The sequence below is a fragment of the Tursiops truncatus genome, chromosome 11, assembly GCF_011762595.2.
Source record: "Tursiops truncatus isolate mTurTru1 chromosome 11, mTurTru1.mat.Y, whole genome shotgun sequence".
NCBI lineage: Eukaryota > Metazoa > Chordata > Mammalia > Artiodactyla > Delphinidae > Tursiops > Tursiops truncatus.
This window is the reverse complement of record NC_047044.1, coordinates 64,238,546-64,364,314: the sequence shown is the minus strand read 5'-3', so window position 1 is coordinate 64,364,314 and position 125,769 is coordinate 64,238,546. Positions and strand designations below refer to the sequence as shown.

General features: G+C 54.8%; 3 protein-coding genes across 18 annotated transcripts; 1 reads left to right on the top strand and 2 right to left on the bottom strand.

Moving 5' to 3' along the window:
• Nucleotides 1–2,401: 2,401 nt before the first annotated feature.
• SLC48A1 (solute carrier family 48 member 1) lies at nucleotides 2,402–10,608 on the top strand. Its single transcript, XM_004310989.4, has 3 exons — nucleotides 2,402–2,662; nucleotides 8,572–8,739; nucleotides 9,359–10,608. The coding sequence occupies exons 1-3, from the start codon at nucleotides 2,527–2,529 to the stop codon at nucleotides 9,493–9,495; spliced, it is 441 nt and encodes a 146-aa protein (XP_004311037.2). The 5' UTR covers nucleotides 2,402–2,526; the 3' UTR covers nucleotides 9,496–10,608.
• Nucleotides 10,609–11,536: 928 nt separating this feature from the next.
• On the bottom strand, nucleotides 11,537–47,331 carry HDAC7 (histone deacetylase 7). 9 transcript variants are annotated; one of them, XM_033866865.2, is made up of 26 exons: nucleotides 41,461–42,591; nucleotides 31,001–31,051; nucleotides 27,640–27,827; nucleotides 27,414–27,504; nucleotides 27,046–27,157; nucleotides 26,361–26,476; nucleotides 26,006–26,131; nucleotides 25,533–25,624; nucleotides 25,255–25,350; nucleotides 24,938–25,118; nucleotides 24,574–24,770; nucleotides 24,236–24,409; nucleotides 22,851–23,070; nucleotides 21,453–21,586; nucleotides 21,167–21,287; nucleotides 20,865–20,914; nucleotides 19,508–19,615; nucleotides 18,515–18,570; nucleotides 18,249–18,336; nucleotides 17,058–17,177; nucleotides 16,737–16,834; nucleotides 15,434–15,552; nucleotides 14,685–14,818; nucleotides 14,282–14,366; nucleotides 12,939–13,074; nucleotides 11,537–12,771 (listed from the first exon to the last, which is right to left on the bottom strand). In XM_033866865.2, exons 1-26 carry the CDS (start codon nucleotides 41,873–41,875, stop codon nucleotides 12,726–12,728), a joined length of 3,354 nt encoding a protein of 1,117 aa, XP_033722756.1. In that variant the 5' UTR covers nucleotides 41,876–42,591; the 3' UTR covers nucleotides 11,537–12,725. The 9 variants fall into 9 exon arrangements, with proteins under 9 accessions (XP_033722756.1, XP_033722757.1, XP_073644869.1 ...); XM_033866866.2 differs by having other exon boundaries at nucleotides 27,414–27,471; XM_073788768.1 differs by lacking the exon at nucleotides 41,461–42,591 and adding an exon at nucleotides 47,268–47,331 and having other exon boundaries at nucleotides 27,414–27,827.
• A 20,444-nt stretch (nucleotides 47,332–67,775) lies between these two features.
• On the bottom strand, nucleotides 67,776–124,892 carry VDR (vitamin D receptor). 8 transcript variants are annotated; one of them, XM_033866856.2, is made up of 10 exons: nucleotides 124,820–124,892; nucleotides 104,236–104,319; nucleotides 101,209–101,356; nucleotides 90,744–90,874; nucleotides 83,264–83,448; nucleotides 82,941–83,061; nucleotides 77,727–77,898; nucleotides 72,074–72,225; nucleotides 71,788–71,904; nucleotides 67,776–70,514 (listed from the first exon to the last, which is right to left on the bottom strand). In XM_033866856.2, exons 2-10 carry the CDS (start codon nucleotides 104,294–104,296, stop codon nucleotides 70,255–70,257), a joined length of 1,347 nt encoding a protein of 448 aa, XP_033722747.1. In that variant the 5' UTR covers nucleotides 104,297–104,319; nucleotides 124,820–124,892; the 3' UTR covers nucleotides 67,776–70,254. The 8 variants fall into 8 exon arrangements, 7 of the variants coding, with proteins under 7 accessions (XP_033722747.1, XP_033722748.1, XP_073644868.1 ...); XM_033866857.2 differs by lacking the exon at nucleotides 124,820–124,892 and adding an exon at nucleotides 123,725–124,744; XM_073788767.1 differs by lacking the exon at nucleotides 124,820–124,892 and adding an exon at nucleotides 97,389–97,581 and having other exon boundaries at nucleotides 104,236–104,342.
• Between the last annotated feature and the right edge of the window lie 877 nt (nucleotides 124,893–125,769).

The following is a 125,769-nucleotide window of genomic DNA, read 5'->3' as shown; positions in this document are numbered from 1 at the left end:
CGTTATTTTCTTGCACAACCTCCCTCTCCAGTGTAACGAGTTTGTTAACTCCTCTCCAATACTCCTGACCTGCACTCATAATAAATATTTTTGCTCTCCTCCTTTCTGTCTGCCCAGCTAATTAATTGCTACTTGACCTTAAGGTTCAAATAGCTTAAATATTTCTTGAATCAGCCCCCTCGTCCCCATTCTCACTGCCTCAGCCTGAACCACCTTTCAGGCTCTCCTCATGTGGCAACCTTTCTGCTGCTACTAACCATACTTGCCGACATTTTTTAAGCACCTGCTACATACTTGCCACTCTTCTAAGCACTGCCTCTTCATCAAAGCACGTTGAAGTAGACATCACAGCTGTGCCCTGTCCCCATTTTACAGACGGAGTACCTGAAGCACAGGGAGGTGAAGAATTTGTCCGAATGACCTCTCTGCTTTCTAGTCCTTTCGAAGGAAGTTCACCCTCACACTATTACCCTGGCCACGTTTCTAAAACACAGAACTGTTACTTCCCTCCCCTGGCTTCACAGAGACAGGGGAAAGCCTTTTCAGCAGAGCAAGCAAGGCCCTTTATGTTCAGAACATTTCCAACCTCAAAATCCATCACTCCACCCACAGACCACAAACTACTTACAGTTTCCCAAACCTGCCATGTTATTTCTTCCTTCTGGGCTGTCACACAGGCTGCTCCCACTGCGTGCAGGACTGTTATCCCTGCCAGCCAGCTCTGGAACCATCCGTGGCAGTGTACTCTGGACCACAGGGCTCGCTCCCTCCTCTGAACAGCCAGCACTAACTCTCTCCATCAGTGGCTCCCAAAGGAGGGCTGGATGCCGAGCTCACCTCATTAAAATCACTTCTCATTAAAAATATATATATACTCCCAAGATTCAAATTTACTGTCAGGGGTGGAGTCTGGGGGTCTTTTTTTTTTTATTCTGAAGTGAGGCAAATGTGGTTTACATTGCTCGCTTGGCAATTAATCATGTCCTGCCTAGATTTCTTGTGTATGATCCCCTTTATTGTTATTTGATTCTTAACCTTCATTCACTCACATTCATCTATTCGACAAATGTTTACTAAAGGGCTACTATGTGCTGTGAACTCTTCTATGTGTTGGTGTGAATGAAAGAGGCACAGTCGCTATTCATGGAGATTACATTCCAGAGAGATGTGATTGCAGAATAATGGCCCCCCGAGATGTCAATGTCCTGATCCCCGGAATTTGTGAATACGTTACTTTACATGGCAAAAAGTATTTTGCTGCTGTGATTAAGTTAAGCATCTTGAGATGGGGAAATTATTCTGGATTATCCAGGTTCTTAATCATAAGGGTCCTTATAAGGGAAAAGAAGGAGGCAGCAGAGTTGGCAGGAGAAAAGGAGATGATGTAATGACAGAAGCAGAGGTCCGAGGGGTGTGTTTGCTTTGAAGATGAAGGGACACCTTCAGGAGTCAAGGGATGTGGGCAGCTCTAGAAGCTGGAAAAGGCAAAGAAACAAATTTTCCCCTCGAGCCTCCGAAAGGAAGGCAGCCCTGCCACCCCCTAGACTTTAGCCCTCTGAGTTCCTTTTTTGGACACCTACGTACAGAACTGTAGGATAATAAATGTGTGTTGTTTGAAGCCCCTAGATCTGTGGTACTCTGTTACAGCAGTGAAAAGCAATAAATACAAGGTATATTGGCTACTTATTTTGCGCCAGTATGTGACGGGCCTCCCCAACTAGATTATAAGTGTTTGAGGGCTCCGTGCGTTGTGTTTTTTGATTTTCCCTGCCGGCTCCCAGCGTGGCACTGGGCCCACGGAGGGAGCTCAGTATACACCTGCTATAGATTCCAGCCTCTACCCTAGAATTGTCTGATTCTGATGGGAGTGATGTTTGGTAGATTTGGGGTGGGAGGACGAGGCTTGCGGAGATGAAAGGAGAAGGGAGCTGTCCTTGAGGGTGAGGTGTTTGACGTTAGAAGATGGGGCAGATGTTCCATGACAAGAATCTTCTGAGAATCGCTTAATCCCTGAGGAGGGAACTGATGGATAGATAGGGGCGGAAGGAATCATACTCACTGTGTACTTTCATCTACCTTAATTTTTATATCTTGATTTTTAACGAGAAATTTACATCTTAAATTTTAAAGGAGAACGTGATAAATTTTAAAAGTAATCACGGCAGCTGGCTTGTACACCCGTACATTTCCGGGCCCCGCCAGGGACCAAATATCCTGTAGCTCAGAGGACGAAGCCCGGAACCTGCCTTTTTAGGCGGCATCCCCAAATGATCAGGGGCCCGAGGACTCAAGGCCAAGCCCAGGACGCGCCCTCCACTGTGGTTCCGGGCGCGGGCGGCCTCCGGCCGGGGAGGGCGCTGTGCCGGCGGCGCAGGGGGCGGGCCGGGGGCGGAGCGCGGGCGGCCGGCGGCTACGGCTCGGCCCCCGGCTCCCGGCTCCCGGCTCCCGGCTCCCGGCTCCTGCTCTGGGCCCTGCACCTGTGACCGCCGGCCACGCTCGCCTTCTGCGCCCGGCGCCCGCAGCCCCATGGCCCCGTCCCGCCTGCAGCTCGGCCTCCGCGCCGCCTACTCCGGCCTCAGCTCCGTGGCCGGCTTCTCCATCTTCCTCGTCTGGACGGTGGTCTACAGACAGCCGGGGACCGCGGCCATGGGGGGGCTCGCAGGTACCGCGGGGCGCGCGGGGGTCGCTGGGTCCCGGCTCCGGCCGCGCGGACGCGGGCGCGCGGCTGCGGGAAGGAGCCGGCGGCTGCTCCGCAGGCTCCTCGCGGGCGGCGCTTCCCGGGGGAGCGGGTGGGGTGTTTACCCAAAACTGGCCGTGGGCAGAGCAGGCCCCGCGCGGGCCCGGGCTCCTGGACATCCTCGGGGGGCCTCAGGGACTCAATGCCCGCCCGAGGCGCCGACGTCCCGTATGTGTCATTTGCACCAGCCCCGGCGCCCCCGGGTTAGCCCGTCCGCCCTCCACCCTGGGCCCAGTGACAGCGTCCTCCCTGCACGCCCGCTGCTCTCGCCACCTCCTTCGCGCAACCAGGTGTGAAGACCCGGCGGTCTTCACACACACACACTTGTGCTGGGGGATCCGCGCCCCTTCCCTGGGGACTGGGTGAGAGCAGAGAAGAAGTAAGTGGAAAGGAGGGCTGGGGGTTCCCGGGGAAGCCCATGTGCCTCCTAACAGGGTGGAGTCCACCGCCAACGGAGTCGCCAGCGGAGCCCTCAGCGGAGCCCCGGAGGACCGCGCTAGGGATCTGATGGAAACGACTTTTTTTCCCACCATGTTGGTGTCTCTTTGCCACTCTTCTGCTGTGGCTCCTGGGCCAAGGGCGGCTCCGACCGCCCTTTCTGTGCCTCAAGGAGGCCAGAGGAGGCTTGTACCGGAGTTGAGAACGTCAGTGCGCTGGGGGAGGTCTGGTGCTTACCGGTGCTCTGTACTCGCTGTGCACCTTTGGGCATGTTGTTAACCTCTCTGTGTTGTAGAATTGGTGTGAAGACGAAGCATATCATTTCTACTTGCTAACTTTTTTTTTTTTAATGCTTCCTATGTGTCAGACACTGTGTTAAGCAAACTGCTTTCATCATCTCATTTAATCCTTACGTTAGTCCTAGGAAGTAGGCATTATTATTGGGTCCATTTTACAGGTCAGGCTTAAACTGAGGCTTAGTGTAAGCTATTTATAAGCTATTTATTTATATATATTTTTTATATATATATATTTTTATATATATATTTTTTATATATTTATTTATATATAAGCTATTTTTATTTATATATAAGCTATTTATATATAAGCTATTTATATATATTTTTATATTTTTTATATATTTATTTATTTATAAGCTATTTATATAGCTTACCTAGGGTTACACAGCTACATGAAATTATATGTGTGGGGAAAGCACTTTGGGAAAAAATACGTGTAAGGTTCATAGTTCTGCACAGGATGATCTGACTCCATAATTAAACTCCTCTGCCACGGGAGCCCTACATGGACTAACTAAAAATAACGAGATTTGCTCATGGCCCCAAAGCTCACTGAGTGCCACACCTGGGTCAAGAAGGGACGGGAGGTGGGGCTTCTGCCCTGGAAGAGGGGTGTAGGTAACCACGGCCTAAGCAATGCCAGGCAGAGCACTTGGGTTCTCCGAGGAAGGGCACGTGGTTGCCTGGCTGGGCTGCTCTCATGCCTGCCTAGATGCCCCACCTGTGGTTCCTCCCAGGGGGCCAGCCTGCCCACCTCTGCTCAGTTATCAGCAGACGCCTGACCCCCTTCCCCGCTGCACCCCACCGCCCACCATGTTCCTTATGATTCTCTGGGCTTTGCAGTGTTTTCCTATTTCCTGTCGGCCTGCTGCTTTCCCCTCAGGAAGGCGATGTGACTCTCCAGGCGAGGCCCAGGGGTTGCCCTGATGAGACTTGAGATGAGGGCGTTGGTGGGCGGTGAGGAGGGAGGGCTGCCCCTGGGATCAGAGCTGGGTGTGTCGGAGTCTGGCCTGGTGGAGTGAGCCCCACCGAGCTGTGTGACCATGGGCACATCGATGCCCCCTGGGCCTCAGTTTCCTCATCCGTAAGGAATGGAAGGAGATTCTGCTGACAGGGGTGTTGTGTGAGACCCCGTTCAGGTCTGGAATGCTACAGCTGTATGTCCTCTCCCCGAATCATCCATCTTTCAGCTGCCCGTCGGGGGGCAGCTCCAGGGAGTCCCAGGGTTTCCCTCTGACCTGAGCCCTGCCCTCTCTTCCTCCCTGCAGATTTCCCTTGGCCTCTGAGGCAGGCCAGCTGTGGAGCCGCCCACAGCAAGAGGTGCTAGGGCAGCGACCAGCTAGAGCAGGGTCCTGGCAGCTCCCCGACAGCCATCGCAGAACCAAAGCCGCCTGGTGACGGTGGTGGTGGTGGCAGTGTGGCAGGTGGGGGAGGGCTGCCAGGGCCACACACCCTCTGCGCCCTGAATGGGTGCTGAGAGGGTCTGCAGCCAGTCAGCCTCTTCCTCTTTTGGGGATGAAGCGTCAGCAGATTGGTGCGTACCCCGCTTCTGACTTGGCATTTTCCAGAAACTGCTGAGTCACCAGAGGGCAGCCCCAGCGTGCTCCTTCCCCTGTGTGCCAGGTGGGGCTGCTGGGGGCTGTTGATTTCCTGGGGACCTGGGAGAAACGTTCGTGGGTAGAGACCCAGTCTCTCCCATCCTGGTGTGCGTCTGGGAAGAACTGGCTTGGAGGAGAGGCGGAAGAAATAGTTTTGCTGTGGGAACGCTTGGGAAAAAGACTTGCTCTAGGTCTAGTAGACCGAGGAAAGAGAATAAGAATAGAAAAGTTGCCCAGGAGTCTAACCAGCTCTGTGTTCTTCCCCATGAGCTGAGAAAGGACAGGGGTGGAGGGGAGGGGTGGAGGCAGAGAGTAGGGCCTGGGTCCAGTGGCCCACTTGTCTGTTTCCCTGTGAGCTCCCCTGGGCTCCTGGCCCCTCACCTCCAACCCAGCCGCTGGGGGTACTTTCACTGACCACCTGTGTGCCTTCCTTGTCCTGGGCCTGTCAGCTCTGAGCCCCGAGCCACCGAGCAGAGCCCTGCTCCTTGAAGCAGGTGGGGTGGAGCGAGGGGTGAGGTCTGGTGTGGACATGCATCCGGGTGGGCCTGGGAAACCGTCCATTCTGCCCTGAGTTATGCAGACCAGGCTTCCTGGAGTCCAGAGTGTCCCAGGGGAGTGAGCAGGGCTGAGGTGTGGGAGGGACCGGCGGGGGGGCGGGGGGGGCTTGTGCTCCTTCACTGACCCCCTGGATGGAGTTGGGGGAGATCCCCCTTCTAAGGACAGAGGCGGGAGCCAGGGCCGGTGGGGAGGGGCCTGCTTCCAGATGTGGCCTGTGTTTATCTGGAGGCCAGGGCTGTGTGCAGGGCAAGTGAGAGGTGGGGCAGGATGCGTCTGCTTATTAACAGAGAGCTGGGGCCTGGCACACCCAAAATGGCCATCTTCCTCTTCTGCTCAGCCCTTTTTGGTACATGGATGTGTGTGTGTGGGGGGGGGGGTGTCCTGGGGGCACCACTGGAGCGTGGCCAGTGGACTAAGAGAGGGCATCCCACAGGCCCCTATTTCAACACTTCCTAACCTAGAAATTGCTGAGTCACGGGGGAATTGCTCTGACCTTATTTTTCCCCTAAGCTGGCTTCTAGACTCTTTGAGTGGTAAAGCGTCTGAGAGCCATCTATCTCAGCCCCTCCGTGGCATAGTGAGCAGATAGAGGGCAAGTGGAGCGGTCGCAAAGGTACCCATCTGACGGTTCCTTGGATGTGCTCAGTGACGATACGCTTCCTTCCGCGGGCCCTTTGAGAAACCAAACAGCTCCCCCAGTGAACACTTAGGACCTGTGTGAGAGGATTGGGAAACACTTCTGGAAAAGGTGGCTAGCACGCCGTCCATCCGGATCACGGAAGATGTTAAGCTGTAGCCGGGGGATTGTTATTCTGTCCACCTCTGGCCTGCTCCCACTTCCTGCCTAGGCAGGGACGGAGACAAGCTTGTCTTGCCTCACCCTGATCCCAGGGCTGGAGGGACCCATGTTCCAGGCCCCCAACCCCTGAGGAAGGCTGAGGGTGGGCAAGGGCAGAGCTGGGAGAGCGTGGGTCAAACAGCGTGGGAAGGGAAGCGGCAGGTGTTGGCAGAGCTGAGTCCTCACTAGCAGGGAGCCCTGGGTCACCGTTTCCAGGCTGGCGGGACCTTTGGGCTCCCCCACTTGCAGATGTGGAAGCGCCGAGGCTCTGAGAGTCACGAGCAGCACATCGGTGCCAGGCCCAGGTCTCCTGGTTGGCAGTCTCGTGGTTTTCTGGCCCTTGCCAGGCTGCCTGAATTGTGACAGCTTCTGAGCCGGTAATCAGAGCAGAGATCTGTGATGACATTCCCCCCTGCCTTTTGATTTTCCCCCAACTTAAAAAAACATTATGAAATATTGCAGGCAAGTAAAAAAGGATAGGCAATTTAGTGAACTCCCTCATTCTTACCATTCAGCCTAAAAAATTAAAACGTCATAGATTCAGTCAAAGCACTCTCCCACCCCGATCCCCCTGTCACCTTCTCTTCCTTCTCTCCCGTGCCAGAGCTGACCACTTTCCCCAGCCTTCCCGTGCTCCTCTGCGTGCAGTGTGGGCGGCTCACTTTTTGAAGGGCCTCCTGACTCCTAGGATCCAGCGGTCTACACACAGGTGGACAGCTTGCAGCTGGCTCTGCCTTGTCCCTCATTCGTCCCTTGTCAGGACCCTGCGGCCCTGCCCTGGACCCTTGCCAATGGAACTGCTATTTGCTCCACTCTCTGGGCTGCGGCGGCAGGCACAGCCCGGCACAGAGGGCATTCATTGTATTGTCTGAGCGGCAGCTGGCATCGTAGGGGAACTGCCCAGTCGGGCCCAGAGGGCAGGCCCAGGACCGGCTAGGGGCATCTGGCCTGCCCTTTCAGCAAACGACTTAGTAAAATGGAGTCTGGCTAGGGGACTTCCCTGGCGGTCCAGTGGTTAAGACTCTGCACTTCCACTTCAGGGAGCACGGGTTGATCCCTGGTCAGGGAACTTAGACTCCGCATGCCTCGTGGTGTGGCCTAAAAAGGAAATTAATAAAATGGAGTCTGGCCAAGGGCAAGAAGAAGGCCACTTGGGTACTGGGTGGCCCTGGGGGTTTTAACCACTGGGCCTCCCCATCCCATAAAACCAATGCATGGAATTTGGGAAGAGCCCCACTGCCAAGAGCTCAGCCACAGGCCTTGCAACGTTACGGTGGTGGCCTCTGAAGGCTGGGAGAGCAGAAGCGTCAGGGCGGGAGGAATGCTTCTCACAGCTGTGGCCCCCAGGGTGGGGAGTGGGGAGTCCCCGGAAAGCAGGCTGGGCTGCAGCAGTCCTTGAACTTTCTGACTTTAGGACCCCTTTACACTCTTTAAAAAGTGGTGAGACCCGAAGGAAATTTTGTTTATGTGGGTTATATCTATCGATATGGACTGTATTAGAAATTAAAACTGAGAACAGTTTTAAGCATTTTAAAGTAATATTAAAAATAACATTGTGGGCTTCCCTGGTGGCGCAGTGGTTGAGAGTCTGCCTGCCAATGCAGGGGACACGGGTTCATGCCCCGGTCCGGGAAGATCCCACATGCCGCGGAGCAGCTAGGCCCGTGAGCCGTGGCCGCTGAGCCTGCGCGTCCGGAGCCTGTGCTCCGCAACGGGAGAGGCCACGACAGTGAGAGGCCCGTGTACCGCAAATAATAATAATAATAATAACCTTGTGTTAACATAAGTAACATTTTTTTGTAAGAAGTACTAGGGTTTTCCAAAGCAAAAAAATTAGGGAGAAGAATGACATAGTTTTACATTTTTTGCAGATCTCGTTAATGTGTGGCTTAGTGAAAGGCAGCCAGATTCTCCTAGAATTTTGCGTTCACATCCTCTTCATATCACAGGCCACGCGGCCTCCAGCAAACTCCACTTTACCGGGAGAGTGAAAAGGCCAACACTACTGTTATTATGCGAAGAGCCTGGCCTGGGGGACCTGCAGGGCTCTGGGGGGTCGGCAGGTGAGGAGAGGGGCGCTGCCTGAGCCGTCTCTCCCGGCAGGTGTGCTAGCGCTGTGGGTCCTGGTGACGCACGTGATGTACATGCAGGATTACTGGAGGACGTGGCTCAAGGGGCTGCGTGGCTTCTTCTTCGTGGGCGTCCTCTTCTCGGCCGTCTCTGTCGCCACTTTCTGCACCTTCCTTGTGCTGGCCGTCACCGGACACCAGAGTAAGGTGTCCCTCCACAAAGGGAGGGCGTGGGAGGGCCGGTGGGTGGAGCACTCCGGAGGCCCGGGATTCCTGTCCTGGGTTCAACACTTACGTCCAAGGGACTGGACAGACCACTTAACCTCCCTGTGCCCGAGTTTTCTCGTTGTAAAAGTGGGGAGAATGGACGCCCCCTATCCCCGCCCCTGGGTTGGAAGGGATCAATGAAACGCGTGGGAAGTGTGTGCTGCATTCAGCACCCAGGAGTGTGTGGTTAGCCGCCCTTTTTAGCCTCCAGCGGAGGATATGGGAGCGCCCCCTGGTGGCTGCAGTCTGCAAGTAGCCAGAGGCTCTTCCTGCCCGCTCTGATGCTGAAGCACATTGGAAGGCAGTGGCCTGGGGTCAGTGTCACAGAAGCAGAGCGGATGATACAGCCCTGTGATTAGCCAACCCTCATCCCCACTGCTCCCTGCCTGCAAACTCTGAATGCTCTGAAACCTCTATCACACCTGATCTCTCCACTGGCTCAGTTCAGCCTCTGTTGGAGGTTGTGGGGAAGGATGGCCCGGGGCTTGTGGCACGGTGGCTAGGGTCAAGGGCAAGGTCCTCTCAAGTCACGGTTGGGTTCCTCTCCCCTGCAGGCCTCACAGACCCCAACAGCTACTACCTCTCCTGCGTGTGGAGCTTCATCTCCTTCAAGTGGGCCTTCCTGCTCAGCCTCTATGCCCACCGCTACCGGGCTGACTTTGCCGACATCAGCATCCTCAGCGATTTCTGACCTGAGCGATGAGGTCTCCGCACCCTGGTGGTCCTCAGGACCTGGACTCAGCCTCTGAGACATCAGGCGGGCCTGTACACCCCCTGGGAACCCCAGAACCGGGGCAGAAAGTATACAGCAGGAGGACGGTGGTCTCCCTGGGAGCTGTCCTGTCCCCTTGGGGGGAACCCTGGGTGCCGTGGAAAGGGGTCCTGCCATGTTGCTCATCAGCGTGACTGGAGGGCAGCTTTAGACCTTTTCAAGTGCATCTATTTTCTTAGCACTCAGTGGGCAATCTTTCTAAGTAGGGCCAGGGCAACAGGCAAGGGGTAGGGCAGTGGGGCCTTGACCTGTGCCTGGGGGCAGGGCTCCCTGCTGCCCTAGACACTCTCCCTCAGGTGGGACGGGACCCTGGGGAGGTGAGGTCAGGTAAGGGATCTCTAGTAGAGACTTCTCAGCCCCTTACCCCAGCACCCGCATCTTGTTGTCCCCCAAGAGTCAGGTAGCTGAACTCATTGGTCCCAGGGATGGTAACACTTGCTTCTCTTTTCCCAAGGCCTGGGGACCCGAGGGGAGTTCAGTGTCCCTCTCTCCACCCACCCTGTTCCTCGCAGAGGTGGTTCCCATGAGTATGCTAGAGCCGTCCTCCCCTTCCCCACACACCCCAGAGCAGGACGCCCCAAATGAGGCCAGACTAAGGGTCTTGGGGAAGGTGCTTCTGCCCCCCGAAGGGCTTTGGGGAAGGGGGCAGCACGGGGTGGGCTAGAAGGAACCCTCAAACCTGTGCCAGGCACCTCCAGCCCAGCATTTCCATTTGGCCTTCTCATGCCTGCCCCTCATGGCACCCAGATTGCCCCTGGCCCCGAGATGCCTCCCCCACTCCTGCCCCTGCCCTTCACCCAGAGCTTTTCTCTTTTAAAATCTCCCTTCTGAAGGACAAAATCTGCTTTACTGCCTATACACTGGCCCAAGGGCTCACCTAACTCGGAAGGGAAGGGCTCCATCCATCTTTTTGTCTTAGGTTGTCATTTTGCACGGTCTACCCCTTTCCCACCTGATGTGTCCTGCCCCTCAGCTCTTTGCCTTATCTGTGTCACTGTCACTTTAGCAGAAATACAGCAGCCATTTGTATCAGCTAGCCTCTGGTGCTTTCTTATGGGGTGGACTGTGGGAGCGGTGGGTGGGAATGGGGGTCTCCAGTCATCTCATCAAGCCATTTCCTTAGCTCAGAGGGGACCCTCTCCCTCTGGTCCCACTTGGCATGGGGGAACCCACAGTTCAGCTCTCTTCCTCCAGCCCCCTCAGCAAACCCCCCAGCCAGGGCGAGGATGCCCCGGGGCACAGCCTCAGCAACGTCTGTGGGATTCAGTGCCTATCGCCCCAAGAGGCCAGGACAGATGGGAAGGGGATGAACATGCTTCCCCTCGTATTCTCCAGGCTGTGAGGGCTTGGGCCCAGGTCGGAGGTGATGAGGCCGCTCCTTCTGCTGGCTGAAGAAGCCTGGCCGCCTCGGAACCATAAAGACAGGCGCCACTGGATGAGCTCGCCCAGGCCTGCTGTCTCGCCCGTTCTTCCCTTCTAGGCTCAGCAGATGCTGAAGAAGTCATGGTACATTAGAGCAGGAAGGAACCGAACAGTGTCTATTTCGGGAACCTTTAACTGATAAACAGAGGCCCCAGGCGGTGACGTGACTTACCTGAGCTCCCAGCTGGGACTTGAACCCAGGTAGGTCTGATTCAGGACTCTTTAGGGGAGCCTTAGCGAGCCGGGTCTGCAGGCATCCATGTTCCCCACGCCCTTACGGGCCCTCTGTCTACGGACTCAGCCCAGAGCTGCCGCCTCTTCACTACCCAGAGGTGGGGCAGGCGGGGGCAGCCAGGGTGTGTTCAGAATGGATTCTTCCCGCAAGGCAGCGGCCACAGAAGGCCAAGGAGCTGGAGGGGGGCTGCCCCACGGCCCAACCTGTCCCTTCTCTTCCACAGTGAATCAGGCACAGGCTGTGCTGTGTAGCTGTAGGCCCGCTGCCCACCCCTCAACCCCCGGAGGCCCTTTCACATGAACCTTTAAAGCAAATAAAACATTTATTGTTCAGATTTTTTTTCCATTTTTTTTTTCTTTTTTACAAAAACATGCATACATACACAGGGCATGGTGGTCCTCGGGAAGACACACTCATGTGCACACACATACAAACCCTCCTCTTACTGTCTCTCTCTCTCACACACACACACACGCACGCACACACACACACACACACACACACACACACACACACAAATACTTTCCTTCTTGGCCCCAGGCCTGGACCCCAGAAGCCTCGAAGTCTTTGCCAGGGCAGCCTCCCCTCCCCCATGTCTTCCATTCACTCTCCCACCCCCTTTCCCGTCAGCCAAGCTAGTCCTATGTAGGGCAGGAGTCAGCTGGGGTGGGGGAGACCCCAGAAAGAGAAGGCTCACGGAGGGGGGTGGTGACTACTGAGGGGTCCCTGGGGGTCATGCTGTGCTTCTGAGGGGAGATGAAGGGTTTGGCACCATTGGATCAGGAAGCAAAGAACTCCAGGAGCACCTGTCTGCTGCACCAGAGCCCTGAGATGGCTGACACAGGTGGCCTCTGGCAGGGGCAGGGACCAGATGGGAGGCCTGCCGATGACTGCTCTCAGAGGGAGGTCTGTCTCACTGCCCAGTGGTGGGGAGGAAGCTTCCAGAGTCATCTGAGGAAGCAGGAGAGGAGGGACTCCCCCTGCACGCAGGGACATGGGACCCCTTTGCCCCTGCTACCCATCCTCCCTCCCCCAGAGCCTAGGAAGGGCCACTCTGGTGGAGGCCGAGTTCACATTTCTGTGTGGAGCCTGGGGCTGTGTGCAAAGTCGGGGGTCTACAGAACCAGGAATAGTGGTTGTGAGCGGGCCCGGCTGTGCCAGTCCTCCTCTGTGCAGGCCTGAGGATCGGGGGCCCAGCTAGGGGCCCAGACCCCAGAGGGGTAGACTGTGCTTCGGGGAGAGCCCTACTGGGGCCCGGCTGGCTACGCAGCCGGCCTCCTGTCAGGGTCTTCTTTGGTCCCTATGCTAGACCCAGGGGCCTTCCCAGGCTCCTTGGGGTGACTGTCAAGAGGCTGTTCTCTGGCCCCGACTACCTGCCCGAAGGATCTCTGAAGACCCCGGGAACGGGTACTGTTGCCAGAGGTTGGAAGAGAACCAGGTCCGAAGGGCAGGGCGGGGCAGGGCGCGGCAGGGGGCAGATCCGTCCTGTAGCCTAAAGATTCATGGGTTCTTCCTCCTCCACCAGCTGCTCTGAGGTCCTGGGGGAGGGAAAGGGGGGGGTGCTGCTGAAGAGCCAGGGGAAAGGCCTGAGCCCAGCTTCCCAGGAAGCCCGAGAAGGCCGTGGTGGCTGGGCTGGAGCCTGGGCTCTGCAGGTTGGGAGGGTCCAAGGGGCTGGAGGGGCTGTGAGCCAGGGGTCTGGCATTACCGCTCTTCAGTCAGGATGCCCACGGAGAGGGATGCCAGTGCAGTTACTGCCTCCACTTCTGCATCGGCCCCTGGCACCCTGGGCACCCAGGAGTCTGGACAGGAGGCCAGGCGCTGCATGCAGCCCCAGTATTCACCTGGGTAAGAAGCCGAGTCAGAAAGGGCTGGGGGCACAAGGCCCTCCACCTGCCCACCACGCATCCTAGACTGGTCCTGAGGCTGCACATCTCAGGCCCAGGAGTAGCGGACGCGTCCTCGGTGTGGGGTCAGCTCTCACCTGCCTCCACCCTCAGTGCAACACCCTCCCTGACTCGGCCCCCGAAGCCCTGACAGGGTGAGCAGTGCCGATTCAGCGTGGCAGTGAGGGGCCCTCGCAGAGGTCCAAGCCAGTCCCACACGCCTCTGGCTGAAAGGCCACCGCTAACCCATTCCCATGGGTGTGGGGTTCCTAAGTGCCCCATTAGGGCCTCCCTTCCCCTAGATGGGGTCTGTGTCATGGTGACCTCACGGAGCCCTGAGCCCCGGCCTGCTGGAGCCCAGGGTCCCCCTCACATGTAGCCCCTGGCAACGCTCAGCGCAGCACAGGCACGGGAGGCCAGAGGACACAGTGCCGGGAGAGGTGACCAACACCGTGGCCACTCTGTCTGGCTGTTGGCAAGCCACTTACCACCCTGGACTCCCACTGCCCCATCTAGACCATGGGCACGACCGTCCTGCCTGCTGTGGCGAGAAATAATGTCCACGGAACACGCCCGGCCCGGAGCCTGGCCCAGTGGGAGGGCTCCACACCGAGTACCTGCAGCAGCTGCACTGTCATGTACAACAGCCCTACTGAGCCCGCACGTGGGAAATCTATTTTGTTCATTTTTGTATCCCTGGCATAGATCACGGGTCTTTACATAAAGGGCTCCACAGATGCTGAGCTGAAGCTGAAAATTTAAAGTGCTTTCCAAATGTGGGGTTAATCTAAGACTCAGCCCCGAAAGCACCCAGAGCTCCTGCGGCCAGGTTTGAGGGTTAGGGTGGGAACCAGCACTTCCACAAACAGGGCCCGAGTGTTGCTGTGGGCAGGGCCCTGGCCTAGGGCAGCAGCTGGGGATGGGAGGCCAGTCCTGCCTGGTCCCCACTGGGTCCGTCTGGAGGGCTCCGAGGGTATCCACTCATGGTGGTGGGGGGGGGGCTGCTTCCCATTATCGTGGGGTACTTTATAGGAAGCCTACTCCAGAGCAGCAGCACCCCTGGCCTGGCTGGTGCTGGAAGACCTGGGGCCCTGGTCACTGCGGGCAGCAGAGCCCCAGGTTTCTCCCGAGTCTGGGGTCAGCGGTGTCCTCTGTCCATACTCACTGTGCACCCGGATCACAGCTTCCAGAGAGCGGATGGCATTGAGGTTGGGTTTCTGTTTCCAGCCTTCTTCTGAGAGGGGATCCACCTACAGAAGAAAAGCATACATCAGTCACCCACCTCTCAGGGACCCCCAGGCCCAGCTCTCTCCCACCCCCGGGCCCCCGCTTTCCAAGCGCAAATAGGCACGTGCTCCCGGCTCTACCTAGGGCAGGGGACGCTGGCCCTACGCCTGACCTGGGGAAGAGGCATCCACGCCGCTCCCCTCATCCCGGGCCTGGCCACCCCCACCCCGCCCATCTGCATGCCCTCAGGGAGGCGCCCTGTCTACCTGCTCCCTGGGGCACTCCTGGGAGAGCCGGACACCCTGCCCCACCGACGCACGGATCAGGGGCAGGCTCCTCACCTTGTTGCCTAGAAGAGCAGCCACACAGGCCTCAGAGGCGTCACAGATGGCTGTGAGATCGTGGCCACCCTCCAAGGCCAGCACCACCGCGCCTCCCGCCAGGCTCATCAGCTGCTGCGTCATGTACCCAAAACCTAGACGGTTGCGCGAGGAGGGTTAGGGGGGCAGCGGTGGAGGAGAGGGGGGCCCTCTCTACCTCTGGTAACTCCCTGCTTGACTCCTCCCTTAGAAAGAGTGACTCATGCACAAATCTCTACCTTCCCAAGTGCTTTCACACGGAATCCCCTGTAAATCCCATCAGTATGCCTCACTGAAGGCTCAGCGAGGTTAAGGGCAGCTAGTAAGTGGCAGGGCTAGGACCGGAACCCAGGGCATGGACTCCAGCCCATGTCTTTTTCGCTAAGACACACCATATTCCTCTCTGTCCTCCAGGCCCCATGGCCCAGGGGGCTGAGTGGGCTCCCTCTGTTCTGAGAACACTGCTCCTCCCCACTGCCCCCCCCAGGAGAAGCTGCCAGCCCAGCCTGGGAAGGACACAGCTGGGGTGGGAGGAGTCCTGTGACTGAGCTTCCAGGTCTACGGGACTTAAGCCCCCTGGGTGTGACTTAGGCCGCCCACACTGAACTGACCTGGTCTGTGCTGGGGCCCTGGGCCAGCCACTGCCACCTCCCCCTAGCCTTGGGCTGTGCCGCCCCTCCCGGCCTAGCCTTCACTCCCTACACCTGCCCCCTGGGTTGGGCCCTCCTTACATTTGGCGGAAACGTGGTAGCCGCCCAGTGGGGGTGGGTGACCCTCGGCAGCATCAAACCCAGCTGACACCAGGACCAGGTCCGGAGAGAACTCCCGGGCGATGGGCATCACGACTATCCTGTGTGGGCAGAAGGGGGGCTCACCACGCTGTGCAGGGCTGCCAGGGGCAGAGGCCAAGGGCCCCGCCAGCCCTCTCCCACCAACTCTACTGGGGGCACCCTGCTCTCAGGACTCCTAGACACCCACTCTCCCAGCAGGATGAGCAGATGCCTCTGACTTCCTTGACCTTGGCTGGCCACCCATGTCCCTGGTACAGCCTAAGGACTCAGCCACCCAGGGCGCTTCACTGGCGAGAGGCAGGAAGGCACCCGAGGGAATGAAAGAGGAGTGGGCGTGTGGGTGTGTCTGTGTGTGTTTCGGGGGGTGCGGTGGGCAGGGCCTCGGGAAGGGGCGGGTCACTAAGCCTCAGGGAAACACTGGAAACACTCAGCACTTAGCTGCCACCCACTTAGGACTGAGTTGGCCACACCTCACCACTCGTCACCTGAGAGCTGACCAGGGCGACGGACTCCCTCTGAGGTACTGGGCCACCAGATCCATTCTCGTCCTCTGCCCCCGCTGGCCCCTCACAGCTGCCTCCCTCCATCCCTCACCCAACTCGGGGGTCTATTTTGGTGTCCTTCAAGGCCCCGGGCTCTGGGCACACAGATGCCAGGAACCCCAGCCCAGGGCTCCCACAGAATTAGCTCTCATCGAGAACACTCTAGAAAAGTATATGGAGACCTACTTCCAGGGTTCTCTTTTTCCAAATGGACTATAGGAACCCTCAGAGTGAAAGATATAAGGGACCCTGAGCAAAGTCCCTCTTCTAGAATGGCCTTTCTTAAGCAACTCCCCCAATACGGACATCACCTGCTTGCTCGCCCTCTTTCTCCACAATTTAAGTTTCTCAGTTCCTGTGCAGAGCTGCTCACTCCACCCTGCCCATCTCCCCGCACTCAGGTCAACACTGGCTCTTGGTAACGTGTGACATTATAAACTTTATAATAATATAAAGCACCCTTTGACCTTTCATTCCGTGTTTCCTGTCTTCCCACAGGGACTGGAGGCCCCTAGAGGCCAGTGTAACAGTGCCTTTCCCTTTGCTTGTCTCAGTCCATAGGCCCACTCCGGGGGCTGACTTATAATGAATGTCTAGTAATTGGATGAGGACAGGCTGACCAGCCACCTGATCGCCTCCAACCTGGTGCTGTTGGAAAAGGGGACGAGAGGGTGGCCTTGCTGGGTCCCCAGAGCACTTACCTGAAGGCGGCCAGGTACTCAGGATCCCCCACTGGGGGGTCCAGACCTCCAGCCCAGGCCACATTGACATTGAAGCCCTCACCGCTGCCAGCTCCCACCTGGAAAACAGGAGGCAAGAGAGACGTGAGGAGAGCAGAGTCCCAAGAGAGCGATCCCAGGATGTCAGAGCTGCAAGACCAGCTCATCCAACCTCTTCACTTCCAGATGGAGAAACTGAGGCTCAGAGCGGCTAAACAGTCTGCCCAGATCACACAGCTAGCTGTGACAGGGGCCGAGTAAGGGCCACAAGGGAGAGTCAGTGGGGCTGGAAGGTGTGGTTACCTCATCCACAGCCCCACTGCCTGGGAAGAAGTTGCCATCGTCGTGGCGATGAAGGGAGATGTAGAGCACGCTGGGGTCCTGGTAGAAGGTCTGCTGTGTGCCGTTGCCGTGGTGAACGTCCTGTGCAGGGAGATGGGCAGTGGATTAGGGCAGGTCTGAAAGCAGACACATGGAGACTGGGGCAGGCTGGAAAGGTTTCAAGGTCGGTGACCATTCTGAGGGTCAGGAGTCTAGACTGGGGGTGAGAACATGGGGGCTCCTAGAGCGAAACTGTTGCGTGACCCACGGGCACTCTCTGAGCCTCAGTCTCCCCCTGTATGTATAGATGTGTACATAGCACGCTAGGTGGGGGTAGCGATAACACGAAGCCCTGAAGGGGAGGAAAGAGTGCGTGCCAGGGGAGGATCAGTGCCAGGAGAGGGAAGAGTCCAGGGTCACACATGTCAGGAACTCTCACTACTGTGTCTTGCCCAAGGTCATGGAGTGATGCAAGTGATGGAAGCCATGCTCCGCTGCAGAGGGGCCGGACCATGAGGCCCAGCGCCACCCCTCCAGGGAGAGCCATGGTAACTCACAGGACCGTGCGTGGGCGCAAGTGTGGACAGTTCCTCCACTCCCCTCCATTCTGTGTAGGAATGACCCATAAGCAGATGTCAGTGCACAGTAGAGCACGAGGCCGTGCTCAGAGCTAACAGGCCTCGGTTCAAATCACAGTCTCAGGGCTGACGAGGTGTAGAGCTGTGTGCCAGTCACCTAACCTCTCCTCATCTGTAAACCAGGTCAGAGCCAGGGTTAAATATATGAGGCGTGAGACCATCAGTGTCTGGATGCGATTAGTGGTATGTTGATGTTATGTGTTATTACTGGTACTGTCACTACCTGCAGGAGAAAGGCAGAAATGATCAGATCTGCAGGAAGAAGCCAACAGAGGCCAGAAGACGGCATTCCAATGGCCCCTCCCCTGTGGGAGCTGAGGCCTTTCCATATACCATCTCCTCTGGGCCTCCCAACAGCCCCGTGATGGGGGCGTTATCCTCACCGCATTTCCCCTGTTTTACACAGTGGGGGAACCGAGGCTTGGGGAGGCTAATGCGGAACTAGGCAGGACGTTAAGCCATGTCTCCTAACGCCAGGCTCAGGGCTCTTTCCACAGGCCTCTCGGACCTGACGGGGCCAGGACCCGGGACCCACCCAGTCCACAATGAGGATCTTGCTGGCCTTGCCCTGTTGTTGCAGCTGCCGGCAGGCGATGGCCACTGAGTTGAAGAAGCAGAAGCCCCTGGAAGGAAAAGAGAGGTCGTGCCAGCCCATTCCCTCCCCGTGCCGCACCCCCTCCACCTGCCTCTGGCCCGGCCCAGCCCCAGAAGGCTCAGAGGAAGGAGGGGGAACATCCCAACAGGAGGGCCTTGAGGGCCTGCCCCCTACCTCAGCCCACCCAGGCCTCCCCCAGGCCTTACATGGCTGTGGAATGGTCTGCATGGTGTCCTGGGGGCCGAACCACAGCAAAACCGTTCTGGAAACAGAAAGAATGCTCGTCAACCGAAGAGCCAGACCTCTGACCCACGCCTCCATGAACCTGCCCCTGCCCACCCCATCCCCAGGCTCCTCCCCCGAGAAGGGACCCCAGGGCAACAGCTGCCAGTGTGACTGACCATGACCAGGCTGGGTATCAAGGGCCCTGTGCTGACCCCCGGGCCGTGAACACAGAACCTCCCACCCCGGTGGCTCCTGGCCGTTACCACTTTGGAATCACAACAGCTGTCATTTGTTGGGCAAAATCTATGTGCCTGGCACTGTGCTAAGCACTGGGTAAATGCTGGATTTCATCCTCACAGCTCCCTGAGGTAAACGTTATCTAATCTTCGTAAGATAAACATTGTTATTATATCTGGTTTACAGACAGCAGAAACCTGGAGCTTCCGCGGGTTTAACAACACGTGCAAAGTTGCCTGGTTGCAGATGGTGGAGCCAGGACTTGGGCTGTGAGCTCCTAAACAGCAGGCGGCGGGGGGGGGGGGGACGGGGGGGGGCTCGGCACAAGCCCCCATAAGGTGCCCAGCCCGGAGCAAATGAGGAAATGAGCGCCAACCCGGTCTGTAAAACCTCAGCATCACCAGCAGGCGCTCTGCCAACGCTCGGGGCTCCCGAGAGGCCCTGCAACTTGCCCACGGTCCACAGCGGGTCTGTGTTAACCGATCCTGGATGATCGTGACCCTGTCTCTCTTAGAGACCACAGGCCCAGGGGCACAGTGGCTTGCTTCCCCACCAGGTAACAGGAGCCTAGGGTTCAGATCTCATCTTGGTCCCCAGAGCTCTCAATTTCCCTTTCGAAACCCTGTGGTGATATCCAAGAGGAATGTGATGCTGGGTGTCGGGTCTGGCCTTCCCCGCTACCCCATCCTCTGCCTCCTTCCTCCGTGGCTTGCCCACCCTCCACTCGAACCTCCTACCTTTAGCTCTCGGGAAGCCACTTTGAAGGCGAGGTCAGTGACGCTGCCGGCAGCCCAGCGGGCCGCGTTGGAGGAGTGCAGCTCGTTCCAGATGGTGTCGGTATCCACCTGCGGGGGCCAGAGTCAGGGCCCGCATCATCCTAGGCCTCCCACAGCAGCCAGGGCCCGGGGGGCGGTGCCCACCCCACGGCCAGGACCCCAGGGGCAGGGAGCTGGGCAGACGGCGCTGCCGCCCCACTGCCCCGCCGCCCAGCAAAGCAAGGCCTCCCGTGTCCCCCAGTCCCGGCACGACTTCTCCTTCCCAGCTTCAGTCCATATCACCAGCCCGCAACTGGCCAGCACTCTGCCGGCAGCATCGCGCCTGCCCCCGGGTCAGAGGAGGGGGCATGGCGTTACCTGGGCGGGACTTGGGGTTTGGGCCTGGAGGGGGTTTTAAGCCCCAGCTGACTCTGCTCAGGCCCTCGGGACCGTCGGAGCTCGAGGGGCCGTCTGCACCACTGTCTTCCACTCGGGGCCCCTAGCCCAGGCTGGGAGGCCCCCCAAACCCAGTCCCTGGGCCTCAAGGCTAGGGAGGGGCCGGGGGGCGTGATGGGGAGATGGGGAGGGCGAGGCGGACCGAGAGAGGCGAGGAAGGCAGAGAGAGTCGCAAGAGGCTGGAGAAAGAGAGAGAGACAGAGACAGAGAGGGAGCGGAGGGAGGAGAAAACAGAAGCAACAACAGTTGGAAAAATCAGAAAGTGGCAAGAAATGGGAAGTTGTGAACAGGGCGCTGACCGGCTCCCACGCAGCCCCCCAGCAACAGCTCCCATTTCCCTCCAGGACCGGGCCTCCGTCCCCTGCCTCCACACGCCCGGTTTGGTTTGCGCAGGGACCTTTTGAGGGGAGGAGAGCACTGCCAGCAGGCAGAAGTCCCCCGGCAGAGTGAGAGGGAGCCCGGAAAGCTAGGGCGTGGGAGGGACAGGCCTGGGTCGCCAAGGACACCCCTGCAGCCCCAGGGTCGCCAGAGGCATCCCTGCAGCCCCAGGCCGGGCAGCCCACTCCAGGGACGCAAAGCAGCCTGGAGGCCAGCGTGCTCACGACGGGAGACGAGCCCCAGCCCCGGGCCCGGCCCTGCTCTTCGGGCCTCCTCAACAGCCACCAAATGCCTTGCAAGTGTGAGGGATGGGACTCCACACTCAGGAAGACATGCCCGCCACAGGGAGCTTCCAGCCGGCACAGGGGCACTATGGGAGAGCCCCTGGCCCACGGGGCCCAGCACAACCACAAGAACAAGCAGGCAGGGGCTGGGCCTGGGAGAACGGAAGGGAGAAGGTCTGAGAGCCCGTGGCCACGCGCGCTCGAGACCTCGGCACACTTACCCCAACGCCACCGCAGGGCAGCATCACGAACATCCGCTGTGCCAGGAGCCCTGTGGGGAGAGGTCCAGGTGTGTGAGCCGCATCTGCTCTGCCTCCGGCCGGGAGCGGGGAAGTGGAGAAGAGGGCCAGGCGGGGTGGGCAGGGAGGGGTGGAGGTGGGCAGCAGAGGGCCTAAGGGCGGCATGGGGGTGTCCCGGACGCTGGAGGGACAGGCTGGGCGGAGCTAGGACTAGAGCACAGGGGATGCTCAGGCTGGGTGAGCCAGGGGAGGTCTGGGGGCCCCAGGCGCCATCGGTCCCCTACCTGCCAGCTTCCCATTGTCCAGTTTGAGGCGGCTGAGCGGGTTGGTGCCGTAGAGGAGCACGTGCCGCTCCGAGTGCACTGACTGCAGCTCCTCCAGGGAGGCCTTCCGGCCCCGTAGAGACTGAGGAAGGACCCACAGAGCTCCTGAGCCCCTGCTCGGCCCCTCCCCTGCCACTCCCACCACCCCGCCGCCCCTCATCTCACTCTGGCTCCAGGGCCTCCCAGCCCCTTCCCTTCTGTGACCCTCAGCCCCTCCGACCCCACAGCCCCCACGCCGCCTCCTGACCTCGCACTGGCTCCGGAGCCCCCGCTCCAGCAGCCGGGACCAGATGCTCTGGATGCGGCCCGCGTGCTCCGGGTGCCGGCTGTTGTCTCCGCAGGAGCACTGGTGCTTCAGCATTACTGAGTCATAGACCAGCCCTGCGGGGAGCAGGGGTCAGGGCCAGGGCCCCGGGGAGTCCCCACCCCCAGCCCCACCATGGAGCCAGGCCGGGCACACCCTCCACACCCCCGCACAGCCCCACATGCCCCATCCTGCCCCTCGGAGCCCGTACGCACACCCCCAGCTGCTTACCCAGGCAGCCTTGGGCACCTCACCCACACATCAGGCAGCCCTGGCCAGCACAACCGCCACCCAGCCGCTGCCTTCCCGACTCACTGACCCCCCCACGTGGCCCAGGGACAATGACCATGACCTCAAGAGCTCAGAGCCTAACACAGGGAGGCTGATGCCAGGGGCTCGCACTGCATGTCAGGACCCAAATAGGCACCCCCGAGCTGGGAGCTGGGAGTCCACAGTGGGCCACGTGACAGGACAGATGCAGTTTTGGGGAAGTGACTGTTTCAGCCTGACCAGCAGGACGCCCAGAGGAGGGCCCTGCACGCTGCCAGTGGGAGGGTCACTTTCAGAACATCTCGGGACATTAGGCTCTTCAGAATGCTCACAGCATTTGACCCGGGGATGCCACTCCTTGACAGTGACCCTCAGGAAACAATCCCAGGGATAAGGGGAGATTTATAGAAATTTACAAGGAAATTCAAACGAGCAAAAGTGAGTAACCACCTAACTGCTCAACCCATAGGAAATCTTTAAACAAAAATACTGTGATGACATACTACAAGATCTCATTTTTAAAGTTTAATTATATCACAAGGTGTTCATGATGTGCAAAGTGAAGGAAGCAGGATACAAAACGTAGCCACAAAATGTACCGTATGTGAGATTTATACATGTGGCTAAAACAAAGACTGGCTTGAAATACGGCAGCATTTACAAGGGGTTGCCTCTGGGTGGCGGGATACCGGCTGGTGATTTTTGTTCCATTCTTAGGCTTTTCTGTATTCTTCAAAATTTCTAAAATGCTCGAGTTATTTTCACAAGCAGAGCAACAATAATAAATATCGTTTTTGAAGGCCCGGACTAGTCGTCAGGAGACCTGAATTCTTAGCTTGGCCTGACTGCCAGCTTGCTGTCCCCTTTGATTTCCTGAGCCTGGGTCTCCTCAGTTGTAAAATGAGAACCACCAGTTGCTCCACGGGACGCTGGGGGGATCTCATAAGACTAAGAAAGTGTTCTGTGGCCTTGAGAAATGTCCTGAGTGAACCATGACACAGACATGGTCCTCTGCCCCGAAGCTCCGTGTGCACCCAGCCACTTCCTCCTGCCCTCCAATCCGGGCCTTACCTGTGGTGAAGGGCAGGGTCCGGGCAGGGGTCTCTGAGCTGGGCAGGACACGGGCCTGGCTGGTGGGCTCTGGGGTTGGCAGGGAGGCAGGCGCGGCTGGGGAAGACTGAGCCCTGGACAGAGGCCGGTGACCGCCCTGGGCCAGGGGAGGCAGCACGGAGTCCCCAGTGGCTCCCCGGGGGAGCCGCCCAGCCAGTCGCTGCTGCTCCCAGAGGTACACCTGAGGGACACAGGGGTCTCAGTCTCCAGGTTCTCAGTACCCTGCTCCATCCACCTCTGCCCACAGCCTTGGAAACCTCCATGCAGGCCCCTTTTCTGCAGAAGCCTCTGGCCCTGCCTCCCAGCTGGGCTCTGGTCTTTGAGTCGCTGAGCTCCCTGCCCCCACCAACCCCCCCGAAAGGTCTGCACCCCAGAATGACCACCCTATTCCACCAGAGCTCCCTGGGCCCTCGAGACTCCAAGGTGAGAACCTGGGTGAGGGGCCTCAGGCTGGCTCTGACCAGGATCTCCTTGTCTCCAAGGACTGCCAACCACCCAAGGACACAGGGACCTGAGTGAGCCTACACGTGTGTGGCCTGCTACCACGTGTTACGGGCTGAGTTGTGTCCCCTCCCACCTCACATTTAGGATGGAAATCCTAACCCCCAGTCCCTCAGAATGCGACCTGATTTGGAGACAGGGTCTTTACAGAGGTACTCAAGTTAAAAATGAGATCATTAGGGTCAGCTCCAACATGACTCTGGTCCTTATGAAAAGGTGAAATTGGGACACAGATGTGGAAAAGAAGAAAGACGATGTGCAGACCCAGGGAGAAGGCGGCCGTCTATAAGCCAAGGAGAGAGGCCTGGGACGGCTCCTTCCCTCACAGCCCTCAGAGGGCACAACCCTGCCAACACCTTGATTTCAGACCTCTAGCCTCCAGAACTGTGGGAAAATAAGGCCTGTTGTTTAAGCCACCCAGTTTGCAGCACTTGTTACAACAGCTCCAGCAAACCAATACCCCACGGCTTGACGTGCACAGCTGAAGGGCTGAGCCCATCTCTGCCACACCTCCTGCCCTAGCACCTTCCTGGAAACAGTACAAGCGCTCACAGGGGAGAAGTCCTAGGGCAGGAATGTGTGGGGCTCTGTGAAAGGCCAGTCTCGCTGCTGGACGAGGGACACGGCTTCACCCTGAGATGGGAAGGCTGCTGGAGGGTGCGGCACGTGTATGTGTGCATGTGTCTGTCTGTCTGTCTGTAACTTGCTGTGGATTTGGCAGAGGAACTGTGGGTCCCAGAGCTGTCCCCTGTGCTGATATCCCATCTCCCTCCCTTCCATCTTTACCAGGCCCCAGAGTCTCCTGACTCTGCCTTCCACCGAGGGGCACCTGGGCACTACCATACCTGCTGGTGCTGCTGGAGAGGAACAGGGCCTCGGGCCTCATGCTGCCCATGGCTGGACTCCCTGTGCTCCAGGCCGTCATCCCCCAGCGGCCCCACGCCCCCGCCATCTGTCTCGAGGTCCTCCGCCGAGGGTATCTGCTGCAGTCGCGGCTTCTCACTCGGCTTGGCTGGCCTCTGGGGAGGGGAGATGCTAGCTGAGAGACATGCTGGGCCCCCAGGAGCCACACGTCCTCCCTCCGACCCTCCAGATCTCTGCCCCTCCTAAGTCTCCCTTCTCTCAGCCCCCAGGGTCCCAGTTTAGCAACCCCTCACCACCTCCCCTACCCAGTTCCACTCACCTTGATCAGCTGGACATGAGGTTTGAGCCGCTCCAGGCGGGGCTGCAGGGGGCCCAGCAGTGGGGGGGCAGTGGCGCTTGGGGGCAGGGGCTCTGAGCGGGTCCGGCTCAGCGGCCGGTGGAGGCCTGACCCGGAGGGCCGCTCGGTGGTCAGTAAGGACTGGGCAAAGTGGAAGGGCAGGGGCCCAAGCCCGGGCACTGGAAAGAACGGGGTGGGGGGCATAAGGAGGGAACCACAGGGAGGAGCAGAAGGAAGCAAGGGTGGGGCGGGGAGGGGGCGAGCCAGGAGGAAGGGACCCTGCCCACGCTTGGCCTTCAGCAGGGTGCAGGGATCCAGCCCCTCTCCTGTAGAAGCTGGGACTCACCAGTCAGCAGGGGGGCGTGAGAGACCGAAGGATCCAGGAGGAGAATGGGCTGCAGGCGAGAGGGCAGGGGGCCTCCAGCCTCGGGCTCCAGGCCATGGGGCAGGAAGAGGGGAGCATGGGGACTCGCCAGGACTGGTCCCCGAGGGCCCAGAGTCGCATGGGTCCTGCGGTCACCATCAGCCTGGAGGAGAGGTGGGGAGCATCACAGGGGAGAAGATCCCAGCAGGGAGACGGTGAAGGCCATCAGGTGGGGTGTAGAAGAAGGAAGAGAGAGATCTCGGGCGCTTGGGGTGGGGGAGGGCGCCTCAGCCACTCACCCTGGCAGGGGCGGGCAGCCCCAGCGTGATTGTGGGCAGCAAGGCGAACGGAGCCAGAGAGGTCTCCTGCAGCCGCAGCCGCTGGCCCAAGAGCGCCTGCCATGGGAGCAGGGCAGGGGTCACCGGTCCCAGACCTCCACCCCTGGGCACGCCTTCCCCAGAACCCCCAGGAGGCTCCGGTGGGGGCTGCCCAGACCCTGCGGCCCCAGCCTGGTCGGGCCGCCTGCTGAGAGGAGCCTCAGAACTGCCCCCGACAGCCCAGCCTGGCAAGGCCTTACCTCGGAGCCCAGGACCGGGTTGGGGCCGTGCTCGCTGTCATTGGGGGAGCTGCACCCTGACGCCGGCGTGCTGCTACTACTGGGGGAGGAGTCTGAGGGTTGGGGAGAGGGGGACACGCAGTCAGGGGCCAGGAGGCGGGGCCAGGAGGCGGGGCCAGGAACAAACCCCTTCCCCAGTGGGCGGGCTCTGCTTCCTGCTTTCTTCCCAGCAGGGCGGGCAGAAGGGAGGCCGCCTCCAGTCTCCAGTGCGTTTGGACACTTATTTGTTTAGCGTGCCCCTTCTTCTGGTCAGGCGGCAGCTTAGCCAACAGAGCAAGGGGGCGGGGGGTTCAGCCCCAACTTGCGCCCTGGCGAGTGCGTAGGACACCCCCCGACAGATGCCCATGGCAGCCCTGAGGCGGGCAGCCCTTGTCTGGGTGGGGCCTGACCCAAAGGGACCGGGCCTGCCACCCGCCCACCGCGCCGGGCCTCACCGCCGAGGGTCTCTGCCGGCCGCCGCCGCAGGCTGGGCGGGGCGCTCTCCTTCCGCAGCAGCGGGTTCTTCCTCCGCTCCAGGGACTTTTTGGGCTTGTAGCGCAGCTTCAGGTTGGGCTCAGAGACTGTGGGAACACCGGCGTTACTAGGCCCCCACCCCCACACACACCCCCCACCCCGGTCTCTGGCCTACGCCCTCCCTCCCAGTCCTCTCTGAGAGAGGCCAGAGAAGGCAGTGCCAGAGAGAAAGCCACCGGGTGCAGACTGTCCCCCGCCCAGCCAGGCCCCCCTCCCTGACCCTCATCCAAGGTCCTTCCTTTCCCCTGGAGGTCCCTGCCGGCCTGTCCCACGCACCTGTCTTACGCAGAGGGAAGTGTTCTGGGGGGTCGCTGGGCAGGCTGGGTACAGGAGGCAGGAAGCTGCTGAGCATGGAACGGGCAGCTCCTTCCGTCTCCAAGGGCTCAAGAGTTCTGTGGGGTGAGTGCCAAGGCTGCTTCAGAGGGGCAGGCATGCCCAGAGGCCTGACAGCCATCTCATTCCACCCTTTGGGACCTGCTAAGGAAGGCAGCAGCCCGCAGGGTCAGGAAGTGCCTCGCCGGCAGGAATACCGGCCATCTCCAGGTGGCAGCATTGGGCCACCCATCCTACCTGCAGCCCACTGGTGATGCCGCCCTCAGACCTAGGCATGGGAGCCAGGGTCCGGGGCTTGGATAAGGGCCAGACACAATGGGAGGATCCTGTTCTAGGAATCAGGATGTTTTTGTGATTACAGGAAGATATAAAGAGAAAAGAAAGCGTGGTGTGTGTGTGAGAGTGTGTGTGCGACAGGCGGGGGAGGAGCGATAATTAAAGAACAAGAGAGCAGGTATCAGTTGGGAGAGGGGTTCGGGGGAGGCCTTATGATTAGAAGTGAGGGGTGAGGATCAGGTGATGGGCAGCTGGGAGGAAGAGGTGGCGAGTGTACGTGTGCTCACAGGTTGACATCCAGGGAGGAGGGGCGCGGCAGGGACACGAGGGGGCAGGTGGGAGAGGAAGTTACCTGTAGGGAACGCTGGGGCTATTGGGATGGACCGTCCTCTCTAAGGCTGCCTGCTGTTTCTTCAGAATCACCTCTGCCAGCTTCTGCTTGACCACACTGCTGGCTACGGCACCTGCAGGGGCAGAAATCATCAGTGGGCTGGGGGTGGGTGGACTGGTGGCCTCCCTGGAACATTCTCTGCCCGTTGCCCTGACCACGCCCCCAGGACGAGGCATCCCAGGGACCCCTCAGGCAAAAGCCAAGCCTGAGGCCCCACCCACATTCGCCGGCAGCGCCCAGCAAGCAGAGGGGGACCCAGGCCGGCACTCCCCCGTCCCGTGCCCACGAAGGAGGCCGTGGACACCGGCTGGGGAGGCCTCCATGCTTACTGCGCTTGCTCTTGTCCTTATTGAGAAGCTGCCGCAGCTCCTGCTCCTGCTGCCCCACCTGCAACTCGGGCAACGGCGTGTCCATTGAGAGCTGTGGGGAGGGCCGGCCGCCCAGGGAGGGGCGAGGAGTTGGAGACGGAGGCGAGGGTCTGGGGAGGCTGAAGGGAGGGAGGGGTGCCGGGTCTGAGCTCGAGGCCGCTGCGCGCGTGGGGAGCTCTATCTTTACCCTCATGGTCTCCGCCGAGCGCTGGGTCTGCAGGCCAGCCAGGAAGAGGTGGTGGTGCAGGCGCTGGGGGTGCTGCAGGGCCAGCAGCGTGGGCTCCGGCGGGGGCTCCACCGGGGGCCGCTGGCCCACCCGCAGGTCCATGGGCTGGGGCTGAGGGCCTGGCGTGTCTGCGCAGGGCCTGGGGCAGCCTGAGCACACAGAGAGGGCAGGGTCGGCCGGAAGGCTCTGCAGGTGCACGGTTACCTCATCAGCCTCCTTCAGATTCACTTGACGATGGTAAAACACCCTCCGGGGACCTCTTCCGCACTGCACCCTCCCCACAGTCCCGCACGGTGGTTATTCTCAAGCCTGTTTCACCCATGAGAAAGGAGGTCATATAACTACACAGTCTATCGCTGGTGCTGTGTGGATCGAGCTTTCTGACTCCAAGCACAGAGTTTTCCACGAAATACGCTGCCTCTCCAGGCCAGGATTGGGGGCTGAGGGCCCTTTAGTGATACATTCTGGGCCCTGGCCTCTCCTTCCCTTCTTCCCACCCTGGAAGGAGGATTGGGCCCAGCTGCCCTCCGATGAGCTGCGCTCCGACACAGCGATCGGACAGGCAGTCCCCTTTGTTCAGCCTCCAGCCCCAAAGGGCGTCCCAGGCCCTCTCAGTTGCCATCCTCCCTACTCTATCCTAGGCCACAGGATAAAGGAGAGGTGCCTCAAAGCCACAGCCAGCCCTGGCCTGCGCCCTGGGCCTGCACAGCCCACATGTCCGTGGAGCCTGCGCCCAGGTACCCTCACGCCAGCTCTGGGCCTCAGCAGCCTCAGCTGCCTCTTCTCGAGTGTCCCCTGCACCCATGCCAGGAGCACCCTGCCAAGGCTGTGGATGCAGGGGCTATTTATAACCAGCCACCAGACCAGGTCCTGTGCCAGCCCCGCCTGCTGGGCCAGGCCGGGCTCAGCAGCCAGAGACACTCTGAGGTGCTCAGAGGTGGACAGTTATCCTGGAGAAGGGGAAGCAGGTGGGGCTGGGAGCAGGTGCCCTCAGACAGGGCACACAAGCGGGGAAGCCTTTCCGGAGAGGCCTCCTTCAGCTCATCCAACGCTGGGCCTCCCCGACGGGGGCAGCCACAGGCCGTCCTCTGGGCCTGAGCCGGGAGGACTGGAAGGACTGGAAGGACTGAGGAGGACTGTGGCAAAGACCAGCTGGGGAGTCAGGAAATGCGGCATCTGGGCCCAACTCAACCATTATCTTAACATCCACAGCACACGTGCACAATCGCTGCAAACCCTTCTACCTCATCACCCCTGTAGGCCCTGGGAGGTAGTTATTACTATTCCCACGTGAGGAAACTGAGGCGCAGGTGAAGGGACCTGGCCAAGGCCACCCAGCTCGGGGCACAGTGAGCTCGGGCTCCGTCCTGCTGAGGCCAGTGCTCCGTCTCCGTCTTCCCATTGACTTCCAGGAAGTCACCTCCCCTGCCCCACCCGCAGAGGGGTCTCTCACTGGGCAAAGGCAGAGGGGCTTGCAGTAGGTGGTCACTAAGTGGTGTCTGTTCTCACATTCTCTGACCGTGAGATGGACACAAGAGAGGAGCAGAGGAGGGAGATGCCCTCACGACTCTCTGGATGTCAAGAGACCGGAGCGGGTGCCTGAGCACCCGATATGGCCAAGAGCAGGCAATGCACTGCTTTGATGTTCCCACCTCTTGTTCATGTGTCCACCCAGGGACCCCAAATTCTCATTCTGGTTCCATCTGGGCCTCTGATGCCACTGCACTCCCGCCCCAGGAAAGGTCTCAGTCTTCCCACGTCAGGTGTCCTGGCTTTCCGGGGTGACTCCCCTGGTGATGCAAGGGGGCCCTCAGGGCACCCAGGGCAGGCCACCCAGACTTCAGCCATACAGACTGGGAGCGGCCCCCTCCCTCTCTCCCAGCAGTGCCCCGGCCTCCAGAGCAGAAGGCTGCTGGGAACATGGGAGGGGCTCTGCCTGCAGCCCTGGCAACGCCTCTCAGGGTGACTCAGCATTTGGGGGTCTCCACGGTCTGATGCTAAGCCGGCTTCTGTCAGCTTTGCCTCCCACATCTGCACACGGACCCCCTGCCTCAGCCGTCTGCTCCTGTCCAGTCACAGCCCACGTACCTCTGAGCTTTAGCTCACACGTCCCCCTGCTGGTGCCGTCCTCCTCCCTCGAGTCTACTTTTCCAGATCCTACCCTGACTTCCAAGCCCAGCTGGAGTCTTCCCTCTTTCCTGGACCCAGCCCAGTGCCCTGCTGGGTCAAGCCCTCTTCTGGATTTCCATCACACTGGCTGCTCTGTGCCCTGAAAGCACCGCCCAGGCAGGTACCAAATCTGAATTAAGCTCCAAGGGCAGGGACTTGGTTTTGCCTACTGCTCACTATCCCATCACCTAGAACAGTACCTAGCAAGCGACAGGCACCCAATAAATACTGTTTGATTCGATGAATAAATCTCTATATCCTCGGTGCCCTGGAACAGAGGTGGGGTTCATTAATGTTTCTTTTTCCAATTTCTGTCTTTAAATTTTTAGAAAATTACACAACTAGGAGAACTAAATAACAGTAGGTGGTGAACTTACTGTTTCTTGAATGGATGGACAAACTGCTTAATCAGCTGCCCCCTCCTTTGGAACTGGTCACATATCGCATTCGACTATTATTTCCCTTTTTACTTGTATATCTTGTCTCCCCACCTGCCTGTAAGCTTTTGATGGCTAGGACTGAATCAAAGAGGATAGCGGCCTTCCGTTCTCCCTGCCGTAGTTTGGGTGTCAGGTGTGCACCTTGCACCCAACAGGCCCTCGTCCGGTCCAGCCCCCGCCCCCGCCCCATGGGCACGTCCTAAACCCTCCTCGCCCAGCACGGCCTAAGAGCAGCGGGGGCAAGGAATGGTGAGAGACCCACGGAGAGGGGTCCTCTCCCTCCCGCCCGAGCAGCACGCGGCATCTTCCCACCCCGCAGGGCTGGTGTGAGGACTGCAGAGCCTACAAATGAGAATGCGCCGCCTTGCCCAGAGCCCCCGAGGCAGGGGTCCGAGCATAAGTATTAGCTTCCTACTTGCCTTCCTGTTTCACTGCACCAGCATGGACAAGGAGAGCATCCTGCCTTTCCTTTTCCTGTTGTGCTTCCCAGCTCTGGGGCCAACCTGGATCCAGAGCTGCCTCTCTTATCCCCCCTCTTACCCCTTCCCCACAAAACCCCAACTTCGCCCCCTCCCCCAGAACCCCAACCTCCCAACTCTCTGGCCAATCAGCCAGCCACCGTTCTGAACCACCCCTGAGCTCCTCGCCCCGCTTCTGTCCTTCCCAGCGCATCTTCCACTCCCCACCACACTCTCCCTCAGGCCCACTCTTACCTGTGCCAGGGGGACTGGGGCAGTGGGCACCCGGGCTCACCTGGGTCCCATCTGTAGAGAGAAGAGAGATAGAGTGAGGCGGCTGCCGGGAGGGGCAGGGGAGGCGGAAGAGAGAGGGCCAAGCCAGGCAGGCCGCCTGCTGGTCCAGGAGGCCCCACTCCAGCCCAAGGGCACCTCCACCAGAAGCTAAGGGAAAAGACAAGACCCCACCCCATTCCTTTCCTCGGACTCCCGTGCCGCCTGAGAGCGATCCCCAGTTCCATCTTCCTCATCTGATCTTTCAAGCGGCTCAGGTATCTTGCTCCGCCAGAGCTCACTCCACAGCAAGAAACTCAGGAGGCCCTGGTTTACGCAACGGTGCCCTCAGCCCTCCCTGATGTGCTCAGATACAATCTTCCTTGGGCAGCCAAACCAGGCTCCCTTAGCCCGAAGGGGGAGAAGAAGGCTGGGAGGTGAGGTGGGAGAGCACGGCTGCTAAGACTGCACTAAGGATGCCAGGAGGGAGACGGGGAGAAAGGGAGAGCAGGCCTGAAGGGGAACTGGGGCCCCCTCTGAGGCTTCCGCAGTGTGGGAGGGACCGGGTCGTGGCCTGGAGGTCAAGTCAGATCTGGTGGAAGCTGTGAAGTGGCGGGTCTGGAATGCATAGCTCGAGGGCCCCACGGTAGGAACCCCTTTCCTCCTCCTGTCCCATCCTGGGTCCTGCAGCCTCTGTGCCCCCCGAGAAGAGAACCACTCAGCCGTTTTCGTGGATGACCTCAAAAAGAAGTCTTTCCTTCTGGAAATGGTCACCTCTCCCGGGCTCCTAGGCTCAGCCCAGGGCCCTCCATTCCGTTCAGAACCCATGGAACCCCACGGTAGGGCCGGTGCTGTCGGCAGCCGAGAGGCCCGGGGATCCCAGGGACTGGCTGGGGTGGAGAAAGAGAGAGCTGAGTCCTGAGGCCACCTTTCCCTCCTGCTGTCCCAGCTCAGGGCCAAGGGGATGGAACCTGGAGCCTGGAGGCCTCCTGGAGGCGGATGTGGTAGAAGCCCTCCTCAGGCAGAAGGGGCATCTTCTGAAGGACAACTGACGGGCGCTGCACTACTGCCTAAGGGGCAGCCCCAGTCCTCTTCCAGAAGCTGGAAAAGGAGAATTCCCTGCAGGCGGGAGCCTCTGGGGGAGGCGGCAACTCTGGGCACAGACTCCCACCAACTGCCCTCAGACACTAGTGGCCTGCGCTTCGGATGACGACATTTGGTAGGGAAATGCCGCTCCACCTGTTCAAATGCTGCCCGTTCTTTGAAGTCCAGCACGAGGCCATCTCCTCATGAAGCTCACCCTGACCACAGCCCCCTTACCATCCACAGCACCCACTCTGTGCCCCCCACCTCGACACTCCATTAATCCAGGTCTCTGCGGTGTCACGGCTAAGCCATGCCCATCTGCTCCTAACACCTTGCTGGGCACCTGGCATGCTCTGTTAGGAACTGGCGACTTGAACACAATGGCCCCCTGCCTAGCACACGGCATGCGTATTTCTCAGGGTTTGTGAGCCTCAAGGAACAGGAGTATGGGAGGCAGCCTCCCCTCCCCAGGATGTGGTAGCCCCCTACCCTGGACTCTCTTAGGACCTCCCCTTTCTTCTGCGGGACCTGGTCCTCCAAGAGAGGTTTCTGAACTGGACTTCCGGGTGCAGTCCCGGAGACTGTGTCTGGCCTGGAGTCCTTGGCCTCCAGTCCCTACCTCCTGGGAATTCTCCCCTAGCTCCCTCGGTCCCTGCCTGAGGGCTGGCCAGCAACACTCACGCGTGGGAGCACAGCCAGCTTCTCTGTGCCCAGCTCCCCTGGTAACCATGGGTTCCGGACACCGTGCACCCTGTGGATAGGACAAAAGCTAATGGCCCTGAACTCTGTCGTGTTTGTTACGGGGCCCAAAAGGGATGTTCTGTGATGATGATCTATGATGATATAAACTCTGTTCAGAAAAGCTGTGTGTGTGTGTGTGTGTGCGCGTGTGCGTGTGCGTGTGTGTGTGCGTGCGCGTGTGCGTGTGTGTGTGTGTGTATTGCCGACAGGGGCAGCTTCGAAAAGCAATGCCTCGAAAAAGTTCTGCTTCTCCTCCAACCCCCTAGGTTTGTACTGAGAGCCTTTGGATTCAGAAGAGCCCAGAGCAACAGAGATAAGATCTGGGGGACAGCTCTCCTGTGTACCAGAGAGAGGAGAGTAACTAAAGGCACCCAGTCAGTGGCTGAACTGAAAGCAGAAGCGGCATCCCAGGCTTGGGGATGAATCTGGGGACCCCTCTTCTCATCAGCCCCTCTCAAAGCGCCATTACCATTAATTTGGGGTCAGACTGAAATAAAATCAGGAGTGAATGGACCCGAGGGACAGAAAACACTGCATAGGGCTGGACCCTTCTCCACACAGCTCCGGACCTGGGTGGAGAGCTCTCATTTCTGGAATCCTGGCCACCCCCCTATTTCTACCTTCTTTGGAAGCAACTCTGGTCAGGCTGAAGAGGCAGTTTACCTCGTGCTGCGGTTCCTATCAAGTCACCTTCCCCAACCAGACACCTGATCTTACCCAGAAATCCCACCCTAATGGGTCCACCCCGGCCCTCAGCAACCTCCAGGGCAGACACAAATGCCACTCTTCTGTCCCCTAAGCACAAGCTGGCCTCCCACTCCTCCCTTGTTGCCCCAGGCCCTCACCTGCCCAGCAGATGCGACTGGAAACCCGAGCCTGGCCTGACCGCCTGCTCTCCCAGTGCTGCCAGCCCTGCATCAGGGGAGGGCTTCCCCAGGAGCAACGCCACCCACAAGCCCCCTCCTGACGCCTCTGATGTCTTTGTCGAGGCTGTGTCCCCCTCCCTGGTCTCCTGAGGAGCTGAAAAAGGAGAAGCAGGCAGACCCAGGCCCTGCAGGCAGAGGAAAACAGGCAGGAGCAAGAGGCCAAGCCCTGCGTCCAGGGCGGACTCCCTCCACCACCCGCCTGCCCTCCTCAGCTCGGGTCTGCTTCCCCTGACATGGGCAGACGAAGTTTGACTTCGCGGGGGGCTGGCAAAGAAGACAAAGCTGGGGGTGAAATGGCTTCAGGAAGGTCCAAGAATAAATAAACAGAAGAGAGAACATCATGGTTGCCCGACTCTCTGACACTGAGTGAGGACTGTGCAGTGTACATTAGGACCTGATGGGGCTTTAGAGATTGTGCAGGCCAACACTCTCACTTCCCAGAGAGGGAAAGAAAGAGGGCAAGGGGCTATGTCATGGTCACCCAGCAGGTCAGTGGTACAGCCAGGCCAGACCAGACCAGTGCAGGGGGAAACCCAAGAAGTGGATCCCAAAAGCAGGTACTAAGTACCTCTGTGTGAGGTCACTGGTCCAGGTCTTTTTTTTGTGTGTGTGCGGTACACAGGCCTTTCACTGTTGTGGCTTCTCCCGTTACGGAGCATAGGCTCTGGACGCGCAGGCTCAGCGGCCATGGCTCACCGGCCCAGCCGCTCCGCAGCATGTGGGATCTTCCCGGACCGGGGCACGAACCCGTGTCCCCTGCATCGGCAGGCGGACTCTCAACCACTGCGCCACCAGGGAATCCCTGGTCCAGGTCTTGAAGGGATGGAAAAGTGAATAAAACCTGGCTCTCACTTTAAGGAGTTTAAGGTACAGCCCACAGGTGTTGTTTTTTTAATTGAAAAGTACACTACTTGCAGACACCACAGTAATTCAAAGAGCCCCTGAAAGTATGAAACCAGAAGTTTCTCACTCATCCAACTCCCTAGACCTTCCCTAGACTCAACCCCTTTTAACAGTTCCTTGTGTTCCCCTTCCAGAAATTCTCTGCTGGTTATTAATTCTATTGCTCAGTATCTTGGCACCAAGCTGCTTATTACTCAGATTTATCCAGAGCCCAGTGGGCTGCTCGCTGGCTGGAAACTCCTGCCCCATGAAGTGACAGAAGTGAGGGTCCACAGAACAGAGGCCATTGGCTGTGAGGTCAGATGGACCTGGGTTCAAACTCTGACTCCCTCAGTGACCGGCAGGGAGAGCCAGGGACACGTCGCAGCCTGGGCAAGACTTGGCTATGCCTCTGAAATAAGAGGATAAAGAATATGGACGGGGAAGAGGCTGTGTGAGATGAGCAGTGCTGTGTGTGAAGCAGGGAGCACATGGCGGGTGCTCCCACAGTGGTCGGGATTCACACTGCTTGCTCCCAGGCTAGTCTGCAGCCTCCCTCTGGCACAAGCATTTCGGTGTCTGATACCACCTGTGTCCTCCCCTCGTCTGCCACAGTCCACTGTCTCCCAGATGTAGTCCCGGTCCCATCTCTTATCCCGACTCTCCCAACCACAGGCTCTTCTCTTTCTCCGCCCTCTGAACTTTTGTAAACTAACACTTTACTATGTGCCGGGAGTTGTTCTAGGTGGCCTACGTTTGCTAATTCGCCTAACCCTCATGACAAACCTATGAGGTGGTTACTGTTTTTATCCCCATTATATAGACTAGTCAACTGAGGCCCAGCAGTATTAAATAACTTGTCTGAAGGCACAGAACATGGGAGTGGCTGAGCTGGGACTCGAGCCAGGCAACTGGGCTCCAGAATCCATGTTCTCAAGCAATGCTCTCCGCTGCTGCTCCCCAGCACTTCCACTGCCACAGGCCAGCGGGGGGGACAGCAAATGCAGGACCCGGCAGGGCACAGGGAAAGATCCAAAAATCCCATAGCCCCCCAGAGACCCGAGCCGGCGGCCAACTCCAGCCCTGCTGCAGGTTAGAGGGCAGAAGCTGCCTGTTCCACTTTTGGGCCCCCGTGAAGACAAGCCCCCCCAAATCACTTATAGATAGCAACTGTTGACTCTGCAGATTCTAAGAAATGATTTCGTACTGTACGTGGGGACAGGAGCCGGCGACCTTGGAAGAGCACCGGCTTCATCTTCCAGGCGGTCGGGTGCCCTGCCCTGTCCCTTCTTTAGTTGCTCCTGAGTCCCTCTGAGGCTTTCTCAAAGCACGCTCCGCTGGGAGGGCGGGCGGGGCGGGCAGAGGCTCGGCTCCCAGGTGAGCGGCCTGGGATGTGGACCTGCCCAGACAAAGGCCTCCAGTCAGGCCGAGGCAGGGGGCCGCCGCTCTGCAGGCTCAGCAGCTGTGCGCCAGGCGGGAGGCTGGACGTGAGGGCCGCAAGGCCGGCCCTCCGCCTCCGCAGCCAGCATGCCCCTTTCCCCGCGCCTGGGGCCCTGGGGCAGCTATTTTTAGCTCTTGACACCTGGGTATTTTGCAGCCGCAGGATGTCCGGTTTGGAGTCTCTTTCTGGGAATCCCACATGGGGCAGTTGTAAACAGCCCCACGCAGCGGCGGCCCGAGCTGGGAGCCGGCACCCCCCTTTCTGCTGTTTGAGATGAATCAAACAGGAAGCAGACGTAACCATGGCAGCGGCAGCTTGCGCTCCCTGGGGGTGGGAAAGCGTCCTCCCTGGCTCCTTGTCCCTGCCCCAAGTCCATTCCATTTTGTGGCCTCTCCTCACAGATGGCAGGGGGAGCTGGGCCGTTCTGAGTTGTGAGCGGCTGGCAGTTCCTGGGACTGGCGCTCCCTGGAGAGCCTCCCTGCCCTCTGGCAAAGAAAACCAGAAGTCCCTCCAAGCCCGGCCCGCCCCCGCTCCCGGGGCCTCTCGGACCACCACTCAGCCTTCCCTGGCTGCCCTCTGTGAAGGTGGGAAAGGGTGGGCAGAGCCACTTGCTCAGGGGCCCAGGGCGTGCAACATCCCTGAGCAGGCAGGTTCCTCCAGTCCCACGCCCAGACCCCTGGTCCAGCCTGCCCTAGGGTTTCCCAGGTCCCGAAAGGCCTCAAAAACCCCAGTTCCCACTTACCCTCACTCCCCTGTTCCCGGAGCACCAATCCCTGAAACAGGAAGTTCAGCATGATGTCTAACCACCATCTTTCCTATCATAAGCAAAACAGCCCGAGCAGTCAAGATGGGGCCCCCATCTGTAACACGGGGAGAAGAGTCGAGTTTCTATCAGCTTCTGCCTTTGTCTCTCCCCCTCCCCCACCCCCTGGTGCCCCACTTAGACCAGCTGCTCCCTCTTAGCCGCCCGCCAGCCCCAGCCAGTCTTTCTCAAGGGCCAGCGCTTGCCCCAACAGGAAGCACAGTCACCGCCCCGGGGCTGTCTCGGAGCCGCTCCTTTCTCCCCTCTGAGGTCTCCTGTTCATGCCCTCGCCCTCACTGATCCCTCAGCTTCTGGAGACCCTGCTTCCCTGCGCACCCCCCCTCTGCCTCCCGCCGGTTCTGCCTCTCCCAGATGTGCCTTCCTGGCTCCCCTCACCTGTGCCACCCACGAGGCCACTCAGCCCACTCCCGAGACTGCCAGGGAAAAGCTTAAGCTATGATATTAATGTCCATCGTTATTATTTTATTATTAGCAGTAACTAGTAGTATTAGTATGATCAACAACCACGTGCTGAATGCTTACTGGGTGCTGGTTACTGTGCTGAGTGTCTGACTTGTACTATCTCCTTTGGTCCTCACAACCACCCCATGAGGTCGATACTGCTACCATCCTCACGTTACCAAGGAAGGAAACTGAGGCTCAGAGAGGTTAAGAAACTTGCCGAGGTCACACAGGTGGCAAGTGGGGCTTCTGGGACTCCAGAACCTAAGCTATAATCACTACACTGGTGTTTACAACTAGTCCCACCCACCGAGGTGAGGTAAGGCCACCAAGGGGTCACACAGGACACAGTGCGGTCCCAACATCTGAAGGCCTGGGCGTGACTCACATGTTCTCACAGTGCCGGTACTCCATCCAGAAAACAACAACAAAAATAAAAACTGAATCATATCTGCCCGTGTCCCTCACTTGCTTCTTCATGTCCAGGAGGCACTCCCCGACCCCATCCTCACTTCCTTTTTCATCTTACGGCCCCATCCTCACTCCCTTTTTCATCTTACGTTTTCCCTGCTTTTTAAATGTACATATTACCATTTTATCATTTCCTGTAAGCTGCCCCCAGCAGGGTATAACTAAACGAGCAAACCCCCAGGTGCCAGGGAGCATCAATGCTGTGTGAAAGCCCTCTGGAAACTGTCAAGCCCTGTCTAAAATGCACGTTGCATAACCAGAGCAAGACCCCCCCCACCCCCCAGCGGCTACTTGGGAGTGAACCAAATCCCCCAGGGAGGGGATGGGTGCGCGCTCTCTCTCTCTCTCTCTCTCTCTCTCTTTCTCTCTCCCTCTCTTGCCCAGGCCTCACACACCCGGGCAGGCCGCGGGCAAGGATGGAGGTGCCCACAAGTGCAAAAGGGAGCACCCATCTTCAGGGCAGGCTCCCGGGAACTAGGAACAACACCAAACAGCCATCAGCACCCTTGGACCTGGGGCGGGGAGAGAGGCCACAGCGAGACCCCGGCCTGCTCCATGGCCTGGGGCATCACGGATATGAATCCGTGAATAGCAACAAGCTATGAATGCTGGCACTCACAGGGATGCCACATTAATATTCATGACAGTGAATACCAGATCCCCATCCCCGTGATGCCCCAGAATCCCACTCATTTTGCCTGTTATTTTTGGAAGATGGCAGAACTCTGTCGGGCAGATTCTCCAGGTGACACGATTCCCTTTTGTGGCCAGGGCTGCCCTTGAGACTCACTCAGCTGGGGTTTTTCCAGACCACAGATCCAGCCAGGGTGCTTAACACAGCTTTCAGGGAATTCAAAAGCCAGATGCACAGTCCTGGGTACAGATTTGGACAAACCAGCTGTGAAGGACAATTTCTAGCCAACTGCGAATGCGATGAGATGAAAATTTACTGCACTGGAAGGTGGAGATCACTGACTGAAAAGAATGGCATACGTGGTATGGCCTCGTTTTGGTAAGAAGCACGGTGTATAAAGGCATGTCAGGAGATGGGAAGGTGTACACTGAGGTACCGTGGCAGTGATCTCCCACTGCTGGGATCGGGATGTTTCTTATTCTTTCATTTTTGCTCCTCTGTGTTGTCTGATTGCCTACGATGCACAGGAACTGCCTCTGGAATAATAAAACAGAACTGATATGTGTATGTGCACCCACACGATATCAAGACGGCACTGCCAATGGGCGGCAAAGTCAGGATGCGACCTCTGGTTCCCGTGAGAACTGGGACGTAGGGCTTTCACTGATTCCACGTATTATATTCTTGGACCCCATATCGTCTGGAGTTCCGCATTATCTACAGCTCAGCATCCTCCGCTTCTCCCGAATCACACAGAGGGCCTAGCACAGGCCTGGGCACAAAGTCAGGACTGACTTAATGGATGCCTGTAGGCTGAATAATGATCATTTCCTGAAAGAAATGCCTGCTGCCTCTTCCAGGGCCACTGTGCTGGGAATACAGACTGCTGACATCACTGACCTTCTCATCCCTCCTCTGCCTCACGCTCCTCTTAAAAGCTGCCAGGGAGGGGGCTAAAATAAAGGTCACCCCAACAGATGCTGGCAAGGTACTTACTCCACAGCAGGGCCATCAGGGCCAGTCCCATCCCAGACCCTCCCCGGGGCCAGCTGGCAGCGAGGCCCTCAGGTTCCCCCGCATCCTGCCTCACTGGGAGAGGCCAGGGGTGGGGGAGTGAAAGAGAGAAGGGGTCCACCCTGCGACTTCTGGCTATAGACTCCTGCCGTTCCAGGCCCTTATGGGTGGAGGAATCTGGAACAGTGAATTTGGCCTGGTTTTTCCTGTGAACTGGGGCCGAGCCCAGTTTCTGTTCTTCATGTCTTTAACATTCCCTATCCCTGACCTTCAAAAATATGAACAATAACATCAATAACAGTGATAATATTCTGTGTGTACTGACTTCATACCAGACACGGTGCTAACCTTACTTACTTTAATCTTGAGAACAACTCCAGGAGCTTGAAACTACGATTATTTTCATATTACAGAGATGGAGAAACTGAGGCACAGAGAGCTGTGTGCCCAAGGTTACACTCAGTGGTTTGCAGGAGAAACGAGGACACTGCCACATTCCTCCCTCTGTGTCCTCACTCGGAAGGCCCTTCTGCCAAGCTCTGCAATGGGCACAGGAGAGTCGAGGGTGACCATTCTCATCTGTAGGGTGCATTAGAATCCACTGAGAGTTAACACGCGCATGTGAGCAAATCCCCACGTGAAAGACGAGGAAATCAAGTCTCAGAGCCCGTGGCAGCCTCGCAGGAGGTCCCAGAGCCATTCAGCTGGGATTCAAACCCAGGTCTTTGGTATGAGAACGCAAGCTTCTTCCCCTCTATCACACAATCTCCTTGGCCCAACTCTCAAGATGGCTCTGAAGGCCTGGAAGGGAGATGCACAGCCTCTAGCACCCCGGAGATGAAGCCTGCGCCCAGCCCCTCGCCCGGTGGGGGTGGGGTGCTGTGCCAGCACCTCATCAGCGACTCCACCGACTCCACCGTGACTCACTCCTGGGACCCAGGGGAAACACAGCCCTGAGCTGCGGGCAAACACGGCCTGCCGCCTGCCCCGCCTCCAGCTCCCCGCCTCCACATTTGCTAACCGAAACCCGGCTGTTGCTATTTTTAACCCTCCAGCTCCCCCTGGCCTGGGGCTCCCCCCTTCACCCCACCCCCACCCCCTGCCCCAACCGGGTGCTACCAGCCCGTCATTCTGAGAGCAGTTCCACAACTTGAACGCCCAGGAGGGCGCAGCGGATGCCCGTGCAGGTTTGTGGGGCGAGCAAAACAAGACAGTTACGGCCCGTCGCCGAATTCCCCCACCCCGACGCTTTCCGAACCTGTGGCTCCCCGCCTGCCCCGCTTCTCCCTGTCATCCTGGCAGCGGGGGAGGGAGGAATGGGACTTCCAGGGCTGGGGTGGGGGGGACCGCTGCAGGAGCCAGAGCTGGCCTCCTCGGGGTGCAAGAGAGCTGAGCTGGACTCCCGAAGAGAGATGGGGTCCCCTTCATTCCCTCCAGGGCACCAGGCTCGCCCTGAAAGCCCAGGGTCTCTGCCCACCAGGGTTTCCAATCCCTGCAGGCAACATGGGGAAAAAAGGAAGTGGCTGGTGAAGGGGTGGGGATGGAGAGTTTAGTCCAGGGCCCTCCTCATGGGATGTCCCCTCCCCATCCTGGGCAGAAGGCCTGGGAGACACAGGAGTCCAGGGGGTGACTGCACCCAGCAGCCTAAAGGAGGCCAGGGTTGAAAGACTCCAGGCAGCGGGTTGGAGGGTGGGAGGCCTGACGGGGCCTCTTCTCTCACGTGAGGGCTCCTCTGATATTCAGCTCTCTGAGCAAAGGGCCCGACCATCCTGCAGCTGCCAGCTCTGGGGCCCCAGGGAAGAGCTACCACGAGAAGAGCCCGGAGGTGAGAGGGTCTCAAGGCTGCTTGCTGATGTAAAAGTGAACCTCCTGAGACGGGGGTGAAGAGGTGGGGCTGCCAGGGGACCGGGGGGGGGGGCACTGCCTTCTAGCTGTCATCTGCTGCCCCCACCCAACACCTCCCAAGCCCCCCGCTCAGAGGCTCACCCAGTTTGAGGAGCAGATTCCAAGGGCCCAGGAGCAGCTCTGGAGCGCCCAGCCAAAGATCTCCTCTGCTCCCTCTCTCCTGCCCCGGCCCCCCGCTCGGCCAGCCTCGGCCCTCCCTTTGCCCTGTCCTCGCTGGCCCCTGCCCCAGCCCTTCTTTCTGGTGTGTCCTCTCTTCCAGGGCCCAGCTCCTCTCTAAGCCTTGACACCCCCCCCCCCCGGGTGATTCCTGAGCCAGGTAAATAAATCCCAGTGGCCACAGAGGCAGCCAGGCTAGACCAAGAGAGGAGGGACTTGGCACTGGAGTTGTAGGGTGGGGAGATGGGAGGAAGGGAACGAGGTGGGAGGAAGGTGAGGCAGGAGGGTCAGGAATGGGCTGGCACTTGAGAGAGGCTGCCGCCTTCCCAACCCCTGACATGTCGACAGGGCCCTGGACTCGGCCCCACGACGGGGGAAGAGGCTGCTCCCCCAGGCGCCGAAGCAGGCTGGGTCCAGCCCTGTCCAGCCCTCCCTCCTCCTCGCCCCTTCTGCCAGCCTCTGGGGATGGCTCGAGCAGCCGAGACCCTGCTGTTCCCTGCCAGGCAAAAGGCTAGAGATTGCGCTCCAGTCCCCTGCCAGCACTCAGCCCAGGTCTCTCACCTGGACCCAGGCGGTTGCCAAGAATGGCTCAGAAGCTCTGAGGGCTCACTTCTAGTCTGGGGGGGTGAGAGCAGGCATCGATGTCACTTCTCAAGCAGGCCTCCCCTGGCCGCCCTGTCTAGTTAGTGCCACCTTGTTATTCTCTATCACTGCACCTGGTTCATTTCCTTCTTAGGGTTTAGCGCAATGGGTAACTAGGTGTATATACTCATTTCTTTACTTGCCTACTTGTCTTACTGTCTCCTCCACTAGAGTGGAAGTTCCCTGAGGGCAGATGCCCTGCCTCTGTGTTCACTGTGTATCTGTGCCTGGGACCTGGCACCCAGCAAGGCTCAGTAAGCATCCAGTGAGTAACGAAACAGCTGAATGCCTGGCTCAGTAAAGGGGGCCTTCTGGTTGCCAACCTCACTTTTAGGACTGACGAGCAACAGTTCCAGGACTTCCCCAGGGAGGAGGAAGCAGGATATAACAGGAAGAGCAAGGTCGGGAAGCCCGGGACCCCAGGGAAAAAGGTCAAGGCCCAGTAAGCATCCGCACCAGTCCCATGTGGTCCACGGCATCACGCTGAGTGTGGACATGTACACCGCAGGGGACGCATGGGTGGGTCCTGGATTGGTCTTGAAAGGCTTGAATTTTGTCCTGGTTCTTCCTCTTAATATCCCTGTGTCCTTGGACAAACCACATACCTTCTGTGGGTCTCAGTTTCCTCAAAAGAAAATATGAAGAGATTGGCAGTCCTCAAACACGGCTTTGCACCGGCTCACTGAAGCGCATGTCAAACTCCAGATTCCTAGACCCAACCCCTGCGGACTCTGAGTCTATCTGAAATGGGGCCTGAAGATCTTTATTTTTAATACATTCCCAGGTGACTCTAAAGCAAATGCTCTGGGAACCGGCATTTGAGGAGGGATGAAAATGCTTTCCAGCAGATACCTGGACTTCCATTAAAAAAGCCACTCCTGGGCTCCCCTGGTGGCGCAGTGGTTGAGAGTCCGCCTGCCGATGCAGGGGACACGGGTTCGTGCCCCGGTCCGGGAAGATCCCACATGCCGCGGAGCGGCTGGGCCCGTGAGCCATGGCCGCTGAGCCTGCGCGTCCGGAGCCTGTGCTCCACAACGGGAGAGGCCACGACAGTGAGAGGCCCACGTACCACAAAAAAAAAAAAAAAAAAAGCCACTCCTGCACAGGCATACGTCCCCCCAAAACGTGTCCACACACCCCACGCAGAGCCACGAATTGCAACGGTGCACAGCTCTACAGACGACACACATCTGCACTACACGTGTGCGTGTTCCCCAGACACCCAACAGAGAGCCACCACGTGGATCGCCACCTCTACATACACAGCCCAGGGGCACACATGCAGGCCCACCACCACATACCCAGTGTGCACACACACCCATCACATGCTGACCCACACTAAACAGACACTATCCTGAATTTATTTTGCCTCTGGGAACTGGTCCAGGACCAAAGGAGCTATGCTCTGCTGATGAAAACATCCCTCCCGCCTCTGCCACCCCCCACCCCTTGCCCCAGGCAGCATGCTGTCCAGCTCCCCCTTCGAAGGGGGAGAGCTGCTGGAGGACAGTGGGGAGATGGGATGAGGGGAGGCACAGAGCCCTCCCCAAAGTCCAGCAGGCCCTCTCTTTCCCGTCCCCCCGGGGAGGTGCAAAAGGGCCTCCACCCAGCCCAGCCCCCCACCCCGACCCCCAGTGCTCGCTCAACCCACTTGCCTAGATTCCCAAGCCCTGGGCCTAGGCGCCAAAATGGCAAAGGAGGTGGCCAGATTGAGGGACTCCTCCTAATACTCAGACCTCTAAGGAAAGGGCTGTCTGGGGGCATTTTCCTGCAGCTCGAAAGCCTGGGTCCCCCAGGGAAGGTTGCCACAGAAACAGGGGGAAATATCACAGGGAAACACAATACCCGGTAGGGTCACCTGCTGACCAGGCTTCCTGCTGTGTTGCCCACCCCCCATCTCATTGCCTTCTTGGCCTCCTCCTCTGGCCTTAGCCTAGGCCTCCTCACCAATGCTCTCCTTCCTGCCTCCCCTGGGTGAGGGAAAGCAGCTTTATGCAGAAACTCTGCCCCTTTTGGTTCCAAACAACAACATCAGGGATGGCCCAGAGCTGAGTCCCCCGCTTCTAATCCTACCAGCATCCCCACCACAGGAAATCAAAGCTTCCTGCCCCAGAGGAAGTGCCCCATCTAGTGAACAAATCCAACACATAAACGCACAGTCCCAGAGCCTTGGGGAGGACAGAGGCCAGCTCCCACGCCTTACCCCGGCCCTGTTTCCAGCAATACCCCACACCCCACTACAGGCCCCAGTCTCAACGCCGACTGAGGACAGGTCAGGGCCGAGGCGTGAAGGGGGCATGGGCAGGACCTGAGCCAGGCCAGGGGAGAAGAAGGCCAGGAGAATGGGCATGGGCAGAGTTAGAAGGTCTGGTCCCAGCCCTGCTCAGCCTGCCATTCCCTGGCTGGGTGACCCTGGGCCTTGCATTAGCTCATCTTCTCTCAGACCCCTGCCAACTTCAAAATTACTAGCTCTTAAAATGAAAGGTCAGGAGAAGGAAGACAAAGAGATGCCAGGGGTTACGCAGGCTTTGGCCTTGGGCAAGGACGCCTGCAGCTACAGGAGGGTCCCCGCTCGTACGCCCATCACACATGCGTTTCTCACTTCCAAGGGCTTCATATCCGAATTGAGGAGAGGATGGACGAAGAGAAAGTTCCAACTCTCATTCCCAGACCAGGATGAAAGCTGGGGTCCATTATTCCTGAAGGAAGTGGTCGGCATAAGAGCCCCCACCGATCCATCTCCTCCTCTGTGGTCATTTTACTGATGGGGAAACTGAGCTCCAGCATAAAAGCGGAGCGACCAGTTTAGATTCTTGGAATAGTCAGTGCAAGACCTGAATGCAACCTTCTCAGCCTCGGGATCACAGCTTAAGACTTGGTGGCCAGAGAGACACCCATCCCTGGGCTCAAGCTAAGGAACACAGAGACCTCGGGAGAACACTCCCCGGGGCCATTCCAGATGTTATACCAAGAAGCAGCTGTGAGCCTGGCCAAGCCAGGGATGAGAACCATCAGGGGACTAAAGGCAGGGGAGGAGTCCCAGCAGGTCCAGGACCTGGTTCCAGTCCAGGTTCACTGGGAAGAACACAGCAAGACTGCTTTGTGCCTTAGTTTCCCCAGAAGTGACTCCACAGAGGAGGAAACTTACTTATTAATTCAGGTGCGTAGAGGGAACAGAGAGCAGAGTAGGGAGGCTGAGATGCTGAGCAAGGAGGAGCTAAGAGATGTGTAGTAGAGGCTGGAGAAGGAGCTTCCGAGAGGGCTGGTATGAGGACAGGAGTGTGTGGCAGGCTAAACCCCTTGGAGGACCTGGCCTGTGGGGTGCTATGGGGGAGAAATGGGCCACCGAGGTGGCCCATTGGGAGGTAGGAAACTGAGTCACATTCTCTTTGCTTTCAGCCCAGTGGCTGGGCAGGGGTCTTAGGAAGGTTCCCGTGGATCCAGGTGCAAGTCCAGGGAACAGGCTGATGAATCCAGATGTTGAGTCCCCAGCAGGGCCACTGAAACTGGAAGGCAGAGCTGGGCCTCAAGCAGATGTTGAATGAGGGTGTGGGGAGGGATGGGCAGCAGCAAGACAGCCAGTGTCCAGATGCAGGGGGAGCCCTCTGGGGTATGCAGGACAGCCAGCAGGGACGGGGAATGGCCTGGACTTGGTGGGAGGAGCACCAGTGGCTGGCAAGGTCAGATCCGAATGGGTAGCCTGGGCAGCGGGAGGAAAGGAAATGGGGGTAGGGGGAGCTGGGCGGCCTGCAAGCCCCAGAGGTCGGTCTCTCTCTCTTTCTCTCTCTCTCAGCCCACAGGCCTAGAAACTCTGGGCGTCAGGGCCCAGCCCAGCTGCCAGATTTGCCGCCTGCTCTTACTCCCCAGGACCAACAGACCGCAGGCTTGGGGGGCACACATCCTGTCCCCCACCACTCACTACACAGCCTGCGGTCACCATCTTCCCGCGCCCCTCCAGCACCTCCGCAGCTCACTCGGGCACAGGTGTCTCTTCACCCTGATGGGTGAGCAAAGGTGGGGGGCGGGGGCGGTGCTGAGAGAAACCTCGCTGTCAGAGACCCTCCCTCCCAGGGATCACACTCTCCCCAGCGGAGGGGTCGGAGTACGGTCCGGCCGGGATTCGCGGGATGGGGGCGCTGATGTCCGGGGCTAAGAGCCCGGCCCCAACTCAATGGGTCCTGCCCTTTGCCCTGCGCTTCCCAACCTTCCGCTCCGGAGCACCGCCCCCTCCCGGGGCCGCGGCAGCCGTCCCTCACTCCCGGGTCCCCCGGTCCGCTCTCCCCGCAAACGGGGGTGATGGGACGCCGGGCCCGCGCACCGGCGGCCCGGGGCCTCCAACTCCCTCCCTCGGGCCTGTCGCTGCCCCGCGGCTGGCGGATGTGGGCGCCCCGCTGGAGGCCCGAACCCTCCGGCCCCGGAACCAGCCCGGGCCGGGAGCCTGCCAGAGCCCCGCGGAGACGGGCGGGGCGGGCACGGGCGGGGGGGGCGCACGCCGGGCCGGGCCCGCGGGGCCGCCCGGAGCCCGAGCCGGAGCCCGAGCCGGAGCCCGAGCCCGGGCGGGCGGCGCTGGGTGCCGCGCGCAGGGCGGGGCGGGCGGGGGGCGACAGCCCAGTACTCACCAGCGCCGGGGCTGTGCATCCAGGGGCCGGGGCCCTCAGAGCGGGGGGCTCATGGCGGGGCGGGGGGCTGGGGCGCCGGCCTCACATCCCCCCGGTCGCCGGAGGCTGCGGAGCGACTGTGAGACGGCGAGAGGAAGGGAGGGGGCCGGGAGGGGGAGGGCCCTGGCAGCCCGGCCGGCCGGGTAGGATGACAATGGAAGGAAATGCTTTATCTGAGTCTGAGAGCGGGCCAAGGGGGAGGGGAGGGAGGGGGCCGGCGCTCGCGGCCCGGGGACACACCACCTTGCAGACACGGCGCGGCGCCCGGGCTGGCGGGCGGCGGACACCCCGCGCGGCCGGCTCGCGGGGAGGCAGCGCCGAACCCGGAACGTGGGACGCGGCCCCGACCCGCCCGCGGATGCCGCGCTGCCGCCCAACCCCGGCCGCCGCGCGGCGCAGCGACCCGCGCACAATTCCCGGAAACTCAGATACCTGAGCGCACGCACCCTCGCAGACAGCACGTACGCGAGCACACATCCATGTTTACCCGGGGCAGACTCGTTCACACAGACACTCTGCAGGGGAGGACCCCCGCGCTCACAAGCACACATACGTACGGCCCACCAGCCAACAGTTACAGAGGGGGACGGCGGGACACGCGTGGAGCCCCCGGTCCCGGCGAGGAGTCCCAGACAGACACCCCCGCCCCCCGCCCCAAGCACGACTTGCCTGAGGAAAGTTCCAGGATCTGATTTGAATCACTGCCCAGCCCTCCCCCTCTGCCACCTCCTCCCCCCCCCCCGCCCCGACCTCGCCAGCTGAGGGGAATCGAAGGGTCCAGCCTGTTCCTATTAAAAGAAAAAGGGGGGTGGGGGTGGTGCGGATTTTGAAAGTTCTCTTTTTTTAAAGAAATTTCTCAAGGGATTTCCTTCCCTCCTCTCCTCTTCCTCTCTTCCTCCCATTCCTCTCCCCCCACCACCCTCCCCCCTACTTTCCCCCTCCCGGTCCCTATGAGTCAAACTTCAGCAATGTGCCCAGTGTCTCCCAGTGCATTACAGCGGATCACAGAAATGTTCCAGTCTGTGAGTCGGAATGCAGCCGCCTCCAGCCCTCCCTCAGCTAATAAACTCAGCTCCGGGCTGGCTTTACGCAGCAGCCCTCCCTGCCCCCCCTCCCTTTTAGCGGGACCAGAAGGTCAGAGTCAGGGGTCAGGGGCTGAGGACCTCGCCATTGTGCTTCCCGGCCTAGTCTATGAGCCCTGTCGCCTTTGGCAATCTGCTGGGTCGGAGGCACGGCGGCTCCCGGGAAGGGGAGAGGTCTGCAACGGAAACGCTGGGCTCTCCTGCGCTGGGGGCCTCGCTGCTAGAAGGCAAGAGTGCAGCTTCCCTCCGTTCCCATCCTGCCTCCCTGGGTCCTGCAAAGCCAGAGTCCCGGATTCTACAGAAGAAGAAGAAGAAATTGAGGCTGAGCCAGCGGCGGAGCCATGACAAATTAGAAGCAAGAGTCCCAGTGGCCTAGGGGGGCTTGGCCGTGCCAAGGTCCAATATGACCATAGACTCCTTGCTCCCGCCAGACCGGCTCCGGCCTCACCACCTGTTGCTCCCGCTTCCTACTTCAGGCCTTTTCCTGGTCCCAGCGCTCACTCAGCAGGCAGGTCCAACCCCTCTGCGCTTGTTCACTTATCCTCACAGACCCCTTTCCTGGCATCCAAAGTCTCCTACAGCATGGCGCCGCACTACACGCATCTCTCTCTCTCTTCCCACCCCTTCTGCTGTTCTGCTCAGTACCTCCTGCTACTTAGTGCTCACTGATGTTAGTTGCTATGATTACTGTTATTATTTCAGCCATACTGGGCTACTGGCTGCTCCCCATCGTGTCCTCATGCTTTCCCACTCCCCTACTTTGGCTCAGCGCATTCCCTCCCAGCCCCTTCCTCCTCCTGTTGAAATCTGTCCAATCCTCAACGTCTATATCACCTTCTCCAGGAACCTTTCCCTGATTCCCATAGCCAGAGAGATTCTTTCCTTCCCTCGAAGGACCCCACTCCAGCACCTTGTCAATCTTTCCCTGTACTTTGACCGTCACCCACTGTATACTTGTCTCAACTCTCTCCTCCTTCCCAAGAACGTTCAAGAGTGGACATCCCCTGAGCCCAGCTATGGCCTTAGTCATGGGTGCATTCCTTGTAGTGTCTTGCTGAGTACCTTGCACAGAATTCAGACTCCCTCTGAGTTATTTGTTAAATTGGAACAGATGTTCATGGCCTTCAAGGACCATCCCCCAGCTGGACACTCCCAATATACCTTTTTTCCCTATGACTCCCCATACTGACTCTGAAAGACACATGTTCTTCCACCTCAGGTGTGTTTTTCCCAGCACCGCCCCCCCACTTCCTAATTGAATCCCTCTCCTTGCCCACAGCCTCCAGGAAAATGGCTTGGTTGCTTCAGACTCGCAGCCTCTCCCCTGCTTTTTTTCTCCTTTAGCCTCACAATGCCCCCTCCTGACACCCCCCCCCAGGACTCCCGTAGTTATTTCTGGACTGAAATCAGGCCCTTGTTTGCTCATGTCTATCATGTGCATCATTCATGGATTTGTTTGTGAGTTTTCTTTTTCTTTTTGACCTAATCACTGAGTTCCAGGAGGTTTGAGCACAAAGGGTATCTCCTCCTGCCTCTGCGTGTCCCCACATTACCCAGCACATGGCTTTCTACACACACCAGAGCTCCCTGCCCCCGAAGTCTAGGCAGAGAGAAAGACAGCAGGTGAGTCCTCCAACCAGGAAGCTGGACTGTGCCCCTCCTTCTCTTGCCCCTTTACTTACCATCCCCCCATCCCCACCCAGAGGACAAGTCTTAAGCCAGTTTCTAAATCACACGTCCCTTTCTGGGATGTGTTAGAGAGCCTCCAGGAAAGAGACATGAGGCGGAAGAGTGCAGGCTACCTCTCTCTCCTCTACCCTGGTTACCATGGGGAGGTTTTTGGTTGTTGTTGTTGTTTTTCTTTTTCTTTTTTTGCGGTACACGGGCCTCTCACTGCTGTGGCCTCTCCCGTTGCGGAGCACAGGCTCCAGACGCGCAGGCTCAGCGGCCATGGCTCACGGGCCCAGCCGCTCCGCGGCATGTGGGATCTTCCCGGACTGGGGCACGAACCTGTGTCCCCTGCATTGGCAGGCGGACTCTCAATCACTGCGCCACCAGGGAAGCCCTTTTTTTTTTTTTTTTTTTTTAAAGGTTCTTGAGTGCAGACCTCTCACAGACTGCTCAACTAAGCACCTGGCAGAAGACATTAGTCCCATAGGACCTGCCTTGGCTTCCTGGCATCTTCCTTGAGTCTCTGGCCAGTACAAAGCGTGAGGGCACCCGCCTTCTGCTTTCTTTGGGGCTCTGGGTCTACTTGACATTCTCTTTCTCCTTCTTCTCTCCTCCCCTTCCTTAGCTACCTTTTACTGACTATTTCCCATGTAGCAGCCCTATGCCATCCCCCTGGCAAGCATTAGATCATTTATTCTTCAGTTATCCTTGTTATGCTTGTGATTAAAGTAAGGCTCATAACCGTTGAGAAACCTGACCAAAGATACACAGCTAGTAAGTGATGAGGCCATTCACTTACTCAACGAGTGTTTTTGGGTGCCCTCCTCGTGCCAGGGTTCAAAGCTCCATCCAAAGTCTTCTGGTCTGAACCTCAGGCCTCTGAGACCACTCCTGACCCAGTTTTCTAGATGTGGTAGCTGAAGCCACAACCCCTCGCCTAACCCGCACTTCCCCCACACTCTCCACAAGGCCAATCAGAAGGTGTTGATCCCTGGCCTGGGTGAGATCTCAGAGGGACAGCACTTCCTTGGGTGGGTTCGGCGTTGCATTCCAGTTTCTGAACCTAGAATCAGGTGCCAATGCGCAGGATTTGGACTTCCACATAAATAGGGGCAGTAGATCCCCCACTCCATAGAGGGTTTCATGGGATCAGATGTAACAAGTGGAAGGAAGGAAGGAAGGGAGGGAGGGAGGGAGGGAGGGAGGGTAATTAGGATTTACTGAGCATCTTTTTTGTATCATGTGCTGTTCAAGGCCCTTTCACTTATATCTCATTATCATCCCCTTTGTTTTAGTTAGCAAACTAAAGCTCAGAAAGACAAAATGATTTGCCCAAGGCCATAGAACCGGTAAGTGACTTAATCCCAAATATGCCTGATTCAGAGCCTGTGCAGTTTCTTCTAGCAGGTCAAAACAGTGCAGAAGCTGCAGTCAGGTCTCCCGCTCCAGTGCAGCCTGGTTACTAGAGGTCCCGCTCATCTAGGAGTGACATTCTAGATGTCACGTTTCCTTCCTCACTGACCCCAGCCTTGTCCTCTCATCCCCGGTTGCCACCATTGTCTGCTACATTGCCCAGTAGGGATCAGAGGAGCTATGTAAGTATTCTGGTTAGGATTGAGGGCTGTGGCTTTGGGGTACAGCTAGGCAGATCCCATCCAGGATTTTAGGATCTGACAGAAGAGGCCATATATCCTCCTGGGCCAGAATTGGATAGATAAATCAGGAAGAGGCTGGGGCATGGCTACAAGTTCAGATAGCCTGAGCTGGGAGGTGAGATGACTGTGGGGGCAGAGGCAGGTGGAGAGAACTAAGCAAGTTCCTTCCCTGTCCCCCTACCTCCCTCCAGTGTCAACAAAGGTGATGTGGTTTCCCCTGTGGTCTGTTGCCCTAGACACCTGCAGTTCTGAGTATATATGTGTATGTGTCTATGTGCCAACCATGCCACGGGGGGACACAAGGAGAAAGCAGTGGGACAGTATGGGGAGCGGCAGAAAGCCAAAGGCAAGGTCTCCTCAACCCCAAGGTGAAGAATGCACAGTGAACGAGGAAGACGGCAGAGGCCACCCCCTTGGCTACCCCAGGTCCCGGCCAGGAACCTCAGGAGAGCATCGTGGGTGTCAGGGCCCTGGGCTGGGACGAGGAGGCAGGGAACTTGAGTTCTGCCATTAACTTCCTGGGTCAAACGTTTCTAAGTCTCAGTTTCCTGCTCTGTAAAATAGCAAGGCTTTGGTTACCTACCTCACAGGGCTGGTCTGAGATCATATGAATAATATATGCAAAAGTTTGTACCACTTTGAGTTTTAGAACTATTACAATTGCCCCCCCCCCACACACACACCACAGTGGAGATAAAAAACAAAAGCAAAAATGAAAACAAAAACACAGCCTCTGCCCTCATATTGATCACATTGTATTGAGGAAATAAAACAAAACACATAAAATACTTGAAAGCCTCTTGTGAAGCCAACTATTTCAAAAACTCTCACTACTGTGTGATCTTGGCCAAGTTAAGACCTCTCTGGGCCTCAGGTTGGTCTCTCATCTATCAAATGAGAGAGCTGGTTTAGATCATCTCTACTTATTTTTCTGAGTCTAAAAGCAGTTTTCTGATCGTGTTATTTCGAGTGCAAATGAGTACATGACAAAGAGGAAAGACCTGAGCAGATCACAGCCGAAATGAAGTTGGTGAGTTTTGGCTGGGTTTTCAAAGAGCCCAGAAATGTGAATCGGTGTGGGGAGAGGGGGTGACATTCCAGGTAGAGAGAATGGCATGTGCAAGGGCGAGGCAAGGAAGCAGAGGTTGACAAGCAGATTAGTGAGGTTTAGGAATGGGGTTGGTGAGGACTGAGGGAGCCTGGGGAGGAAATGGGGACAGGAGGAGGAGAAAGGGGCAGTCCCCAGGGCTGAGGCCACTGAGACTGAAAGTGGGGGAGGAACATGGATGGGAAGATCCTCTCCCAGCTCCAGAGGCGGGTGCCAAAGCCCATCCAGCCAAACTCCACCCAGGAGAGAGAGACAGAAAGATCCCCTGGCCAAGAGGCCCCACCTACAGGGACGGCCCATTCCTCCCGTCCCCTCTCTCCCAGCTCCACTCTAGCCTGGAGGTAAGCAAGGGCCCCTCCAAGCCAGAGCCCTGTTAGTGACAGAAACAGGCAGATGGGGGCAGTGCCACGTCCCTCCATAACAATAATGCCAGCGGCAAAATAATAACAGCAATAGTGATGATGATGGTCGGAATATTGAAAATTGAGATATCGAAACACCGCGTTGGGTAACAGGAACTAACATAGTGTTGTAGGTAAATTATACTTCAAAACAAACACACAAACAAGCTCCTAGAAAAAGAGATCAGATCTGTGGTCACCAGAGGCAGGGGGTGGGTGTGAGGGGTGGAGGGTTGGAGGGAGGGGGAATTGGAGGAAGGTAGTCGAAAGTTACAAACTTCCAGTAATAAGATAAATAAGTACCAGGGATATAATGATAATGTGCGACATGATAAATATAATTAATACTGCTTTATATATGCTTTATATCTATGAAAATTATTAAGAGAGTAAATCCTGAGTTCTCATCACAGGAAAAAACCTTTTTTTTCTATTTCTTTAATCTTGTGTCTATATGAGATGATGCATGTTCACTGAACTTGTGATAATCATTTTATGATGTATGCGAATCAAATCATCATGTGTACACCTTATACAATGCTGTATGTCAACTATATCTCAATAAAACTGGGAAAAAAATAGTAATGGACGGTAATGATGAAATAAACCACTCATCACTTGCCCTCTGATAAAACCCCGCAGCACCAAAACCTCTTGTTATGGCCATTCCATTTACTAGAATCTTTGCTTCTAAGAGCTGCTAGTGATTTATAAGATTATCTAGTGTGTAGGATCCCCCAAACCTGACATTAGATCAAAGTCACGTGGAAGAACCTGTGAAAAACAGATTCTGGGGCTCTCTCACAGTCTGCGTCAGTCTCTTTGGGGTGGCAGAGGATACCTAGTAATCTGCAGATCCCCAGGTAATTCTAAGATGTGGTTAGCTTTGGGACGTTCTGATCTAATCAAACCACGCCTTCAGAGATGAGGGAACCAAGGACCCAGTCTCCCTGCCGGAGATGTGATGGTTAATCCGTGGCGGGGAGAAGGCAGAGAACTCAGGCATCCCAGCTTCTAGGTCAGCGCTCCTTCCCCAGCCTGCACTGCCCAGCCCCGAGATGCCTGTGCCAGCAGAGATTATGGTCAGGGAGGCAGCCACTGGGCCATACCCTAATCGTGAACGAGAAGAAATTCGTCTGAGTTGCAAAATGCCTTTCTGTAGCCAGCTCACAATTACTCGCTCCAGTGGCCCCTGTAGGGAGGCTGCAGTCCACCCACCGGTGGGCTCGGGAGTTCAGCCTTGCTATGTGCCCCCAGCAGGGCCCTCCGTAGGCCCTGTGGCTATATTGGATGGAGGGCAGGATCTTACCTTGTTACCAACCTTAATGGTTCCTCTTTGGAGACACTTACCTCTGGCCCTGGAATCTCCAGGAAAGACCTTGAGGAGGTCCTGGCCTAAGAACACTCACCTCTCTTCCCCAGGAGTGTCTTTTAGGGTGGATTTGGACCAGTAGCCCCTGTGTGTAGGAAAGGAGCTATGAGCTGAGGGGAGGGTAGAATGGGGTGAGGGTAGCTATGCAGAGACAGGAGTGGGAGCATCCTTGCGGCAACCTTGAAGTGCCCACCCACATACAGCCACCACTGTACTCATTTTCATTGAGTATAATGTCTTACTTATTGAGCATCTCCTCTGCCCAAGCCAGGTTCTTGGGCACAGAGGCAACGGGAACTGCAGTCCCTATCCCTGGGGAATTCATCGTCTCCTGGAGAGCAGGATACAGCCAAAGAAAAGAGCCTGGAATGGAGAAAACTGTCAGAGGAGGAACTCCACCACCGATGCTGCAAGAGTTGTTGGGTTCCCAGAGTCATGGACGCACCACACTGGAAGGGACCTGACGGGCCATCGGGTCCTTGTGGGCGAGGGCAGTGGTCCTGCTCTGACCTGCCCCCCTCTGTGCCTGGAACGGCAGTGATTGTAGTAGTCTCCGCGTCTCCGCTCCATCCTCGCATCCCTCATTCTGGCTTGGCCTGAGCGGTAGAGGTAGGAGGGGACAGGAGGCAGAGAGACAGCCGCTCTCCCCCTGGGCAGACCCTGAAGCTGGGCTCCAGTCTTCTCTGCACAGAGCTTTCAAGGAACCATTTAAAGGAGGACTGGCTGAGGGAGGCTGTGTTGTACTGTGGTTAAGATTGAGACTCTAGAGTCGGGCTGCTTGGGCTGGAATTTCTCGGTTTCCTCATCCGCAAACTGGGATACGAAGTACCTGCCATATTAGGGTTGTTGTGAGGACTGATCAGGACGTGAAGTGCTCGGTGTGGAGCCTCCCGTCCACTGGGCTGTCAGGGACGGAGCCCGATGCTGACGTTAGTAATAGAAGATAGCGTCCTGTCCCACTAAACCGCAGTTTTCCCCTACAAATTCAGTCTCAAAATGAGTACTGACCTAATTCACTCAAAGAAATCCAAGCAGGTCTATAGCCCTAGCTGTCCCCTCTGGGAGCCGGGCTATGGGACTGGAGAAAATATGTGGGATCTTCGCCGACCAACCCCCCACCCACAACCCCGTCCCCATACTCAGGTGTTGTTGACGCAGAGTTGAGGAGGGGACCCTGAACCAGGCTGCAGGGAATGCCCACACCCACCGAAGAAGGGGCCTCGCCTGCTCTCCCAAATCCTGGCACTGCACATCTGGAGTGATCTGCACATCTGGCTGCATCCCTGGGGCAATGGCCACAGCTGTTGACATTTGACGGAGGAGAGATCGAGCTCCTCAGTCAGGGCCTGGGGGGCTATAAATAACTAGCTAAGAGGACCAGGGGGATGAGGTTGACCTTTGGGGGGCGGGAGCGGCTGGCGACTTCCCCCAACCCCTCGGGTCCAGAGCCAAAGTTTTAGCAAAACAGGAAGAGGCAGCAGCAGCTGCTGGGAAAGTAGGAGTGGCTCCCCTTCCCCCACTTGCCTGGGGCCTTCGGATCCCAGCCAGGACCTGGGAGAGGTGGAGTCTTCTAGGCTTGGGGGAGAGGAGGGGCACACCCACGCAGACTGTGGCCCCAGCCCCTGGTGCCCTCCTATGGCTCAGCTGGGGCCCGGGCAAGGGAGGATGGGACAGAGCAGGGCAGCCCAGTGAGTTGTGCCTGCCAACCCAGCCGCCTCCTGTTCCCTTTCTGTTTTTCTATCAGTGGGACAACAGGAAGGACAGACATTAGAAATGGAGCATAAAATATGTCTGTGGCCCAGCCGGTGTATCTAGAGGCCCACCATCCTCTCTCATCCCCTCCCAGCCCACAGGTGGGCTGAGCCGAAGCCCGAGTGGGCGGGAGGCAGGGCTCTAGACAAAAGGAAGGATGCTTCCAGCTTCTGGAGAGGGGCCCAGGGAATGATGGAGATGGAATGATGGAGAACTTCCCCATGAACTATTGAGGTGGGGAGATCCAAAACTCTGGGGGACTATTGTTCCTGGACTAACTTGTCCACGGGAACAAGCTCTGTAGAGCCGAGAGCCAGCTAAGGGGGCCTCATGAAGTCCAGGATGTAAGTTCTTGTCCCGGAAATGTTGCTTTGCTTTGCCTTGCCTGGGGGAGACTGGCCACTGCCTGGTTGGTTACATCTGATTCGACCTTCGGCTGGTCCACATCTCCAGTGGGTCTGTATCTGTATCCGTCATGAGCCCTCATTGGAGCCGCTCAGCCTGGAGCCCCGCATTTTGCCCGCTAGGAGGGGCTAGACGTGCACCGCCCAATAGAAACGGAATGGGAACCATGTGTGTAACTTTAAATTTTCTTAAAAAATAAAAGTAAAAATACATCAGTGAAGTTCATTTTCATAGTATATTTATTTAACCTAATATATGTAAAAACATCTTTCCAGCCTGCAATCGAAATAAAAAATTGTAAATGAGACATTTTACATTCTTTTTTCATACTACCTCTTGGAAATCCAGTGTGTATCTTACACTTGTAGTACATTGTAGCCATGTTTCAGGTGCTTGATAGCACCTGTGCCTAGTGGCTTACTGTATCGAACAGCAGAGGTTTAGACAACAGTAGCTTAACCTCCTCTTCAGCCCTTCTAGTCCCTTGCCGGGGAAGAGGCTTGGGAAGTGGAGGACGAGGCCAGTGAGGTCAATGCCAAGGGTTAATTTGCTCTAGGAGGAAGGCCACCCACTTTGGCTTTCAAGCATCTGTCTCTAGACCTGGAACCAGTCCCAGTATACAGACAAGCAAGGAGACTGAGTCACAGAGTGACATCTCCCTAGACAACTGGCCGCCTCCTTCTCTTCCCAGCCCTGGTCCTCTTAAGCCAAAGGTTGACAGAATCTCATTAACCCTTCAGATACACTAGCTTCTGCGTTCCTCTGTCTCCTTCTGGACACATCACCCAAAGGTCCTCGGGCAGCAGAGTTAGGGAATATGGGGGGAGAAGCAAACTTGGAGGAAAAAAACAGTCAAGCTGTGGACACATGGACTGAGGTGCTGGTGGGATGGTCAGGGGGAAGTTGAGTGGACAGTTGCTCTCTGGAGCTCAGAAGAGGAGGGAAGGACAACTAAAGACCAGAGATCCTCGGTGAGAGCGGAGAGGGAGCAGTCAGAGATTTAAATGAAGCAAGAGGAAGCGCCATGTCACAATCCAAAGTGGGGAGAACATCACGAAGGAGAGATCTGCACTCGATGGCAATGGACGGTGCTTTAAAATCCTTATAGAGAGAGCTCGCCTCACACAAATTGGTAATAAACACTGAAACAGGGGTGGGCTCAAGCTCAAAGCACAGAAACGGCTCTTCGGGGAAAGAGGAAACACAGCCAGTAAGCAAAGGTAGGGGAACATTCAACCTGATCACCATCTAAGTAACGCCAATTCAAACAAGATGAGGGCAAGCACCGCTTTCAAACATTAGTGAGAATGTGGTGAAATGTACGTGTCGTTGGTGGTGGTGTAACTTCTTTTGATATCAATTTGGCAACATATAGTAAGAGCTAGAAGCTGTTTTTACCCTTTGGCTCAATGACCCCACCCAAAGTACCCTAAACTCGATTTCTATAACCAAAATTCAGGGTGGGGCGAGTGGAATATGTGCATAATAGCCCTCATCACCACATTCTTTACCATGTGGAAAATGAGAACCAACTTTAACACCTACAACTGGAAAATTGCGAAGCAAATTATATTTCCACTCCATAGAAAATTACGAAACAGTTAAAAAGATGTTTTGAATGTGACATAGCATGGCAAGAGAATACAGACTTCTACATGCCCGGTGATGGCAAAGAAACCCGACGGAAGCACAGAGGAAAAGATTGAGAGGAAATACGAGTAACAGGTAGTGACTGTGTTGGGTGGTGTGAAAGCACACGTTTCTCTAGTCGTTTAATAACTGTCAACATTGTGAAGCGCTACGGAGAATGGGGATGAGGGTTGACCAGAAGCCTAGATTGGGCTGCAGGGAGCGCCCTGATGACTTGATGGAGGTCTTGACTTCATTCCTCTAGCAGGTATATTTACTGGGCTCTGTGCCAGCCATTAGGTCACTGCGGGTATTAGCTCAGCACCCACCAGATGGAAGAGGCCCAGATTCCCAGTCTGGGTTCCGGGGGTGCTCTGTTCACTGAAGGCCCCTGGAGCTTGGTTGGCTCCTGTGTCCCTGCTCGGGGCAAGACCCTGTGCTGGGCCTGGAGGGACAGTCCCAAGAGGACAGGAGTCAAGAGCAGGCACTGGGACAGGGAAAAATGTGTGTGGGTAGCAGTGGCCCCAGGGAGGTTAGGGGAAGGTTGGGGGGATCACCAGGGAGCTTAGGGTATGTGAGGGCCACTCTGCCCTGGGGGAGGGTTTGGCAGGCTGTGGTTGGCCACCTGCTGTTTCATATCGCCCCGAAGGTGACAAGAGACGTGAGTGGGCCATCACCTCCACTGCCCCCCACGGGAACTCTACCTGGGCCCCCAACTACAGGCACCATCCGGCCTGGGCAGCCTCCTGTCCCGCCCCCCTCAGCTCTCTTCCAGCAACGCACATTGGGGCCTTGAAATAACACATCTTTATTTATGCCATTATTTCCACATAATTTGCCTATGATTCATCTGTTGTCAAGAGGCATTAAAACGTCCAGCCTCAGCTCCCAGGCACCCGGCAGGTCCTGTCCCATTCCCTCCTGTGTCCCACTCCCTCCTGTGCCCCACTCCGCCCCCTCCCACAATATCTTGACCAATTCTCCCCCAAGCCCAGCGCCCCGCACTCTCAGCACCTCTTCCTCCACGGGGGTCCCCACCCCTAGCCCCTCCCTACCCGGCCTTTTCTGGGGAGTAGGAGGCAGGGGCTGGGACTGTGAACGGCCCAGACTGTGTCCACCCACTTCCCCAGCTCGGACCCTGGCCTGAGGCAGGCCCTGCTGAGACTCCGGATGAGCTCACGCAAGCAGGAAAAGGGAAGAAGCTTCTCTTGGCCTGGAAGCGGGGAGCTAGGGAACCCCTTTCTGCGACCCCCGCCCCCTACGTCCTCAGGCTGGATTTTCCTCATGCCTCAAGGTTGGCCCCTAGGTCCCTCCCTCCCCTTCATTCTGTTTCCAACAGGGCACGGGGGTATAGTTTCCAGTGTGCGTGCATGTGCGTGTGTGCATATCTGTGCGCGTGTGTGCACGTGTGCGTGCATATCTGTGTGCGTGCGTGCATATGTGTGCGTATGCGTGTGTGTGCGCGTGTGTGCACGCATGTGTGTGTGTTGGGGGGCAGGAAAAGGAAGAGTAGTCTTCTCACACCCTCATTAAACAGTAAGGCTTTACGGCTTTGGGGACCCCCTCCCCAGCCCTCCCCAGGGAAATCTAGGTGAGTCAGGGAGCCACAAGGTGGAGGAGGCGGGGGAGGAAGAGGGCAGGGGGCGAGGAGGGGCTGCTGGAAGGGCCGGGGCTGCTGTGGTTGGGTTATCTGATGTGAGGAACCAGGTGTGCTCTGGGCGTGGGGGGAAGAGCAGCCTGAGAAAGAGAGAGAGAGAGAGAGGGAGGCAGAAACTGCAGACGCGGCCTGGAGACGCAGAGAGGGCGAAATAAGACAGACAGGGGAAGCCTGGGGGCCTTTGAGACCTCTCCCCCTTTCCTCTCGAGCTCCAGAGGCAGCCCCGGGGTGGGGGCCGTGTCCTCCTGGCCATCCCCCCCTTCCTCCCCCAGCTCCCTGAGAAGCAGGCAGCCTCCCCTCCACCTCGGGACAGAGGTGGGGTAGCCGGGGGGATGGGGTGTGTGTGGTGTGGCAAGGGCCCAGCCTCATCGTGAATCAGGGCAGTTGGAGACAGTTGAGGGTCTGTAATCTCTGTTGGGGGTTGATGGGTGGAGGCGGCTTTGCAGGAGGAGATAATGGGAGGGAGCAGAGCCCTGGTCTGGAACGGGGTGCGGTGGGCCTGGCCCTCCCCCTCCTTGGGTGGCTTGAGCAGGGCTGGGTCTTTCACAAGAGGAGCCCACCTGTGAGTCCCAGCTTCCACCTCCTCTAGTCCTGACTCGGGATGTGTGTATGTTGGAAGGACGATGACTTAGGAGAGGAGAGGATCCCTGAGAGAGTGATGAGAGTTTTAATAACCAAGGCTGAGAGTCACCAAGCCCTTACTGCAACCAGACCCAAGTCTAAATGCTGTGTGTTCACTTATTTACTTTTCGCAACACCTCCCAAGTGAGCGCAACTAGTATCTTTGCTCTGTAGCAGAGACAGAGCAAGTCCAGCTACCAGCAGTCCGGCAGGTAGTTCAAATCCTGCCCCCTCCTCGTTGCAGCTTCTGCTGTTCTCACCTGCTCCCCTAGAGGAGGCCCTGCAAGCTTCCTCCCATTCGCTGCACAAAGACCCTGTTCATAGGTGGGGAAACCGAGGCCCAGAGGGCTCACGTCATTGCCGCCAAGTTACACAGCTAGTGACAGGTGGTATCAGGATTCATCCTTCACCCCCGTGGCTGCTTCCCTCAAGGCTGGGAGTGGTGCAGCGTGGGCAGGGCGCTGTGTGCGGGAGCACCTGGGCTCCCTCTGCCTCCGTGCCCACAGCCCAGCCCCTGCAGGTCCGCGGTGGGCTGCATGTGAAGGAACCAACAACCAACTGAACGGTCCTCTCCCAAGTCTACTGGCATCCTGCCCACTGACAGTGCTCCCTTTGCTCCCCTCCCATCCACTCCTCCGCCACCTCAAGGCCTTCCTGTGAACACAGCAGAAGGCAGGAGCCCCTCGGGGCGGGGTCCCTATCGGAGAGGAAGTGGGGCTGGCTTCTTTCCCATCCCCTTTATCACTTCTCCCCATCCCCACTTTATCACCCAGGGCTGTTTCACCGTCTCCTCCCTGCTGCTCTCCTATGGCTCCAGGGTGGGAGAGGGGAAGACATTTAAATCTGTGGGGCTGGGGGCAACAAAGGGGGCAGCGGGGAGGGGTTTCCCTGACACTCTGAACCCGGTTGCTTATGGCCCTCCGCACCCAGGCTGGGCTGGCCCCAGGGGCTGAGCCTTTCGTGATGGGCTGCTTGTTCTACCTGGCCCTCCTGGGAGACAAACAGCGAAACAGGAGCCAGGTGCAGACACTGTTGGGGTCCCTGCACTCACTTCACCTCACCTTGCCCTTGCCCCATGCTGACTGCCACAGATGTTCACAGGATTTGTAATGAGATGGGGTTGGGTCAGGGTGGCAAGGGCCTTTCCAGATGCCCTGTGGGAGTCTGAGTGCAAGTGGAGGGGACAATGGGGAGACCCCGCTGAGCTAAATAAGGGCTGCCAGGCTGGGCTGCACGTGACTTCTCCATTTCTCACCGAGGAGTTCTGCTCACCACCTTCCCCTCTCAGCAACCAGAATCTATGGAGGAGACTGTGTCTTTCTTCCCCGAGTCCAGCTCAGACGGTATTTGCAGAACAATCCAGCTTGGAATTTGATACTTGATCCACCCCTTCCTGCATCCCCTATATCAGGTATCCCTGGATCCCTGAGCCTTGGCTCCGATCTGGTCTAATTCTATAAGAATCTGTTCAGACTTGGGGTGAGACTGTTGAGTCCTGGTGAGGGAAGGGTTGTGGGAGCATTGCCAAGTTTCCCAAATTCCTGTGAATGCCTGGGTTTTTGCAAGGCATCCACTCGCCTCCCCAAGACTCAATCTCATTACCCACCCCTTCCCTTTCTCCCAGGGAGGTCTTGAACAACTGAACCCAAGTCAAGTCCCTCTGGTAGGGACCCTGATCCCAAGTCTGGTCAGTGCGCTAGTGTCAACCTGCAAGAAGGCGTCGTCTTGCCTCTGTCTTAGCCAGCTCTGTACGTGGTCTGCGGAGCAAAGTTTTGGAAGATGCAAGGCCAGGAGGGATGGTCAGAATGTTGGATGACAAAATGAAGATGCAAAAGATTTGAGCAGGCTAAAATGTGGGCGAAACCAAATCAGATAGATATGAATAGGGCTAAATGCTAAATTCTGCATTTTGGACCAAAAACCCAACCCTCCACATGCAGAATGAGGGAGATACGGCAGGTGCTGTAGGGAGAGGTAGTTAGCATGTGGGTTCTGAAGCCACAGGGACTTAACTTCTCAGTTTCCAAAGTTCAGGGGAAGGTGCTGAAATTTGCATAAGTCTGTTTGCATTTCATCTTCCAGCAGGAACCCAAGCAGAATTTTTTTTTTAATTTGACATCTATTGTGAAGATCAGATCTTTCAGATGCTGACAGAAGTGGGCGGCACATGGCCTCATACTCATTCGTTCATACATGTATTTATTCAGCTACATTTATGGAATCCCTCCTTTGTTCCAGTCTGGTAGGGAGCCCCGAAGGCAAACCAGAAATTTAAAACACACAACAATGTACACTTCATTCTACCATAGAGTGGGCGCACCGTTCTACCCAGACGGGGCAAGGGAGGGTACAGCATTGTGAAGTTCAGGGAAGAATCTGTGCAAGAGATGAACCTGAGCTGGAAATTGAAGGATCAGCAGGGGTTTGCTGAGTTGAGAAAACTGGGGGATGGAGAACAGGGTGGGGCATGTCTGGCTGAGGAAACGAGGCCTAGAAAAGTGTGCACTGTGGGTCTCAGAGTGTAGGCTGGGGACCCCTGTGGATCCCTGAGCCCCATTCGGGGGCTTTGCAAGGTCAAAGCTACTTTCATAATAATACTGAGACATCATTTGCCTTTTTAAATTAATTAATTGATTTTTGGCTGTGTTGGGTCTTTGTTTCTGTGCGAGGGCTTTCCCTAGTTGCGGCGAGCGGGGGCCACTCACTATCGCGGCCTCTCTTGTTGCGGAGCACAGGCTAAAGACGCGCAGGCTCAGTAACTGTGGCTCATGGGCCCAGTTGCTCCGCAGCATGTGGGATCTCCCCAGACCAGGGCGCGAACCCACGTCCCCTGCATTGGCAGGCAGACTCCCAACCACTGCGCCACCAGGGAAGCCCCATCATCGTTTGCCTTTTTAACTCTCATTCTCTCACTTGTGTACAGAGGAGTCTCCCAAGGTTTCCATCGTGTGTGATACCCTAACAGATGGAACGCAGAACCAGTTTTGAGAATCTAGCTGCCTTCTATGAAGCCAGACATCAAAGAGATTTGCAAAACTGTCAAACAATACCTTCTTGTCACTAAATTTGTTTTGTTACCTTTAACAAAAATTGTATTATTTATGTTAACTTAGATTCATTATGGTTTTTTTAAAAATTTAATGAGTATTTAAAATTCTTCTCAATTTAAGTTCCTAATCTGGTTAATATCGATGGATATAACCCACATAAACAAAAGCTCTTTATTTTTAATAGTCCAAATAGGGGTCCAAAGAACAAAACGTTTGAGAAGGGCTGGTGTAGAAGCAGCCGGCTGAGTGCACGGTCAGAGCTGCAAGTGGTTGGACGTGGCCGTGGCTCGAGTCCCACAGTCTGGACAATGACACGTTTTCCTGGAGCGGCAGACAGGCGGCATCATGTTGGCTGTGCACCTCGCCAAGGGAACATGGGTCCAGAGAATGCCAGGGTAAACGAATAGAAACTGTGACACAAAAAATACATGGGGCAAACCTGATTCTTGAGGCTCATCTTGATTTCCCCCTCTCTGGACAGGAACCACTTCCGTCCAGCGAATACTGACGTTAGTTATGGGTCAGTAACGTGTGTGCAGGGAAGTCGGTGGTGGTGGTCATTGAGGCAGTGAAGCTGGCAAAGAAAGACCATAATTGAAAGAAGCCGGAGAGAGTATTAACTAGAGTTCCCCGTCTTTCTGTCTCTACCTTCCCATCTCTTTCCCACACTTTTCTCTCCAGCCGGGCTGTTTCAATTCGGGCCTATTTAGCTTATGAAGTCGCACACCTGCCTCCTGGTGGCCACATGGAGCAATGACGCCTTCCCCCCGCCCCTGTAGATATTCACGGAGCAGGGGCTTATAGCTCCAGAGGCTGAGATCTGCATGGGGGGTCAAAGAGATCCCCCTGGAACCAGTCCAGAGAGCCTAGCAAGGACCAGTGGTCAGAGGACTGGAGCAATGTTAACTTGCAACGAAAACTTATTTGACGACCCTTTCACTCTGCAAACTAATAGTGATGCTGGCAGCACAGGTACTGCGAAAAGTGATTTACACAGGTTAATCACAACAACGAACCTAGGAGTAGGTACTATTATTGTTGCCATTGTATAGATGAAGATTCTGAGGCTCAAAAGTATTAAGTCACTTGCCCAAGGTCACACAAGGTAGCAAGTGGGAGAGCCAGGACAGGGACCCAGCAGTTTATGCCATTAAGCGTTCAGCTTCTGCGTCTGCTGCTTGGTGATGGCCTGTTTTCAGGTCTGTCTTCTCCCCCCGGACTGTACCTTTCTGGGGGGCAGCGACTGTCCTATTCTTCGCTGTGTCCACAGCACTGGGCTCAGTGTGACACTTGGAGACACTTGTGCTTGGAGACACTACAAGCACTGCACAACCAAGCTGGACCTCAGAGGGAACGTGGGACCAGCAGGGAAGGTGCTCAGAGGCCCCAGGCACAGCAGGCCAGGCACCTTCACAGAGTTATAAAAGCAGGAGCAGGATGTAGAGGGAGGAGGGAGTGGGGGAGAGCGGCCCGGCGAGCGGCCCAAACCTGTCCCTATAGGGCAGTAGCACCACCTAGTGGTGAAGCTCAACATGACTTCGGGAGGAAAAAAAAAAACACTAGACAGTCCAGAGCTGGGGAGAGGCTGGGAACGCCCCCCACCCCCACCCCGACCCCTCTGGAGAGAGCTCCAGGAACTATGGCTACCCCCCCTCCCTAGAGCCAAAAAGAAGGGCCTGGCAGCATTCTGGTCCCTCCCCAAGGCGTCAGGTTGTACAAAATGTGAAGAAACAACCCCCAGTCCTACCTGCCCTTGGCTGAAAAGAGGTAACTCTTTTCCTGGGGACAGCCTGCCTCCAAGGACGGGGTGATGTACGAATGTAAAAGGCTGCTCCCTCACCTCAACTTGGGGCAATCCAAAGGACCATCCCGGTTTCAGAGCTCCCCGTAAGGGTTGGTTGAGATCTCCACTGAGATTGCTGGACAGCCCTGCTCCCTCTACCCAATCCCACTTTCTTCCCTGCCACCCAAGCTTGAGACCTCTCCCCAGTAAACTTCCTGCACTCCCATCTACATTTCAGAGTTGGCTTCCCCAGAACCCGACCTGCAACACTATCTCATATACCACATACGGCATGTCTGAGTGCAGAGATTCCAAGCAGCTGTCTGGAGCAGTGACAACCCCCCATCACCACTCCCAGCCTCTGCCCCACATTCTGCTGTGCTTCTTGGTCAGTTGGAGCACAGACCCCTTCAGGAGCCTCACAGGCTTCTTGCCCGCAGTGATGCTCGTTGGCATAAAGAGGCAGCCCTTTGGCCGTACTAGGAGTGCCAGATGTCACTCATCACCCTTGTCCCCTGCAGGGCCATGGGGCAGGCAGACAGACCCAAGGTGCATAGACAGCTTCCAGGGAGCCCCGGTAGAAGCTAGAGACCCTGACCTGAGGGATCTGGTCGCTCCAGGCAGGCCCTGTCTGCTTGTCCCCAGGACTGAAGGAATCAGTATTTCCTGGAACAGCGCTGACGTATTTATGCCACCTGAAGCTCTGAGCCTATCAACCTCACGATGTGTGAGATGTTTCTTCTTTATGTCCTTTCGAGGAGCAGACGTGTTCACAGCAGTCCCGCTGCAGCGTTGCTTGATGTAAAGGGAGGATGTTCCCTGAATACCCTCTATATGGTGTCGAACGCTTGGTGGCCATCTGCCCAACAGCTCAACAGCAACATACCATCCAAACATAGGACCAGATAAGAATGCATTGTGTAGACCAACACCGTCCAATAGAACTTTCTGCAATGAGGGAAATGTTCGGTATCTGCACCGTCCATTCCCATAGCCCTGGGGCTATCGAGTGCTGAAAATGTGGCGAGTGCAGATGAAGAGCTTAATGTTTACTTTTATTGAATTTTAATGAATTTTAATGTAAATAGTCACATGCAGCTACCTTACCGAACAGCACAGATGTAGCCCCAAGACTTGGAATGTGAAAACTTAAAATCACTTTCTCCTAAGTGGGTGCATTCCTCTCTGTTTACCTGGAAAAGTTGATTGTAACACACGGCCGTGGAGATTTTGTGTTCCTCTGGACCATCTATCAAAATGCTAAATAAGAGTCCTAACAGTTTCTAAGGACATGTCTTCACGCTTCCCCTGCCAGAGCCTGTGTCCGTTTATGCAGCTGCTGGTTTCCTTTCCCTAAGTCCATTCGCTTTTCTTGACAAAACGGCCCTCAAGCCCCACCGCCAATTCTTCTATTCCCCTCCCCTCCCCCACTGACACATTTGGTTTGAAATCTTTTCAGATGCTTCTGAAAAATTAAATCACATCCACAGGCCCCTAGGCCAACTTATTGTAAATAAATACATTGGTTATGTTTCCCTTGCGTGATTTTCCCTGCAGATGACCACGTGTGTCTTTGGTTAGTTATTTTTGCTTGTGTGTTTAACGAAAGCTGCCCTTTATCATAAACCCCCCTTGTTTTTGGAAATGGAGGGGGTACATTGGTTCCTCAGGGCCCTTTGGGAGTCCTATATATTCACAGGAGTCACTTGAAGTTTGCCAAGTCACTGGCACAGCATTTCAAATACAAGGCACATTTTTGTCAATAGCTGCCTGGTTTCCTATTCTTGAGGTTCTCAGGTAAGGGCCACACAGAAATGGACCCAACACATGTGACTGAATGCTTCCTGAGAGTACAGCCCTGTTGGATCCAGTAGCTTCAATTTCTCTATCCCAAGGCCTACTTTAGGAATGGGAATCTCCCTTACATCCACTTGAATAGAGAGCTGGCATGACTAGCTGTCATTTGTCAGCCCACTCAGCTCAATACGAAGCAGTACAGTGTAGTAGGTAATTAATGACTTCTGGAGCCAGATGCCAAGGGTTCAAACCCTATCTCTCACTTGCCACCACTGTGGCTTTGGGCAAATTATCCCCTCTGCGAAATGAGAGTAACAGTCGTCCATCTTCCCTAGGGTCCTTATAAGGATAAAGCAAGCTGGTTTGCATAAAGCATTTATTTACAGCAGTACTTGCCACCAGGTAAGTGCTGTGTAAGTATGCACCATCTTTATTACCATAGCAGAGCTTTCTTCATTGGTTTATTTGACAAATTTCCGGCAAACTTTTTTTTCTCTTTGGAAATCACGCAGGAGGCCCTCTTCAAAGCTTTCTTTGCTGCTTTATTCCCAGATTGAACCAGATCTATCGTACGTTCCAAGCTTCCCTGTTGGCCTCCTTCAGATTCTCCCACTTCTTCCAGTCGGCCAGAGAAGGGTTTTCCTATCTCCCAGAATCTCGTTTATTGGGCATTTTTGGTGCAGACTTTCCTGGCTTTCCAATAATATAGGTTAAAAAGGTTGAGAGGTATGAATGCCTACCTTCACGTTCTCTCATTCGAAAACAGAAAAGATGATAACATTGTCTCCCAACTCAGCCCCAGGGAGCCTCACTTCTTCTCATCTTCCCAGCTGCTGGACTTCCCTCTGGGACTAGACTGAGCTGTCACGGGCCCCAGGGCTGAGGAACTGGCGTTCTCAGTGGGTCCTGTCATGTTCCCTGGGGAAGGCAGGTCCAGGGGAGCGCCGGGAGGGTGAAGACAGTACAAAGACAGATGCACTTTATTGATAAGGCAACAGCATTACGCCGAGCTGCGGCAGAGACCCCCTCCGGCCAAGGCCACACTGGGGCTGGGGTGTGATTCACATTGAGACACAGGCTGAGGTGTCCCTTCTCCTCCTCCTGATGGGTCAGTGGGGTGACAACCCAGGGAAGCAAGGCAGGGATCTGGGATCTGGACATGCTCTGTCTAAAACCCAGGGCTTCCCCCAGGGATGAGGTCAGCCACAAGGGGCGTGGGACATGGAGTCTGAGCTCAAGCATGATGTAGTGAAAACAGCACTGGACCCTAAGTCCAAAGTCCGGGTCCAGTCCTGGGGCTGCTTTGAACTAGTTACACGAGCTTGGGTGAGTCACACCTTCTCAGCGTCAGTTTTCTTTAACAAGGGGATTGAACTGGGTCAGAGATTTTCAAGCCCTTTCTACCACTGACTTGACAACTGGACCAATGTGTTCTGCAGCTAAAATCAAATCCCAGGGGCCTCTCCCTAATTTGTAAAATAACAACAACAGTAATTAACGTGTAGAATTTTCACAACGCACGTCATCACCCATAAATATCGCTTCATCAGTGGCGCCTACTACCCGCTATATTAGAATGTGGTACCAAATGGAGTCTGAAGACAACCCCCATCTAACAGACATCACACTGAGTCTAAGGACGGTTCCGCAATAGGGACGGTGGCTGTCAGATGAAGAAACACTGGCCAGCAGACACTGGCGGCTGTCGTGGAGGTAAGCTGGTTTGCTGCCGGGGTCTTCAGGGAACAGCGGACGCAGGCAGAGGGGCATCCTGCGGACACCACCTCCTCCTGGCTGAGAAAGCAAGCGCGGCTGAACTCCCCAAACTCGAGTATGATCTGAAGGACCCTCTGTAGATCCTGGAGGAGCCCTCTCTGCTCTGCTCCGGCATGCCTGTCACCCATGCCCCAGAGAAGCCCAACCGGGTACACGGGCTGTGAGTGCCCACCTGCTGAGCTGCTCTGCATACGGGGAGTTTGAGGTTCGGTGCCCCTACCCCGCCCTGCCTCACAGGTCCCTTTTGACGTCAGGGTGGGGGGTGGGAATAAGGAAGTACCCCGCCCGACTCCCCCCAAGTGCCCTCACTGACCAGCCACCAGGCCAACCCGCTGTCCCCCCACCCGGGGTGCTGAAGCACTGCCTTCGGGGGACAGCAGTGTTAGAAGCAGAACTAGGTGGGCAGGGAGGGCTTGGGCTTTTGGGGGTCTGGAAATTCCTCTCCCCCATCCCACCCTGCCAGGTGGGAAAGATGAGGCCCCGCTGGTAAGCAGAGCAGCACCTGCTTCTCCAGGCTGCTGGGGGGCTCAGACAGTGGGATGGCCTCTGGGTCACCACCCTTGGCCATCCCAGGAGCAGGCCCCTTCAGCGCCCTCGGCCGCTGCGCGAGGCCCCTGGAGCCTGCGGCCGGTTCTCTCTCTGGGGTGGGAGGTAAGGCACTGGCAGGGTGAGGATGAGGATGGTGCCCACGATCCTCTGAAGCCTGGGGGCCATTCAGTCCTGCCATGTGGATTGCTGGAGGGAGAGCCCCCGCCTCGGCCAAGCCCTCAGCTCCAGGCTGAGGAGCTGTGGGCTTGGCAGCAGGACGGGTGTGGCCTCCATCGGCTACTCTTACGTTCAGGCTGGGTTTGCCTGTCCCCTCACTGCCTGGGCCCTGCTCTCTTCCCTCCTTGGCCTCTCAGCACACGGGTTCTGGGCCAGTGGCCCCCGCCATGGGGAGAAAGCCCATCTTATCACAGCTACTTCCGGAGGAGAATGTTACCATGGCGATGGGAAGAAGGTGGGCACCGTGGGGTTAGGCAAATGCCCTTTGGCCAGCAGAGGTGGATGAGGGGAGGCTGTGACCTTATTCACCTTGGTTTTGGTCTTCCTTGGCAGTGAGTGTCCTGGGCAGGCCAGGGTAGGAAGGCAGAGGGAGAAGGCCCCATCGCGGCACACTGCCCAGGACAGAGCGGCAGCAGGATGAGGTGTGGGTCACGGGTCAGTGTTTATCGTGGGTGGGGCGAAGGAAGGGTGATCCCACCAGGCTCTGGGCGTGTGGGCCTGGAGCTGGGTAGAGGTGAGGGTATCTCTGTCCCTGAGGAATGGCTGCGTCTCTCCCGCCTGCCTGTTCCCTCGGCACCAGCCAGCCGCCACTTCTGTAGTGTGGGAGGGGGTATCCCCTGGCACGGGCCCACCTTCAGCCTCTGCCCTCTGCCCCCATTCAAGATTCTTTGTCAAATAAAGAGCAATTCCTCGTGACTGAGGTCTCGAGGCACTGGGGGCAGCCCGTGGCCTGCAGGTAAGGGGGACCTGGTGTTAGGTTGGGCAGCAGGGAGGATGGGCTGGGCAGGGAGGGGAAGTGGGAGAGGAGGGGCTGAACTCCAGGAGTGGGGAGAGCTGGGCAGCCTCCGGCCCCAGAGAGGCAGCCCCGCCCAGGCGCCAGGGCAGGCTGCCCTCCTCAGGAGATCTCGCTGCCAAACACCTCGAGCACGAGGGGCGTGAGCTTCATGCTGCACTCGGGCTGGAAGGAGAGGCAGCGATACTGCTTGGAGTGTTCCTCGTTCAGGCTACGCAGGTCCGCTAGCTTCTGGATCATCTTGGCGTAGAGCAGGTGGCTGCCTGGGGGTGGGTGGCAGCAGCGGATGTAGGTCTGCAGTGTGTTGGACAGGCGGTCCTGGATGGCCTCGACCAGCGCAGCGTCCTGCACCCCGGGACGGTCTGTGGGCAGAGGGGCGGGCGAGGAGCTCTGAGCCACAGCTGCCTCACCGTTCGGCCTCCCCCCCGCCCACACAGACAGACCCCCAGCCTCAGCATCCTCCCAGGTCACTCCTGGACGGCTGCTGACCTGTGACACCACAGTCCTCCCCAGCCCCTCGGCCACTTCCCGTGGCATTTAGGATCAAGTCTCAGGTCCGTCTGAGGGCCATCTGGGCCTGTCCCCACCTATTCTCTCTCCTTCTGTCTCTGTGCTCCATCTTTCATCAGGACCCCGATGAGCCATGCTCTCTGCACTCCAGCCTTCACATTTGTCTTCCTTCTGCCCAGAACTCAGCTCCCTTACCTTTGCCTGACTCTGCTGACCCTTCAGGTAACAGCTTAAAGGACGTTCCTCAAGAAGGCGATCCCTGATGACCCCGTACCTCCATGCCCCAGACGACATCAGGTTCCCACTTTCTGCTATACCCTCTGTAGCATCATGTAGCGTGTACTTCTTTATTTTTAAAATAAAGTGTTTGTTTCATGTCTCTTTCTACACTTCCTGGGAGAGAAGTCTGTGTCCTGGTTGCCGCTGAGTCCCTATGCCCAGCATAGTGCCTGGTTCCTGCCCGAAGCCCAGTAAATCATTGCTGAGTGAATGCATGAACAAATGAATGAGTGAATGCTCACTGGCCAGGAGGAGGGGCGCCCATGTCCTTTCCTTGGGCCCCCAGCCCAGGAAAGCATCCCTGGAGAAAGGCCACTGGCTTGTTCTCTGAACACAGTCCCAGTGGAGGCCTCATCAGGAATCCAGCATCCCCAGAACCACAAGACCTCCCTCCTCGGCTTCTCTCCCTCTTCCCACCCCAAACAGGCAGAAGAGCTCAAGGATCACAGTACCCTGCCTCCAAAATCAGGCAGCTAAACTGTCTGTCAGGCCAGCAGAACCTCCTATCAGGCCCCAGGCTTTTGTGCCCCATCCCCAGGGGACCTCAAGTATCAGCAGAGGTCAGTCCAGTTCACACAAGAGCAGAGCTTAAGTACTGTCTGTAGCCTGAGACGCCCCATCTATTTGGTTCCTCAGAATTCCACCCATGAATCACCAATGGTCTTGCTAGGGCAAGGCCAAGGGTAGTGAGGGAACCGTCAACATACACACAGCACACCGGCTGGGCGGACCCAGCAAAGTGGGTGGTTCCCTGTTGGTCTCTCCTTGTGCTCACTTCTCCCTCCAATCCTCCCTGCTGGCCCCCAGCGGGACTTCCTCCTTCCTGCTCCCCACACTGCTAGGTACCTGGGGAGACAATGCAGATGGCCATGAGCAGCACGTGTTCCTCCTCATGCAAGTTCAGCTTCTTCAGCCCCACCTGGAACTTGATGAGGGGCTCGATCAGTTCCAGGCTGTGTCCGGCTATGAGAGAGAACGGCCAGCTGCTGTGGGCACCCACCCCACCCCGCCTCCGGCCTGACCCTCACCCTTCTCTCCCTGGTGCTGCCGCACTCCCTCTGATGTGCCTGGTGGGGCCCATGACCCCGGGAGGGGTGGAGCCGGGGCAGGAGGAGGCAGAGCCCAGCCGCACCTTTGGTTACATCACTGACTTGGTACTTGTAGTCCAGGCTGCCGCAGGTCCAGGACATGTCGTCCATGGTGAAGGACTGGTTGGAGCGCAGCATGATGACCTCAATGGCACTCGACTTCAGCAGCACGATCTGGTCCTCAGGGGTGAGGTCTCTGCCAGGGAGGGGGCGGCGGGGGGGAGGTCAGGTTACTGGTTCATGTGAACCAGTGCAGTGCTTTGACAGGTATACACCTGCCAGGTGACCAGCATGTGCCCTGGGTCCTCCCTCGAGGAGCTTGCAGCCTGGTTGGAAAGAACAAGGCTGTTTCTTGAGGGAGAACGACTTGAGAACAACTCAAAGCTGTGACCAAATGCCAACTGATGGAGCTCAGCTACTAAGACACGGAAAACCCAGTGACTTCCCAGGGTCTCCAAGGTCGGAGCAGCCATGGCTCTTCTAGGGTTAGGAAGATAGAGCCTGGAGAAGCTCCCAGGGCTATGGCATGAATATGGTCGTCTGCAAAAGCATGGCCAGAGCCATCCCCAGTGGCTCCCATGCTTTCTTTCCCTCTCCCTCTTCCTGCCCTTCGGTCCTTCCGGTAGTGAAGTCAACTCTGTCTCCAGGACATCTCTGGACTCCCACTCCCACTGGGCTGCTCTGATTCAGAGCTCCAGCATCTTTTTCAGTTGCCTCTTACTGGACTCCTGGAGTCAAGTCTCTCGTTCACCTTTCTTACTACTGCTACAGGGACGTGCCACTCCTGCGCTCAGAAATCCCCACTGACTATCAAATGCCCCAGGATCAAGCCCATACGCCATCACTTGGCTACAACCTGTCTTTCCAGCCGCCGTTCCCATCACAGACTCCACCAACCCTCCATTCTAACAACATCGGGCTACTCCACATTCAGATGCTAGGCATTCTCATGCCACCATGCCTTTGAACGTGGGACAGCTCCAGCTTAGAGCGCCCATCTTCTGCTCCACCCCACCTTTCTGGTCCTGAATCCAGTGAGGTCTCCATTGGATCCCTCCACCCTTCGATTCTCTTCATAGAATTAGAGCCATTCCTTTCCGACCTGCTGCACGTTGCCTGTAATCCTAGTTTGCCCTTTCCCCTTCTTTGCCTCTGTCCTTTAGATACTTGTCTCTGGCTCTTCATCGTAAGCTACCTGAGGGCCAGCACCAGCTCTTAATGACTTTAGTGTTGCCCTCGCACCGTTCATTGAGCCCTGAGCATGAGAGGGTCAACAGCTATGTGTTGATGGGTCAAGAGGCTCATGAATAGTTCCACTGTTCTGAGTCACGAGCTGGGCTTGTCTGAACAATGACAAGGAAAAGGCAGGACCTACAGATCAAATTGCTTCCTCTTTTTCCTCCCTTTCTCTTTCTGTGGATTTCCTCCTGGATATTCTGTCGATGGGCTGTCATCCCCTGTGGCTGCACTTTGGAAAGTAAAAAGGTGGGAAACGGATATTAACTGATGAGAGTCCTGTATCAACAGGTGATGTATGAGGAGGCGTAAAAGGGCTTGCATGATTAGATGACCGCCAAAGGGCCTGCACTGAAGGAAAATCACAAAGTGCTAGGGTTGGAAGGCCCCACTTAGAGGCTATGTGGTCCAATTCCTTCCTCAGTGTTTCTGATAGACGGCTCTCACACAGCCTCTGCAGGACTCCCCCAGTGCCAGGGAGCTTCTGGCCTCTGGATACAGCCATGAGGTGCTTGGTTTTTGGGTTAATAGCCTCTTCTCTTGGGCTCTAAGCCACGTGATCACACACTCATCCATTGCTTGTAGTTCTGTCCTCTCAAGGAACACAGAACCAGACTTCTTCCATTAGCCGTGGGACATCCCTTTAACCATTTAAGGAAAGCCACATGTCCCTCCTTGCCTTTTCTCTGGAATAAACAGCCCTGATGCCATGGCATCTAGATGTCTCATCAATCTGTCACCTTTTTCTGGGTGCTCAATCCACATTGAAAGAATAAAAACTAACACCACCCTCATTTGGGTTTTAATTGATTATACGAGTAAAACAAGTTCATTATCAAATCTTTGGAAAATACAGTCTCCCACCCACCTATTTTTGGGCACTTTGGTTGCTTCTAAGTTTTGCTGTTATAAGGAATTCCATGAGGAACATCTTTGTATATAACCTTTGGTTCAATGGCCCACTCAAAATGGATGGCCAGAAGAGAACAAACATCCCATGGGTGCCTGGCTAGAGAGATTTCAGCGGGATCACTGCCTGCTGTGATCCAGACATACTACTTCTATGAAAGCAAACCTAGAATGACCTCAAATTACCACCCACAGCCTGGAAATACAGGGACTTTCTAAGTGCAGCTCACAGCCAGAACTGGAAATGGTAGTGGGTGGTGGTAGCGGTGGAGATAAAGGGGAACTCAGTAAGAGACCTCGTTCCTGCTGTGATGGGCACCAGCTCCGGCTCTGGGCCTCCTCCCTGGACCTGAGTAATATTTACACCCTGATCAGTTTCCACACCTGTGGCCACTTCTGGGCACCTGTGAGGTGCTCTGGGGATGTCTCGTCTTCCCCACCCCCCTAGGCAGGGTCGCCTTCCCTCAGTACCTCTTGGCGCCCTTATCTCTTCACCGCGGCTATCCATATGTCTATCTCTTCCATCAGACGCTGTACCTCTGGAGGCCAGGGACTGTGTCCTAGTCACCTTTTATCCCTCACAGTTTATGTAATAAGCAAGCTGATTGTTGGACAGATGAATAAGTGAATATAGAGGAAAGGGCATAGGAGGAGGGAAGCACTATGACCCCAGGCCTGTGACCCAGGAAGGAGCCCCTGGGGATGGAAATGGCAGTGAGGTTGAAGGCGTTTAGCCCTCTGGGGCTGGGGCCTGGTCCCTCATGTGCCCCTCTGGGCAGTGCAACCTGTGGTCCTTGGTTCTCGGATCCAAGATGGCGCCTGGCCATGGAGTCTCTGCTCCTGACACCGCTTCCTCCATGCATTTCTTTTGCAGGGCTGAAGGAGGGGGATTTGTGGGGTGCAGACCGAGAGGCTGAGGGAGAAGAGGTGGGAGCCAGGGGCAGGGCCAAGGCCACACCACAGGGCAGTCCACACCCAGCACAGCCCATCCAGTCCCGCCCACACTGGAATCTTGTCCTGTACTCCCCCCTCCACTCACCCACACAGAAGTCTCATCCTGCCCTCCCCACACCCTCCACCCCTGCCTCCAGGCAGCAAGATCAAAGCCACCAGGGACGCAGCCACTGTTCTTTCACTTCTTGGAAAAACAGAACCTCTAAGTGCAGGAACCGGCAGAACCAGAGAACTGTTGGGCTGCCCCTGCCTGGCTCCTATGGAAGCCTGGGCTCTGGCCCCCGTCAGGTGCAGCATCAGCTCCACCCATTCCCAGGGGGCATCCACGTAAAAGGCCCCACAGAGCTCTTGCTGAAGCCTGCTCCATTTTTGTTGGAAAACATTCCACTTTGGGTCTTCTCAAGACATGCTGAAGCCAGAAAAGTTAACCCGAGTGTGTTTAGGATCGATTTAATGGATTTTGCCTCCATAGCTGGGCGGCTCCAATACCTGCTCATATATACCTCACTTCGGCCAGGACTGCAGGGCTAGACCAGGGAACTCTGGAGAATGAGGCTTGAAAGGGAAGGAAGGGGGTAGACTTCAGCTCATCCTTGGGGAGAGGAATTGAGGGGCAGGTGGTGCTATTTTGTGCGAGGGTATATGTGGCGAAGGGAAGGGATGGGGGCCAAGAGAAAAACTGGGGCTCAGGTCACTTAGTGGAGGGGGCTGCGTTGGGGTAATCCGGTTAAATGGGTCACTTTCTTTTTAGGACAGTTTTCCCACGTGGGCAATCCTAGCCACCAAACCTTAGCATCTGGACAGGGCTTCAGGTGCCCTCTGGCCCAGCTCCCCACTGGGCAAGGTTTGGGGACTGTGTAGGTGAGGGCTGCTCCTCCTGGAATTAGGACGAGAGCCACCCACCACAGTGTATCCATCAACACCTTGAAATGTTTTTTCTCTAGCTGTTCGCACAAAACAAGACTTTGGGAACATGTGCAGTTTGCAAACAGTAAAGAGAAGAGTGGGGGAGGGAGCTGGAACTTGTACTAAGCGCAATGTTGCCATCAGTTCCAAGGAAAGACTCTGGAGGGTAAATCCCAGGCCCAGTGCGATGCTGACCTCACAGGTGACGCCCGTTCTGCCTGCAGAGTGGCCTTTATTCTTTTTGATGTAACCAAAACGTGCGATACAGTAAGAGTGTCTCAACACCATTTGATGGTTTCTCTCCTTTATAATTTTCACATTAATTCCAGGAAAGAACATTGGTGAATCCCTGCTATTTGAATTGGTGTGAGGCATAAAATAACACAGAGCAGGTTGTCTCAGGACAGAAACAAACTGGGATGCGCTGGGTTTAGCTGTGTGAATTACCATCACTTAGCTGGCAATGCAGCAATTTAGACAGTAGCTGATGGCTTCCCTACGCACCAGAGATTCACCAAACCATAAACGGCATCTCGTGTTAGCTTCCATCCAGAGCTGGCCAACGTCCAGTCATTTTCCATCTCCCAGTATTCTAGCGCTGAATCCAAGCATCAGTATTGAGGAAGCATTCTACCCCTTCTGCTAGAGCTGCAACAATTGCTACTACTTGAAATGATGAGAGTATTGCTCAATATTAATTAATTTCTTTCTTTTTTTTTGGTCACGCCACGTGGCACGCGGGATCTTAGTTCCCCCACCAGGGATTCCGCCTGCAGTGGAAGGTAGATCCTTAACCACTGGACCGCCAGAGAAGTTTATTCACTTATTTCTTGACCACAATGTATATCTCTTTGGTGACAGTGTTCCAAATGAACTTTTAGAAAGAATGAAGCTATTGATATGCACAAATATAGATATAACTGCCTCCCAACATATCTAGCAAAAGCGTCAACTTTTATGTACTTTTAAGAATAGTTAACACTGTATGACCATTTAAATATAAGTATTATAGATAGCATTATTACCAAAACAATAGAACATTTGAATGAATGAATGAAATTTGTATGAATGAATCCATAAGGGAGGGTTTTTACTCCAGTAGAACTCCTTATACTTAATCTACTTTGGCAAAAAAGATCTCAGTGTGATTAGGAAACAGCCTTGAGTGAAGGGTAAATTGGGTGAAAGATGCCCAGGTTATATGTACAAGTGCGTCTCCCTCTAGGATTCCTAAATTACATCACTAGCCCAACCCTTTTTCCTCTTTATCACCTCATCCTGGTTTCAGAATTGGGTGTGCAGGATCACTGTAGGTTTAATTGAAAAGGATAATATGAGGAATAGATCCAAGGCAGCTGGAGTGGACACAGCAGTGAACTAAGAGTTCTTAACCCGGCTCTGACACTAGAAATCCTGGTGTTGGCCATTGGACCTCACTGGGTTCCTGTTCCGTCACATAGAAAGTATAAGGGATGGATGGCTCTCCAGTGCTGGCCTGCCGAGTAATGCTGGATGGGCTGCACTTCTTAAATACAGATTCCTGGGCCTTGCCCAGAGATTCTGACTCAGGAGGTCTGGGGTAGGGCCTGAGGCTGTATCTTGGGAAGCAGTAGATTGGTAATTTCCCGAGCCTTCTTCAGGCTCAGTCTAGGATTCTGACTCTGTTCCCTGGATGTCCCAGAAGCTCCTTACCTGAACCCTGGGATCATCTTGGCAAAGCCAATGACCTTCTGGATACTGTAACTGACCAGGTCAGCCAGGTGCGGCAGCATGGAGAGCTGGGACAGGTCCAGGGTCACAGAAGAGTCATCAGAGTCTTCTTCACTCAGATCCAGGCTGGAGAAGCCGGTTGGCTCCATCGTATCTGGGGAAGGATGAGGGAAGAGAAGGAACTACTTGAGCCAGGCTTCTGCAAGGCCCCGCGAGGCCCTCCTACACCCTGGCAGCAGGGCCAGCTGGGAATCCCACAGTCACCATCTCTCTCCAAGGTCACTTCAGCCCAGGCTTCCCCCTAGGGTTCTCTGTGTCTTCCTTCAGCAGAGTGGGGCAGGAAAATCAAATATCAGAGACACTCTGAGATAAGAGACCTTCTTTAAGATGTGAGTTTACATGTTGTTCCTAATGATCTCAAATCAAAGATGCATTTGGGGGTTTCCCTGGTGGCGAAGTGGTTGGGAGTCTGCCTGCCGATGCAGGGGACACGGGTTCGTGCCCCGGTGTGGGAAGATCCCACATGCCGCGGAGCGGCTAGGCCCGTGAGCCATGGCCGCTGAGCCTGCGCGTCCAGAGCCTGTGCTCCGCAACGGGAGAGGCCACAGCAGTGAGAGGCCCGCGTATGGCAAAAAAAAAAAAAAAAAAAAAAAAAAGATGTATTTGGAACCGATAAACTTGTGGAAAACAATGTTCAACCTCACTAGTGATCAAAGAATGGCCAAGAAGAACATCTACCTTTCACCTCTAAACTAGAAGCAAGTACGTTTATATGTTGACACCAGGGTTTGTAAAGATGCAGGGAATTAGGCAATCCTTGTGCAGCTCTGGGGTATAAAGGAGGCATACATTTGTGCAACTAATCTAGAAAGCTACTTGACCATGATGGCCAAAAGCCTACAATTATGTACACTCTATGACCAGTAATCCTACTTCCATGAATTCAACATAAGGAAAAATTCAGAATAAGTGCAAATATTTAGCCACCAGCATACTGTTATCTTAATGAAGAGCTGGGGAAAAAAATCTAGATATCCAGTGATGGGGGTTTGGATATGTTATTGTACATTACACCCCAGAATACGATGCAGCCTTTAAAAATTATATTCTAGGTGTGTACTGAATGGTATGAAGATATGACAATATACTATCAAGAGAAAGAAGCAAGTTGCCAGACTGCGTATAGCACAATTCCATTTCTGAACATATATATGTGTTAAAAAAAAATTGGGAAAAGATACATTATATTTGGGTGGTAGGATTAAAGATTATATATAATAATATTTCACAATTTGTATGGAAACACAAGAGACCCCGAATAGCCAAAGCAATCTTGAGAACGAAAAATGGAGCTGGAGGAATCAGGCTTCCTGACTTCAGACTATACTACAAAGCTACAGTAATCAAGACAGTATGGTACTGGCACAAAAACAGAAATATAGATCAATGGAACAGGATAGAAAGCCCAGAGATAAACCCACGCACATATGGTCACCTTATCTTTGACAAAGGAGGCAGAAATGTACAGTGGAGAAAGGACAGCCTATTCAATAAGTGGTGCTGGGAAAACTGGACAGCTACATGTAAAAGTATGAGATTAGATCACTCCCTAACACCATACACAAAAATAAGCTCAAAATGGATTAAAGACCTAAATGTAAGGCCAGAAACTATCAAACTCTTAGAGGAAAACATAGGCAGAACACTCTATGACATAAATCACAGCAAGGTCCTTTTTGACCCACCTCCTAGAGAAATGGAAATAAAAACAAAAGTAAACAAATGGGACCTAATGAAACTTAAAAGCTTTTGCACAGCAAAGGAAACCATAAAGAAGACAAAAAGACAACCCTCAGAATGGGAGAAAATATTTGCAAATGAAGCAACTGACAAAGGATTAATCTCCAAAATTTACAAGCAGCTCATGCAGCTTAATAACAAAAAAACAAACAACCCAATCCAAAAATGGGCAGAAGACCTAAATAGACATTTCTCCAAAGAAGATATACAGAGTGCCAACAAACACATGAAAGAATGCTCAACATCACTAATCATTAGAGAAATGCAAATCAAAACGACAATGAGATATCATCTCACACCAGTCAGAATGGCCATCATCAAAAAATCTAGAAACAACAAATGCTGGAGAGGGTGTGGAGAAAAGGGAACCCTCTTACACTGTTGGTGGGAATGTAAATTGATACAGCCACTGTGGAGAACAGTATGGAGGTTCCTTAAAAAGCTACAAATAGAACTACCATATGACCCAGCAATCCCACTACTGGGCATATACCCTGAGAAAACCATAATTCAAAAAGAGTCATGTACCAAAATGTTCATTGCAGCTCTATTTACAATAGCCCAGAGATGGAAACAACCTAAGTGTCCATCATCGGATGAATGGATAAAGAAGATGTGGCACATATATACAATGGAATATTACTCAGCCATAAAAAGAGATGAAATTGAGCTATTTGTAATGAGGTGGATAGACCTAGAGTCTGTCATACAGAGTGAAGTAAGTCAGAAAGAGAGAGACAAATACCGTATGCTAACACATATATATGGAATTTAAGAAAAAAAAAATGTCATGAAAAACCTAGGGGTGAAACAGGAATAAAGACACAGACTTACTAGAGAATGGACTTGAGGCTATGGGGAGGGGGAAGGGTAAACGGTGACAAAGCGATAAAGAGGCATGGACATATATACACTACTAAACGTAAGGTAGATAGCTAGTGGGAAGCAGCCGCATAGCACAGGGAGATCAGCTCGGTGCTTTGTGACCGCCTGGAGGGGTGGTGGGATAGGGAGGGTGGGAGGGAGGGAGACGCAAGCGGGAAGAGATATGGGAACATATGTGTATATATAACTGATTCATTTTGTTGTGAAGCTGAAACTAACATACCATTGTAAAGCAATTATACTCCAATAAAGATGTTTAAAAAAAAATAATAATAATAATATATATAAAAATAAATAAAATATAAAATAAATTAAAAATATATATTATATATATAAATATATATAAAATATATATATTATATATTTAATATAAATATATATATTATATATTTATATATATTTATTTATATATTTATATATTATATATTATATAATATATATATTATATATTATATATATAATATATATTATATATATAATAAAATATATATATTATATATATTATATATATTATATATATATTTTATATATATATTTTATATTTTTAATATATTTATATATATTTATATATATTTAATATATATATTTATATATAAAATATATATTATATATAATAATAGATATATTTATATATATATATAAATAAATAAAATAAAAAAATAAAAATATAAAAATAATATATATAAAAAAATTGGGAAAAGATACATTATCTTTGGGTGGTAGGATTAAAGATTATATATAATATATATAATATACATAATTTAGTTTATATTTTCTGAATGTCTACAATGAACACATATTACTTTTATATAATAATTTTTTTTTTTTTTTTTTTTTTTGCGGTACACGAGCCTCTCGCTGTTGTGGCCTCTCCTGTTGTGGAGCACAGGCTCCGGACGCCTAGGCTCAGCGGCCATGGCTCACGGGCCCAGCCGCTCCGCGGCATGTGGGATCCTCCCAGACCAGGGTACGAACCTGTGTCCCCTGCATCAGCAGGCGGACTCTCAACCACTGCGCTACCAGGGAAGCCCCTATAATAATTTTTTTAAAGTTAAAAATGTTAACTAGTTTCAATTTTTCAATAAATATATGCTATACTGAACATACCATGGGGGGTTGGTAAACACCTCAAATTAATTAACCTATGATAAGAAATCAAAACTTCTAAATAATATTAAATTATTATGAAAAGCTGAAGTACAGACCAATGTACAGCATGCAGATTGGCCCTCTTTTTTTTTTTTTTTTTTTTCCTCCCGGCTGTGCCGCAAGGCTTGTGGGATCTTTGCTTTCCGACCGGGGATTGAACCCGTGCCCTCGGCAGTGAAAGTGTCGAGTCCTAACCACTGGACCACCAGGGAAGTCCCCAGATTGACCCTCATTGATAAAAATGAATATACCATAGAGTAAAAAGAGCAGGAAAGTGGGTAGAGAAAATTACCACAGGGGAGGGGTTACTACAAGGTTAACTACAAGGTGAGGGGCTCAGAGGATCAGTTATCTGTGCAGTGGTCCATGCAGGTGAGTAGACACACGGCCAACTCCACTGTTATCTCTGTCTAGTTGACACAGGGAGCCCTCCCACCTACTCTGGATCTGGGCACAGATCTATCAATGAATCTGGAAGTACCATATCTGAGGATTCTAGTTCCCCAGAGGGGAGGGGGCTTTTCCATCCCTGCCTTTCTACAGGCCCCAACCAGAGGGCAGCTGGGTTGGGTGAGAGGTAGAAGGATGAAGGGAAGGGCAGGGGGAGGATGAGGCAGGAAGATGAAGAGAAAGGTAGGAAAGGACTATAAGAGGAAAGCAAGGATGAGCTGGAAGAGACAGGTCCTCCAGGGCCTTAGGGGCCCCCCAGGGCTTGAGAGGAAGGCGGGCTGTAGTGGGACCCACATCTTCTCCTTCCATGCTGAATTCCACCTTCCAAAGACTCAGGCTCTGGTGACTGTAGTTAACAACACTGTTTGTTATATTTGAAAGTTGCTAAGAGAGTACATCTTAAAAGTTATCACGGGGGGAAGACATCTTTGTCACTATGTGAGGTTAACTAAACTTACTGTGGCAATCATTTTGCAATATATACATATATCACATCACTATGTTATACACCTTAAACTAATACAATGCTATATGTCAATTATATCTCAATAAAACTGGAGAAAACAAAACCCCAAATGAAACAAACAAAAAACCCCCAAGGGCCCGCGTCAAAGTACCGTTTAAAGGAATCGGGTCACTCCCAGGGAGGGAGCCAGGGGCCGAAGCCTGGCTTAGAGGAAAGAACGGAGGCTCTGCAGGCAGACCCTGCCCGCCAGACCCCTGTTTGGCCCCTTCCTCAGATTCCTCCACGTGGGCCCTCAGGAAAGCCCCGCCTCTTCTCTAAAAAAGGTTTTTGTCTGAGGACGTTGCCTGACACACAGTATGTAAGTGCTGTCCTTCCAGCTGCGGCCAAGGACAGGTGGGCTGGGGAAGCTCTGGGCTCTCTGGGAGGGGGCGTGCAGTCCCACTTACCTGGAGAGGAGGTGTAGCGATCTGAGCAGGCGGAGGATGAGTTTCCAGAGAAGCTGGGCGTGTGTATGAACCAAGGCCCTGAGGGATGGTTCCCTTCATTCTCACCCTCTCGAACCGGAGGCTGGAGGGAAAGATGGAGCGTCAGAGGCCCACACTTGGAGGCCACCTTCCTACCCCAGCCCTGATCTCTGACAGGAGGGGGAGTCCTCCCCAGTGTCAGAAGGCCAGAGCAGCCTCCATCCCTTCCCAGGTTCTGTGCCCAGATGCCTCTTGGCCCTCCGTCCCCCTCCAAGCCCGGGCTCTGCTGGTGGCTCGTGCTGTACCCGGAACTGGCTGAAGTCGGCGTAGGTGGGGTCATAGGTCTTGTGGTGGGCGTCCAGCAGGATGGCGATGATGCGCTGCTGCTCGTTGGACAGCTTCGGCCGCAGGCTGTCCTTCAAGGCCTCCTCTTCCTTCCTCTTGAGGATCATCTCCCGCTTCCGCTGCACCTCTTCATCAGTCAGGATGACTGTGGGGCGGAAAAGGGGGAGTCAGGAGGGCTCCCCTGCAGCGCCTCCAAGGAACCTTCCTCCAGGTAAAGGCACGAGATGGAAGGGGCTGTGCCTCACACTTGGAGCTCACCGGGCCGTCCGGCCACGGGGACCCCAAGCCCACAATACGAATGGAAGATTGCGTGTTCTATGTTGAAAAGGCAGACGCGTGAGAGAGGAGGAGATAGAGGATTGGGGAGATGGGATGCCTGGGCGTTGTTAGGGAGCCTGGGATCTCAATAGCAAGGTGTCTGACTCTGCACAGACTGAGCTCTCCAGGCTTTTGTTTGCTTGTTTCTAAAATGAGAAGTTTGGACCATATGATCTCTTCTAAGTCCCTGTTTTGTTCCTTCCTCCCTAAGGCATGCATATGTGGGGATCCTACCTCAAAGGACCGACTGCTTTGAGACCTGAATGCAGGCCTACCACAGAGCAGACGCTCACTAAACGTTTGGTCTTGTAGCTTCTACCCCCTCCCGGTATTTCCTGATCCTGAGGGAGACACTGTGGGGAGGGAGGGTGCACGGTCACGGCGATAGAGGCTAGGAGGTGCTGAGAAGACCTCACACGGCCTTCCCCGCATCCAAGTTTCCATGTTTGCGATCTACTATGACCAACGTAGAAAGACGGCCTCTTTGGTTGGGCCCAAACAACGCCTGCCTCAGCCAATCCAGTCTTGGAATGACGGCCCAGGGAAGTTTTCGAGTCCTCTGGAAGTCCCCAAGCGTAGCAGCTCACAGCTCTAACCTGGGAAGCTCTCTCCAGCAACTGGCCAGTGTATCCCACCTCAGGGATCCCCTGCCCCCTGCAGGCTGTGCTGGGGCAGCTGTCGGGAGGGCGGGGCTGGGAGCAGGGGTGCTGAGCACAGCGGCCCGGCACACAGACCTCCCTGCTGGGGCTTGCAGAGCGCTGACGGCAGGAGTGGGCGCTGGGGCCCTCGGCCTGCAGCTGCTTGCTCTGTGCTGGTCTTACCAGGGCATCTGCCCACAGAACTGAGAGTTACACAAGAGCAGGAAAAGGAACCAGAACCCCAGAGTGGGTGGGTGCCCGGCTTCGAGAAAGGCCTATTGGCCTAGGCCCCTTGGGTGGGGGAAAGACGAGAGAAGTTGGCGGGGGCGGGGAGGGAGAGCCGGTCCGGGGTGGGAGTGGGCACAGCAGGAAAGGGAAGCCTGCTGCGAAAGATGGCCTGTTTCTTCCAGAGATGAGACAAACTATAGCAAGAGGAAGACTGGGGTGGACACCACGCCCAGGTTACCGACTCACCTGCCCGAAGAGCTGCCAGCCCTCCTCCCACAGAGGGTGTCTGCTCAGACCCCAAGAGATCGAGCAGGGTGGGCGAGGGAGCATCCCGTTTAAGGCAGGGTGCGAGGCCCTAGCCTGGGGAAGCTGAGATTAGGTGTCGGGTCTTTCCTGCTCACCTGCTGCGGGGCAGGCAGAGCCGGGATGGGGGGTGAGGGGCTGGCTCTGTGTGCCCACAGGCATGCCTCTCAGCCCCGACAGGGCTCTGATAACCCCCTGTGATTCTATGATGTCACTCTCCTGCTCAGAAACTTTTTCTGGATCCTTCCTGCTTACCATGCCCCAACTGACGTCAAGATTCTCCGTGATTCCCCTCCTTCCTGACTTTCCAACCTCATTTCCCGGTGCCACTGGACACAGCTTCTGCTCTAGTCACGTTGGGACTGCTGACCTGTGTACATGACCTGCCACTGCATTTCTCCTTGTGCTGGATGCCTGTCCAGCTGGGTCTTCTCTCCCCAGTAGCCATGCAAGCTCTATTGGTTTTCCAGCACCCAGTTCACAGCCCTCTCGTACGACGAGAGACTTTCTTATTACCTCGATCTGCAGTGAGCCGTTTTTCCCACACACACTGGCACCCGATCGTTTTTCACTCTGTTACATTTACGGTTAGTACAGGTCCCCGTAAATACCTTTACAGAGAGAGCCTAAGAAGTTCAAGGTCTCCTTCACTGGAGCTGCAGGCTACCTAAGGGTGGGGGCCACATCCTACAGTGCCTGTGTCTTCTGCACCAAGGCTAGCCCAGTGAGGCTTCCTCAATAGTCTGACGCCCTGGACACCCAACACACCAACACTGGCTGTACCTACTATGTGCTGGTCGTCATCCTGGCTCAGGAAAGAACGGTGCGAAGTATAGCAATGCTGCGCGTTCCCTACCATGTCGGAATGGCGCACGCCGCATGCCAGGCCACCAGATCACTGAGCAAAGCTTACATTTTTAATCTAAATCATTGTGACGGACGTATTTTCAAGACAGAATGCCTTGTGACAGAACACCCGTAACATCATGTAACCTTTGCCTGATGATTCAGAGGCATCATTCTGAATAATTCTTGGACTTTGCAGGGACAAGGTTATGACCTCAGAATTGTACGGGCTGTTTCCCTATATGCACTATATGACTCAGCTGTGACTCTGAGTTCTCGTACTACTTTTCATACCAGTCTAGCCCGCTCGCTTTAGCTATGTGTTGTCTCTTCTTATTTGTGTATTTCTAGAAGTATGCCTTTATCCCCCTTAAGAGTTACTTCTCATCTGTCGGGAGCTGGAAATCCTGGTGATCAAGCTGTATGTAATAAAAAATACTGTTAATAAACATAGAGGTTTGTTTGAATGTACCAGGCACTATTCTAACTGCTTCTATGTATTAACTCACATTACTTAGTCCTTATAATAACCCCTAAGGCAGGTACTATTATCCTCGCTTTGCAGATGAGGGAAGTGAGGCCCAGAGAGGCTATAAAATTTGTTCAGAGTCACACAGCAGACAAGTGGTGGAGCTGGTATTTGGGCCTGGGCAGTCTGGCTCTAACCACTACCCCATACTGCCTGTGACTATAATTGGCCATGAATGTTCAGTAGGACCCTGGTCCTCAGCCATGGAGTCCTGACACACAAGGTGTTCCAATCCATCTGAAGAGTATGAAAAAGTAAACAAAGTCGCAAAGCTTGTAAGTGATTTACCTTAAAAGGAAAAAGTGAAGAGATTTGAGGTTAACCTTATGACACTGACTGATCTTCTCCCTCACTTCTAGTGAACAGTGACCACCATCCCACATGCGGTACTAGAGGAAGAAATGCTAAGATCCGCTGGTTTCAAATGAAGGCTGCCAATCCGTGGGCCTCCCTCCAGGCAGCATTTTCTGGGGACTAATAAGTCATAATTCTCTCACATATGCAGATGTTGTTGTGGCTTATGAAATAAGTCATTTGTTTAAAGCGGCTGTTAATTTCATAGGATTTAAAGAATCATTTTCTCAATGAATTGCTACTAAACATACCATTATTATCATGTAGGAGGACACATTTTTGTTTGTTTGTTTTATTTTTTGTGTTTTTTTGGCTAAACAATAGAAATTTATTTCTCACTAGGAGGCACATTTTGAAGTTAAAAGCCACTCAAGTTAAAAGCCCATCGATGGGCTCTCCAGTGAATAAAGGACATGAGCTGTGTACAGGGGTTTTGCGAAATCTGTAGGGCTGCTTAGTCGCTTCCCAGGTCCTTGCTGAGTGTGCAAATGGCTTTGCTCAAGTTAATCCCATGCAAGATATTCCCTGTTCCATAAAGTCTAGAATAGAGTTAGGGAGTCAAGATCTGAAGGCACGAACAAACGTAAAAACATTTCAGTTTGCCACAGGTGGCCTAAGGACAGCATTAGGGAAACAGACATAAAATTTTCCCAAATGAATGACATTGACAATATCAGATTGGGAGATCTTCCTGATAGATAAATCAGTGGGAGATGCAGAGATACAAAGAAGCATAATGGGGAACTAATATTCAATCATTCAACACACATTTACTGAGTACCTACTATGTGCCAGGGGCTGTGCTCATGCTGGGCAGAAAAGATGTACATGTATAAAAACATTAAACGAGTTCACATGTGCAGGCCAGGTCTACAAGAGGCCAGAGCTCAACTGTAAAATGCCTTGGGCTCCAAGGACATCGAGTCAACCTGGACTCGAAGAGAGACAGAGTCTTCAGCGGGAACAAACTCTCTTCCGCCCGTCTCTTAGGGCCCCAGGCAGTGCCTGGAAATGCACAGTGGAGGCGCTCTGGCCCACTGAGGGGAGTGGGGAGAAAAGGGGAGGGGGCCGGAGGGGCTATGCTGGGGTGGAGCCCACAGGCTTGACCTTTGGAAACAGGCCTAGATTATTAGCTTTGGAGGCATGATATTTTAATTTCTCTGAATTTGCTCATCTATCACAAAAAATAAAAACAGAAGCATTTACATATTTAGGGATTGTTGTCAGACTTTAACAAGAAAGTACTAGTGCCCGACACTGGTACAGTAAGTGGTCAATAAACACTGGTTCCTACAGGCATCTCCTCAGCTTCTTCTGCCTCCTCTAAGAAACGGCCACCTCCCTGTCCCAACCAGAAAGGAGCCTGGGTTTGCAGCTCCCTTCAGAGGGAGCCCTGGGGTGCCCTGTGGTTTTACTAATGTTGACACTCAGCTGTCTCTAGGAGGCTAGGCCTTGGGGATGACAGCCAGCCTGGGTGATACACAAGCAGCTCTCCTAGGGGACCTGAGCTGGGGAGCTCCAGGCCCCCCAAAGCTTGGCTAACCTGAGGCAGGAAATAGAGCTCCTCCTGGAGGACCTTCCCTTTGGGGCAGTGGGAAGAAGAAGCCTCATGTTGGCCCAACATTTCTCTTACAAATGGAGCTCTGGGGCCCAGACCCCAAAACGCAGCTCTACCAGCCCATCCCTAACTCAGCACAGCTCCCTGCACTAGCCTGGCAAGAGTGGTGGGCACAGGGCTGCCCTGGGCATAGAGCAGGAGGGGGGCACGGGGCTCCGTCCGAGGGACTGAGGCTGAGATCAGGTTGGCTGAGGCACAAAGCTGACCAGGGGCTGGGGGTGGGCGTCCACTTCTGGATTGCTGGCCCCCCACCACGTGGTGTTCCTGGGGTGGAAGCACCCTGAAACACTCAAGGCCTGCTCATCACGGTGGGTGCAGTGCTCTCCACGGGGACCAGGAGGGATCCAGGAGGGATAAAGAGCTGGATTCTAGTCCCAACACGCCTTCTGACTCCAATCCTGGTGTTAATAGTTTTGCCTTTCTGGGTCTCAGATGATTTCTAAGTGTGCTTCCTGTTCTAAGCGGATGGAGCACCTCTTTTCTCCTGAGACAAAGGACAGGCACTTCCGGGACATCAGTGAGGCTGGCCCTGACCAGAACTCCTGCGGCAGCGCCTTACTGAGTTCCAGGTGTAACTCTGGGCCACTCTTGGTTGGCTGGAGCCTTAGAGCCATGGCCCCCTGCCCTGTGGAGGCTGTGTGCTCGGAGGGGGCAGGGGCAGGGGCGGCGCACACTGCTTCCTGTTTACGTCCAGCCTGGCACCTTGAACAGAGCAGGCTGCACTAAGCCAACGTGTGAGAAGCTCCACGAGGCACCCAGGCCTTGAGCCTCCATGACTCCAGGATAAACAGGAGTTGGGCGGGGCAGGGGACCCGGGCTAGGAGTGATCAGCGTGCCCAGGCCTGCATGCTCCCATGGGGGCGAGGAGGAACGATGGCCTGGAAGCTTCTTCCAGGGCTGCTGGCGTTGGCTGGGGAGCTGGTATCGGGAGTGAGGGGCCATGGCCCACCAGAAGGGAGCCTGTCAAAGCCCGAGGAGGCCTCACTGGGACCACCACTTGGCCTCTGTTTCCCAAAAACAGAGCATTTTTTCCCATCAAGGAAGAAATTTCCCATCCCCTCAGCCCTGTCCTGTGGCTTTTTCCTTGTTCCAGACACGTCTCCCCTGTACCTAACGTCTCCAATGCCCACCCCCCGCCCCCCAGAATTGGCCCCATGGCCAGGAGCGCCTCCAGGGGTGGCTGTATCTGAATGTCCCTCCTGAGACTCCTCAGGCCCATAGCTTAGCAGGGCACGGCCCCCATCCCAGGCCCTGGAAGGGATCAGGGTACAGTTCACAGACGGGGGTGAGCAAAAGGCACAGAGCAGGGAGTAGTGTGCCGAGGGCCCCCGTGACCAGGCCAGCCCAGTGCCCTTGCTTCCAGCCCAGGGGAGGGCCTGGCCAGCCCTTCCCAGGGTCTACTGAATTCAATGGGTACTCTGCTTACCAAGTAACTGGCACTAGAGCTCAAACGCAAAGTCCAGGGGTTATTTTTAGTTTAGCTTAGTTTTGTTTTGTTTTGGTCACGCCACACAGCATGTGGGATCTTAGTTCCCGACCAAGGATCCAACCCGCGCCCCCTGAGTTGGAAGCACGGAGTCTTAACCACTGGACCGCCAGAGAAGTCCCTAAGGGTTGTTTTTATTTTTTTGCGGTACGCGGGCCTCTCACTGTTGTGGCCTCTCCCGTTGCGGAGCACAGGCTCTGAGGCTCTGGACGCGCAGGCTCAGCAGCCACGGCTCACAGGCCCAGCCGCTCCACGGCGTGTGGGATCTTCCCGGACCGGGGCACGAACCCGTGTCCCCTGCATCGGCAGGCGGACTCCCAACCACTGCGCCACCAGGGAAGCCCCCCAAGGGTTGCTTTTAACAGTGGGTCAGAACCTGTTAACCTGCCACATTGGTCCTCTTCTGCAATGCCAGTGCTGGGCAGGAAGTCCTAGAGGATCGATCCTCTTTTTCAATCTGGACCTAGAGGGTCCTCCTAGAGTCTAGGGCTTCCCCTTACAGGATCTTTCCACCTAGTCCTGGACACCAGCCCTCGGATCTGCTCACTGGGCCAGAGTGGCTGGAAGGCTAGGGTGGGGCAGAACCCCCATGACAGCCAGGCTCTGAATGTTTCTCCTCTCCATCACTCCTGCCCCTCCCCACTCACAGCAGCCCTCTCTCCCAAACTCCAAAGAACCCTGGGGTCCTTGAACCTCATCCTTTCCCCGAAGGTCCTGGAAAGATGCTGCTGTAAGAATGGCGATGACGTCTTAGAGGAAGACAAACCTGGGGGGGCTCATGTAGGCAGTGCCCTGCCTGTCCCCCCTCACAGGCCTCGCACAGGACGGGCCCTTCCTGGGCCTGAGGACACACACACACACGCACACACACACACACACACACACACACACGGATCCTAAAAAGGCTGGCAGGACTCCTTGGGCCTTTGATCTTGGAGTTCCAGCCGCCCTGCCTGATGCTGCTGGTCCCACTCATGCCCGGACCCCCGACTCAGGCCCCAAATGCCGGCAGCTACAGAGGAAGGGCAAGAGGACATTGCTGGCCAAACCTGCATAAACGGCAGCCACCTTCCCCCTGACCGCGCCCTCGCCCCGCCCAGGCCCCGCCCCTGAAACTCACACTCCTTCATCATGCCGATGTCCACACAGCGCTTGAGCCGGCAGGCCTGGCAGTGGCGGCGGTTGTCCTTGGTGATGCGGCAGTCTCCGTTGAAGGGACAGGTGAACAGTGCCTTCCGCTTCATGCTCCGTCTGCGGAGAGAGCACAGACCCTCGGCTGGGTCACCTGCTTCCCAGCCCCTCGGCCCTGCCCTGTGGGAGAGTGGCCTGAGAGGGCTGTGATCAGGAGACCTGCCAATGCCCCCCCAACCCCCGACCCCGGGGCTCTATGTCTCCCAAGGAGGATGGCTGCCCAGCCCAGTCATTTCCTATTCTGCCCCCATCATTGGTTTTACTTACCTTTACAGTACTCTCCTCCTCCCTTTCTTTTTTTTTTTCTCCCTTTCTTTTTATTACACAGGAAATACGAGTGAATGAGCTAGCAAAAAAAAAAAAATTTAATACTGAAATCTGTAGAGTTGCCCTCACTGCCTTTAGTGCATTCATGAGAGGCGATGAAGCTGGTCTCAGCTTTATCTCTTTAAGTCTTCTAGAGTCAGAGATCTGTGACTAGAGCATCCCCGGTTCAGGGACAGACATGTGCACAGGTGCACAGAGAAGGGAGAAAGGGCCCAAACCATAGCTTCAGACACCCAGACGAGCTGCCCAGCAGGAGAAGCAGCCGCACGAGCAGGTGGGTGCCTCGAGGTCTGGCCTCGGCTTTCGGAAAGGTAGAGGAAGTTAAAGAGTTCTGTAAGAACAGAAAACTACCGAAGAGCTCTTAGCTCTTAGTTGGCACCCCCCGCTCCACCCCACAGCCTATGTAAGCTTGTGTGTGTGTGTGTGCACACGTGTGCGTGCGCACAGGCATGCCTGCAAGCCCAAAGGCTCATTTTCCTAATTCCGGCGTTCTCCCCTGCTCCCAGCCACGGCACATGGGACGCTCATGAGGCTGCGTAAAGGACAGCTCCCCAGAGGCTTCTCAGCATCTGTATCCTAGAGGTTCCTCTTACTCTCCCCAGCCCCAGCAAGGGGAGGCCCCAGTTCTTCTGCCCCAGGACAGGGGCCAGGATTTAGCTGGGGGAAGATGGTGGCAGAATCACTTTCTCTGTGAGCAGCAGCCTCTTTCAAGGAGCTGTGGAGGTGCCCAAGCCTTAGAAGCCAAGGTCCGGGCCCAACCCTTTCCCTCTCCTGGAGATAAGCTACTGATATCGTCTTCTCCAGTTGTCATATACTAGTTATGTTTTTGGTGAAAAAATGACTTATTGTTCACATTCACTGGAACACATATGATTTAGGACAAACACGTTCATCAGTCGACATGGACATACGGGGACCAAACCAACTTGACCCATGGGAGAGGGGAGAAGAGACTAGAGGAACAGGAAGTCATAGGTAGTCAGACTCTAAGACCCTTAGGGCACCCCTCATTTTATGGATAGGACCCCTGAGGTGAAGAGGCTTACTTGAGGCGATTTAGCAAAGAGTTGAGGCTCCCAAGTTGGGACCTCAGGAATGTGAGGCTCAGCTTTTAGCTTCCTGGATTGGACATACCGTTTCATACCCAGAAACTCAAGGAGCTCGATGAAGCTGAGCTCACAGGCGAACGGCTTCAGGCAGCTGGCCCTTGAGCACAGCTCAAGGCAAAGGACACCCAGTGGTCTGGGAAGCAGGTGCTGTTGGCTTTGGACCTCGGCCCTGGTACCCTCCCATCACAACCCTCACACCCAAGGGGTCACCAGCAGACTGGGCAATACGGGGAAGTGGAGGAGTGCTAGCTATTCGGGTGGTTTGGCCCCCAGTCCAGCCCACTGAAGGCCGTGTCCTGCCCTTGCAGTGACTCCTCAGGGAGAGACTGTATCCCAGGCTCTTGCCTATGGAAACAGAAAGCCTTTTTTCCTTGTGCTTCCATACGTTTACCGCAGCTTCCCAGAGGAACGGAAGGACATAGAAGCACCTTGCTTAACCTGAAATGAGATACTGTCACCACCACAGGGCACATCGATCTGTTCCCGGACATGAGATTGGCTCCCCTTTTACTCCCTTCTCTCCTTCCCACCTGTTATACCCCAAATGCTCGGGCCCCAGAATGCCCATAATTCTCTAACCCTACTCAAGGACCAGAAGTTTCTAATTAGAGCAAACTCTCATTTCCTTTTTTTTTTTTTTAAACAACCACACATTTAGCCTGGGGGCTGAACTGAGGGGCTGCTCTGTCCTCCTACCCACTGTCCTGTCTGGCTCAGAGGTCACCCTGTTCATTCTCTAGGGCCACGGGCACCAAGGAGAGCACACATCACGGCACCTCTAGACACATGAGCCAAAGCCTCTCACATCCCTGCGCTGGGGGCTGAGAGCTTCCCGAGGCCCCAGGAGGGAGGGGGCCCCAGCGTCCTTTCGAGGCCCGGCTGTCCTTCCTCAGGCTCTACGGGGCCTGCCCCTTGCCCCTCACCAGTGCGCACCTCCCCCAGCTGCAAATTTGCTTGGAAAAAGATTTTGGAACTTCACTCTCTTTCTCTTATCTTTCTCATATTGTAAATCTGAAGCCTGACCCAGGCTTCCACACACAGGAGAGTGGAAGATAGCTGCTCAGCCCAACCTTGTCTGACAGCAGTGGATTCCAGAGAGGCTGGGGTGGGAACCCAGAGGATGCAGAGCCGGGTTAAGAGAAAATACTGGGGGAGGGGGACCAGTGTCCTTACTTTCAACCTTATATTAGGAGTATGAAGCCCAACAGGATTGAGATTGAAAGAGGAGGAGGACCAAGACCATGACAAGGAGGGAGAGATGGAGAGAAAGGGGGTGGTGGAAGGGGGAGAGAAGAAAGGAGGGAAGGAGGGAGGGAGGGAGAGACAGGGGGAGAGAGAAAGGGACAGAGACAGAGAGGGAAGGATGGAAGGAAGGAAAGGAGAAAGGGAGGGAGGGAGGAAGAAAGATGTTAGAAATTCTACTGGCCAGGCTCACAGCAGCGCTCAGACGGGTGGTAAGAACGCAGCCTGTGGTTGTCACCCGTTGCCACACCTTCTCCTGAAGCCCACCAGCCCTGTACTGTGTCTGCACATTATTTGAGCAAAGCGGAAAGCAGCCTATAAACACATGGAGCTCTGAAGTTACTATTACGAAAGCAAACAGTAACCAGCTCTTCCGTGGCTCCTCTACAGACAGAATCAGAGGCAAGTGCTGGCCAGTGGCTGGGAAGACGGAGGCTGCACATCACGGACAACGTCGTCATGCTCTGGGTTGTGGGGTCAGCCCTTGGGGCAGGGAAAGCTCTCTCACCAACTCCAGCAGTCAGACCCAGGCCCTTCCCGGAGCCTGGGCTCTGGGGCCAGCCTTTCTGGCTTGTCTGGCCCAGCATGGCTGTTTGGCAGGACACAGTTTCCCTGGTCTCTGAAGCCCAGTTCTTCCGCGTCCTCCCGCCTTCTAAGGGCACTTGCACGCATGTGGCTGTCAGCTAGCCTCTGCCCACGAGGACTCAGGGCAGCCAGACTGGCCAGGCCTGGCTCTGTGCTTTGTCCTGAAGATCCGTGCCCTGCCCTACCTTCCTCCTAACACTAATGGTCTGGGAGCTGGTTTGGTTTTGAGAAACAGGAGCCTTGGGTTTCCAAGGGAGCCCATTTCCTCAGCAGCGCTCGCAGCCTGGACCCTGTCATTTTCTGGATGGTTGGCAATTATACCCCAGCTCAGGAAGGGGGGGCTGGTTAGGGGTGGTGCAACCAGGCTAAATATAGACGTAGTTTCTAGAAAGCCAGGGTGAGAAAGGACATTGACGGATTCTTGCACCAGAGACCAACTCATCAAAACATGAGACAAGCAGCTCACAAAAGCATCGAGCGCCTGGGGCCAGGGTCTCGGACCTGGGAGAGGAGGGTCCTTTTTCAGTAGGTAACCCCTGACAGCAGAGACACACCTTGTAAAACCCAAAACTGGGGCCAAATACTAGCTCTGAGCTTTGTCTCCACTGCAGCTCTAGTGTCACAGAAATCCCAGAGCCCAGTCGAGATGCAGATGTCTTACAGAGCTCCTGATATGAAAGGCCTGCCTGTGTGGTCTGATAATGAGACCCACTGGGTCTCATTTGTGTGTGGTGACATCAAGGGGTTCTCAGCAGGTGGGTTAAAAAAGAAAAACCAACTTTAAGGGAAGGTAGGTTAGCACTGGTAAAGAGCGCAGGCCTCTTTTGTGGAGGGCAATTTGGCAATACAGGCATACATTGAGACATCGCAGGTTTGGTTCCAGACCCCCGCAATAAAGCCAATATCGCAATAGAGCGTGTCACGCAAATTTTTGGTTTCCCAGTGCATATAAAAGTGATGTTTACACGATATTGTGATCTATTAAGTGTGTAGTAGCATTACATCTACAAAAACAATGAATACACTTTAATCAAAAAATACTTTATCATTAAAAACTGTTAATTATCATCTGACAATGCAGGGTTGCCACAAACCTTCAATTTGTAAAAAACACAGTATCTGCAAAGGTATGCCTGTATCTACCAATATATAACGTGCACAGAGCCTTTCACACAGTAAAGCCACTTCCAGGAATTCATCCTGTGGGTAGGGACCTGAGAGTTGGGTTGAGAAGGAGACTTATTTTTCACTTATGTTCCCTTTTGAACTGTCTACATCTTTTTAAAAAAAACCATTCACAGGCATTACTTAACCAGACAAAAAACAAAAACAAAAAACCCCACCCTTTATAGCTATTTTAAAAATTTAAATGAAAAACAGACTTTGGTTAGATGGATCTGTTTGGGTTTAAACTCTAATGTACAACCTTGCGTAAGTTACTTAATCTCCCCATGGCCATGCCTCAGTTTCCACATCTGTAAAATGGAAACAACCCTACAGAGCGGGTTGCTGTAAGGATTAAATAAAGGAAGCAGGATCTGGTACAAAGTAAGCACTAAATAAAGGGAAAGGAGAGAAGCTGGCAGGGAGGGGCAGTGGGAGCTGAAGGGTGGCCGAAGAAAGCAGTGAGAATCCGAGACCCTGGAAGCAAAGAGCACATCTCACACCAACGCCTGGGGTGCCTGGTGTGGGGCTCTGCAGGCAGAGAAACTCGAAACGTACCGTTGCTTCATGTGTTGTTGCACCTGATGTCTAGACCCACAGTCTTTGTGTGAGTTACAGCGAGCAATGTCCAGTTTCTCAGAGCACCAACCAGGTCTCACAGAGTCCTTGACTGACATGAAGGTCTCTAGAGCCCCTGGACCAGCCCTTCCTTTCTCATACCTGATATTTAACTCCCATTTGGGGACCTTTAATCAGAGACCCTTGCTGACACACAAAGTCACACGTGTTCCAGGTTCCACGATAGCGGAGAGGAAAGGACTGTCTGTTCTCAGAAACTCAGACACTACAAAGGGACAGTGATAATAGGTACCACTTATTGAGAGCCTTCTCTGCCAGTACTTTACATATTCTCTCCCATGCTCTCAACAACCTATTAGGATAGGTATTATCCCTATTTTACAGGTGGTACAAAAAGGCAATGGAAAGCTAAACAATTTGCTTAATGTCACACAGCTAAAAAGTGTAAAAGCTGAGATTAGAATCAAGATCTGTTTGATTCCAAAGCCTCTGATATTCTTACATGATATGGTCCTTATCACGAATCCACCATATCTCAGTCCAAGCCAGAGCAGCCGTCAAAAGTACGCCCTCCAAAGTCCACGAGCAGGAAGCAGGGGCTGCTTGAAGGACTTCTGTAGGACACAGAAGCCACTGGGATAGAGGCAGGATCTGAGGTGGGCGGGTTGGAAGTAGGGGATAGCATATGGCCATCCTCTCCACTGGCACCTCTACTGCCATCGCACGGAGAGGATTCCCAGTGTGTGTCGAGAGGGAATTCACACCAGTGAGCCCTGAGGAGAGTGCTGGCTTCCTAAGGAAATAAAACACTGACCAGAAAGAGATGTGCCCTCTCCCTCATGTCCACGTAGCTGCCTTTCTTTTGTTTTTTTTTTTTGCGGTACGTGGGCCTCTCACTGCTGTGGCCTCTCCCGTTGCGGAGCACAGGCTCCAGACGCGCAGGTTCAGCGGCCATGGCTCACGGGCCCAGCCGCTCCGCGGCATGTGGGATCTTCCCGGACCGGGGCACGAACCCGTGTCCCCTGCATCGGCAGGCGGACTCCCAACCACTGCGCCACCAGGGAAGCGCAGCTGCCTTTCTTGACACCTCCAGTGGCGTTCCCTCTCCAGCTACTCTGGCCTCCTCCCCCGAAGCTTCCAAACATCACTCATAGCTGATCCACAGCTGACCCCCTCATTCTCTTCCGTTCACATCTTTGAGCAGCTATGGAGAGAGGCCAGATGCCAGCTGGCCTGGACAAAGTTCTCTCCAGCAACACCAACCTCTTGGTGACTCATTCACTGTGCCCACAGAACGCCCCAAACGACCACCCCTCCCCTCTCTATTTACTCTACTGCCTTTTAGCACTTTGAGTCGCTGGACACCTGCCCCGTTGCTCTGCTCCCTTCACAGCACAGCTCCTGCAAATATTGTCAGGATGAACTTCCTGAAAGCCAGAACACTCCTCACGTTCCTGGATCCTCACCAGCCTGTGCTCCCCAAGGCCCGTCATCAACAAGGTCCCTGAGAACCTTGGGGCTCACAAACAAGAAGGCATTTCTCCACACTGTCTTTGTTGGCTTGGTACCTGCTGCACATGTCAGCTTCACGGTGTCCTGAGGAGGAGGGAGACGACGTACAGAGGCGAGCAGTGATCTGTTTCTCAACCTTGCCTTCCAAGTCCACCTCTTAAACGTCGCCAGTATTCTTCATTCTCTTCATCAAAAGGGTCTTTCTGATTTTTCTTCTCTGTCCTTTACACCTTTCCCTTATATCAAGATCTGGACAAAGCCATTCATGATCAGAGATTCATCCACATCCATAGATCATCACTATATATATATGTGTGTGTGAGGAACTGGCCGGCAACAGTCTCTAATGTCTGACCATGGATCAACAGAACTGACCAACCCCCATAATCACACTTCGGTTTGATTATGAGTCTTGGACCTGCTGGGATGACCAGAGCTCTACCTTCTAGAGCGGTTTAGCTTGACTTAGAAGTCAACCAAACACGAAATGGTCAAATGGGCTTATACCCCAGGGCTTAGAAAATAGCCAGTGACCCAACACCAGAGTAATGCTCTTGCCTTGAGAACTGCTACCGTAGGGTTGAGTGAGCTCCTTGAGAGCAAGGACTTGTGTTATCTTTGTGTTCTCAAGGATGTGGTACCCGACACAGAGAAGTACCTCCCACTGACAGAGGCCTTCCTTCCCAGGATCAGGATTTCACAAACAGATACAAGTGACAATGGAATTCTCAAACAACTATTTGAAATAGACTAAAGTGGAAGAATATCAAACAGAATTTGTATGAAGCAAAGGAGGAGAAGTAGGGGAAGGGAGGGGAAAGAAGAGAAGACATTACATATAGACAGTCTATTCTTGTTATTTGAGGTAGTTATGTTCTATCAAGCAAATATTGAACCATCAGCAAATATTGAACCATCGCTCCTAAGAGAACACGGGTTAGGTTCCTGAGAGCTTCTGGTCACAACGTTTTCATCAATCCCTCAGTACATAACTTTGTTTCATGTGTGTTATCTGTTTAAAGGCACCTCATTTAATACATATTGTTGATTCATTAATGTTGAACTCACAGCCAACAGCACTATAGCCCACGTCTGAACAAAGCTTGTCTAACACGTCTTTTCTCTGCGAGGCAACTTGTAGCTTTCCTGTGCTTAGGAACACTGGACAGAATTTCAGCACCAGGCTTGGGTGCCATCTTGAACGGTGAAATCACCACCAGGTACAAAAATGCAAAAAGGGTGGCACTAAATAGACCAAGAAAAAGACACTTGTTTACAGCGTGAGAGCCAAGGCAGAGGCAGGATGTCTTGCGTGGCCTCAGCTGGGAACCTGCGCATCGGGAGACTCGAAGTTTTCTCCACTCTGCACGTGTCCACAAATGAGCACAGAAGGGCTGCAAGTATTGATTTGGGGACTACAAGTAAATTTTAGCAGGTAGTCAAATTTGCAGATACGGACTCCACAGACAGTGAAGATCAACGGTGCGTGCATGCGTGTGTGCGTGTATTTATAAAACAAAATTCAAGCCAAACAACAGAGATGTTGGCTTTTCAGAAAGTGCAGCCTGGCTCAGTCATCAAGGCAGAGATAGTGAAGATATAAGGTAGACCGAGGACAGGGTAACAAGATAAAAGCAGCCTGCTGCCGGTAATGCCAGGCCTTGCAGGCGGGGGGTGTGGCCAGCAGCCAGCAGCAGAACTCTGAGGCATCTCAGAGAGAGGGGCTAAGGCTGGGTTACGGTAGCGTAATGTGCCCACGTGCAGCGAGCCACACTGCTGGTCCGTGGTGCCCTGGAGGTGCAAACCTGCCGTCCCTGTCCTTTTGGCATCACCTGGCTCTGGACATGAGGGAGACTGTCCTCCCTCCACTCGGATGCCTAATGGGTCTGTCCCAAGGATTCACCACCTAGTGGTGTGTCTGAGGGCAGCAAGCCCAGGTGCGCAGGGGTCAGAGCTACTCTAGTGAGGAACTCCCACATGTCATAATCCAATAAGCAGCCACCTAAGAGTCCCATCTCTCAGAGCAGAGCCCCAGTGGGTGGTGACCTGGAAAGAGAGGGGATTTGGGGTGGGGTCCATGAATCAACCAAACAGCCCTGAGAGCCGCTGGAGACGTTTGGGTTACAGATTGACGAGATATGACCTTTGTCTGGGTCTCCATGTCCCTAGCTCCTAGTCCAGTGCTCGGATCACAGTTGCTCATTAAAATCTGGGAGGCAGTGTGTGAAAGAGAAAACAAAAGGAGGGTGGATGGCTGGAGAGACTTCTGTTTATTAGGACAAGGTTCCACAAAGGACATCAGTATTGACCCATCAGGCTCAAATATGTATATATTTCTACTGTGCTTTGTTTCTCAAAACACCTTTGTATATGTTATTTCATTAATCCTCCGTTTATTCTATATACTAGAGGGGTCGGGGTAACTGAAACATAGAGAAGTCGAGAGATTTGAGCAAAGACAGACAATTAATTAACGGCACGGTAGCACTACAGCCCACACATTTCTGCCTGGTTTTAAGATGCGAAACAGGCCCTGAAGCGAGCACCCAGACCCCTTCTCCATTTTCACTCTGAAGGCAGCTCCCCCATCCCCAGGCCCTGGCAGCAAAGGGTCCAGGTGGCACCTGGGACACAAGGCCTGGGCTCGGAAAGGCCCACCCTGCAGAAAGCACGGGCTTCAGACCAGAGGAACAAGAGTCGTGGCAACAGGACCTGGAACCAGCGACGCTGCCGGTCTGGTTCCCGAGCTGAGTAGGCAACCAGTGCCAGGCCACACAGGCAGTTAGCACCCGCAGAAGCCCTGCCCGTGGCCCAGCGGTTGCTCAAGGCAGTGAAACTCCAGGCCTGCCAGCTCCCGAGACAGAGGGCAGGTGAGTCGGGAGCCTGTATATATAGAGCCCGGGGGTCCCCGAGCTGGAGGAGAGCAACGCAGACATCCTGAGGCCTCTGATTCACTCTGCCCTCAATGCCCGTTCAGGGAAATGGGAGTCCTTGTTCTAGACTTGATTGACTTTCCTCTCTTTGATGGCTAAAGCCTTGCCCTTAGTTTTACTCACCTCCAACAAGACTATTATACAGAAGCTCTTTGTTGGTCACCTTCTTGCAGGCTTCTCTCTCCCTCTCTCTCTTTCTCTCTCTTCAAAATATGCCAAATGCCAATTTCTCATGGTTCACAATTCCATCCTGTAATTCGTCACTTCCCTATCCTCCCTCCCTGGTTCCGGATGGGAACAGCCTTTGTCTAGCCTTTCTGGTACTTTCCCACACTGTTTACACTGGTAATGCTGGGCTCACATGAGGAGAGAGAAGGCTGCTGATAGAGAAACTGGCCCTGACCAAACAGGAATGCCTGTGCTTCCTGAGGCTGGCTTTCCAACCTGGGACAAGCAAGCCGTGGACGCAGATCTGGGCACAGATCAACTATGGAGGTCAAATCAGGGATGCAGTTTCCCTTGTTCCAGGGAATGGTTTGATTTTTATGGGGGGTGGGGAGAGGCAATCTCTGAGGCCAAGTTCTTGGGCCTCCCCAAGGCCATGCCGGCCTCTTGGATTAGGAAGCTGTGATCATCAACTGATAGGAGGTTTGCTCCGGGAGGACAGACATATGAGTCGGTGCAGGGGGCTGCGGGGTAAAGGGGTAATGGAAGGATGGGGACCTACATGCCACCTCAGGAAAGCAGTTTCAGAGAGAGTCAGAGGACGAGCTGGAGCTGAGGGCAGAGGAGGAAGAAGACAGCCTCGAGACACTATCGCCCCCGGGGGCTGTGAGAGCTGGCGTGTTCCCGGGCCTGGTAGGGAAGGAGACGCGGAAAACGCAGGGTCTCTTCCTGGGAAACCCCGTTGCTCTCCTCCCCGTCGCCCTTGGGGAGGACTTACCTGAAGAAGCCTTTGCAGCCTTCGCAGGTCATAGCGTTGAAATGGAAGCCAGTGGCTCGGTCTCCGCACACACCGCAGATCCGGGGCACGTGCCGGTCGAAGTCGCCGGGGTCAGGTAAGGAAGCACCGGCTGCCATCGCTTCCATCCCTGCAAGGACAGCAGGCAGGGGTGAGACAGTGCCAGGGCCGTCTGGCGGCCCTTCCGCCAGGAGCTCAGCAAAGCTGGGCAGCTCCCTGGGGCCCAGGCCAGAGCAGGATTCTTTGGTGCCCTCCCTTCATGGCTCTCGGTCCCCAGCTCACCCTCCTGACACTGCGCTGGCCTCGAGCAGAAGGTGGGCTCCTAACCCAGTTCGGAGCAAACCGTGGAGGGGCGCTGCAGTGATGCTCGCGGCGTGGCCTGGAACCGAGGCGCCAGGGAGCAGAGTCTGCGCCTGCAGCCTACAGGCTGGGCTACTTTGGGTGAGATGCTCAGCCTCTTTGCACCCCACTGTCCTCATCTGAAGAATGTGTTTTTCTTCACTGGGTGTGAGGAAGGATTATGCGAATGAACAGACGCACACCACTGGTCTCAGCTCCACCTCAGCAGCGGACCTGCCGCAGGTCAGAGGCCTCTCTTGCCTAGTGTCCCCTCCAGGAGGGACGAGGGCCGTCCAACAGCCTCCAAGGCAGAGGGAAACCCTCAGCCCCTCTTTCCTTCAGGGCAAGGGGAAGAGGATAGACTACATGCCCAAATCAGACCCTATCGTGTCAGGTCCTCGCCGCCCTGCAGCTCAGGATGGACAGGACTTGTGCTCCTGCGGTCCTGGTACCAAATTCATCAGTCTTTTTCTCTCTCTTTTTTTTCAATATCAATTCAACACATTGTTCTGAACGTCCTTCTGAGTCATATACAGTGAACTAATCTTGTTTTCAGAGATGGCTTGTATAAATAGGCATTATCTAGAGATGGATTTCACACTTGAAGAAAGGGGGGAAAGAGATAGAGGGAACAAAGTATATAGCTTTGGGAGATCCTTCTCAGGAAGCTGCTGACAGGTCTTCCCTTGGGCAAGCTGGGGCCTTGGCCTCTGACCCCCACTGCTGTCAGCTCAGAGCTGCTTCTGGGGTCCCTCCTGCCTCCCTGAAATGGTTTCAGACCCTGCTGCCTCCCGGTTTTATCTGAGTCCTCACATGGGTTGTTACAGGTTTAAGTGCCTTGGCTTCAGGGCAGGAGGGTCCCTCAGGACAGAAGAAAAACAAGAGAGAAAGCCAGTGGTGAGGAGACGAGCACCCTAACCCCTCCTACCCTGGCGCCATGTCCTCCCACTAAGTGGGAGAGGCAGCTTCCAGGGGCCCTTGGGAAGCTCCAAGCTTCTTTCCAATGACTAGGCTCTCAACTTGAGCTGAGGTTTGACACATCCATGCCCGGTAAGGTCTTATTTCAGTCCATCTTCATCTCACCCCAATGAGGCAAGTACTATTATTATCACTCGATTTCCAAATGAGGCCCAGAGAAGCCCAAACATTGAGGTTTTCTAGCAACTATAATTACAAAGTGCACAAAACAAATACTTAATTTTACAAAAAGAAAAATCTCCCCAAGAGCTTCAAGCCAAACAAAGGAAGCTGGACAGATAAGGACAGGTATTGTCAGTCCTGCAGGGGCAGAGGGGCCCTGAGCACAGACAGATGTATTGGATTCCCTAACTTTCTCTTTCAGCTCTTCTTTTCCTGGGAACTTTAAAGCAATAATAGTGACCCTGTTGCCCATCCCTATCACAGCTAGGTTGATACTTGTTAAACGATAATGTTTATATATATACACATGCAGAGACAGAGAGAGAAACCCTTTAAAAAAAAAAAAGAACAAAGGAATGATTAACAGAAACTTTTGAGGGAGTAAGATTGGGGAGGGCATGCAGAGGCATTATGCAGTAACCATATTCCATTTCTCTGACTGGTCAGTATACAGTGTCTTATTATTCTTATTACTATTATTAAAACTCTATTTTCTGTTTTATATGCTACATAAAACATTGCATAACTGTAAAACAACTAAAAATAAAAGAGAGTGCCTTTGGGTTTGTCAACACTGTCCCTAGAGCCCATATTAAGTCCAGGCTGATTCCAGGCTCCTGGAGTGTCACCCACAACCCAGACGTGGGCAGGGATCCCAGAGGCCCAATACCATTGGGGTAAGAAGAGAAACTGTCTAGGATGCTTGTGGCTTGACCCCAGGTCAGCTGAGATGATGCAATTCCCAGTCATCATGATGTTGCTACAGAGTCCGTGTCATCCAGCGACCAAACATCCGGTGGATTTGGTGGAAAAAGAGAAGTTAAATGTGAGAGTGGAAGGGAATCAGTCAGATCCGTCCAACAAGTATTCAGCATCATCTGGGCTCACTGGAGATGTGATGATGCAAGAGAATTGAAACAACACAGCACCACAGCCGGGCAACTGCGCCTTCCTGCAACACAGTGATGGCAGGAAGGCTCCTGGCCCGGGGGTGGGACCCCAGGCACTGGGTTAGGCCTGACAGAAGGCTGGACCCGGCAGCCGGAGGCCCAGAGTGAACAGGACAATTTCAGGTGAGTTGAGAGAAAACTCAGCCCTGCTTGGGGTTATGCGCTGCTACCAAGAAGCCAGGGCCCAGGACCAAGAGTCCAGAGGTGGAGAAGAGTCCCAGGCACATATGGCCTGAGAGCTGGCAGTGCCAGGAGTGACAGGCAGAGACCGTGGAGGGCAGGAAAGAGAAAGGAGTTGGGAGCTGGATAGGAAACCTCACCATGCTGGATGGCCCCCTGGGGTCCTGGCCTGGGCATCTGCAAGCCCCTCCCACTGAGGCCTCACCCCGATCAGCCTGGCTCCAGGTCTCTGGCCGCGGGATGCTGAGGACTCTGCTGACACAGGACTGGACCGACCCACGTTTGCCAAGGGCAAGGGAGTATCTCCTCTTCCCTCTGCCTGCCGCCTGCCCACGCCCGCCTCCCCTCGCCCCCGGATAACAGAAAGCCAGGAGGCTGTGGCTGAGGAGGAAACACCCACCTGAAGGAGCAGAGGAGGGAAGGGAAGTCGAGCGCAGAGGTGCCCTTCTGTGAGGGCTCATAGACGCTTCCAACCAAAAGGACCCTGAAATGAAAAGGGGAAGCACTTTACAGCTCAGCGCTGGCCTCACCGCTAGAGAGCTCATCAAGCAGGATGAGAGGCTCTTTCCAGGGGCTTTAGTCCCCAGATCAGGGACTGAAAACTTGACGGAAGTGATCTGTTGGGGGCAGACATGCGGTGTCATCCCTGGCAGGACTGAAGGGGCGGGAGCCCAGCGGCAGCCAGGAACAGCCCTCCCTTGAGGCCGGGGGCAGCAAGAGCAGTGGGAAGGAGTGGGAGTGGCATCCAGCACATGGGCAAATGGAAAGCATAGCAGAGAGTGCTGGGAGGGAGGGAGGGCTTCTTCCAAGGGAGCGCGACTGCTCCCACGGCCCCACGCTAGGGTTTTAGGGATGCTTGGAGAAGCAGAGCCAGAGGGGTGCCTGGCAGGCTGCTGAGGGCGGGAAGGAGACCGGTGCCCGGGCGATGGCAGAGGCCCCTCGGGAGCTGGGAATGGTGCAGGTTAGCCCTGGCCTCTTGGGATAGCTTCAAAGACAGGTGTCTGGGATCTGCAGTCTGTGGAGACTGGGTGTAGGCGGGGCAGGTGCTGCAGGGGTTAAATACAGCAACGCACTGCTTTCAAACAGGATGTTTTCTGCCACTTTTAGCTCTTCCCCAGACATGCTCAACATGTCCGGCCTCGGCGAGGGCTGACGGTGGGCTGACTCTAGTGTCCAGACTCTGGGTCTTAGTGGCGTGATGGGTCACCAAGGTGGGGCTGGTGGAATTTCACCCTTCCCACTTCCACCCACACTCAGTGCTGCTTGCCCACCCAGACAGACAAACACACACACACTTCCTCCCTTCGCTGACGCCAATAGGAAGTGGCTGGGGAGATAATAGATATGCAGGTGCCTGACCCGGAACCCTGGCAAAGGCCTTTCAGGCAAACTCCATGTGGGGAATGTTCAGACCCCCAGCTTTTGTTTCACTGCCTCCTAGTGGCCCGACTAGGCAGAGAAGGGGAGAGCCCAAGGGGTATCCAAGACCTGGGCGCAGTCCTAAGACTGCCAGCCCACTGACCCATCTACCAGCCCCTCAGGCACTGCCTACCCCCAAGGAACAACCGAGCAAAGTGTCAGTGGACCCTGCTGAGATAACGTGAACATGGCTGGCCCACTCCCAAGCACCGTGGGTGGAGGAGGGGTACCTGCAGGGTACAGACGTGTGGCCACTTCCTCCGAGCCAGGCTCTCCTCTGCTCCCTCTGCTTGTACTGCCCAAGGCCCCCCAGCCAACTGGGCTCTTCTAGATTCTATCCCATGGCCTTAGCAATTTCCCAGACTCCCTGCTGCTCCTCAGGAAGGCTGAGGTAAGGACCAAATGGGTACAGAAAGGACCACTGCTTTCCTGCTCTCAGCCCCTAAGATATTTAGAAGTCAGACCTGAGATCCAGGTAGCCTACCAGCCCTGAGCTTAAAGAGAGGGCGTTTGAGTACCTACTATGTGCCATCCGAGATCTCATGTAACCTCCGAACAGTCCTGTGAGGTGAGGGGCAGTCTCATTCTACAGATGGCAAAACCAAACTCCAGGTAGGGTACTGTGAGAGACTTGTCCAGGGTCCCACGGCCAGGCCAGTGGTGATGCCAGGGACCCAACGAGGACAGGCTGGCTGCCCACAACGGCCAAGGGCTGCCCTTGCCTCCTGCCAACTCAACCCATCCCAGCAATAATCACCAGCACAGGCGCTAATACTCACGCCGGGCACTGCTTCAAGTTCCTCCTGTACCCTCACTTATTTAATCCTCACGACAACCTCGCAGGCTGGTACTGTTATTACCCCTATTTTAGGCATGGGGAAACTGAGGCACAGAGACGATTGCCTTTGGAGCCCAGATCTGAACCGAGGCAGCTGAGCCCCGAGTCTCTGCTCTACGTTTCCTAAGGGAGATAACTCAGTCATTTCCTCACCCTGTGCCCTGGACACCCTTCACTTCCACTAAGTCAGGGAGGAGCAGACATGGCAATCCCCAGGTCATGACGGAAGAACGTCGTGGCACTTTTCCTTCCAAGGCTCCCAAATCAGCCAGGATATCTCTTCTGCCAGCCAACCCCTCTTACCTGGGAAAACCCCATTCAAAAGATGGGCCTCTCCTCCCCATGCAACTTTGCACTACTGGGTGGTCCTTTTAGGAAAGATTGTCCTAGATTTAGCCTGTAGGTCCAAGTGCATGGAAAGTGGGGCAAAGACACAGGGTGAAAAAAAAAACAAGTGGAAAAACCCCCAGCTTAACACCACCCACTTTGCCACGTCATACACCCCCCACCCCCAATTCATGTTCTGAGTATAAGAGCATCCCACTGCCTTTGCTGGGGCTGTCCCCAGAGCCAACCCCTCCTGCCCTGCTTTAGAAATACCCAAACCCCTAATACTGAGCCTCAGAGAAGCAGAGGGGTAGCAGCTCAGCTCTGCAGAAAGCCCCTGGCTTCCATTCCTCCGTGGTCAGCATCCTACATCAAACCCCCTGCCTGTCGCAGTGGTTGAGAGTCCGCCTGCCAGTGCAGGGGACACGGGTTCATGGCCTGGTCCGGGAAGATCCCACATGCTGCGGAGCAGCTAGGCCCGTGAGCCACAACTACTGAGCCTGAGTGTCTGGAGACTGTGCTCCGTAACGGGAGAGGCCGCGACAATGAGAGGCCTGCGCACCGCGATGAAGAGTGGCCCCCGCTTGCCGCAGCTGGAGAAAGCCCTCGCACAGAAACGAAGACCCAACACAGCCAAAAAAAAAAAAAAACCCTGCCTGAGCCTGACCCCAGGCCTGACCTTGCTTTAGCAAGAAATGAGGAGATAATGTGTTTCCTTCCAGTCATCGAAGCCACAACTGCCTCTCCCACACATCTGCCCGTCAGCTCACACAACAGACACCCCAACTTCCAGTGACTTCTGCTGCATGGGCATCCCCAGGCAGAGTCTCACCTAGGACAGTCTTGTAGGGTGGGGACTGCAGGGTGTCCTGGGGAGAGCCCCGGCAAGACAAGGATCGAAGTGTGCTACAGGGCTCAGTTTAACTCTGCTGCATTCACTAGACCCTCTTCGGAGTCCTGAGGGCAGTACAGCTGTGACTCTAGGAGGACCAAGCGGCAGACAGAGGTCTGACTTCTAAGGTCTTTTCTAGCTCTGAAAGTATGCAACTCCAAGGCTGAATTCCCATCATGATGAGGCCTTAAGACCATTCAGGAAGTGAAATTCCTTCACTGAGTGCTCTCCCCAGCCCTCCCAGTAACAGGTGAGGCCCACTCACCCTCAGATGCTAAGGGGCAGGAAGGGTGGGAGTGATGTGGCCCCTTTGGGTCTTGTGGGGACTGAGAGCCCAGGAGAGGGGCCTCCCTCAGCACGGTTGGGACTGGACTGATCAAAACGGGCTTTCTAATTGTTGACATTAGCTCAAAGTTCCCTCTCCTTCTAGAAAGAAATGCAAAGCTAAGTGATTTCCCAGCAGAGGGGGAGAAAATTCCTCTTCTTCCTAAAATTGGCCCACATGGAATCAACCACACGCTGGGCTCTCTCTGGAGCGGATGGGCCTGTGAGCATGCCAGCCACAAGTGCACACGTGCTTATGCGTGCATGCCGTTTTCTTGTTGTTTTCATTTCATCATCCTTGCAACTCTGCCCATAGAGTGCTGAACGCTGTATGACCTACCCAACTTCTTACTTGCTGTCTCTTTATCCTAGCATAACTTAGGCACAGCAGTATCATGGCCAGTTGAGATGATGCCTTTTCTTGCTTCTTCACCATCCCCAACATAAGCCCACATTCTTTCTCCAGGAAAGTCTCAGCATTACTTCCCAGAAGAAGCTGAGGGGGGATAGAGTGGAAATGAGGGCAAGGAAAGAGGAAAATGTACTGTAGAGTTAGATCTTGGCCCAATTCTTTCTTTCCCCACTGTCTCCCCAGTTCCTACACACACACACACACACACACACACACACACACAGACACACACACACACTTTAAACATGGCTGAGAACATTCGGAAATTATTTTCTGAAGACTACAATTTCCAAAGTAAAACCCAGTGGATACCAGTCATCTCAGAATATCTCAAGATTGGAAGGAAACTCAACACCACCTACTCCAACCATCTTAAATCACTTCTATAATATTCTAGCCAGTTTTCTAGCCTGGACTTAAATATCTTTTCTGTTGGAGAACTATCCCCCATGGTAATCCACACTCTTTGGATGGCTCTATGCTTAGAAAGTTCTTCATTATGCACAGATGAAATAGCCCCTACAGTTTTCAACCACTGGTCCTAGACCAGCTCTCCGCAGCCATCTAAGATGAATCTACTAGGCCATTCCCACAGTGTCTCTGGAGGAGGGGTTGGTAGGGCCACCATGTGATACTACTACACACATTAGAAAAAGAAGCACACTCCTCATCTGCTGGGAAATTGTCATGAAAAGATAGAAAAAATCTACAAAGTTTATGATGCGAGTGAGGTTTCGGGGAGAAGCACAGGAAGCTAGCCTGGCTACATTTAACTTTGATTTAGACCTCATAAACGTCCCAGGTACGATCATGATTCCCACAAGGGCAGTGAATAAGGTGTGAGTGCGGACAGCATCTGCCTCCTTGGCTTCACCTGGAGAGAAGTTTCCAGCCCAAGGAAAGGGCCCTGTGGAAGAGTGTGAGTAACTTCTGCCAAGGCAGCCTGCCGCCTCTGTCTTAGGCTCAGTTGTTTCCAGGGGAGGCTGGCCCCCAGCACTGCAGCGCTAAGAACACGCCTCAGGTGGACCAAACTGTTTAACGAGTGACTGAAGGATGGGAAATTAAGTGGCTGGTGATCCAGCAGTTTCAGGAATAACTTTACCCCTGAAGGTGCTCTTAATTAACTTCTTGGGGAATACCCCTCGCCTTTGAGGACCTGGTAAACGTCACGGACTGACATCCCATACGGTGTCACGGGTTAGCAGGTCACTCCAGAGAAGCCATGCTGCAGACTCCCACTCTACTGGCCATTCATCAAGGCTCTTTCTTAGCAGATGGTCCTGTCACTCTTGGGAGTACTGGTAGCTTCCTGGAGCTGAGCAAAACCCAGAGGCAGGAACCCACGAAGCTCTAGGCAGTGGGACAGGAGATACTTAGCTTACTTAGATATATTTCCACTTCTTATCAACAACAATTATTCCTGCAAGCTGCCTTTTTCCAGTGGAAACTCAGCCCTCAGCTTTGTCAACAAGATTTCTGGGTTGATTACTGTTCTTCAGGTAACAGGCAGGCCATGCCCTGTCCCCGCCGGAAAGCGTGGGCAGTGACAGTGGCCGGTGAAGCATAGGGAACCGGCCCATTTGTAGCTGCAGCCCAATCTCTCTGGTTTTACAGCAGAAGAAACTGAGGCCACCAGAGGGGAAGCGAGTTGTCAAAGGCCACACAAGGAGGGAGGATGCTTCTCCAACCCCACCGTGGCCAGGTCCCAAGACCTCTCATCACCAGCCCGAGCAGCTTCCCAGGGGAACAGAGTGAGGTGGGAGAGAAACAGGCCACGGAAGGGGGCACGAATTTCATTCTTCAGAGGAGGGGAGTTGTGGAGAGGCCACGAGGAGGCCCTGAGGCAGACTGCAGTGAGGCCACCCAGCACTGACTCCATCCTTACAAGCAATACAGAAAAACAAAGTGGTGGGTGAGGGGTACCCACTCTCTCCTGCCTGACCAACTCTGCTCCCACATCCGGCTTCTCTGGCCTGAAAAAATGGATGAGGACTCAAGACAGTCCGGGACTATTTTAGAGGGAGGCAGGATACACCTGGCCTGGGTGTATCTCGCTCCTCTGGGTGGCTTTCCTGGGATACTAGGGTGGGAGTACTTCCCTGGGGCATCTGCCACAGGTGGAAGTTGATGGGACAAGGAGGCTCTTTGTTCAGTGACTTGGAGACCAAGGAGTAGAGACTGAGGCAGCCCAAAGGGAGAGGACCAAGAATACAGGGAGAGCAGATCTAGCCGTCCTCTGGGGACACCTGAACCCCTGGGATTGCTGATGTAACGGATGGCCAAGTGGGATTTTCCTTGATTTTCTAAAGAAAAAAAAAAAAAAGAAAATGGCCCCAGGAAAACAGGAGAGAGCTTTCTCCCAAGCGATTCCCAAGGCCAGCTTTTAGTGCCCCATGACCCTCTCCCCAGCTCAAGCATCTTTCTGACTGCTGGTCCCCAGCCCAAGTTCATGTAGGCCCAGGTTTACGCCTGCTGGGATCGATGCAATGTCTGCATCCCTCAGCCTCTTCCTGCACTGTGGGAAAGGTAGCACCCAAGTCCCAGGTCCTGCCAGCTCCAAGCGAGATATTCGGGACCCTTCGCATCAGATCCCTTGCTCACCTCCACAATCACCTCGGCCAGCCTGACATCCTTGACTACCTGACTACTGTCCAGCTTCCCCCAGAACCCGTCCCTGTGTCCTCATCTACAAATAGGGACATGACAGTGCCCAGGTCACAGGTGGCCACGGGGACCAAGATCTCTGCGCAGCACTCAGCACAGGGCCCGGCACACGGGAGCGTTATATGTTCGCTCTCATTATTAGAGCGGTTACTGTTGTTAGTACAGTTGCGGAGAGTTCAGGGCCCAGAGAGGTGCCGTGGAGGCCAGGAAGCCTGTTCTCCATCCCCGAGGCTCCACCCCAAACATTGCCCAGAGAGCCACATGTCTGCCGAACTGGGAGAAAACGGACGACCCCACCCATTGGCTGCGACTCCTAGAAATCCGGCTGCTCGGGGTAGGGAGAACGGATGGTTCTAATCTCTCCCTGACAAGCAGAGAAGCTGGGCTACACATCTGGACTTTTCCTCCACAGGGAAGATGAGGCCGTGACTCCCAAGGTGCCACCGATTGCTCACTGCTTCTGCTCATAGCGCGTCCTTTCCCTCTCTCACCCCGTGAGTCTCTTTCCTACCTTCTCCGGCATCCAGGGCTTATAGGGCATCTGTTCTCCCCTTCGTGGGACCTTGCTCAGCAGCCCGGGGGCGCCCCCTTTCGGTTGTCAGGGCAGCGGCACTTCCTCGCCCCATTCACGGCCACCACAGCAGGCCTTGGAAGGCAGAGTGATGGGAAAGGCTGGCAGAGGCCAGGGGCCCGGAGCCGGGGGTGGGGCAGTAAGGGCTGCAGCCACCCTGGCTCTTGGCAGCCCTGGAAAGCCATTCACTTATCCTAGCATAGATTCTGAGGCCTGTGTCAGAATCCCTGAGGGATCCCAGGGTCCTCTGAGAGGGGTGGGGCTGGGGTAACTCTCTACCAGACGGCTCCAGTCCCATAAGGGGCTGATTTACCCAAAGGCATCCTGTCTCTCTTCTGCATTATTAGTGAAGAGGTGAACACTTCTCACGTATTCATGAGCCTTCTCAGGAAGAGGCCAAGTGGGGAGGCTCCCATTTACTTTAGAGGGTAGCAGCAGACACCCGCAAGCCGCTACTCAGTTCCTGTGTGAATGATTTCCCCAATAGAGCTTTTCCAGGGCTTCTGTTTGGTCAGAATTCCAGCCGTCCTGCTGTGCCGTGTAGATTTCTTCTTGGGGACCATACTGGAGGGCCGAGGAGGCCACAACATTTCTTCTTGGCCTCACACTGTGCTGGGTATTGGTTCTGGCCTCTGATGCCTTATCTACGATGGTGACCCCTGCCTGGTTTTAAGCACTGACTATGTGGCATGCTGTATGCTAGGACTCAGAGACACCATGGTGAGCCGCCCAGGGACCCGGCCCTCATGAAGCTTACAGTCTACTGAGGGAGACAAACAGGAATCTCCAACTCAGATCCGCACTGCAATACAGGTAGGCACAGGTGTGACAGGAGCACGTGGGAGAGCACCTGGCCTGGTCTTGGAGAGGGAGAGAGGCTCTTTAGAGGACGTCACTTCTCTGCGCCTCAACTGAGACAGAAGGGACCATAGTTTAACATGGCAGTGGTGAGAAGGGTAAAGAGGGGTCCGGGCAGGTGATACCATGTGAGCAAAGGCTATGAGGCAAAAAGGAAAGAGCCTTTTGGAGGTGGAGAAACTAGCTCCATATGGCTGGAGAGAGAGAGGGGTCGCAAGAAAGAAAGAAACCAACTGACCACACTCATTTCAGTCGGAAGTAAATTCCATTCTTTCCTCTACCGAGTGTACTTCTCGTAAACACACTGAGTCTTGAATACCAGGAATTTTAAATTACTGCAATGATATTTTGCAACCAAAGACTTTCAGACTCCATTCAGCTTCCCATTCCAACCAGAATTGACCTTGAGTTTTGTGAAGGAAGTAAAAATGGGCCTCCTTCCCAACTGCTCACGGAGAAAGGGCCCCCCAGGTCAGGAAGGCAGCGGGCCTCTTCTACCGCACTGGTGCACACCACTTGTTCTCCTTTGGGGGGGGATGCTTTCCCCTGGGATTATTCCATCAGTAATTGAGTTGGAAAGGAGAGGTAGAGGAGAGAATTCTGGAAAATCCTGCCCAGCTAAATAGGAAAACATACTTTTTGTGAGAGAAAACCCAAAGAAAGAACAAAAGATTCAACAAGGGCAGATGGAAGTTGTGAACAATTCAGTGGCACGTCCCCAGTCAATCCTTATTTGATGCGTCAATCTGTCCAGGGTGGCCAGATGCGGTTGCCGGGCACAGGGAGAGCTGCCTTACCACAGAACCCACTGCTCCCCACATTTGCGTCCGCCAGCGCGCTCAGCTTACTCCTCTCTCCCAGTCAACAAGGTCACTTCCCTGTTGCCAGGAATCCCTCTAAGGGCACCAACCACTATGGTCACGAACAACTTGCGCCATGGACATGTGTGGGAAGTCCGCTGCATGTGTGGGCACACGCCAGCCCCTACCCTGGGTCCAGACGTCCACGTTCACTGCTGGCCCATGACATGACACAAGCACAGCCTTCCCCTTAGAGCTATCATTGAAGATAACCCTCTTGTTTCAATGTTTCAGGCCAAACCGCTGGAGGATTCTTCCCTGGGGCCACAAAGTGGTAGGAAGTAGTGGCCTTTGTCCTAACCCATGAACCCTCTCCAAACTAAACCCTACCCATTGGCTATCTTCCTCTTCCTTGTTTTTCTTTGGTACCCAGGGGCAAAGATGGGACAGATTCGCTACACAGAGTGGCATTCAATGCTGCCTCAGGGTACAGGAGAAGCTGAGACCAGGTCTCCAACAATCCTCTCATAGGACTGTTGTATCCGCTGAGATTAAAAAAAAAAGCGTGTTAGGGCTTCCCTGGTGGCGCAGTGGTTGAGAGTCCGCCTGCCGATGCAGGGGACACGGGTTCGTGCCCCAGTCCGGGAAGATCCCACATGCCGTGGAGCGGCTGGGCCTGTGAGCCATGGCCGCTGAGCCTGCGCGTCCGGAGCCTGCGCTCCGCAACGGGAGAGGCCACAACAGTGAGAGGCCCGCGTAATGCAAAAAAAAAAAAAAAAAAAGCGTGTTATAAAATTGCTATACTCCGTACCAATGTTAGTTATTAGTTTACCATCATTTTCCCAGGTATTTAAGAGGGGGAGGAGGTCTCTACTCCAGAGCAACAACTTCTTTCCCTCCTTGGCTGTCTGCAGCCCACAGCTGCCCACCTGGACCTCCACACCAGGTAACAGAATTTCCACTCCCTTCACTCAACACTCCTTCGGGCAGAGGCAAACATCCTTGGCTGTCTGCAGCCCCCCAGCTGCCCTCCTGGACCTCCACACCAGGTAACAGAATTTCCACTCCCTTCACTCAACACTCCTTCGGGCAGAGGCAAACATCCCTGGAGAAGGAATCTGATGGACCAGCTCAGGGCCTGCACTCAGTCAAAGGAGCTGTGAGTGAACTGCACTCCAGCTGGCTGGGCCGGCTGCACACTGTCAGCTGGAGTGGCCGCTGGTCAGGCAGCCTGATGAGCAACTTTCTAGGGAAGAAGGCCAGAGCTTGTGGCCATCGCAGCCCCTGGGGGAAGAGGTGGTACCCCTCCACCCACCGCCTCCCCTTTGCTCCCCGACTCACCACTTTTCCCAGTACTCCTCCTGTCCTGAAACACACTTCTGCAGCCAGGCTTTTCAGTAATCCAGGATTGACGTTTAACAGAGACAAAAATAATTCTCTTGAGTGAGCTATTTTCTGCCCAGCTTGGGGAATAATAGCTCAGGGTGACAGGCAGTCGGGGTGGGCGTGGAGAGGAGGCTGGCCACGGGCCACCCTTTGGTTTAGGGCCTTCCCCGTGCCCCACGCCACACTCACCCTGGAGCGGGAATTTCAGGGAGGTGGAGACCTCAGGCAGGGGCTCCGGACTACCAGCTCTCCCCCCTACCCTCCCACCTGTGGATGCCAGGTGAGGGGTGAGGGCGGCAGGTATGGGAAGGCCTGCGGGAGCCAGCGGCTCCCCGCACACCAGGTTTCAGTCCTCCCTGGCTATGGCTCCCTTATGGAATGGAAGGAAAAGAATTAAACATTGCTACTTTACCAAGCCTCCAAAAGGGAATTCTACACCCATTTGCCTATCACACAGGAATGTTGTATCAGCTGAGATTAAAAAAAAGTGTGTTATAAAATTGTTATACTGCATACCAATGTTAGTTATTAGTTTACAATGATTTTCCCAGGTATTTAAGAGGGAGAGGGAGGCCTGTTCTCAGGCATAAAGGGGAAAGCTGTGAAAAAACATTCTGAAGTATAACATGGACCGTGATCCCGTCTCTGACAGCATGAGGTCCTCACAGCCCGGGAGAGCCCACAGTGCAGTGAGGGTTTCAGACCCGGCCTGATAAGCGTCATTCATTGCCTACCGAGCCCAATCCAAAAATGTCACTTTTTTTTGAGGGGGGGGGCGGGGGCTAGAGACCCTTTCTTTGACTGTTAGTTTCCTTTTGATTTTTCTACATCGAACCTTCCTTCTCATATCTACAGGGAAATATCTGACTGGGAAGACACAGTAGAGGGGGAAGGAGGAAGGAAGGAAGGAGGGAGGGAGAGAGAAAGATAAGGAGGAAAGGGGAGGATTTATTTTTTATCATCAGACTGAAAGATTTCATTATAACTCTCTAGAAAGAAACACTCTGCACTGTAAAGTATTATCACACGATGGGAGGGGTACCCATGGAGAGGAATCATTCATGCCTTTAGTAAGGAATTCTATATACACTAGGGCTTTCCTGGTCCCTCTCCAGGTAACAGCCATCTCTTAAAGGAAAGGAACTACCAGAGGACACACAGGAGGCCTACAGACTAAACCTGACCATGAGCGAGTTCTGTCTGTCACCCCCCTACTCATCACCACCAGTGATTATACGTTTTTGAATTGCCTGTCAATGTTTCCAAAAGAGAGAGAGATTTGACTTTTGGAAAAAACCTGGATGTCCCGCTTCCTATTAAAAATATTGTATAATCTGGCCACACTGTGCTGCAGTTCCAGTGGCCACCCTGCTGGCCTGGGGCGGGGCTGTCCCTCTAGACCAGGCCTGTGCCATCCCACCAGGCTTTGCACTCACTGTTACCTACCTGGCCCTAGTTCCCAGAACAAGCCCCCAGCTTCAGCCGAGCTCTGTGATGAGGGAGACACTTGAGAGAAGAGGCTCTGGAGGCAGCCTGCCAGGGTGCCAACCCTGCCTTCCCTCCCTGCCAGAGGTGTGACCAGAACCAATGACCTGAGCTCTCTACACTTCCGTTCCCTCGCCTGTCAAATGAGAAAAAAATAACAATACCTACCTCATTCATCTGTGAGGATTAAATGAGATATAATGTATGTAAAGTGCTCAGCACAGGGCCTGGTGCGTGGCACCTGCTCAGTGTTAGCGCTTGTTATTATGCACAGTTGGTTCAATTCATCTGAGCTGCAGTCCAGAGTTTTAAGGATGTTTTAGTCACACGAAGCGATTGCCCTCCAACTCTCTTTTCTAGCTTAGGGGACCCGGTCTACCTAAAAAACAACCCAATAGACATCTACTGAGCATATCCATGATGAGTTAGGTATTGTGTGGAGTGGTGACACCTCAGAGACGGGGTTCAGAGCTGTTCTCAGGGGCTCACAGCACAGTGGGGGAAATGGACAACTGGACAGTCACAGCCTTGCTCCCTCCAAGTCCTGCCCAACCACCGGGGAGCCTGGCATTCAAGGAGGAACTGGGGTACATCTGACCCTTCTCCTAGGCTCCAAACCCTCCCAGAGCCTCCCTAAGAGACTCTCAAGGGCGAATCAACTCCATGTCATTTCTAGTTTCTCAGGCTGCATATTTGAGTTCTTCCACTGCACCCAGGTTAGAATAATTCCATTTTAACCAAGTCATTCCGATCTTAGATGGCATTCATTATAATGGAATTTTACCTGAGGCAGCCCATCCCCCAATTCTCAACATCATGGCACCCAAGAAGTTGGCAAGCTTGCGAAATAGGCTGGGCAGAAGTAACTTCCCTCTTCTGGCACAAGTCCGGAAATTCAGAGACTTTTGGAACAAAGAACTCTGCCCTGAAGGTGTTTTCCAGCATCATCCTGGCCAGCCTGGAACCGTCCCATTCCCCCTCCACTGGCACCAACTGCTGCCTCTTTTTCCAGCCCTCTTCAGACAGGAAGGGGTTGGGGAGCTGAAGGACCGGGACGCAGGGCAGGACAGGCAGTGGCAGGCGAAGAAGGACCCCACGTCGGGTCTTAGAAAGACCTGAATTTAAGTTCTGGTTCTGACTTGGGAGCTCGATGGCTTTGGGCAAGAAATTTAGCCTCTTAACTTGTTCAAACTCAGTTTCCTCTTCTGTAAAGTGGGGATAACAATATTACCTCCCTCACAGGATTATTGAGAGGCGTATATGAGAAGATGCACGAAAAACATTTAACCCGGTGCCTGGAACATATTAAGTTATAGTAACCTTTTGGTTTATTATGATTATCAGCTATTATATGATATGCGCGCTTCAAAAGGGTCAAAGATTGGTACAGAGAGAGACACTGGGGCAGAGTCGGGGGTAGAAGTGGCTGAAGGATAGGTGAGGCCCTGACGCTGAGCCCAGCATGGGCCTGGTCACCAAGATAAGGCCCAGGGCAGAGGCACTCGCCTGCCCGTGGAGCTGACAGGCACAGACTCGGTGGGTAATTACGGGATTGTGGGCTGGGGTGGCCCATGCGACTGCCCGACCAGCCACATTCTTTTGTCCCGTGGGTGGCTGGGTGGGTGGGCAGCTGGCTGCTTATCTGGCTTCCAGGACACTGAGTATATCTAACACCTTTCAAACCGGTACCCTCCACTCCCGGGCAGAGTGTTCAACTCTTGGAAGGGGATTCTCTGTGGGCATTCACCTCCTCCTGTGGCCGCAGTTGGTGCCAGTGGAGGGGGAATGGGACAGTTCCAGGCTGGCCAGGATGATGCTGGAAAACGCCTTCGGGGCAGAGGTCTTTGCTCCAAAAGGCTCTGAATTTCCGAACTTCTGCCAGAGGTGGGAAGTTACTTCTGCCCAGCCTATTCGGCACCTCCTCTGTTCTCTTCACCCCATCTTCCAGACGCCCCCTGCTCTCCAACCAGACAAGCCAGAGGGTCAAATTTCAAGGCCAGACTCTGAACAATTGGTCAGTGGAGACTACTAACCTCGGTTCACCTCACCTGGAGCTTCAAATGATCAGGAAGCCCAAGACAGACATAAATCCCATCCCTGTCCCCAGCCCCAGCGCTCTAGTTAGCACTAGCTAACACATACATGTGTGTGTGTGTGAACACATACACGTGTTGACACATACATGTGTTCACTAACTAGCACATACATGATTCTGATACTTGCATGTCTTGTTCTTAAAATCAATGCTCAGGGAAAATATACATCCCTCCCAATCCATTTGGCAAAAATGCAATTCAGTGGGTATTAATTGAGCACCTGGTATGTTCTCAGCCCTGACATCAGCCTCTCGGTTGAACTGAACAGAACAGCAATTGTTGGGAAGGATGCAGAGCCACAGGATCCCTCACCCACTGTCGGTGGAAGCCCGGTGAGGAAGGGCTTCAGCTGCACCTGGGGACCCTGCAAAGGGCCTCAGAGTCAGGCTGTGGCATTTACGGGGCCACCTGTGCACCACACATCAGACAGGCACACACATAAGCCAGAAACCAGGTCCTGAGGTTAAGAATGATACACTTATTATAGCCGAAAGAGACTTTAGAAGCTCATCTAGGGCTTCCCTGGTGGCGCAGTGGTTGAGAGTCCACCTGCCGATGCAGGGGACACGGGTTCGTGCCCCGATCCGAGAAGATCCCACATGCCACGGAGAGGCTAGGCCCGTGAGCCATGGCCGCTGAGCCTGCGCGTCCGGAGCCTGTGCTCCGCAACGGGAGAGGCCACAACAGTGAGAGGCCCGCGTACCGCAAAAAAAAAAAAAAAAAAGAAGCTCATCTAGTACAACTTTTTCATTTTAGAAATGAAGTCTATACCAGGTGTTAAAAAGGATGGGGAACATGGGAACTTTTATCTTAAAGGAGTGTTTACTTAAAGGAGTGTTTTTGGTACAGTCACAGTGGAAGACATGTAGAGTAACGCCAAACAGGGAATTCCGTGTGACCCATCAACTCCATTCCTAGGTATGTGCCCTAGAGAAAAGCTTATGCATGCACCAGAAGACAAGCACAACGTCTTCCTAGCAGTATTAGCTTATCATGATAGCCCCAAACCGGAAACAGCCCAGATGTTCATCAACAAGAGGAAGGGTGCACAAATTGTGGCGTATTCTTACGGAATTCGACACTGCCCTGAAAACTACTCAATACAGCTGTGTGCTTCGAAGCGGATGAATCTCAGAAACATGCTATTGAGTGAAAAAAGTGCATCGCAGACAACACGCGTGTAGGTAGACTCCAAAGACGTAAAACTAAACAATACACTGTTTTGTAAAGCATACAGAGATGATAACTTGCAAAGAAAAGCAAGGAAATATTAACTAAAATTCATAATATTAGTTACAGTGTGGTGGAGAGTGAGGAAGGGGATGCAACTGGGAAGAGGAAAGGGGGCTTTTAAGTTTCTGTAAACGTTCCACTCCGAACTTAGGTGGTGGGTCAGGATATATTACACTGCTCTTTAATGTATACATAGGCCTATTGTGTACTCTTGTGTGTACGATGTATTTCACAGTTTAAAGAAATAGAGTCTTGGAGAAGCTAAACGACTTTTCCAAGCTCATCAGCTAACAAATAACAGAAAGAGAAATCAATTTACTGAATTTGAGTTTAGCCATTCCTGGCTTCTAGTAACTTACTCCCAGGAAAAGCTGGGAAGATTAAAGGAGACAAGGAAAGTGATCAGCACAGTGCCTGGCAGAGGCCGTCAGGTGAGGCTGGAGTCTGTTTCTCTTTCCAGGTGGGTAGGTTGGGGAGTGTCCCTTAAGGGGTAGCCAGGAGAGGAAGAGGTAAACAAGGTGAGAATAGCTCCCAGTTGGACAGTGGGACAATGGCCTTTTCTTCCTTGGTGCAATTAGCACATAGAAGGTCATCAATAAAGTGGTCTGTTTGAAACTGAGAGTTTCTTATTTGCCTTCTTTGATCCCTGCAATCTCTCCACACAGGGCTATCTCCCTCGGGTTCTTGTCTGCTGGTTTTTTTTTTTTTTTTTTGCGGTACGCGGGCCTCTCACTGTTGTGGCCTCTCCCGTTGCGGAGCACAGGCTCCGGACGCGCAGGCTCAGCGGCCATGGCTCACGGGCCCAGCCGCTCTGCGGCATGTGGGATCTTCCCGGACCGGGGCACAAATCCGTGTCCCCTGCATTGGCAGGCGGACTCTCAACCACTGCGCCACCAGGGAAGCCCTTGTCTGCTGTTTTTACCCAAGTGAGGTACCCAAGACTGCCAGAGGCACCGAGGCCTGAGGGTGTGGCAGAGGGAGCCTCCTCTGAGAGGCCACTGTCCCCAGAGTAACCTTTGGACAAACTGAACTTGCTCCCAGGTCGATTCATTCAAACTGCTACGTAATCTAAGCCTGCTGCTCAGGGACATTTCTGCAGGCCTATTATGTGTGAGGCAGGCCCTGAATGCTTGCGGCCGCCTGGTAAGGGCAGAGGTGGCAGGGTCCCCTGAGGTTAAGGCAGACCCAGTGTGAGTCCTGACGCTCCCTCTCACCAGCTGTGTCACCTTGGCACATGGCTCTACCTCCCCAATCCTCAGTTTCCCCAGTTTTGTAAAACGAACATGGTGGTGGTTCTCGTCTCACAAGCCGTGACAGCCCTGGGGGGCAGTGCACGCGGCGTCTGGGGCCCAGCACCTGGTACCACTGGGCTGAGTGCTCAGCAAGCAGCTGTTCCTGGAGCTACAACTCCAGTGCCAGCAGGTGGTACACACTGGATGTGTCACCAGCTAAGCTTTGGGCCTCATGGGTGCCTCCCAGGGCCTAGAATATCACACTTCGCATAACACCTCAAAGCTTCAACCTGTCATCAGAAGGCCAATGAGAGGCAGCAGCTTCCCAGGAACCGGCTGCTGGGTCCTGCCCAAACTCCACTTTCTCACTGGTGCAGCTGCCTACACCATGCTCAGGACCAGGCCCCTGCCCTGTGCAGAAGGGGGACTTTGTGTGGCAAAGACTGTGGAATAGACAGCTTGGTCTATTCCTTGGCACGGGACCTGTCGGGCAGGTTTGCGAAGGTATGACACACACTCAGACTCCCCGAGCGGCTGTTCCTTCTGCCTTTGCCATTTACCTACGGCCTGCCACCCCTGCCACCCCTGAAGCTCTCTCCTCTCCCCTCCCCATAAGTTGCTTCAAAGGGTGGGACTTCCCAAGAGGTCTTCACCTGCCGTTTTCATTTGTCGGTGATGAGAACGACTGCCTTCCTGCCACAGTGGACAGAGTCACTACACAGTCATCAAGGAGGCTCCACCCCCATGGCCGGCACCCCGTCTCTCATGCTGAACCTCTGGGGACTCTCCAGGGAACCCGCCCTGAGCATCTGGGCCGCAAGGACCAAGGAGGGAAGGCAGTTTCTCTTCCACATGTCTCCACAGCAGGCTGCAGTCACCCGCCGCTACCAACGCCTCTAGTCGGGGTTGAGAAGAGTCTGTCCCTCCCCTGGACCATTTCCCCAGTCGTCAGACAAGCCAAGAGTCAAGCTCCAGTGTCCAGGGGACCTGGCTCCCTCCCCTGCTATGCAGCTGCTCTCGGCCCTGACCTCCACTTTGCTTAGCATTTCCCCAGAACCTGATTACAAGTGACCTGTGCCCTTTATCCACATGGGCAAGGTTTGACTACCCTACCCTTCCTGGTTGTCTACCCGCTTTAAGGCTGAGTTTCCCACGGGACAGTGGGGCCCCCGGAGGTCTGGGAAGATGGACGGACAGAATGAAGAGACTAAAGGTTTGGGGGAAGAGAGAAGAGGAAGCGTGAGGCTGAGTCTTGGCTTTAGTATAAATCCCAGTTCCCCAGGGGCACCTGAAGGCGAGTTGGCAGGCCTTCCTGTCCCTGTCTGAGGTAGGGGTGGGGCAGGAGAACCAAAGGTGAGGCCACTCACAAGTCAAGGGTGAAGGGAAGTCGCAGGTAAGGGGAAGGGAGTGAACACTAGGCTAGTCCAGAGAGAGGGTGGCCAAGAGCAGTGCTGCCCTCAGGGAGAGACTGCAATTAGCGATGACACCACAGAGCAGGCTACCCCCATCTTCCCCTCATCATTAAGCACCACCCCCATCTTCTCCTCATTAAACCCACACCCACCCATCTTCCCCTCATCGCCGTGACCTCCGCTGGGTCTGGGGTGGGGTTTGCTAGACTGTCTCAATGTTCCAATTTGTCCTGAACAGCTTGGGTTTAATTATTCATCACACCCCTTTCACTCTCAGAAGTCTCCCAGTTTGGGCAATAAATTATACAGTCACTCTCTCTAGCACATCCAAGAGGGCACTGAGATGGGAGACAGACAATGGGGAACCGGAGAAAAGCGTAACTAGAAGCAAGACCTTAGTGGTCCAGAGCTACAGCCAGGCTGGCTCCTGTCCAGCTGGACCCCCTGAGAACTGGACTGTAGTGGAAGAAGATACCGCCAGCCACTGCCCAGCCTGAGCTCAGACCGTCTAGGAAGAAGAGGCCCGGTCTGGTGGGCTCTGTTCCCTGTTATCCCTCAGAGGGCCTAGTACCATGCTGGGCACACAAGAGGCTCTTAAGAAAATCTTGTCATTTCCTTACTTCTCTTTACCTGCATCCAAACCAGACGTAAACAGTAACAAATGGAGAGCTGGAGCTCCTATAGCTCATCCTGTCCAGCAACACACTGGAGTGCCATCCTAACTCAGACCTCCAGGTGCTCATGACTCTGGCTCTCCGGCCACTAGAGCCCACCTGCTGGATGTAAGCACCGGCCAGTTTCTTGCAGAGAAACTCTGGCTCTCAGGCAGGATGACCTCTGCCTCCTCAGGACGTGGGGTAAAGAAATGCACAACCGCATTTGGATAACCACTTGTTCTGGCCCACTAGACCCCAGGCCTTCCTCCAACTGTGAAAGACATTGGCTTTAACACCGGCTATATGTTCCGGGAGCGGACGGTGTGGGTCCAAGAGGTCCTCCTGGTGCTTCCTCTGGGACTCGGTGCCCAAAGGAGATCAGTTCTGAGGTCGAATAGGGAAAGAAGACCGAGAAACCATAAACACAAGTAACTAGGGCACCTCAAACAGCATCAGACCTTCCACAGTATTTATACGAATAGAGTGTGATGGTCTTGGCTGTGAGTGGCGAGGAAAGCTCCCTAGCCCTAACCCTCTTCTTTCCCGCCTTCCTTATCCCACTCTCCTCTTTTCTCATCCTTTTTCTCTTCCCCCCTTTCTTATCCATTACCCTGGAAAGGGTCCAAGTCATGGCTGATGAGGGACAGCCAAACTGAAGTCATGGGACCCAGCCAGAGCACAGACTGTGAATTCCCCAGCTGTTTGCAGTTTGAGTCAGCCCCCCAGCCTGCTTGTGGGTTGTCTTCAAATGGGTCCAGAGAGGCCACTGAGTGGGGGCCAAATGCGGCCCCTACTTCTGCTCAAGGATCTGAAACACCCAAAGCAAAAGCCAGAGAGAAATCTGCAGTCTTAATAGCCTCCTGGTCTGGCTGCGTACAATCCTGACACCATTCCAAAAGGACTCACCATCCCCTCCAGCACTTGGACAGGGATGGGATGAGGAAGATCCCCCCAAAACACAGCCCTCTTGGTTCGTAAAGTTGAGGCTCCAGTGTCCAGGTAATCTATTTCCACCTCAGCAAACCACCCCCACTTCCCAGCCCGACTTAAAACCTTTGCCAGCACCACGGCTTCCCTTATCCCAGAGTCTTTCCCAATCCCTTGTGCATGCCCACCTCCCTAACACACATAGGCAGCTAACAAGATCACTAGGCAGAAATGGCATATGAGGGGCTGGAAAATTCTGCCGTGCTGGGATGCACCTCCTGATCCCAGGAGAATAAGAGATGTGGATTTACCACAAAGCCACAATCCCTTCCCAGTCAACCCATTCTGGAGTCATACCATAGCCATCCCATAATCATTGCTGTGCAGAGTGTCCCCTTCAGGAGTGGCCACCACCGGCCATGAGGAAGCCGCCTTCCAGCAGGGAGCTGGGGCAGAGCTGAACTCTGCCCAGGAGAGCTTTTGCAATGCTCGGAAAATGCCTGCCCAACTGCTTGCCTGGGCTCTGGCCCCTCTGGCTGCTGAGCCCAGACAGGAGGTTGACTCACTCACCGCATGGAGAAGGAGGAAGAGGAGGAGAAGATGAGGGAAGGGCCTGGGTTCAGAGACCCAGGGCTCTCCCAGCCCAGGCAGCCTAGGTCTCAGCCTCAGTGGTCCATGGGGGGAGGGGGTCCATGTCAAACTGCTCCCCGGAGACCATAGGATGTTCCCTCCTAGATACTTCCCCTGAAATCCTCTTCATCCACCACCCACAGATGTGGGACTCCTCACTCCCCCAATAGAAGCTACTCCTTGAGCCCCCTCCTCGATTAGATGCTTGCCCCTGAATTCCTGTGGACATCTATGGATGGACTTTCCTGAGAAAATAAGTCCAGTGCACTGGATCAGCCAGGTCTAAAATAATTGGTGGCTTAAAAAAAAAAAAAAGCGAGAAAAGAAAAGGAAAGGACAAAAAAACCTCTACTTAAAAGATCCAATTCCATCATCGCAGGTAACCATGCGTGGGTCCTATAAGATAGCAAGGCTATACACACTCCATCCCCAGAAGACCTCAGCACCCTACAGAGCCCATCCCTCCCTTTCTTATTCCTCCAGTCCATGCCGAGGCGGCCCGACAGAGGAAGGAAACAAATGTTTCTTGTTGCCCAAGTGCCGAGCACCCTGCTGGAGGACCGTTTCTGTGATCCGCTGCCTGAGCCCCGAGGAGGTCGCTGCTCCCCTCTCCAGCCTGGCACGAACTTCAGCTTTCTCTCAGACCTCAGGGTCCCCTTAGTGCCCCAGCCTCAAGGCACGACAGCCCAGATCTCGGTCGCCAAGTTCGCCCAGACTCTAGTGCTTGCACACGGGCACTCAGACCCGGTACCCCCGACGCCCCCACCTCGCGCCTAATCCCGATACTGGGGCCCCCTCTCCTCGCCGGTCCCGGGTCCGCACCTGGTACCGCGTGTGGGCACGCTGCTCCGCGCTCCCGGCGCCTGGGGATCGGCGGCTGCCTTTTGACAAGCAGAGACAGCCCAGCTCCTGGCCCCGCCCCTCGCAAGGCCCCGCCCCGCCCCGCCCCTGGGCCCCGCCCACAGATCTAGTCCTCTCTTGCCCTGCGCCCCAACTGCGCTGCAACCATCTTGACTTAGAATCAACCACTGCACTGTCTCCTGGGAGACTCTGCCCAGTCCTCCAAGGCTGCCGTCCACGGGGCAAGGCAAACTCTGCCCTCCGTGCATGAGAGCTTTCGATGGTTATGTGTGTGCAGATCCACGATTTTGCCTGCGATAATCCGTGATGCCTCCCCTCTCCCCCCACCGCAGTGGTTCTACCCAGCCTGCTGCGGACGCCTCTTCCAGGTGCGTCACCCCCACCTGGGCTGACCCGGCCAGGACTTCTCCGTCGTCTGCGGGGCTCTGTGGTGGGGGTGGAGAGGAGCTGCGGCGGGCACCAAAGGTTCTCTGAGCGCTCTTGGAGAATCCCAGTGCAGCCCGCCGTCGTGTTACTCCTGCAGAGCGTCAGGGAGCTCAGCCCGATCCCACACGCTGGTATAAAAGAGCGAACGAAAACGGGGCCGAAGAGGAGGCTGGGTTTGCATTGTCACCCCTACTCGATGTCCCCTCGGGCGCGACCACGGCCGACCACGTTCTCGGCCCGTCGCGAACCTCATCCAAACAAGCTTAGTCTCAGCTTCCCTGGGCCCTGGACCCCAGCCCCACACACCCATCCATCCCATCCGACATTGGTGTGAAGGGATGGAAGGAGGTAAAAAGTACATCTGAGAGGCATGGACATATATACACTACCAAACTTAAGGTAGATAGCTAGTGGGAAGCAGCCGCATAGCACAGGGATATCGGCTCGGTGCTTTGTGACCGCCTGGAGGGGTGGGATAGGGAGGG

Coding starts and splice junctions, on each gene's coding strand:
- SLC48A1 (XM_004310989.4), top strand. CDS start 2,527: ATGGCCCCGTCCCGCCTGCAGCTCGGCCTCCGCGCCGCCTACTCCGGC. Junction 2,663..8,571: donor GGCCATGGGGGGGCTCGCAG/GTACCGCGGGGC, acceptor CTCTCCCGGCAG/GTGTGCTAGCGCTGTGGGTC. Junction 8,740..9,358: donor GGCCGTCACCGGACACCAGA/GTAAGGTGTCCC, acceptor TCTCCCCTGCAG/GCCTCACAGACCCCAACAGC.
- HDAC7 (XM_033866863.2), bottom strand. CDS start 41,875: ATGTCAGGGGTTGGGAAGGCGGCAGCCTCTCTCAAGTGCCAGCCCATT. Junction 23,071..24,235: donor CTCTCCAGCAGCACCAGCAG/GTATGGTAGTGC, acceptor TGTGTCCCTCAG/GTGTACCTCTGGGAGCAGCA. Junction 15,553..16,736: donor GAGTACCTGGCCGCCTTCAG/GTAAGTGCTCTG, acceptor CTGCCCACACAG/GATAGTCGTGATGCCCATCG.
- VDR (XM_033866855.2), bottom strand. CDS start 104,479: ATGACACCGCATGTCTGCCCCCAACAGATCACTTCCGTCAAGTTTTCA. Junction 101,357..104,235: donor TCCCTCCTCTGCTCCTTCAG/GTGGGTGTTTCC, acceptor CTGTCCTTGCAG/GGATGGAAGCGATGGCAGCC. Junction 70,515..71,787: donor CATCTGCATTGTCTCCCCAG/GTACCTAGCAGT, acceptor CTCTGCCCACAG/ACCGTCCCGGGGTGCAGGAC.